The 144,179-nt window shown below is 43.7% G+C and overlaps 1 protein-coding gene across 4 annotated transcripts; it reads right to left on the bottom strand.

The window, feature by feature from the left end:
• Window positions 1–61,651: 61,651 nt before the first annotated feature.
• Window positions 61,652–115,172, bottom strand: LOC141257815 (presenilin-2-like). Of its 4 annotated transcripts, none has more exons than XM_073672823.1 (12): window positions 114,930–115,172; window positions 113,959–114,097; window positions 112,288–112,453; window positions 96,809–97,038; window positions 94,023–94,164; window positions 93,498–93,565; window positions 86,474–86,694; window positions 84,614–84,712; window positions 77,302–77,373; window positions 75,035–75,142; window positions 62,045–62,163; window positions 61,652–61,925 (listed from the first exon to the last, which is right to left on the bottom strand). In XM_073672823.1, exons 3-12 carry the CDS (start codon window positions 112,426–112,428, stop codon window positions 61,770–61,772), a joined length of 1,356 nt encoding a protein of 451 aa, XP_073528924.1. In that variant the 5' UTR covers window positions 112,429–112,453; window positions 113,959–114,097; window positions 114,930–115,172; the 3' UTR covers window positions 61,652–61,769. The 4 variants fall into 4 exon arrangements, with proteins under 4 accessions (XP_073528924.1, XP_073528925.1, XP_073528922.1 ...); XM_073672824.1 differs by having other exon boundaries at window positions 113,898–114,097; XM_073672821.1 differs by lacking the exon at window positions 113,959–114,097 and having other exon boundaries at window positions 114,832–115,172.
• Between the last annotated feature and the right edge of the window lie 29,007 nt (window positions 115,173–144,179).

A 144,179-nucleotide genomic window follows, 5' to 3' on the forward strand; every position in this document is an offset into this window, starting at 1 on the left:
TTGATCGCGGGTTATTCCACTTTTTGTTTGGCGGTATGGTGATAAAGCATTGTTTTTTGCTTCGTTTTTTTTTTTTTTTTTTACCGTGTTCACTGAAGGGGTTAACTAGTGGGACAGTTTTATAGGTCAGGTTGTTCCGGACGCGGCGATACCAAATATGTGTACTTTTATTGTTTTTTTTTGTTTTTTTTATAACAATATTTATTGATGGGTACATTATATTTTTATTTTTGGTGGATTATTTTTTTTATTTTTTTTATATATTTTTGCAATTTTTTTTTATTTTTTTTTCCACTTTCAGACAGTTTATACACTTTATTACTTTGTCCCACTCTGGGACTTTCACTTTTTTTTCTCTGATCGCCTGCATGGCATAGGAATGGAGCACCATCCCTATCCCATGCAGGCTGTCAGCGGTGCACAGTGTGAAGATTGTTTGGAGATGCACTGCGCATGTCCAAACAATCTTCCTGCTGTCTGGTGACCCGGATGTTGTCATGACGACATCGGGTCGTCATGGCAACACCCGGGAAGCCTTTGCAGACTGCGCTGGAAGCCGGAAGAGGAGGTGAGTATCGGCGATCACCTCCCCTTGCCCCCGCAATGCCGCGATCGACTTCGATCGCAGCATCGCAGGGGTTAATGTGCTGGGAGCGGTGTAGGACCGCTCCCTGCACATAGTACCGGGTGTCAGCTGTGACAATCAGCTGACACCCGGCGGCGATCGCGCCCGCACAGCCTGTGTGCGCGCGCGATCGCGGTGACGTACTAATACGGGTCTGGCTCTTAAGTCCCAGGGCACAGACGCGTATTAGTACGTCAGATGTTGTTAAGGGGTTAACCACTGGGGGGAAGATTAAAAAACTTTTATCATCAGTGGGCTTTGCTGCCCGCTTCCCAATGGGTTGTGGATACTCTTTCCAGAGACCTAAAAATAGGTTTTTCTTCCATTCCCCTGCTTCGGATGATAGAGACCCGGGTAGGCAAGACAAAGCAAACGGCATTAGAAGCTGAGATCATGCAATTACTAGACAAACGGGTGTTAGTCAGAGTGCCTGAGCTGGAAAAAGGAAGAGGGTTTTACAGAAATGTATTTCTAATAAAAAAAAACGATGGTTCCTACAGAACGATAATAAATCTAAAAGCCTTAAATGTATATATAAAGACAGAAAAATTCAAGATGGAAACTAAGTGAAAAAAAGTGAAAAAAATAAAGTTCCAGCTTTATATCAAAATCATTTTGTCGTACTATACCTCTTATTTCTTCCACTTTTCAGTGTAATTCTGACAGGAAATTCAGACATCACAGGTCTCCTGTTCAGAATTATTTTCACCACCTGTACAAAAAAAAGATTGTGGCAGAAGATTGAAGCCTAACAATTTCTGAAGATCTACTAGGAAGGGAGTAGGCAATTTCCTTTCTTGGGAAGGAGAGGAAGTTGATCCAGCTTCTCATCCATGATTAAAGATGGTGTGGTTAAAATCATAATCTTTATTTCAAGGATTTAAAAAACTTCCAAGCATGAAGAATAGGACTAAAAACATCAAAAACGCACCATATGAGGAGATGGTAGGGGGGAGATAGGTCAAGGAAATAGAAGAACCAGATGCGTTTCGAATGCAGGAGCATTCTTAAACTTGGTTTAAACATAATGCTGACAAAAGGAAGGAACCTTTATAGGGTGCGTAATTAATGATTAATTACTGGTGGTTAAATATGGAAAACCTGTTGGAAGAATGATGTGTCATGAATGAACAACACAAAAGAGAAAAAAAAATCACATGCAATTAAAAACAAGCATTATAAATAAACACAATAAATCCTATTTGAGTAGGTAATGCTGCATAATCTCCCTTCTAAGGTTCACACCCAGTGGTACCCTGGTGTTGAAGGAAAAATATATGCTTCTCTGTTGTGAAGAGTTTTTTCACGGTCACCACCTCTTATTTTAGAATAAATTCTATAGCCTAAACTACAAAGTTGGCAACTTGTCTGTTATGTCAGGTAATGAAGTGTTTCGATGCGTTAGAGGTATTGCGATTTGATGGATTGACAATATCATAGAGATGTTCTCTGATCCTGAATTTGAATTTTCTGACAGTGGAACCCACATATTTAAGATGACAATGTGTACACTCAATGATATAAGCAAGGTCAGTATTGCAGTTCATGAATTTTTTATGTTATATGTTTTGCTGTTATCATTGTTTGAGAGAGAATGTTTTTTAACAGCGTGAGTACAGGTTTTGCACAGAGTGTGACCGCATTTGTAGAAACCACTAATACATAAACAATTGTTTGGCTGGTTAATAGTAGTATTTTTGTTTGAATAGTCTGGGAGACAATTTATTGCCTATCGTAGGTGCTTTCCGAGGGACAATTCTTATGCCTGATTTGAGTATAGAGTCCATAGTGTCATCTTCTCTCAAAATATGAAGATTACGTTTGACTATATTAGAAATGGCCTGGAAAATATATACTGTACGTTAATACTAGGGTCGTTTTGTTATTAGTAATTGTAGAGTTATTACTTACAAGGTTTTTTTTTTAGTTTTATTAAATAAAGAGTCTCTTGTTTTTGAGTCTACGATTTTTCTGGCACGGGAAAGAGACCAGGATGGATAGTGTCTATTCATTAGTCTACGTTTGACAATCAAAGATTCATCTTTAAAAGAAGTAGTACTGTTACAATTTCTTTTTGCCGTTGTCAGTTCCCCCACTGGAATTGCCTTGTTGGTATCTTGTGGGTGAAAGCTGTGGGCATGCAAAATGGTATTACCAGAATTTGGTTTTCTGTATATTCTGCTTGCTACTGGAGACTCATAGTGACCTGTTAGTTCTAAATCAAGAAATGTAGTACGGTGTTTGTCAGAAAAGCTGGATTTTTTTAAATCCTTGAAATAAAGACTTTGTTATTTTAACCACACCTTCTTGAATCATGGATCAGAAGCTGGATCAACTTCCTCTCCTTCCCAGTGTCTACTCAAGCCAAGCAGTGGCGTGGATCACGGGCTTCTGTATAGACTGAACTACACTACTGGGTGGCTGGCTTTTTCTCCTTTTTGTACCAATTTCCTTTGCTACAGTGTTAGACAAGAAAATGCTATTTTTCCTTTGAAGACATGGAAGAGTTACTGCTGGGAGATGCACCAAGGAGAAGAAACAAGTGACAGTGACACACATTGTTCAAGACCAGGTGTTCAGTCTAAGATCCAAAAGGAATCTGGAATTTCCCATATACAAGAACCTTCAGAATCTGAATCTGATACCAGACGAATGGCAGTATCCAAACAAAAACAGATTATCCATCCTGTGTCAAAAGGACCAGTCTCCCTTTCAGGGTGTAATTAAATGGCTTTATATACACTAAAAATCAACATCCAAGTAGCTAAGCAAATTGTTTTTTACCAATTTTAAACACTCATCACAGCTTAGGAATCCTATGGACTGAAAAATGGACAGTGCAGTTGTCAGAAATTCCTGGGAACTCTCTGCTGCATTACTGAAGACAAATGCTTCTTCCACCTGTGTCACAAGAAGAATCTTTTGCTGACTGAACCTACTAGAAGAGCATCTTAGAATGAGCAGTACTAGAAAAGTTTTATTAGTATTTCTGCCACAGGATTCTTGGCAAATTCCTCAACAGAATCTGTTAAGTTAGCAGCTAGATCTTCAGTGCTATTCAATACATGACAATCCTTGTGTGTTAATGAATCTGGGCCTATCTCTTCAGTCCACATTTTAAGATCGGCTGTGAGCGGTCGCACGGATTACAGCGGGGGACACTTAGGACAGGTGAGTATAAGGATTTTTTTATTTTATTCTTATTTTTACAGTTGGACGCAGAAGGAGCGGAACTACTACTCTCATCATTGTCCTTGCTGGTACTGATTGCAGTGGTAGCAGGAAACAATGATGAGAGCAGCGTTCAGCTCCCGGCACTTGGGAACAGCGTTAACAGTACGCTGATTCCCAGGCACCAGTACGTGTGCTCCTGGTGTGGCACACAGGTGCACACGGACATGGATATCACCGATACTGTTTTTTTCCAGTACCGGAAATATCAGGACATGTGAAACTGGTCTAACAGAGTGTCCGCTATTAAAGTGAATCACTTTTTCTCCATTCCCATAGTCCCCGGGCGTGGGGAACAGTGAATATTCCAGCAGCTGACTCGGCGTGTGAGGGCGCATGGCAGTGATGTCATGCGCTGTTTACACTCTGAAATCAGCTCCTGGCATCAGAACAGGATGCAGCGCTGCGAGGGAGCTGATGAAAGGTGAGCATTATTTTTTAAAACTTACAAAATGAAGTCAGTGTATCAGTTCACCAGTCCTTGTATAAAGGTTTTTTCCGCCGTGCACGGATCGTGACGCTTGTGTCAGCAAACAAGGTAGAAATCCCAATAGAAAAAAGAGGATCCAGCACCTTCAGTCCGGAATTTTTTTATTTTTTTTTAAAAAGCAACATTTATTGAAAAATTCATGATAAAAAGCGGTTTGTCAGGAGCATGCAACTGACGCGTTTCGAACACTGGGTTCCTAGTCCTAGTAATGCATGATGTTAGCGCCATTAGCGTTGTTTAAATAATATCTAGGAAAGGAGGGAAAGGGAGGGAGGAAGGAAATGACATAGGGAAGTTTTCTAAGGTGAATATTATAATAGCCATTCATCAAATCTTAATAAATATACATCAAATCTGTCTTAATATTCATACCATCTGGTCTCCTACTATTTAATTTTAATATCCAGCAGCTTCCCTAAATTGCAATTTCCTAAGTCTGTCTCCTCCTTTCTATGAAGAAAAGACCCGTTCTATTCCATTTACTCTCAGTGAGCTCACATCTCCACCATGACAATCATGATAGACTTCGCGTGCTGCTGTTTTGTGAATCATATATATGTTCAGAGATTCGCTTTCTAAGTGTTCTTGTAGTACATCCAACATACTGCAATTCACATTTGTCACAAATGACAGAATATACAATATAAGTACTGCTGCAGTTTATAAAGCTTTTTATGCAATATTCTTTTTTATCTTTCATTGAGACAAAATTGCCAGTATTGTGCATATAAGCACATAGATCGCAATTCTTTTTTCCACACCGATATGAACCTTTGATTGAAAGCCAATTTTGTGTATTGGTATTACTTTCCAAATTTGTGTGGTCGCTTGGGGAAGCCGTTTCCAATGGTCAATCCTCTCTTAGGTATAAAGCGACAGCCCCCATCAAGGATTTTATTTAGAGTGTTATCAGTACACAAGATTGGTAGATTCTTTTTGATGATGTTAATTATCTGATAATAATTTTTACTATAGTTTGTGGAAAAAGCTATGGGTTGAGTCTCTGAAACCTTCCTATTCACCTGTAGGTAGATTGTGAACTATATGTCCCGGGTGACAACTTGTTGCATACAGCAAGGAATTTCCAGCAGTAGGTTTTCTGTACAAACTGCAAATTACCGATTCAATCCAAGTATTTCCACTCATATGTATATCCAAAAAATCAATTTAAGAAGGATCAAAGTGAAATGAACATTACAACTGTTGTTATTAATGTATTCTATAGACTCCGGTATGGACGCTTCATCGCCACACCAGATAATGAGTGTGTTGTCTATGAATCGTCCATACCAGAAAATATTAGACAGAAAGGGATTAGAAACATGATGAACATAGCGATCTTCCCACCAGCTCATAAATACACTGCTCAAAAAAATAAAGGGAACGCTCAAATAACACATCCTAGATCTGAATGAATGAAATATTCTCATTGAATACTTTGTTCTGTACAAAGTTGAATGTGCTGACAACAAAATCACACAAAAATCATCAATGGAAATCAAATTTATTAACCAATGGAAGCCTGGATTTGGAGTCGCCCTCAAAATTAAAGTGGAAAAACACACTACAGGCTGATCCAACTTTGATGTAATGTCCTTAAAGCAAGTCAAAATGAGGCTCATTATTGTGTGTGGCCTCCACGTATCTGTATGACCTCCCTAGGACTCCTGGGCATGCTCCTGATGAGGTTGTGGGTGGTGTCCTGTTGGATCTCCTCCCAGACCTGGACTAAAGCATCCGCCAACTCTTGGACAGTCTGTGGTGCAACGTGACGGTGGATGGAGCGAGACATGATGTCCTAGATGTGCTCAATCAGATTCAGGTCTGGGGAACGGGCGGGCCAGTCCATAGCTTCAATGCCTTCATCTTGCGGGAACTGCTGACACACTCCAGTCACATGAGGTCTGGCATTGTCCTGCATTAGGAGGAACCCAGGGCTAACCGCACCAGCATATGGTCTCACAAGGGGTCTGAGGATTTCATCGCGGTACCTAATAGCAGTCAGGCTACCTCTGGCGAGCACATGGAGGACTGTTCAGTGCTCATCCTGTTCCTCCTTGCACAAAGACGGAGGTAGTGGTCCTACTGCTGGGTTGTTGCCCTCCTATGGCCCCCTCCACGTCTCCTGGTGTACTGGCTTGTCTCCTGGTAGCGCATCCAGCCTCTGGGCACTACGCTGACAGATACAGCAAACCTTCTTGCCACATCTCACATTGATGTGCCATCCTGTATGAGCTGCACTACCTGAGAAACTTCCTTTATTGAGTGTGTCTTGATAATTGCCAATAATTTCCATCTATTGTCTATTCCATTTGCACAGCAGCATGTGAAATTGATTGTCAATCAGTGTGGCTTCCTAAGTCTACAGTTTGATTTCACAGAAGTTTGATTCACTTGGAGTTATATTCTGTTGTTTAAGTGTTCCCTTTATTTTTTTGAGCAGTGTATATTAGCCAGAGCAGGATCCCATGCTCCCATCGCACAACCCTGGCATTGCATGTAAAACTCTCCCAGAAATGCAAAATAGTTGTGAGTCAATAAAAAACTCATATCCTGTAGAGTGTAATCAATCAGAACTTCAGAATAATCAGAATATTTCAAGAGCTGTTCTAAAACCAATAAATATGCCGGCTAATGCGGTATTGACGTACACTACCGTTCAAAAGTTTGGGGTCATTTAGAAGTTTCATTATTTTTGAAAGGAAAGCACATTTTTTTTCAATGAAGCTAACATTAAATGAATCAGAAATACACTCTATACATTGTTAATGTGGTAAATGACTATTCTAGCTGCAAACGTCTTGTTTTTTTTGCAATATCTATATAGGTGTATAGAGTCCCATTTCCAACAACCACCACTCCAGGGTTTTAATGGTACATTGTGTTTGCTAACTGTGTAAGAAGGCTAATGGATGTCTAGAAAACCCTAGAAAACCCTTGCACAAGTATGTTAGCCCAGCTGAAAACGGTTTGGCTGATTTGAGAAGCTATAAAATTGACCTTCCTTTGAGCTAGTTGAGAATCTGGAGCATTACATCTGTTTGTTCTATGAAACTCTCATAATGGCCAAAAAGAGAACTTTCATGTGAAACTCGACAATCTATACTTGTTCTTAGAAATGAAGGCTATTCCATGCGAGAAGTTGCCAAGAAACTGAAGATTTCCTACAACGGTGTGTACTACTCCCTTCAGAGGAGAGCACAAACCGGCTCTAACCAGAGTAGAAAGAGAAGTGGGAGGCCCCGCTGCACAACTGAGCAACAAGACAAGTACATTAGAGTCTCTAGTTTGAGAAAACGAAGCCTCACAGCTCCTCAACAGGCAGCTTCATGAAATAGTATACGCAAAACGCCAGTGTCAACGTCTACAGTGAAGAGGCAACTCCAGGATGCTGGCCTTCAGGGCAAAGTGGCAAAGAAAAAGCCATATCTGAGACTGGCTAATAAAAGAAAAAGATTAATATGGGCAAAAAGAACACAGACATTGGACAGAGGAAGATTGGAAAAAAGTTTTATGGACAGACGAATCAAAGTTTGAGATGTTTGGATCACACAGAAGAACATTTGTGAGACACAGAACAACTGAAAAGATGCTGGAAGAGTGCCTGATGCCACCTGTCAAGCATGGTGGAGGTAATGTGATGGTCTGGGGTTGCTTTGGTGCTGGTAAAGTGGGAGATTTGTACAAGGTAAATGGGATTTTGAATAAGGAAGGCTATCACTCCATTTTGCAATGCCATGCCATACCCTGTGGACAGTGCTTGATTGGAGCCAATTTCATCCCACAACAGGACAATGACCCAAAGCACACCTTCAAATTATGCATGAACTATTTAAGGAAGAAGCAGGCAGCTGGTATTCTATCTGTAATGGAGTGGCCAGCGCAGTCACCAGATCTCAACCCCATTGAGCTGTTGTGGGAGCAGCTTGACCGTAAGGTACGCAAAAAGTGCCCATCAAGGCAATCCAACTTGTGGGAAGGGCTTCAGGAAGCATGGGGTGAAATTTCTCAAGATTACCTCAGCAAATTAACCGCTAGAATGCCAAAGGTCTGCAATGCTGGAATTGCTTCAAAGGGAGCATTTTTGATGAAAGCAAAGATTGAAGGAGAAAATTATTCTTTCAAATAAAAATCATTATTTCTAACCTTGTCAATGTCTGGACTTTTTTTTCGATTCATTTTGCAACTCATTTGATAAATAAAATTATGAGTTTTCATGGAAAACACAAAATTGTCTGGGTGACCCCAAACTTTTGAACGGTAGTGTATATAATGAGGTCACATCACAGGTTAACCATGTATAGTTCTTACACCATTTAATGTTATTCATAATATTCAATACATGCTTTCTGTCCTGTATATAACTAACAGATGTCATCACTAAAGGCTGGAGCCTCTCGTCTAACCATTTACCAAGATTTTCTAATACTGAACCTACACCAGATACTATAGGTCTGAATTGCGGAGGAAACACTTGTTTATGTGTTTTTGGTAAGGCATGTATTAAAGGAACCCCCGGATTTCCTGGATTAAAATATTCTGCTTGTCTTTTATTTATTATACCAAGTTCCAAACCCCTGTCAGTTAGTTTTTTCAATTTTTCTTGAATTTGTGGAGTAGGGTCAGAGGTAATTTTACCATAAACTCTTGTATCATTTAACATTTTTAAGACTTCCCTCTCATAAAGTCCCCTATCCAAAACAACAATTGATCCGTCCTTGTCGGAATTTTTTACTACAATGTTCTTATTAGCTTGTAAAGCCTTTATAGCCTTCTGTTCTTGTACACTTAAATTAGATCGTATAGGCACTGATTTATCATGTAACATCTTGAGTTCTTTTTCCACTTTATGTTGGAATTCAGTCATAGCGGTACAGCGCGTTTGTACAGGGTAAAAATCAGGATTAGGTACCTTAACATCCAAATTTTTATCATGTATAGAAAATCTCCTATGTCCATTTTCCGACAAGGATTGTAGATTGAGTAAGGAAATTTGTTCCATGAAAGTAAGACCACTATACTCATTGGTATGTTCATTTCTTAACTGAGTTTCCGCTGGAAGCATTTCTCTGTCATTTTGTGTGAAGTGTTTCTTCACCGTCAAACGCCTAATGAATTTATTTACGTCCATAATTTTGGATAATAAATCAAATTTTTGTGTAGGTCCAAATTTTAATCCCTTTTTGAGGATCTTAATTTGTGCTTGATTTAAAATAGTAGCAGACATATTAACAATGGTTAAATCATCCCTCGAAACTGCATAATTCATTTTTTTTGACGTGTGAAGTAATTGTGCATTTGTGTTTCGGTGCTTCCTGCCTGCTCTTTTCCTTTTTTTTGGTATTGTCTCTGTTTTTGTTGTATGACAAAGTCCGTCCCGTTTTTTGGAAAATACTTTTTTGGCTGAAAAAACTCAGTTGTTCCAGTTTCATAATCCGATGAATCATTATTGCCATCCGTAGTATCCACATCAGAAGAAGTAAAGCTAACACGCCTCTGTTGGATTCTATTTTTGCAATTCACTTTCCTATTATTATTTCTAAGTATCGATTTAGGTTTGTCCTGGTATTGATGCCAATCATAAATATGTGAATTCTCATAATCCATTAGATCCCTTTTGAATTTATTCTGTTTAGTTGTGGTGATCATGTCCTCTAATTTGCATAAATTTTCATTAATCTTAGTTTTAGTAGTAATGTACACATTAGTGGTAACGTGGTATTAATATTTTTTCAATTTCCTTAATTTCCAGATTAATCGATTCAATCTGAATTGGTAATTTGCAGTTTGTACAGAAAACCTACTGCTGGAAATTCCTCGCTGTATGCAACAAGTTGTCACCCAGGACATATAGTTCACAATCTACCTACAGGTGAATAGGAAGGTTTCAGAGACTCAACCCATAGCTTTTTCCACGAACTCTAGTAAAAATTATTATCAGATAATTAACATCATCAAAAAGAATCTACCAATCTTGTGTACTGATAACACTCTAAATAAAATCCTTGATGGGGGCTGTCGCTTTATACCTAAGAGAGGATTGACCATTGGAAATGGTTTCCCCAAGCAATTTCTCATGAGCGCGCTGATACCCCATATATGAGGGAAAACCACTGTTTGGGCGCACGGCAGGGCTCAGAAGGGAAGGAGCGCCATTAGACTTTTTGAATGTAAAATTTGTTTGAATAATTAGCGGACGCCATGTTGCATTTGGAGAGCTGCTGATGTGCCTAAACAGTGGAAACCCACTACAAGTGACACCATTTTGGAAACTAGACCCCTTAGGGAACTTATCTAGATGTGTGGTGAGCACCTTGAACCCCATATTTTGAGACCTATAATTTTTCCATATTTCGGCCGACAGAGTCATGCGAGGGCTTGTTTTTTGCGGGACGAGTTGACGTTCTTATTGGTATCATTTTTGGGTACGTGGCATTTTTTGATCGCTTTCTATTCCGTTTTTTGGGAGGTAAAATGAACAAAAAACAACAATTCTGGAATTGTTTTTTGAGGGTTTTTTTATGCCGTTCTGCGTGTGGTAAAAGTGATAAGGCAGCGTTATTCTTTGGATCAGTACATTTACAGCGATACTACACTTACCATATATTTTTTTTTTTATGTTTTGGCGCTTTTACACAAAACAATTTTATAGAAAAAATATTTTTTTTACATCGCTTTATTCTGAAAGCTATAACTTTTTTATTTTTCGGCTGATGGAGCTGTATGGCGGCTTTTTTTTGCGGAACAAGATGATGTTTTCAGTGGTACCATTTTTATTTCCATTTTGCTTTTTGATCGCATTCTATTTCACTTTTTGTTTGGCGATATGATGAAAAAGCATAGTTTTTTGCTCCGTTTTTTTTTTTTTTTTTACGATGTGCACAGAAGGAGTTAATTAGTGTGACAGTTTTATAGATCAGGTTGTTTCGGACGCGGCGATACCAAATATGTGTACTTTTTTTGTTTTTGCATAAATATACGGATTTATTGGTTTCATATTTTATTTATTTACTTTTATTTATTTTGTGATTTTTTTTAACAGTTTGAAAACATTTTTTAGACTTTTTTTTTACATTTTTACTTAGTCCCTTTATGGGACATTAATTTTTATTTTTCTAATCACTGTTCTCATGCAATGCAATAGACATGTATGGCATTGCATGAGAGCTTTGCTGACAGTTTCACACTGTCTGTGTCTCCTTCTAGACTCCGCTGCAGGCTGAAGTCTAGCAGGACACCGTACATGGCAGACCCGGAGGCGGTCATGTAACCTCCGGCTGCCATGACAACGGCAGGTCCTGTCAAACATCAGGGGGCAGCTGGAGAGGTAAGTGGATGACCCCCTCTCCTCTCACTATCTTCTAAATGCCGCGATCACTATAGATCGCGGCATATAGAAGATAGCAAAGGGTTAACAACATTGGGACCTGATCCAATCAGGTCCCGATGATGTCCCCTGTCAGAGCTGTCGCTCTGCACCGCACCCGCAGCGCTTGCAGGACCCTGGGGGTCCTGAGGGCTGCAGGACCACCGACCGTTTATAAACGTCGGCGCTGCACAGAGGCCAGCAAGCGCCGACGTTTATGTACAGTGGGCGGTCGGGAAGTGGTTAAATCAATTTTTGCAATAAATGTTGTTTTTTTTTAAGAAAAAAAAAATTTCCTGACTGAAGGTGCTGGATCCTCTTTTTTCTATTGCCATTATTTTTTTATGTATGCGGTGTGATGGGGGCCACATATACAAGGATGGGCATGGGATGGAGGCCATGTATACCAGGATGGGGATTGGATGGAGGCCATGTGTGGAGAAACGGGGGTCAGTGGGTGCTCTTGTCCGCTGGCCCGGCTGTCTTTAGAAAGACCGCATGGACCAGGGCTCATCCCACTGAATGCCTGCTCTTTTTTCCCCTGGGCAGAACACTAAGACAACACAGGGTGAGGGTAAAACTGTGGCAATAATTTATTGAGCAACCACCAACATACAATAACATATAGAACAGTCCCAGCAAATACCTAAGATGGCTTTTGGCGGGCACCCACAGAGATGAGGTAACGACATTATGAAGTTGACAATCCATTAAGGTACGTGACCAGGTGACCAGCGGGTCCCACCCTGGCTTCTCTGAACGTCTCCATGGGGCCAGGTGACCGGAGGATCCCAACCTGGCTTCTCCGAATGTCTCCATGGGGCCAGGTGATCGGAGGGTCCCAACCTGGCTTCTCCGAATGTCTCCATGGGGCCAGGTGACAAAGGGTGCCGACCTGGCTTCCCCAAATGTGTCCATGGGTTCAGTGATGGTCAGTGTCCCAGCAAATTCCCAAGATGGTGCAAATTACAGAGTCTCATCCTTCCGCTGACTCGCCGGTATTAGAGCAGCTGCAACTTCGGAGCTTCCAGGGCCTACTACCCCCACCAGTGGCACCCCACTTTTGGCGGGGAGCCACAGTGAGGAGGCAACGACAAGCTTAGGAAGCTAACCGATAGCAGTGAGGTATGTGGCCAGGAGACCTGATTGTCCCAACCCTCAAGACATCTCTGAGAGTTCAGTGATTTTCAATGGAGCAGATCTGTGTTCTTCCATCTGGGTCCCCTAAGCTGACATCCTTTTGGGCTCATACTCATATGTGAGGAAAACGAACGAGTGCAATCCGATAAAACATCAGATTGCACTCAGACCAATGTTAATTATTGAGTGACATCTAGTGTTGATTGAGCACTAAAATGCTCGGGTGCTTGAAGCTCGGGCCGAGCTCACCATGATACTCCGGTGCTCGACCTGAGCAACGAGCCCAATGTTAGTCTATGAGAGACCCAAACATTTTTGCGGCGGCACCCCCGGCAGTCTGTAGAAAGCCTAAAAAGTGTCCAAAACGATAGTGACAGTGCTCAAATGACATGGGGACAGCATGGGGTTCGCCCCAGGAAGCATTTCTGACCCCCAGGTCACTGCTGTCAACAATGTGGTCAGAGGTATTAAGCCACTTTTACGGGCTCACAATAAAACGTTCAAAAACGAAACTGAAACTGTTTTCCTGTGAAATATGTTAAGGAACAACCTTTCCAGGGTAAAGACTTGTGTATAAGGTAAAATAAATAAGCAAAAACAAAAATACTCCTCCACACCTTGGGCTATGTTCACAAGTAGCATTTTTTATGCGGTTTTGCACTTTTGTATTGCTTTCAACCGTGACAAATGCATTCACCGGGAAATGTCATTTTAACATTTTACAACCTTATCTGGCCATGTGCTGTGTGACACATGCAGATAGTGCTGAAAAGACATGGGAACAGCATGGGGAAGACCCCTGGAAGCATCTCTGACACCCAGGTCACTGCTTAAAAGTGTGCCCATCAGAAGTGATCCTTGCCGCATCAGAAGATGTAGACTTGCAACTATCCCCGTGCAAGTCCTTGTCTATCTGGGATGGATATTAGTCCTCAGAAGGACTGTTTGTTTGATTTTGCAGGCTTTAGAGACCCTACACTACCTATTTCGCAGTATAAATCTCTCCCTAGCTCAGCAGCACTCTCCCTACACCAGGGGTCTCAAACTCAGCTGGGTATATGGGCCGCACACGGAAAAACATTTAATTTGGGGGGCCGAATTATTTGCAGGAGAAAGTGACATTTTTAGTGATACCATTTTTTTTCCTACCCAATACAGCGCACAGGTCACCCACCCAATACAGCGCACAGGTCACCCACCCAATACTGCGCACAGGTCACCCACCCAAAACTGCGCATAGGTCACCCACCCAATATAGGGCACAGGTCACCCACCCAATACTGCGCGCATGTCACCCACCCAATACTGCGCGCAGGTCACCCACTCAATACTGCGCACAAGTTCCCTCCCCCCAATACTGCGCACAGGTCACCCACCCAATACTGCGCACAGGTCACCCACCCAATACAGAGCACAGGTCACCCACCCAATACTGCGCGCAGGTCACCCACCCAATACTGCGCGCAGGTCACCCACCCAATACTGCGCGCAGGTCACCCACCCAATACTGCGCGCAGGTCACCCACCCAATACTGCGCGCAGGTCACCCACCCAATACTGCGTGCAGGTCACTCACCCAATACTGCGTGCAGGTCACCCACCCAATACGACGCACAAGTTCCCTCCCCCCCATACTGCGCACAGTGCCCCCCCCATACTGCGCACAGGTCACCCACCCAATACTGCGCACAGGTCACCCACCCAATACTGCACACAGGTCACCCACCCAATACTGCGCACAAGTTCCCTCACCCCCATAATGCGCACAGTGCCTTCCCCCCCATACTGCGCACAGGTCCCCTGTCCTGTATTTCACATAGGCATGACAGAAAAAAAAATAAAGATTATTCTCACCTGTCCTCCATTCCCTCGGCGACCTTTCTGCACCTGTGGCCCGCGGGCACATACACCCCTTGATGATCGCGGCCCGGTCCAGGAGCCGCCGACATCAGCGCTGTAGTGCAGTGTATTGCAGCCCGGAGACCGGCTCTCTGCACAGCAATACCAATGCCAGCCGCCGACCTATCAGAGGCCAGCAACTGACATCTGCGTCCCAGCGCATGGCAGTGACGTCATACGCCGCTGCGCTGGGACGCAGATATCGGCTGCTGGCCTCTGATAGGCCGGCGGCTGCCATTGATATTGCTGTGCAGAGAGCCGGTCTCTGCTTGGCAATACACTGCACTACAGCGCTGATGTCGGCGGCTCCTGGACCGGGCCACGATCATCAAGGGGTCTATGTACCTGCGGGCCGCATGAAGCAGCCGGAGGGGCCGCATGCGGCCCGCAGGCCGCATGTTTGAGACCCCTGTCCTACACTGTCTGATCCGGAGCAACTGTGTCCAAGATGGCGGCGCCCAGTTTTAAATACTCGAGGTGACGCTGTGCGGCCAGCCAATCACTGTAATGCCCACAACCAGCATGCGGCATTACAGTGACTGGCTGGCAATCCCTGCATGTTCATTGGCCCTGTAAAGAGTGCCAAACATGCAGGGTGGAGACCCGAGCTCCCTGGATGCCGTCACAGCCAGACACTGAGGAGCTTCACTGAGGAGCTTCTCAGTGTCTGCGGCATGGCAAGCTGGATGGCAGCATTCTGCTGCGATCCAGCCTGTCATGTCAATGTAGCAGAGCTGAAGCCGTCCTGGGAACCATGGAAAGGTAAGGATGAGGTTGGTTTATTATTTTACTTTTATTGCAGAAGACATTGGCTTCAGCTGAAATGGGCGTGACGGTAAGTAGAGTTTAATTTAGAACATTAAAGAATTGTATCTTTATTTCAATTAAAGGACTTTATTCTGGGTGTTTGTGGGGTTTTTTTAACTTTGACTATGGGGTTAGTAATGGGGGTGTCTTATAGACGCCTCTCCATTACTAACCTGGGCTTGATGTCAGCTGGCATTATAAGCTGACATCAACCCCAACCCTATTACCCCACTTCCACCGCTACAGGGCAGTGGGAAGAACAAGGCTAAGTGCCACAATTGGCGCATCCTATGGAGGCGCCATTTCTGGGGTGGCTGACGGCTGGTGTTTCTAGCCTGGGAGGGGGCCAATATTCATGGCACCCTTCCTGGGCTATTAATATCAGCCCCCAGCTGTCTGCCCAGCCTTTGCTAGCTATTAAAATAGGGTGGGCCCAACGTCATTTTTTTGGGGGGTCCCCCATTTTAATAGTAAAGGCTAGGGGATGGGAAGAAAAACACCGGACACGAACATGCAACCAGAGAACATACTAATGAAAGATATGAAGTGCGACAAAGAAGGCCCAAGACAAGATACTTGGAAGGGAGGTAAGAAAATTTCTAATACAATCCACAGGGAGAAGATTGGAACAAAACAAAATCGTGTAAACTGCGTGCTAGCAAATGCCAGGAGCCTGACAAACAAGATGGATGAACTGGAAGCAGAAATATCTACAGGTAACTATGACATAGTGGGAATAACCGAGACATGGTTAGATGAAAGCTATGACTGGGCAGTTAACTTACACGATTACAGTCTGTTTAGAAGGGATCGAAGAAGTCGGAAAGGGGGTGGAGTCTGTCTATATGTAAAGACGTGTCTAAAGCCTACAATATGGGAGGATGTATGGGAGGGAAATGAGGAGGTCGAGTCCTTATGGGTGGAGATACATGGGGCAAAAAACAATAATAAAATTATCATAGGAGTCTGTTATAAACCACCAAATATAGCAGAAGCCACGGAAAGTCTATTAATGAGACAAATAGACGAAGTAGCAAAAAATAACGAGGTGATTATTATGGGGGACTTCAACTACCCCGATATAGACTGGGAAATCGAAAGCTGTAGATCTCAGAAAGGAAACAGGTTTCTGTCAACTATCAAAGACAATTATTTGTCACAACTTGTGCAGGAACCAACTAGAGGGACGGCCCTTTTAGACTTAATATTAACTAACAGGCCAGACAGAATAACTGAGGTGCAGGTCGGGGGGCACCTGGGAAATAGTGACCACAACATTATACAATTCCACATGTGCTTCAGTAGGGTGCCCAGCAAGGGAGTCACAAAAACACTGAACTTCAGGAGGGCAAAGTTTGATCAGCTAAGAGATGCCCTTCACCTTATAGACTGGGATAGTATCTTCAGTAATAGGAGCACGGATAGAAAATGGGAAATTTTCAAAACAGTCACTACATAGTCACTGTAGAAGGTACATACCTTATGGGAATAAAAGGGCTAGGAATAGGAGGAAGCCAATGTGGCTAAATAAGGAAGTCAAGAGGCCAATGAAAAACAAAAAAAGGGCTTTCGGTAAACTTAAACAAGAAGGCAGCGAGGAAGCGCTAATATCTTATAGGGAAAAAAACAAAATCTGTAAGAAACAAATAAGAATAGCAAAAGAGGAGACAGAGAGACTAATTGCTAAGGAAAGTAAAACGAATCCCAAACTGTTCTTTAACTATATAAACAGTAAAAGTATTAAAACTGATGGAGTTGGCCCATTGAAAAATAACCAGGGTAAAATCATCGAGGGCGATGAGGGTAAAGCAAACCTACTCAATAGCTTCTTCTCCACTGTTTTCACAAAAGAAAACAATTTATCGGAGGAAATGCAGAGTGATAAAGTAAACCCTCCGCTAAATATCACCCACCTAACCCAGGAGGAAGTTCAGAAACGCCTAAATAATATCAAAATAGACAAGTCACCAGGCCCAGATGACATACACCCCCGGGTACTAAAAGAATTAAGTAATGTGATAGACAGACCGCTGTATCTTATATTCAAGCACTCTTTATGGACAGGGACTGTCCCACTACACTGGCGCCAAGCAAATGTGGTACCAATATTCAAAAAGGGGTCTAAAAGTGACCCTGGGAACTATAGACCAGTAAGCTTAACGTCTGTTGTGGGTAAATTGTTTGAAGGATTTCTTAGAGATGCTATTGTAGAATATCTTAATGATAATAACTGTCTAACTCCATATCAACATGGATTCATGAGGGATCGCTCCTGCCAAACAAACCTGATCGCCTTCTACGAGGAGGTGAGCTCACAGCTGGACCGGGGAGAGTCAGTGGATGTTGTATACCTTGACTTCTCCAAAGCGTTTGATACCGTGCCACACAAAAGGTTGGTATATAAAATGAGAATGCTTGGTCTGGGGGATAATGTGTGCAAGTGGGTAAATAGCTGGCTGAGTGATAGAAAGCAGAGGGTGGTTATCAATGGAGTAAGCTCAGGGTGTGTCAGGGTTACTAGCGGGGTGCCTCAAGGGTCTGTCTTGGGCCCTATATTATTTAATATATTTATTAATGATCTAGTGGAAGGGTTGCATAGTAAAATAGCAATATTTGCAGATGATACTAAACTTTGTAAAGTAGTTAATACAGATGAGGATAGGGCACAGCTACAGGAGGATTTAGATAAATTGGGGAGTTGGGCCAAGAAATGGCAAATGGGGTTCAATGCCGATAAATGTAAGGTCATGCACATGGGAAAGAAAAACAGCAGTCACCCATACATATTAAATGGGAAACCGTTGGGGAAATCTGACATGGAGAAGGACCTGGGCGTCTTGGTTAACAGCAAATTAAATTGGAGTGCCCAGTGTCAGGCAGCAGCTGCGAAGGCAAATAGAGTCATGGCATGCATCAGAAGAGGAATAGGGGCATATGATGAGAACATTGTTCTTCCTCTGTATAAAGCGCTGGTAAGGCCGCACTTAGAATATTGTGCACAGTTCTGGGCTCCGGTGCTCAGGAAAGATATATTGGAGCTAGAGAGGGTACAAAGGAGGGCGACTAAGGTAATAAAGGGAATGGAGGGACTAGAATACCCAGAGAGGTTGTCAAAATTAGGCCTATTTACGTTGGAAAAGAGAAGGCTTAGGGGAGACCTCATAAACATGTATAAATACATCAGGGGGCAGTACAGAGATCTGTTTATACCAAGGATGGTGACAAAGACGAGGGGGCACACTATGCGTCTGGAGGAAAGGAGGTTCCTGCACCAGCATAGAAGGGGATTCTTTACGGTCAGAGCCGTGAGACTCTGGAACTCTCTGGGAGAGGAAGTGGTGATGTCCAACTCACTTAATGAGTTCAAGAGAGGCCTGGACGCCTTTCTTGAGAACAATAAAATTACATCTTATGCTTAGTGATAGTTAATTAATCCAGGGATTTAATCTGACTGCCAGATTGGAGTCGGGAAGTGAATTTTTCCTCAATGAAGTAAATTGGCCTATACCGCATGGGTTTTTTTTTGCCTTCCCCTGGATCAACACTGCGGAATAGCAGCAGTGCACAAGAAATAGGCTGAACTGGATCGCTTGTCTTTATTCGGCCTCATAAACTATGTAACTATGTAACTTTTTAATCAAAATAAATGTTTAGCAGAAAGCCAACACTGAACATCATCAAAAGGACACCATTTACACAGTGAAGCATGGTGGAGGCAACATTATGCTTTGGGGTTTTTCAGCAGCTGGAACAGGGGCTTTAGTAAAGCTGGAGGAAAATATGAACAGCTCAAAATATCGGTCAATTTTGCATCAAAATTTCGGTCAATTTTGCATCAAAATTTAACCTTTTAGCAGAACAATGATCTTAAGCATACCTCCAAATCAACAAAAGAATGGCTTCGCCAGATGAAAATCCAGATTTTGGAGTGGCCCAGCTGGAGCCCACACCTGAATCCAATTAAAAGTCTGTGGTTTAACCTGTAGAAAGCTGTACGCAGGAGATATTCTTGCAATCTGACAGAATTTGGAGCACTACTGCAAGGAAGAGTGGGTACAGATTGACAATTCTAGATGTGCTGATTGACTCCTACTCAAAAAGACTGAATGTTGTGATAAATTCAACGGATACTTCAACCAAGTATTAGTTTAAAGCTGTGTGTGTATTTATGCAACCACATTATTTTAGTTCTTTTCTTTTCTTTTTCCATCAAAAATATTTCAGTTTATTTTTCAATTGAATTATGGGTGACATTAAAGATGGAAGAAGTTCTGAAATGATTCTTCTTGGTATTTTTTCTAAAATATATAATGTATTTGAACTGAAGAAGAATCAGCTAACATATAGCCTCAAAAAGCAACAACATTTTATTAAAAATAATTAAAAGCGGACATAACAAATACCCAAGGTGCGAACATCCCCAGGACACTTATGGACCACCTAATACCTAAATAGGGTGATCAACAAGGTCCAGGCTTGGAATTATGCCTGTATCACTCCTGTTGACCAACTCCGTTTAGAGCCCTTTCTCCCTCTTACTTATATTGCACAAACTATCGGTTTAGGCAGAGTCCTATACATTCAAATATCTTTAGTGTCCTGAGCTAATAAAAGTGACAAATGTGCATAAAGTGATAAAAGTGCATACATAAAAACAAACCAGATAAGTATCCCACTAGTCTCTGTGATAAAGACTAGATATAGCATATATATAAACTGCTGAAAAAAATAAAGGGAACACTCAAATAACGCATCCTAGATCTGAATGAATGAAATATTCTGATTGAATACTTTGTTCTGTACAAAGTTGAATGTGCTGACAACAAAATCACACAAAAGTCATCAATGGAAATCAAATTTATTAACCAATGGAGGCCTGGATTTGGAGTCACCCCCAAAATTTAAGTGGAAAAACACACTACAGGCTGATCCAACTTTGATGTAATGTTCTTAAAACAAGTTAAAATGAGTCTCCGTATTGTGTGTGGCCTCCACATGCCTGTATGACCTCCCTACAATGCCTGGGCATGCTACTGATAAGGTTGCGGATGGTCTCCTGTGGGTTCTCCTCCCAGACCTGTACTAAAGCATCCGCCAACTCCTGGACAGTCTGTGGTGCAACGTGACGTTGGTGAATGGAGCGAGACATGATGTCCCAGATGTGCTCAATCGGATTCAGGTCTGGGGAATGAGCGGGCCAGTCCATAGCTTCAGTGCCTTTATCTTTCAGGAACTGCTGACACACTCCAGCCACATGAGGTCTGGCATTGTCCTGCATTAGGAGGAACCCAGGGCAAACCGCACCAGCATATGGTCTCACAAGGGGTCTGAGGATCTAATCTCTGTACCTAATGGCAGTCAGGCTACCTCTGGCGAGCACATGGAGGGCTGTGCAGCCCTCCAAAGAAATGCCACCCCACACCATTACTGACCCACTGCCAAACCGGTCATACTGAAGGATGTTGCAGGCAGCAGATCATTCTCCACGGCGTCTCCAGACTCTGTCACGTCTGTCACATGTGCTCAGTGTGAACCTGCTTTCATCTGTGAAGAGCACAGGGCGCCAGTGGCAATTTTGCCAATCCTGGTGTTCTGTGGCAAATGCAAAGCGTCCTGCACGGTGTTGGGCTGTGAGCACAATCCCTTTCTGTGGACGTCGGGCCCTCATACCACCCTCATGGAGTCAGTTTCTAACCATTTGTGCAGACAGATGCACATTTGTGGCCTGCTGGAGGTCATTTTGCCAGGCTCTGGCAGTGCTCCTCCTGTTCCTCCTTGCACAAAGGCGGAGGTAGCGGTCCTGCTGCTGGGTTGTTGCCCTCTTACAGCCATCTCCACGTCTCCTGGTGTACTGGCCTGTCTCCTGGTAGCGCATCCATCTTCTGGACACTACACTGACAGACACAGCAAACCTTCTTGCCACAGCTCGCATTGATGTGCCATCCTGGATGAGCTGCACTACCTGAGCAACTTCTGTGCGTTGTAGAGTCCGTCTCATGCTACCATGAGTGTGAAAGCACAACCAACATTCAAAAGTGACCAAAACATCAGCCGGAAAGCATTGGTACTGAGATGTGGTCTGTGGTCCCCACCTGCAGAAACACTCCTTTATTGAGTGTGTCTTGATAATTGCCAATAATTTCCATCTATTGTCTATTCCATTTGCACAACAGCATGTGAAATTGATTGTCAATCAGTTTTGCTTCCTAAGTGGACAGTTTGATTTCACAGAGGTTTGATTTACTTGGAGTTATATTCTGCTGTTTAAGTGTTCCCTTTATTTTATATATATATATATATATATATATATATATATATATATATATATATATATATATATATATATATACCGTATATTCCGGCGTATAAGACGACCTGGTGTATAAGACGACCCCCCTACTTTCCTGTTAAAATATAGAGTTTAGGATATATTCACCGTATAAGACTACCCCTTTTCCAACGCATACCAAACACCGGTAAAAATTTAAAAAAAACAGATTTGAATTTAACATGGTCCTTTTTTAATTTAAATTCTTATGACATGCAGGTATATAGCAGGAAAACTGTCACTCATAAACATATTAAAATAGGGGGGACCCCACGTCATTTTTTGGGGGGGTCCCCCATTCTAATAGCTAGTAAAGGCTAGGTATTCAGCTGGGGGCTGATATTAGTAGCCTGGGAAGCTCCGTGGGTATTACCCTCTTCCCAGACTTCAAACATCTGCCCCAGCCGTCTGCTTAACCTCCGCTAGAGACTATAATGATGGTGGATCCCACGCCAATTTTCTTTTTAAAAAATCCTTTATTTTAACACTAAATGACAATTGAGGGGTTAATAAAGATGCAGTCCCTAAATTATTAATTTTGTAATTAATTTTTCCCAAAAATGTTGACGTGGGGCTTCGCCATATTTTTGTGTCCAGCCAGGTACAGCAGGCAGGAACGGGCTGCCCCCAACCACCAGCTGCCTATTTGTACCTGGCCGGACACAACAATATAGGGAAGCCCTTTTTTTTTAAATTATTTCATGAAATAATTAAAAAAAAAAATACGTGGGGCTTCGCCCTGTTTTTGTGTCCAGCCAGGTACAACTAGGCAGCTGGGGGCTGGAATCTGCAGCGCAGGGAGGCCCAAGCTTTCTGGGCCCCACCCGCTGCAAATTGCAGTCCGCAGCCACCCCGGAAAATGGCGCGTTCATAGAAGCGCCATCTTCTGGCGCTGTACCCAACTCATCCAGGGCCCTGGTGCGGTGGCTCACTGGGTAATAAAGGGGTTAAGGCCAGCTTGGCATTATCAGCTGGCCCTAAGCCCGAAATTCATGGGGTCACGCCAATATTAGACATGACCACCATGAATTTCTAGTAAAGTAATTAAAAAAAACACAACACCCAGAATAAAGTCCTTTAATTGAAATAAAGACACAATTTTTTAATGTTCTAAATTAAACCATACTTACCATCACGCCCATTCCAGCTGAAGCCAACGATCTCCTGCAATAAAAGTAAAATAATAAAGCAACCTCATCCTTACCTCTCCATGGTTCCCAGGACCGGTCCAGCTCTGCTACATTCACATGACAGGCTGCACCGCAGCAGAACGCTGCCATCCAGCCTGTCATCCCGCAGACACTGAGAAGAGCAGGCATGCTTGTGCTCCTCAGTGTCTGACTGTGACGGCATCCAGATGAGCCGAGATCATGTCCAATGAACTCGGCTCACCTCATGCACGTCACTGACAGCGTGGGAAAATTCTCCTGCTCCCCGCATGCGCAGTAGAAGTTTCCCACGCTGTCAGTGACGGACATCCAGGAGGTGAGCTGAGTTCATTGTCGGCTCATCTGGATGCCGTCACAGTCAGACACTGAGGAGCGCAAGCATGCCTGCGCTTCTCAGTGTCTGCGGGATGACAGGCTGGATGGCGGCGTTCTGCTGCGGTCCAGCCTGTTATCTCGATGTAGCAGAGCTGGAGCCATCGTGGGAACCATGGAAAGGTAAGGATGAGGTTGCTTTATTATTTTACTTTTATTGCAGGAGATCGTTGGCTTCAGCTGGAATGGGCGTGATGGTAAGTATGGTTTAATTTAGAACAATAAAGGATTGTGTCTTTATTTCAATTAAAGGACTTTATTCTGGGTGTTTGTGTTTTTTTTAACTTTGACTATGGGGTTAGTAATGGGGGTGTCTTATAGACGCCTCTCCATTACTAACCTGGGCTTGATGTCAGCTGGCATTATAAGCTGACATCAACCCCAACCCTATTACCCCCTGCCACCGCACCAGAGCAGCGTGGAAGAGCGAGGCTAAGTGCCAGAATTGGCGCATCCTATGAATGCGCCATTTCTGGGGCGGCTGACGGCTGGTGTTTCTAGCCTGGGAGGGGGCCAATATTCATGGCACCCTTCCTGGGCTATTAATATCAGCCCCCAGCTGTCTGCCTAGCCTTTGCTAGCTATTAAATTAGGGGTGACCCCACGTTATTTTTTGGGGGGGTCCCCCATTTTAATAGCTAGTAAAGGCTAGGTATTCAGCTGGGGGCTGATATTAGTAGCCTGGGAAGCTCCGTGGGTATTACCCCCTTCCCAGGCTTCAAACATCTGCCCCAGCTGTCTGCTTAACCTCCGCTAGAGACTAAAATTACGGGGAACCCCACGCCAATTTTTTTTTTAATAAATCCGTTATTTTAACACTAGATGACAAGTACAGTAACCAACACTATCACTGTACTTCATATATATGTGACTGACATGTTTCTATCTATCTAATCTATGTGTGAAGCTCTATTCTTTCTGTTATAAATTGTCGGGTACAGATGCTAAATTGCCGGCCGGCTTTTTTAAAGAGACAGTGCATGAAAACACTATTATTTGTTTTAATAAATCCTTTACACTAAATGACAAGTACAGTAAGCAACACTGTCACTGTACTTCATATATATGTGACTGACATGTTTCTATCTATCTAATCTATGTGTGAAGCTCTATTCTTTCTATTCTAAATTGTCGGGTGCCGGCTTATGCCGCTGCTGAATTGCTGGCTTTTCATATATTGTCACAGAAGCGATGCGAACTTCCCTGCTCCGGACACAGCGCAGCGCTTCTGTGACAAGTGAAAGCTGTCGGCACAGAAGCCCTGCGCTGTGTCCGGAGCTGGGAATACGCAGCGATGTGTCCGTTTCAGCACAGAAGCGCTGACCGTCTGGACCTACCGCCACCGTATTTTAACTCCCTCCACCTTATATTAACTCCGACATGGCAGGGATACGGCCACGGCAGCTTATTAACACCCCCAGAGTATCCCCGCATGTCAATTTCTGAAAGTTCAAAAGCATTACCGGCGTATAAGACGACCCCAGACTAGACAGAAGATTTTTCAGTCTTCAAAAGTCGTCTTATACGCCGGAATATACGGTATATATATATATATATACAGTGCCTACAAGTAGTATTCAACCCCCTGCAGATTTAGCTGGTTGACACATGCGGAATTAACTTGGTATTGTGACGTTTGTACTGTAGATCAGCCTGGAAGTGGGAAATGGGGTTCAATGCCGATAAAGAACATGGGAAAGAAAAACAGCAGTCACCCATACATATTAAATGGGAAACCGTTGGGGAAATCTGACATGGAGAAGGACCTGGGCGTCTTGGTTAATAGCAAATTAAATTGGAGTGCCCAGTGTCAGGCAGCAGCTGCGAAGGCAAATAGAGTCATGGCATGCATCAGAAGAGGAATAGGGGCATATGATGAGAACATTGTTCTTCCTCTGTATAAAGCGCTGGTAAGGCCGCACTTAGAATATTGTGCACAGTTCTGGTCTCCGGTGCTCAGGAAAGACATATTGGAGCTAGAGAGGGTACAAAGGAGGGCGACTAAGGTAATAAAGGGAATGGAGGGACTAGAATACCCAGAGAGGTTGTCAAAATTAGGCCTATTTACATTGGAAAAGAGAAGGCTTAGGGGAGACCTCATAAACATGTATAAATACATCAGGGGGCAGTACAGAGATCTCTCCCATGACCTGTTTATACCAAGGATGGTGACAAAGACGAGGGGGCACACTATGCGTCTGGAGGAAAGGAGGTTCCTGCACCAGCATAGAAGGGGATTCTTTACGGTCAGAGCCGTGAGACTCTGGAACTCTCTGGGAGAGGAAGTGGTGATGTCCAACTCACTTAATGAGTTCAAGAGAGAACAATAAAATTACATCTTATGCTTAGTTAATTAATCCAGGGATTTAATCTGACTGCCAGATTGGTGTCGGGAAGTGAATTTTTCCTCAATGATGTAAATTGGCCTATACCGCATGTTTTTTTTTTGCCTTCCCCTGGATCAACGCTGCGGAATAGCTGCAGTGCACAAGAAATAGGCTGAACTGGATGGACGCTTGTCTTTTTTCGGCCTTATAAACTATGTAACTATGTAACTATGTAGGTATTCAGCTGGGGGCTGATATTAGTAGCCTGGGAAGCTCCGTGGGTATTATCCCCTTCCCAGGCTTCAAACATCTGCCCCAGCCGTCTGCTTAACCTCCGCTAGAGACTAAAATTATGGGGAACCCCACGCCAATTTTTTTTTGAATAAATCCTTTATTTTAACACTAAATGACAAGTACAGTAGCCAACACTGTCACTGTACATATTATATATGTGACTGACATGTTTCTATTAGAGTTGAGAGAGCATGCTCGACACTGCTCGGTACTCGCCCGAGCATCTCACTACTCGGGATGTTCGGCGAGCACCGAGCATTTTCGGGTTACTCGGGCGGGAGCTCGGGTCTCTGCCCTGCATGTTTGCCGCTCTTTACACAGCCAATGAACATGCAGGGATTGCCAGCCAGTCACTGTAATGCCGCAGCAATGTTGGTTGTGGGCATTACAGTGATTGGCTGGCCACACAGCGTCACCTCGAGTATTTGAAACCGGGCGCCACCATCTTGGACACAGTCGCTCCGGATCAGACAGTGTAGGGAGAGTGCTGCTGAGCTAGGGAGAAATTTATACTGCAAAATAGGTAGTGTAGGGTCTCTAAAGCCTGCAAAATCAAACAAACAGTCCTTCTGAGGACTAATATCCATCCCAGATAGACAAGGACTTGCACGGGGATAGTTGCAAGTCTGCATCTTCGGATGCGGCAAGGATCACTTCTGATGGGCACACTTTTAGGCAGTGACCTGGGTATCAGAGATGCTTCCAGGAGTCTTCCCCATGCTGTTCCCATGTCTTTTCAGCACTGTATGCATGTGTCACACAGCACATGGCCAGATAAGGTTGTAAAATGTTAAAATGACATTTCCCGGTGAATGCATTTGTCACGGTTGAAAGCAATACAAAAGTGCAAAAACGCATAAAAAATGCTACTTGTGAACATAGCCCAAGGTGTGGAGGAGTATTTTTGCTTTTGGTTATTTATTTTACCTTATACACAAGTCTTTACCCTGGAAAGGATGTTCCTTAACATATTTCACAGGAAAACAGTTTCAGTTTCGTTTTTGAACGTTTTATTGTGAGCCCGTAAAAGTGGCTTAATACCTCTGACCACGTTGTTGACAGCAGTGGCCTGGGGGTCAGAAATGCTTCCTGGGGCGATCCCTATGCTGTTCCCATGTTATTTGAGCACTGTCACTATCGGTTTGGGCACTTTTTAGGCTTTCTACAGACTGCCGGAGGTGCCGCCGCAAAAATGCTTGGGTCTCCCATAGACTAACATTGGGCTCGTTGCTCGGGTCGAGCACCCGAGTATCACGTCGAGCTCGGCCCGAGTTTCGAGCATCCGAGCATTTTAGTGCTCGCTCAAGACGACTGGCAACGTCCCTCGTGTTGATGTTACGGGGAACGGTTGCCCGCCTTCTGTCTGCGGCCACCACACTGCTTCTTCCTGCCTGTTGGGGTACTCTGCCTCCCTCCCCCTGTGTACTGCTGGCCTCGCTCTGCGTGTCTTCCTGCCACGTTGGGTCAGTTACTAGATCATCCACCACCTCCTCCTCTTCCACTTCCGCACCACAGTCCTCCTCACTTTGTGGCAATTGTGTCTCGTCATCGTCCACCTCTTGTGACAAATTGCCAGCGTCGCCTTCCTATGGCCGTGGCTGTTCAAATATTTGGCCATCGCTACATGGGATCTCCTCTTCCACCACTTCAAGCGGAGCAGGCGAGGGGCCCAAATATGGAAATGGACCAGTGAACAGCTCTTCAGAGTGTCCAACTGTGGGATCAGTTGCTGTCTGATGACATTCGGTATGGTGGAAGGAAGAAGCATCAGGGTGAGGAGGAGTATGCGGTCGAGGCTCACGGCTACTAAGACTTGACCGCGTGGAAGACAGACCGGAGGTGGTGGTGCCCAGGTGACTGGAAGTATTATCTGCTATCCAATTAATAACCTGTTCACACTGATCAGTTGGCAATAGTGGTGTTGTTGTGTGCTTCTCTAGTAATTCAGTCAAGAACTGGAAGCGAGAAGATGTGTCTGTTGGTTGTGGCACATTTTCACCTTGGCGACGGGCCTGTACTCTGCACGCACCATCACCAGAACGTCCAGTTCCACGTCCCTTGCCATGATCCTTGCCCATTGTAAATGAAGTAAAATAGCTTACACTCGCACTATCAATGGCAAAAGGGTAATAAAAAGGAGATTAGAACCGTGGAAGAGGAAAACAGATATATTTGTGTCTGAACAGTCAGTGAGACACTCAAACTGGTTTTTTTTATGTAAAAAAGGCAAAAAGGTGGATTACACCCAGATTTGAACCGTGGAAGAGGAAAACCACTGTTCTAGTCCTCTGGCCTATACCAGAATCTTTTAAACAGATATATTTGTGTCTGAACAGTCAGCGAGACACTCAAACTGTTTTTTTTTATGGAAAAAAGGCAAAAAGGTGGATAACACCCAGATTTGAACCGTGGAAGAGGAAAACCACAGTTCTAATTTCCTGGCGCATACCATACGTTTTTAAATAGATATATTTATGTCTGAACAGTCACCGAGACACTCAAACTGTTTTTTTTATGGAAAAAAGGCAAAAAGGTGAATAGCACCCAGATTTGAACCGTGGAAGAGGAAAACCACAGTTCTAATTTCCTGGCGTATACCAGACTTTTTAAAATAGATATATTTGTGTCTGAACAGTCAGCGAGACACTCAAACTGTTTTTTTTTATGGAAAAAAGGCAAAAAAGTGGATAATACAGAGATTTGAACCGTGGAACTGCAAAACCACAGTTCTAGTTATCTGGCCAAAACCAGACTCTTTTAAACAGATATATTTGTGTCTGAACACTCACAGACACACTCAATTTTTTTTTTGGGGGGTGGGAAATACCACAAGTTTAATAAGACGGGTATTTGTACAGTCTGACTGAGGGAAAAAAAAACGAAGAGGATTTAGATGAAAAAAAAGGATTTTTCCTGGCCCCTGAGACCTGGGGCTAAGTCTAGCAATTTGAGAAGCAGCAGCAGCACACAGGACTGTAATGCAGCGTTTGTTGGTATAACCACTGCGTCTCCTATACAGCCTGCCTGCCTGCCTGATATCTAGGATGGATATTAGTCCCCAGAAGGACTGTTTGTTTGATTTTGCAGGCTTTAGAGACCCTACACTACCTATTTTTCAGTATAAATCTCTCCCTAGCTCAGCAGCATTCTCCCTACACTGTCTGATCTGGAGCAACTGTGTCCAAGATGGCTGCGCCTGGTTTTAAATACTCGAGGTGACGCTGTGCGGCCAGCCAATCACTATAATGCCCACAACCAACATGGCTGCGGCATTTCAGTGACTGGCTGGCAATCCCTGCATGTTCATTGGCTCTGTAAAGAGCGCCAAACATGCAGGGCGGAGACCCGAGCTCCCGCCAGAGTAACCCAAAAATGCTCGGTGCTCGCCGAGCATCCCGAGTAATGAGATGCTCGGGTGAGTACCGAGCAGTGTCGAGCATGCTCGCTCAACACTATTGAAATCCAAACCTTTGTCATCACCTATTTCTGTGATTGCAATTGATAACACTCCCTTGAAATGTATTACTCACAAGGTTGCTGCATTTCCCCTCACTATCAATGGAGTTCACCAAGAAATTTTGGACTTGGTTGTATTAGATAATTTACCCTCTCCGGTCGTTTTAGGTTTCCTTTGGTTAAAACTGCACAATCCTTTGCTGGACTGGTCTACTAATGTGATTAAGTCTTGGAGTCCGAAGTGCTACGATAAATGTTGTAATGGTTGCATTGCGGCTGTGGAAAAAAGGGAATTACCTGTACCTATTCAAGATTTTTGGAGGGTTTTTTCAGAGGAGGAGTCGTAAGTTTTACCTCCTCATAGGGATTATGATTGCGCCATTGAGTTTGTTCCTGGAGCTACTCTTCCAAAGAGTCGCTCGTTTAATCTGACTATTCCTGAAAGAAAGGCCTTGGAGGAGTACATACAGAGTAGCCTGGCTGCTGGTCACATTAGACCTTCTAAGTCGCCTGTGGCAGTTGGATTTTTCTTTGTTAAAAAAAAAGGACGGGGGTTTACGTCCATGTCTGGATTTTCGTGAAATTAATAAGATTACCGTACACAATTCCTACCCATTTCCGTTAATTCCTGACTTGTTTAACCAGTTGGTGGGGGCCAAGTGGTTCTCTAAAATTGATCTCCGGGGGCCATACAATTTGTTACGAGTGAAGGAGGGTGATGAATGCAAAACTGCTTTTAACACTCCGGTAGGTAATTTTGAGAATCTGGTGATGCCTTTTGGTCTTACCAATGCACCTTCATTTTATCAGAACCTTATTAATGACATCCTGAGACCTTTGATTGGTAAGAATGTGGTTGTGTATTTGGATGACATTTTGATTTATTCACCAGATTTAGAGTCCCATTGGCAGAGTGTACGTGAAGTTTTGCAGTTATTGAGTGATAATTAACTCTTTGCTCAGCTGGAGAAATGTGAGTTTGCTGTGCAGAAAATTAGTTTTTTGTGCTACAATGTCTCCAGCGAGGGCTTTGAGATGGACCCGGTGAAGGTTCAGGCTGTGCAGGAATGGCCTAGGCATATTGGTTTGAAATCTATTCAGAGATTTTTGGGTTTTGTGCCTTCTTTTCGAAAAAAATTTCGAAAACCGAACTGAATTATGATGTTGGAAATCGGGAGTTGCTGGCTATTAAACTCGCGTTTGAACATTGGCGTCATTTTTTGGAAGGCGCTAGATTTCCTTTTCAGGTTTTCACAGATCATAAGAATTTGATCTATCTGGATGCTGCCAAGCGCTTGAATGCCCGTCAAGCTAGGTGTAACTTTTTTTTTCTCGGTTTCATTTTTCTGTTACCTATATCCCTGGTACTAAGAATGTTAAAGCTGATGCTTTATCTCGCAGCTTCTCTCCTACGGTCGGTGCCGAGGAGGAGGAGAGCATTTTACAGAGAATTAGAGAACATGTTCTAGGGATATCAGCGGCATCAGAGCAAAATGAAATATCTACGTTAAAAACAATACCAAAGCATTTCAAAAGATACCATAATTGCAATCCAAAGCTGTTAAAAGTTAAAGGGATTGATTCAGTGGAGGTGGGTATACGTGGAGGTCCTGTTTCGCAGAGACTGGCACGTATGGAAACAAGGTGGATTTGGACCCTTAATACAATAAATCCGAATGGTCTAAACGAGCATAATAGCTTTGCCCCATATTTGTGAATCCGGTTCTGTTATTTCATCTCACATATGTGTTAGTTATTTTACAGAGAATTTTGTTGTGTTCTTTCGTTTTTTAATTGTGCACATTATTATGATTTGTTATCAGGTGCTATGAAATCGTGGGCTTTGACTGGATATGTGTCCCCCTCCCATATTGGACCATCCTACGTGACCTGTTGCCCTATCCTTCTTCCATACTGGATTATTCGGACTTACTTTTGTGTACCGGACAACCTCTTGCTTGGATGTGACACTATGTGTTATGCCATCGTTTCTGGGAAGTTATGCTATATTGAGATTTAATTGTACAATCTATTTATACAATAATGTCCTATATCCCTACTTGTTAGTTGTCATCTGTTGTATAATCCTATACTATACTTCTTGTTAGCTACCATCTTTTGTATAATCTGATACTATGCAGTGTATAACATTTCTTTCTGTATTTGATCTATATGTATTATGTATATGCCATGTGTCATAGTCATGATATATCTATTAACATATGAGTTATATCTCTATGAATATATGTACAATTATTTACATATTGTGACATGATGTGTCGTATGTGCACAATTTATACATATAGACATGGTAGTGGCATTAAGGGCAATCTATATATACAGTGATCAGCAAGCTAGGTGTTAAGAATATGCTTCTTTGCGCTAGTATGATTGTGCTATAAATGAGGTGTATTGAGACTTTGTGTATATTGTCATCACTGTGTGCGATGCTCTCTCTCCTTTCCTTCGCTTTCCCTCCTCCCCTTTCCCCCCCTCCCCCCTTCTTCTTCTGTCCCCCCCTCCCCACCCCTTCCTTCCCTTCCCCCACATCGTCACTTATGTTGTGATCCCTATATTGTCACTTCTTAGTGCGTTACATACACATACTTACTATGATGACTCTGTACGCGGATGCCTCCCTGTCCATGGCGTCTGACTCCATACGTGTCCTGGGCAGCTTGCTGCTGCGACGCTGATGTAGTCCGTCGTCTGGTATACAGTGAGGCACTCTGCGTCACCTTAGGGTCAGTTCGCAGGGTGGGCAGCTTTCCGTGCTGCCATAGTAACATACATATGTTCCTATAGTCCTATGATAGCGCCCTGGTTGTTTCCGGGCTGTAGTACATAGTGGGTAGCGCTGTGCGCTACTATGGTAACGGTCACATAGTCATGTGGCTTCCGGGCTGCAGTACATAGTGGGTGGCGCTATGTGCTGCTATGGTAACGGTCACATGGTCATGTAGTTTCCGGGTTGCAGTGCATGGTGGGTAGCGTTATGTGCTGCTATAGTAACGGTCACATGGTCACCTAGTTCCGGCATTAGCGGCAGGTCCCACCTCATTGTGGGTGTATTTAAAGGGGACACATCTCCAGTTACAGCCATCCCCTTGACAAAGGCAGGAGCGCCGAAACGCGCGTCGGGGAGCCACACAGCGTGCAGTCTCGATCCCAGTACAAAGGTGAATCATATCTCTGATGTGTCATCCCTTCTTTTGTTATTTTCTTATAATTGATATATATAATGAAGGTGTATGTCTTTAGGTGTTTGTGCTAGTGACAGTCATGGTAGCCATTCATCTGTTTCCAGATATGATTACCCTATTTGATATGGCTATAGTCCATAATGATATGTGAGGCATGCGATATTTGTACTCTGTGGTGACACCTGGTGGTTGTTTTTAAGTATGTTTTATTTATCTCTGTGTAATGTCTTTTGACATATGTCGTGCCACCATAGCCTTAAATGATGTTGTGATTATTTATCTATATATATATTTTTTCAATAAAGATATTTTTTATTATATTTTTGGCCGTATATTCGTATTTCTTCTTGCTTAGGCACTTCGGGATATATGTTACTTATACGAATGGCCCTAGATACATGTCCTCTGAATTGCTTCTAATATGGAGATACTTGCTATCTCCATTATATATGTGTATGGTAACCTATTTTTCGGTTCTAATCTTTCTCCTAATAGAAAGGAGTTGTGGTGGCGGCATTGGACTCCGTTTTGGAGAATGGGATTCTGAAAGCTCAAGATGATGCTCCATCTAACACTCCCCGTGGGAGGTTGTTCGTGCCTAGAGCCTTTAGGAGAGATTTGTTTGTGGAGTGTCATGAGTCTCGGTTGGCAGGTCATCCAGGAATTTCGGAGACTAAGAGACTTATCAGTCGCAGTTTTTGGTGGCCTGGATGGCAGAAGGAAGTCATCAAGTGGGTGCGTCAATGTACTGTGTGTGCTAGGTCAAAGGCTTCACATACTCCTGCTGCGGGGTTGCTTTGCCCTCTGGTGGTTCCTAGTGCACCTTGGACGCATCTCACAATGGATTTTATTACTGATCTTCCTGTGTCCGAGGGTTTTACTGTCATCTGGGTGGTCGTGGACCGTTTTAGTAAGATGTGTCAATTGGTTCCATTCATTAAGTTGCCCTGCGCCAAGACACTCGCTAAGGCGTTTGTTAAGGAGATTGTCAAGCTCCATGGCGTTCCCACGGATATTGTTTCTGATAGAGGACCTCAGTTTGTGGCTCGCTTTTGGCATGCTTTTTGTGACAGGTTGGGAGTCCATTTGTCATTTTCATCTGGTTATCATCCTGAGTCTAATGGACAGACTGAAAGAAAGAACCAGGATGTTGAATAGTTTTTGCGTTGTTTTGTGGCGGACAATCAAGAGGTGTGGTCTGAGTTTCTGCCTCTCGCAGAATTTGCTCTTAACAATCATACATCCTCCTCTGCTGGGTGTTCTCCTTTTTCTTGTTGTACTGGGAGACATCCGTGTTTTGGTTCGTTCTCCAAATTGAGGTCGGCGGTGCCGGAGGAGGAGAATTTTTCCGGTGATTTGGAGAGAGTTTGGACTAATGTACGTTGCAACCTTCAAGAGGCTAACAAGAAGTCCAAGAAGTATTTTGACAGGAAACGTAAGGAGGTTTTGTTTACTGTGAATGACATGGTTTGGTTGTCCTCAAAGAACCTGCGGTTGAGGATTTCCTCTAAAAAACTGGGTCCTAAGTTTGTGGGTCCATTTAAAGTGCTTCAGGTTGTTAACCCGTCTGCTGTTAGGTTGGATGTCCCTACTTCCTGGAAGATTAATCCTGTGTTTCATGTTTCCTTGTTGAAAAAGGCTGATGTATCAGATAGGGACGTCACTGTCACAGTTCCTCCTGTGGTGGAAGACGGCGAATATGAAATTTCTCGTATCTTGAATTCTAGATGGCATAGAGGGAGTATCTTGTCTCCTGGAAGGGTTTCGGTCCCGAAGACAACTCCTGGGTAAGGACGGATGATGTCTCTGCTCCTAGGCTTGTTAAAGCTTTCCACGAGAGGTTTCCGGACAGGCCTGGGCCTGGAGGATCCGGAGGATCCTCATAAAAGAGGGGGTACTGTTAGAACCCTCCTGTTTGTTTTTTCCATCTTGTTTTTTGCGGTCACATGACCTTCTGCCTTTATATTCCAGCTCCGCCCTTTTGGCTGTGCTGGACTTCAGTGTTTGACTGTTTCTCTAGCCAGGTGCTTCGGTGCCTTTCTCTGTCAGTTCGCTTGGTCCTTCTGGGACCTCTAGTACCTTTTGTCAGTTTGTCTTTTTGTGTTCTGCAACAACTTCTCTGTTTAGGAGGTGTCCCTTTTTTGTCCCAGTCCTTAATTCTTTTAGGGACCACTCCCCTTATGCTATAGGTCTTCGTTCAGACTAGCCGAGGACTAAGGCGGGTCTGTTCGCTAGGAACAGTCAGCCCGCTTCATCGTAGGGATTCAGCTTAGTCTTACTGTAGGGACAGCTTTCCTCTATCTTTCCTTAGTACTTGTTGCAGATCTTAACACATCTGGGGGTAAAAAAAACGCAGGAACGAATCCTCCAGAGGTTCAATTCGCCCGGTTGTCATCGGGAAATTGTGAATTATTTTAGGTCCTGTCCCACCTGCCAGCTGACCTCCCTGGTGACACACCTTCGGAGCCCCTTAGTGTCATTACCTATCATTGAGGTGCCGTTTGATCGCATAGCCATGGATCTCGTGGGGCCCCTGGTCAAGTCCACCAGAGGGCATCAGTATATCCTGGTGGTACTCGACTACGTGACAGGGTATCCGGAGGCTGTGCTGCTACGTAACTCCTCCTCCAAGTGTATAGCCCTGGAGTTGGTCCATATTTTTTCTAGGACGGGGTTACCTAAAGAGATCCTAACGGATCAAGGGACCCCCATTTATGTCAAAGGTGATGAGAGAGTTGTGCAAAACTCTGCAAATCACACAACTACGGACATCAGTATACTATCCACAGACGGACGGCTTGGTGGAAGGGTTCAACAAAACCTTGAAGGCCATGTTAAAGAAGGTCGTAGAGAAGGACGGTCGAGACTGGGACTGCCTACTGCCGTACCTTCTCTTCCCCATCAGAGAGGTACCACAGTCCTCTACTGGATTCTCCCCTTTTGAACTGTTGTATGACCGACACCCCCGAGGACTCCTGATGTGGCAAAGGAGACCTGGGAGGCGGAGTTTACACCCTACCGAAGTGTATCGAACACGTGGTCCAAATGCAAGAGAGAATTGACATGGTGATGCCCATCGTGAAAGAGCACCTCCTCAAAGCACAAGAGGCACAATCTAGCGTGCACAATAGATCGGCAAGAGTGAGACACTTCAACCTTGGGGATCGGGTACTGGTGCTGGTACCTACAGTGGAGAGCAAATTCCTGGCGAAGTGGCAGGGCCTCTACGAAATAGTTGAAAAATTTGGAGAGGTCAACTATAAAGTCCACCAGCCAGGGAGAAGGAAGCTCTACCAGGTATACCACATCAACTTGATTAAGCCATGGCGAGATAGGGAGCCCGTGGAAGCTGCGTGTTTAGTGGCTGAGGCTGACGCCGATGTGAAAGAGGTCAAGGAGGCAGAGTCGCTGTGCCCAAAAGCAGCAGTGCAAAGAGTTGCTACAGCGAAATAAAGACCTGTTTTCAGAGTTGCCAGGACTCACTCAGGTCATAGAGCATGAGGTACTCACAGAGCCTCATGTTCGCGTCAACCTGAAACCGTACCAGATCCCAGAGGTCCGCAGAGAGGTGATCTCGAAAAAAGTGATGCGGATGCTTAAAATGGGAGTCATTGAAGAGTACAAGAGTGGCTGGTCCAGTCCCATAGTCTTAATGCCAAAACCAGATGGAGAATGGCGGTTTTGCAAAGACTATAGGAAGCTGAACGAGGTCTCGAAGTTTGACGCCTACCCAATGCCTAGGGTAGATGAGCTTATTGAAAGGCTAGGACCCGCTCGGTACATCACCACCCTGGACCTCAACAAAGGATACTGGCAAATTCCCCTGTCCAAAGAGGCCAAGGAGAAGACGGCCTTCTCGACGCTAGATAGATGTTATCAATACGTCAGTATGCCGTTTGGGTTGCAGGGAGTTCCGGACACCTTCCAGAGAGCTATGGACCGGATCTTAGCACCCCACAAGAAGTATGCAGCGGCCTACCTAAATGACATCGTCATATTCAGCCAGGACTGGGAAAATCACCTTGGCAAAGTTCAAGCCATACTTGACGCCCTAAGGAAGGCGGGCTTTACCATCAACCCGAAGAAGTGTGCTATGGGGATGGAGGAAGCCAAGTATCTGGGCTACGTGGTTGGTAGAGGGGAAATAAAACCACATATAAATAAGGTCGAGGCAAACCTGAACTTGCCTCACGAAGAATCAGGTCAGGGCATTTCTAGGCATCGTGGGTTACTATCGAAGATTTGTCCCTAACTTTGCCCTGATAGCAGCCCCGCTGACGGATCTTCTGAAAAGGACGAAGTCGGCTACGGCTAAGTGGTCCCCGAAAGCTGAAAGCCTGAAGCCTTCCAGGAACTCAAACTGGCCCTCTGTAAACAGCCAGTCTTGGTGGCGCCCAACTTCTCCAAAGAGTTCGTGGTCCAGACAGACGCATCGGATGTCGTGCTTCTTGTCCCAGGAAATTAATGGAGAGGAACACCCTGTAATGTACCTCAGTCGAAAGCTTTCCACGTGTGAGAAGAACTACTCCATAGTGGAAAAATAATGTTTAGCCATCAAGTGGGCGTTGCAATCTCTGAGGTATTACCTGCTGGGTACTAGGTTCAGGTTAGTGTTGGACCATGCCCCACTGAGGTGTATGCGAGTAAAGAAGGGGAACAATGCCTGGGTAACTAGGTGGTTCCTAGCCGTACAAAATTTTAGTTTCCAGGTGGAGCATAGGCCTGGGAAACAACATGGGAATACTGATGCCTTGCTAAGGGTCTATTGTATGTTAGCAGAAGGTGCCAAGCCCCCCGGCTTTGGGCAGAGGGGTGGGGGGTATGTACGGTTGCAGCCGGACAGGTCGTGGATGGGAGGTATGTGTCCCCAAGGTGCCAAGCCTTGGTGATGTAGGACTCGGAAAAGCAGGCTCCAGGACACATAGTGCTGAGAGGCGTTTAATGGACCCGGATTATAGGGCCGGGTTTTACGAGCCGCTGAAAGAGCTGGGGGGGATCAGCTGCTCACTTACCTCCAGTCCAGGTCTTGAAAGGCCTGATTTAAGACCTGTCTCAGTCTGTCTGTGTGTTTTGCAAGGTGAGAAGGCCTTGCCTGTGCTGCTCAGACCTGCTGAAGTGCAGGAAAAGCACTTCATTTAAATGGCTGAGGCCGTGTGGTATATGGACTTGTTATTTTGAGTTTCATTCTGTTATAACTTTTTTGTGCCAGAAAAGGCTGTTTTGTGTTTGCTTAATGAGTGGTTTATGCTATCAAAATAAACCAGCTTGGATTCTCTGACGAAAACGCTTTGTGTGCCTATCTCAACCGCAGCCGAGTGAGTACAACACCCTACAATATACACACAGGTGCATCTCACAAAATTAGAATATCATCAAAAAGTTAATTTATTTCACTTCTTCAGTCCAAAAAGTGAAACTCATATTATATAGAGTCATTACAAACAGAGTGATCTCTTTCAAGTGTTTATTTCTGGTAATGTTGATGATTATGGCTTACAGCCAATGAAAACACAAAAGTCATTATCTCAGTAAATTAAAATAATTAACAAAAAACACCTGCAAAGGCTTCCTAACCTTTTAAAAAAGTCCCTTAGTCTGTTTCAGTAGGCTCCAAAATCATGGGGAAGACAGCTGATTTGACAGATGTCCAGAAGACAGTCATTGAAACACTCCACAACGTCCCAGAGTTGCAATTTTCATTTGGAAATCAAGGTCCCAGAGTCTGGAGGAAGAGTGGAGAGGCCACAATCCAAGCTGCTTGAGGTCTAGTGTCAAGTTTCCACAATCAGTGATGGTTTGGGGAGCCATGTCATCTGCTGGTGTAGGTCCACTGTGTTTAATCAAGACTTAAGTCGGCGCAGCCGTCTACCAGGAAATTTTAGAGCACTTCATGCTTCCCTCTGCTGACAAGCTTTTTGGAAATGGAAATTTCATTCTCCAGCAGGACTTGGCACCTGTCCACACTGCCAAAAGTACCAATACCTGGTTTAAAAACAACAGTATCACTCTGCTTGATTGGCCAGAAAACTTGCCTGACCTTAACCCCATAGAGAATCTATGGGGTATTGTCAAGAGGAAGATGAGAGACACCAGACCCAACAATGCAGATGAGCTGAAGGCTCAGCAGTGCCACAGGCTGATAGGCTCCATGCCACGCCACATTGATGCAGTAATTGATGCAAAAGGAGCCCCGACCAAGTACTGAGTGCATTTACTGAACATACATTTCAGTAGGCCAACATTTCGGATTTTAAAATAATTTCTCAAGCTGTTGTTATAAAGTATTCTAATTTACTGAGATAATGACTTTTGTGTTTTCATTGGCTGTAAGTCATAATCATCAACATTAACAGAAATAAACACTTGAAATGGATCACTCTGTTTGTAATGACTATATAATAAATGAGTTTCACATTTAGTATTGAAGAACTGAAATAAATTAACTTTTTGATGATATTCTAATTTAGTGAGATACACCTGTATATATATATATAGAGTTGTTCTGCAGGTGGTATCCACAGACCATTTCTCTGTTCTCGTCCTTTTTGGCTGTTGTTTTGGTCACTTTTGCATTTTGTCATTGCTCTGACCCCTAGAGGTACAGTGGCATGATACGGTGTCTACAGTACAAATCACAGAAGTTGCTCAGGTAGTGCAGCTCATCCAGGATGGCACATCAATGCAAACTGTGGCAAGAAGGGTAGCTGTGTCTGTCAGCACAGTGTCTAGGGCATGGAGCAGATACTGTACCAGGAAACAGGCCAGTACACCAGGACACGTGGAGTAGGCTGTAGGATGGCAACAAACAACCTAGCAGCAGGACTGCTACCGCTTTCTTTGTGCAAGGAGGAACAAGAGGCGCAATGCCAGAGCCCTGCAAAATGACCTGCAGCTGACCACTAACATCCATGTGTCTGCTCAAACTGTCAGAAACAGACTCCATGAGGGTGGTATGATGGCCCTATGTCCACAAGTGGGTGTTGTGCTTACAGCCCAACACCATGCAGGGCGATTGGCACTTGCCGGAGAACACCAAGATTTTCAGATTTAACATTGGTGCCCTGTGCTCTTCACGGATGAGAGCAGGTTCAAACTGAGCACATGTGACAGCGTCTGGAGACACCGTGGAGAAAGTTCTGCTGCCTGCAACATCCTCCAGCATGACTGGTTTGGCAGTGGGTCAGTAAGGGTGTACGGAGGCATTTCTTTGGAGGGCTGCACAGCCCTCCATGTGCTAGCCAGAGGTATCTTGAATGCCACTAGGTACCGGGTTGAAATCCTCAGACCCATTGCGAGACCATATGCAGGTCCAGTGGGTCCTGGGTTCCTTCTGGTGCATGACAATGCCAGACTTCATGTGGCTGGAGTGTGTCAGCAGTTCCTGCATGACGAAGGCATTGAAGCTTTGGACTGGCCTTCCCATTCCCCTGACCTGAATTCAATCAAGAACATCTGGGACATCATGTTTCATTCCATCTACCAACGCCACGTTGCACCACAGACTGTCCAGGAATTGACTGATGCTTTAATCCAGGTCTGGGTGGAGATCCCTCAGGAGAACATCACCTGCCTCATCAGGAGCATACCCAGGCATTGTGGTGAGGTCATACAGGCACGTGGAGGCCACTCACACTTCTGGGCATCATTTCCTTGACTTGAGGCATTTACTCTGAAGTTTGATCAGCCTGTAATTTGATTTTCCACTTTGATTTTGAGTATCATTCTAAATCCAGACCTCCATGGGATATTAATTTTGATTTTTATGTTTTATTGTTCTCAATGCATTCCACTATGTAATGAATATATATTTTCAACTGAAATATTTCATTCAGTGATATCTAGGATGTGGTATTTAAGTGTTCCCTTTATTTTTTTGAGCAGTGTATTATATATATACAGTTATATGAAAAAGTTTGTGCATCCCTATTAATCTTAAGCTTAATGTTTTATAAAAATTGGTGTTTTTGCAACAGCTATTTCAGTTTGATATATGTAATAACTGTTGGACACAGTAATGTTTCTGCCTTGAAATGAGGTTTATTGTACTAACAGAAAATGTGCAATCTGCATTCAAACAAAATTTGACAGGTGCATAAGTATGGGCACCCTTATCATTTTTTTGTTTTAAATACTCCTACCTACTTTTTACTGACTTACTAAAGCACTTTTTTGGGTTTTGTAACCTCATTGAGCTTTGAGCTTCATAGCCAGGTGTATGCAATCATGAGAAAAGCTACTTAAAGTGGCCACTTGCAAGTTGTTCTCCTGTTTGAATCTCCTCTGAAGAGTGGCATCATGGGCTCCTCAAAACAACAGTCAAATGATCTGAAAACAAAGATTATTCAACATAGTTGTTCAGGGGAAGGATACAAAAAGCTGTCTCAGAGATTTAACCTGTCAGTTTCCACTGTGAGGAACATAGTAAGGAAATGGAAGAACACAGGGACAGTTCTTGTTAAGGCCAGAAGTGGCAGGCCAAGAAAAACATCAGAAAGGCAGAAAAGAAGAATGGTGAGATCAGTCAAGGACAATCCTCAGACCACCTCCAGAGAGCTGCAGCATCAACTTGCTGCAGATGGTGTCACTGTGCATCGGTCAACTATACAACGCACTTTGCACAAGGAGAAGCTGTATGGGAGAGTGATGCGAAAGAAGCCGTTTCTGCAAGCACGCCACAAACAGAGTCGGCTGAGGTATGCAAAAGCACATTTGGAGAAGCCAATTTCTTTTTGGAAGAAGGTCCTGTGGACTGATGAAACCAAGATTGAGTTGCTTGGTCATACAAAAAGGCGTTATGCATGGCGGCAAAAAAACACAGCATTCCAAGAAAAACACTTGCTACCCACAGTAAAATTTGGTGGAGGTTCCGTCATGCTTTGGGGCTGTGTGGCCAATGCCAGCACCGGGAATCTTGTTAAAGTTAAGGGACGCATGGATTCCACTCGGTATCAACAGATTCTTGACAATAATGTTCAAGAATCAGTGACAAAGTTGAAGTTACGCAGGGGATGGATCTTTCAGCAAGACAATGATCCAAAACACCGCTCCAAATCTACTCAGGCATTCATGCAGAGGAACAATTACAATGTTCTGGAATGGCCATCCCAGTCCCCAGACCTGAATATCATTGAACATCTGTGGGATCATTTGAAGAGGGCTGTCCATGCTCGGCGACCATCAAACTTAACTGAACTGGAATTGTTTTGTAAAGAGGAATGGTCAAAAATACCTTCATCCAGGATCCAGGAACTCATTAAAAGCTACAGGAAGCGACTAGAGGCTGTTATTTTTGCAAAAGGAGGATCTACTAAATATTAATGTCACTTTTCTGGTGAGGTGCCCATACTTATGCACCTGTCAAATTTTGTTTGAATGCAGATTGCACATTTTCTGTTAGTACAATAAACCTCATTTCAAGGCAGAAACATTACTGTGTCCAACAGTTATTACATATATCAAATTGAAATAGCTGTTGCAAAAACACCAATTTTTATAAAACATTAAGCTTAAGATTAATAGGGGTGCCCAAACTTTTTTATATAACTGTATATATATATATACATATATATATATATATACTGTATTTTTCAGACCAGAAGACGCATTTTTTCCCCAAATTTGAGAGGAAAATGGAATGTGAATGTGCTGAAGACAAAATCACACGAAAATAATCAATGGAAATCAAATTTATTAACCAATGGATGTCTGGATTTGGAGTCACCCCCAAAATTAAATTGGAAAACACACTACAGGCTGATCCAACTTTGATGTAATGTCCTTAAAACAAGTCAAAATGAGGCTCAGTATTGTGTGTGGCCTCCACGTGCCTGTATGACCTCCCTACAATGCCTGGGCATGCTCCTGATGAGGTTGCGTATGGTCTCCTGTGGGATCTCTTCCCAGACCTGGACTAAAGCATCCGCCAACTCCTGGACAGTCTGTGGTGCAACGTGACGTTGGTGGATGGAGCGAGACATGATGTCCCAGATGTGCTCAATCAGATTCAGGTCTGGGGAATGGGCGGGCCAGTCCATAGCTTCAATGCCTTCATCTTGTAGGAACTGCTGACACACTCTAGCCACATGAGGTCTGGCATTGTCCTGCATTAGGAGGAACCCAGGGCCAACCGCACCAGCATATGGTCTCACAAGGGGTCTGAGGATCTCATCTCGGTACCTAATGGCTGTCAGGCTACCTCTGGCGAGCACATGGAAGGCTGTGTGGCCCTCCAAAGAAATGCCACCCCACACCATCACTGAGCCACTGCCAAACCGGTCATGCTGAAGGATGTTGCAGGCAGAAGATCGCTCTCCATGGCTCTGTCATGTCTGTCACATGTGCTCAGTGTGAACCTGCTTTCATCTGTGAAGAGCACAGGGCGCTAGTGGCGACTTTGCCAATCCTGGTGTTCTGTGGCAAATGCCAAGCGTCATGCACGGTGTTGGGCTGTGAGCACAACCCCCATCTATGGACGTCGGGCCCTCATACCACCCTCATGGAGTTGGGTTCTAACCGTTTGTGCAGACACATGCACATTTGTGGCCTGCTGGAGGCCATTTTGCAGGGCTCTGGCAGTGCTCCTCCTGTTCCTCCTTGCACAAAGGCGGAGGTAGTGGTCCTGCTGCTGGGTTGTTGCCTTCCTACGGCCCCCTCCACATCTCCTGGTGTACTGGCCTGTCTCCTGGTAGCGCCTCCAGCCTCTGGACACTACGCTGACAGACATAACAAACCTTCTTGCCACAGCTCGCATTGATGTGCCATCCTGGATGAGCTGCACTAACTGAGCAACTTCTGTGGGTTGTAGAGTCCGTCTCATGCTACCACGAGTGTGAAAGCACAACCAACATTCAAAAGTGACCAAAGCATCAGCCAGAAAGCATTGGTACTGAGATGTGATCTGTGGTCCCCACCAGCAGAACCACTCCTTTATTGAGTGTGCCTTGATAATTGCCAATAATTTCCATCTATTGTCTACTCCATTTGCACAACAGCATGTGAAATTGATTGTCAATCAGTGTTGCTTCCTAAGTGGACAGTTTGATTTCACAGAAGTTTGATTTACTTGGAGTTATATTCTGATCTTTAAGTGTTCCCTTTATTTCTTTGAGCAGTATATTATATATATATATATATATATATATACACACACACACACACACACATACATATATACAGTGCCTACAAGTAGTATTCAACCCCCTGCAGATTTAGCTGGTTTGATAAGATGCAAATAAGTTAGAGCCTTCAAACTGCAAACGAGAGTAGGTTTTATGAACAGAAGCATAAATCTTACAAACCAAAAAGTTATGTTGCTCAGTTTAATTTTCTTAAATTTTAAACATAAAAGTGTGGGTCAATTATTATACAACCCCTATGTTTAATATTTTGTGGAATAACCCTTGTTTGCAATTACAGCTAATAATCGTCTTTTATAAGACCTGATCAGGCCCGCACAGGTCTGTGGAGTTATCTTGGCCCACTCCTCCATGCAGATCTTCTCCAAGTTATCTAGGTTCTTTGGGTGTCTCATGTGGACTTTATTCTTGAGCTCCTTCCACAAGTTTTCAATTGGGTTAAGGTCAGGAGACTGACTAGGCCACTCCAACACCTTGACTTTTTCCCTCTTGAACCAGGCCTTGGTTTTCTTGGCTGTGTGCTTTGGGTCGTTGTCTTGTTGGAAGATGAAATTACGACCCATCTTAAGATCCTTGATGGAGGAGCGGAGGTTCTTGGCCAAAATCTCCAGGTAGGCCGTGCTATCCATCTTCCCATGGATGCGGACCAGATGGCCAGGCCCCTTGGCTGAGACACAGCCCCACAGCATGATGCTGCCACCACCATGCTTGACTGTAGGGATGGTATTCTTGGGGTCGAATGCAGTGCCATCCAGTCTCCAAACGTCACGTGTGTGGTTGGCACCAAAGATCTCGATCTTGGTCTCATCAGACCATAGAACCTTGAACCAGTCTGTCTCAGAGTCCTCCAAGTGATCATGAGCAAACTGTAGACGAGCCTTGACATGACGCTTTGAAAGTAAAGGTACCTTACGGGCTCGTCTGGAACGTAGACCATTGCGGTGGAGTACGTTACTTATGGTATTGACTGAAACCAATGTCCCCACTGCCATGAGATCTTCCCGGAGCTCCTTCCTTGTTGTCCTTGGGTTAGCCTTGACTCTTCGGACAATCCTGGCCTCGGCACGGGAGGACACTTTCAAAGGCTGTCCAGGCCGTGGAAGGCTAACAGTAGTTCCATAAGCCTTCCACTTACGGATGATGCTCCCAACAGTGGAGACAGGTAGGCCCAACTCCTTGGAAAGGGTTTTGTACCCCTTGCCAGCCTTGTGACCCTCCACGATCTTGTCTCTGATGGCCTTGGAATGCTCCTTTGTCTTTCCCATGTTGACCATGTCTGAGTGCTGTTCACAAGTTTGGGGAGGGTCTTAAATAGTCAGAAAAGGCTGGCAAAAGAGATCTTTAATCCACACATGTGAAGCTCATTATTCTTGGTGCCTGAACTACTTCTTAATACTTTAGGGGGACCAAACAGAATTCTTGTGGTTTGAGGGGTTGAATAATAAATGACACTCTGAATTAACTTTTAACGTTTTAAAAAAACAAACAAACAAAAAAAAAATTTGCTGCAGTGCATTTCCCACTTCCAGGCTGATCTACAGTACAAATGTCACAATGCCAAGTTAATTCCGCATGTGTCAACCAGCTAAATCTGCAGGGGGTTGAATACTACTTGTAGGCACTGTATATACATACACACGAGGGTCAGTCAATAAATAATGCCTCCTATTTTTTTTCTCCTTAAATAAGGTAGTTATGTTAAATATTCGAATTTGGCACAATTCCTCAAACCTTCTTCTCCAATCCACAGCCATTGCAACTTCCTGCACCAACAGGTGGCAGGACTGTATCCGTTTGCAAAATGGCTGACATCAATGTTCGTATTAGACAACGTTCTGTGATTGAATTCTTGCATGCAGAAGGTGAAACGCCCATTCGAATTCATGAGAGACTGAAAAATGTGTCCGGTGATGGAACAGTGGATGTCAGTACTGTTAGATGATGGGTTCGTCGCTGTAACACAGCTAAAGGGCCATCACCGTTGGCTGACAAAATGCGGAGTGGCAGGCCAGTAACCGCAGTGACTCCAAGTAACATTCAGCGAATCGATGACATCATTCGTGGTGACCGCCGGGTGACTGCAGATGAATTGTGTGGCATTATCTGCCTCAGTAAAGGCAGTGTGATGAAAATTATTGGACAACTGGGATACAGAAAAGTTTGTGCACGGTGGGTCCCAAGAATGCTTTTTACCATGCTGGAATACATTAAACAGTGGACCAAGACTGTGGAAATGGATGGAGATTATATTGAAAAGTGACAAATTAATCGTTAATGTTGTGGTTTTCAACCTATGTAATTGCATTTGAATTTCTTGCCAATTAAAAGGAGAAAAAAAATAGGAGGCATTACTTATTGACATATATATATATATATATATATATATATATATATATATATATATATATATATATATATATATATATATATATATATATATATATATATATATATATATATATATATATATATATATATATATATATATATATATATATCGCTGAGGTTGGCAACTTCAGTGATGTAGTAGTGCTGAGAGGGTTAATTACGTGTATCAGGGCTGTTTTTTTTTCGAGCAGTCATAAGAGATGGGGGGATTGGCTGCTCACATATACCCACACCCAGGGCGTGTGTATAAAATGGAGACCAAGTGTCTCATTCACTGTCTGTGGCTGGAGGTGTGGAGACCTCCGGCGTGTTTGTGCCAAAAAGACACTGACCATGAGAGGGTGAGCCCGCCATATTGTGTGGACTGTTTATTTTCTGTTTTTGTTATACTGAACCGGACAAGGCTTTTCTTTTGTTTACTTCTGAAAGTGCGATTTATGCTGCATAATAAACCTGCCTTGGACATTTTAAAGAGACAGTGTCCCGTGCCTACCTCTAATGCGGCTAAGTTAGTACCGAACCCTAATAAAATAATATATATATATATATATATATATATATATATATATATACACACACACACGTATGTACAGTACAGACCAAAAGTTTGGACACACAGAAAAATCTTTAACCCCTTAATAACATCTGACGTACTAATACGCGTCTGTGCCCTGGGACTTAAGAGCCAGACCCGTATTAGTACGTCATCGCGATCGCGCCCGCACACAGGCTGTGCGGGCGCGATCGCCGCCGGGTGTCAGCTGATTGTCACAGCTGACACCCGGTACTATGTGCAGGGAGCGGTCACGCACCGCTCCCAGCACATTAACCCCCGCGATGCTGCGATCGAAGTCGATCGAAGTCGATCGCGGCATTGCGGGGGCAAGGGGAGGTGATCGGCGATACTCACCTCCTCTTCCGGCTTCCAGCGCAGTCTGCAAAGGCTTCCCGGGTGTTGCCATGACGACCCGATGTCGTCATGACAACATCCGGGTCACCAGAGAGCAGGAAGATTGCTTGGACATGCGCAGTGCATCTCCAAGCAATCTTCACACTGTGCACTTCTGACAGCCTTCATGGCATAGGGATGGTGCTCCATTCCTGTGCCATGCAGGCGATCAGAAAAAAAAAAGTGAAAGTCCCAGAGTGGGACAAAGTAATAAAGTGTATAAACTGTGTGAAAGTGGAAAAAAAAAAAAAAAAAAAAAGTGCAAAAATATTATAAAAAAATAAAAAAAATAATACACCAAAAATAAAAATATAATGTACCCATCAATAAATATTATTATAAAAAAAATTAAAAAAAAACAATAAAAGTACACATATTTGGTATCGCCGCGTCCGGAACAACCTGACCTATAAAACTGTCCCACTAGTTAACCCCTTCAGTGAACACGGTAAAAAAAAAAAAAAAAAAAACAAGCAAAAAACAATGCTTTATCACCATACCGCCAAACAAAAAGTGGAATAACACGCGATCAAAAAGACGCATATAAATAAAAATGATACCGCTGAAAACGTCATCTCGTCCCGCAAAAAACAAGCCGCCATATAGCTCCATCAGCCGAAAAATAAAAAAGTTATAGCTCTCAGAATAAAGCGATACTAAAAAATATTTTTTTCTATAAAATAGCTTTTATTGTGTATAAGCGCCAAAACATAGAAAAATGATACAAATGTGGTACCGCTGTAAACGTACTGACCCGAAGAGTAAAGCTGCCTCATCAATTTTACCACACGCGGAACAGAATAAAAAAAAAAAAAAAAAACAATTCCTGAATTGTTGGTTTTTGTTTATTCTGCCTCCCAAAAATCGGAATAGAAAGCGATCAAAAAATGTCACGTGCCTGAAAATGGCACCAATAACAACGTCAAGTCATCCCGCAAAAAACGAGCCGTCACATGACTGTCTGCCAAAATCTGGAAAAATTATAGCTCTCAAAATATGGCGATGCAAAAACTAGATTTTACAAAAAATGCGTCTTTTAGTGTGTGACAGCTGTCAGTCATAAAAACCCCATATGATTCTGGCATTGCTGTAATCACACCGACCCGAAGAATAAAGTCGTCTAATCACTTATACCGCACAAGGAACGGCGTCAAAAATAAACTCTTGAGTTAGGATTGGGCTAGGGTTAGGGCTGGGTTTGGGGCTAGGGTTGTGCTGGGGCTAGGGTTGTGCTGGGGCTAGGGTTGTGCTGGGGCTAGGGTTGTGCTGGGGCTAGGGTTGTGCTGGGGCTAGGGTTGTGCTAGGGTTAGGGCTGGGGTTGGGATTTTTTTCAAAAGTAAGAAAAAAAGATGACGATATGGCGACTAGTGTTGAGAGCAAGTGCTCGCTACTTGAGTTTGCATCGGGTGCTCTGGTATGCATTTAGTATCGTGGGTATTTGAGTGACATGCTCGAGTCTCTGCCCCATATGCTTCGCGGCCAAAAAACTTTACGGGGATTGCCTGCCATGCACGAGCGATCCCCGCATGTTTTTTTTTGGGTGTCTAATAACCGTGAAACATGCGGAGCAGGGACTCGAGCATGTCACTCGAGCACACGCTGTACATGGTGCATACCTGAGTACCCGATGCAAACTCAAGTAGCGAGCACTTGCGCTCAAGAATAATGAAAACTTATTCAATATGATTACCTAATGTAAACAAATAATGTGCCGTACCTCTGGGTTCAAAATGTTCACTATACACCTTAATAAAATCTTTGAGGGGTATAGTTTCCAAAATGGGGACACTTGTGGGGGAGCTCCACTGTTTAGGCACATCACGGGCTCTCCAAACGCGACATGGTGTCCGCTAACAAATTGAATGGAAAATCGGCTCAAATTGTTAGCGGACGCCATGTTGCGTTTGGAGAGCCCCTGTGTGTCCAAACATTGGAGCTCCCCCACAAGTGACCCCATTTTGGAAACTAGACCCCCCAAGGCACCTATCTAGATGCATAGTGAGCACTTAGAACCCCCAGGTGCTTCACAAATTGATTCGTAAAAATGAAAAAGTGAAAATAAAACACTTTTTCATTTTTATGAATCAATTTGTGAAGCACCTGGGGTTCCAAGTGCTCACTATGAATCTAGATAGGTGCCTTGGGGGGTCTAGTTTCCAAAATGGGGTCACTTGTGGGGGAGCTCCAATGTTTGGGCACACAGGGACTCTCTAAATGCAACATGGTATCCGCTAACAAATTGAATGGAAAATCGGCTCAAATTGTTAGCGGACACCACATTGCGTTTGGAGAGCCCCTCTGTGCCCAAACTTTGGAGCTCCCCCACAAGTGACCCCATTTTGGAAACTAGACCCCCCAAGGCACCTTTCTAGATGCATAGTGAGCACTTGGAACCCCCAGGTGCTTCACAAATTGATTCGTAAAAATGAAAAAGTGAAAAAAAAAACACTTTTTCATTTTTATGAATCAATTTGTGAAGCACCTGGGGGTTCCAAGTGCTCACTATGCATCTAGAAAGGTGCCTTGGGGGGTCTAGTTTCCAAAATGGGGTCACTTGTGGGGGAGCTCCAAAGTTTGGGCACAGAGAAGCTCTCCAAACGCAATGTGGTGTCCGCTAACAATTTGAGCCGATTTTCCATTCAATTTGTTAGCGGATACCATGTTGCATTTAGAGAGTCCCTGTGTGCCCAAACATTGGAGCTCCCCCACAAATGACCCCATTTTGGAAACTAGACCCCCCAAGGCACCTATCTAGATGCATAGTGAGCACTTGGAACCCCTAGGTGCTTCACAAATTGATTCGTAAAAATGAAAAAGTGTTTTTTTTTTCACTTTTTCATTATTACGAATCAATTTGTGAAGCACCTGGGGGTTCCAAGTGCTCACTATGCATCTAGAAAGGTGCCTTGGGGGGTCTAGTTTCCAAAATGGGGTCACTTGTGGGGGAGCTCCAAAGTTTGGACACAGAGAAGCTCTCCAAACGCAATGTGGTGTCCGCTAACAATTTGAGCCGATTTTCCATTCAATTTGTTAGCGGATACCATGTTGCATTTAGAGAGTCCCTGTGTGCCCAAACATTGGAGCTCTCCCACAAGTGACCCCATTTTGGAAACTAGACCCCCCAAGGCACCTATCTAGATGCATAGTGAGCAGTTGGAACCCCCAGGTGCTTCACAAATTGATTCATAAAAATGAAAAAGTGTTTTTTTTTTCACTTTTTCATTGTTACGAATCAATTTGTGAAGCACCTGGGGGTTCCAAGTGCTCACTATGCATCTAGATAGGTGCCTTGGGGGGTCTAGTTTCCAAAATGGGGTCACTTGTGGGGGAGCTCCAATGTTTGGGCACACAGCAGCTCTCCAAACGCAACATGGTGTCGCTAACAATTTGAGCCAATTTTGCGTTAAATTTGTTAGCGGACACCATGTTGCATTTAGAGAGCCGCTGTGTGCCCAAATATTGGAGCTCCCCCACAAGTGACCCCATTTTGGAAACTAGACCACCCAAGGCACCTATCTAGATGCATAGTGAGCACTTGGAACCCTCAGGTGCTTCACAAATTGATTCATACAAATGAAAAAGTGTTTTTTTTTTCACTTTTTCATTGTTACGAATCAATTTGTGAAGCACCTGGGGGTTCCAAGTGTTCACTATGCATCTAGATAGGTGCCTTGGGGGGTCTAGTTTCCAAAATGGCGTCACTTGTGGGGGAGCTCCAATGTTTGGGCACACAGGGACTCTCTAAATGCAACATGGTGTCCTCTAACAAATTTAACGGAAAATCGGCTCAAATTGTTAGCGACACCATGTTGCGTTTGGAGAGCCGCTGTGTGCCCAAACATTGGAGCTCCCCCACAAGTGACCCCATTTTGGAAACTAGACCCCCCAAGGCACCTATCTAGATGCATTGTGAGCACTTGGAACACTCAGGTGCTTCACAAATTGATTCATAAAAATGAAAAAGTGTTTTTTTTTTTCACTTTTTCATTGTTACGAATCAATTTGTGAAGCACCTGGGGGTTCCAAGTGCTCACTATGCATCTAGAAAGGTGCCTTGGGGGGTCTAGTTTCCAAAATGGGGTCACTTGTGGGGGAGCTCCAAAGTTTGGGCACACATGGGCTCTCCAAACACAACATGGCGTCCGCTAATTATTCAAGCAAATTTTACAATCAAAAAGTCAAATAGCGCTCCTTCCCTTCCGAGCCCTGCCGTGCGCCCAAACAGTATTTTTTCCCCAAATATTGGGTATCTGCGTGCCCAGGGGAAATTGCACAACAAATTTTGGGGTCCATTTTTTCTTGTTACCCCTGTGAAAATAAAAAAAATTGGGTCTAAATTAACATTTTTGTGAAAAAAGTTAAATGTTCATTTTTTTCTTCCACATTCAAAAAATTCCTGTGAAGCACCTGAAGGGTTAATAAAGTTCTTGAATGTGGTTTTGAGCACCTTGAGGGGTGCAGTTTTTAGAATGGTGTCACTTTTGGGTATTTTGTGTCATAAAGACCCCTCAAAGTGACTTCAAATGTGATGTGGTCCCTAAAAAAATGGTTTTGTAAATTTTGTTGGAAAAATGAGAAATCGCTGGTCAACTTTTAACCCTTATAGCTCCCTAACAAAAAAAAATTTTGGTTCCAAAATTGTGCTGATGTAAAGTAGACATGTGGGAAATGTTATTTATTAACTCTTTTGTGTGACATATCGCTCTGATTTCAGGGCTTAAAAATTCAAATTTTGAAAATTGCAAAATTTTCAAAATTTTCGCCAAATTTCCGTTTTTTTCACAAATAAACGCAAGTGATATCGAAGAAATTTTTCCACAATCATGAAGTACAATATGTCACGAAAAAACAATCTCAGAATCAGGGGGATCCGTTGAAGCGTTCGAGAGTAATTACCTCATAAAGTGACAGTGGTCAGAATTGTAAAAATTGGCCCGGTCATTAACGTGCAAACCACCCGCGGGGCTTAAGGGGTTAAATGAGAAGGTATTTTCATGACTGAAAATTGTACATTCACACTGAAGGCATCAAAACTATGAATTAACACATGTGGAATTATATACTTAACAAAAAAGTGTGAAAAAACTGAAAATATGTTGTTTCACATTCAAGAGAATGCCAAGAGTATGCAAAGCAGTCATCAAAGCAAAAGGTGGCTACTTTGAAGAACCTAGAATATAAGACATATTTTCAGTTGTTCACACTTTTTTGTTAACTATATAATTCCACGTGTTAATTCATAGTTTTGATGCCTTCAGTGTGAATGTACAATTTTCAAAGTTATGAAAATACAGAAAAATCTTTAAATGAGAAGGTGTGTCCAAACTTTTGGTCTGTATATACACACCCACAAAGCTTTGTCGCCATAAATAGAGGAGAGCCCAAACACATTTCTTGCACAGGGGCCCTAAGCGGACAGTGAAAACCCCCTGCATTATTATATGCAGTGGACTAATTAAACCTGGACCTGGCTACAGGACCCCCCATATGTTATAATGCATGGTTCTATATATGTGTAATGTCCTGTAGACGCAGGATCAGCCAGTACAGGATGCTGTATACTCTAGTCTGAAGTCACTGAATCTGAGAGTTATTGCTGCAGCTTGAACTTTTCTGCCAATCGGGTGACGCTGGAGCCCATGACTTCCACTGACAGTGTGACCCAATCTGTGTTATGGTTCAAACCTGCAATAACTCACGTCATGCCTCAGTGACCACTGATACAACGCAGTAGCGGGCCCTGTACATACAGAGAGGTGAGCTTCATCCTCTCACCTGCTCACCGTAAAAACACCAGACTTCCTATACTGGCCTCATCTATCCTGCTCACAAGTAGTGTTGAGCCACCCCCGTAGTGTTCGGGTTCGGTTCGTCGAACACCGGGATGTTCGTTGAACACCTTAGAACACCGTCGAACACCGTTAAAACCAATGGCAGGCAAACAAAAACACATAGAAACACATAGAAAACACCTTCAAAGGTGTCCAAAAGCTGACAAACTGCTCAGAAGACGCTCTCTTTAAAAAAGCCGGCCGGCAATTCAGCAGCGGCATACACCGATACCTGACAATTTAGACAAGAAGGAATAGAGCATCACACATAGATTAGATAGAAACATGTCAGTCACATATATATCTATCTAATCTATGTGTTAAGCTCTATTCTATCTGTTCTAAATTGTCGGGTACCGCTGCTGAATTGCCGGCCAGCTTTTTTAAAGAGACGATGCATGAAAACACTAATATTTTTTTTTAATAAATCCTTTACACTAAATGACAAGTACAGTAAGCAACACTGTCACTGTACTTCTTATATATGTGACTGACATGTTTCTAAGAAGTACAGTGACAGTGTTGCTTACTGTACTTGTCATTTAGTGTAAAGGATTTATTAAAAAAAAATATTAGTGTTTTCATGCATCGTCTCTTTAAAAAAGCCGGCCGGCAATTCAGCAGCGGTACCCGACAATTTAGAACAGATAGAATAGAGCTTCACACATAGATTAGATATGTTTCTATCTGTCAGTCACATATATAAGAAGTACAGTGACAGTGTTGGTTACTGTACTTGTCATTTAGTGTTAAAATAAAGGATTTCTTTAAAAAAAAATTGGCGTGGGGTTCCCCGTAATTTTAGTCTCTAGCGGAGGTTAAGCAGACTGCTGGGGCAGATGTTTGAAGCCTGGGAAGGGGGTAATACCCACGGAGCTTCCCAGGCTACTAATATCAGCCCCCAGCTGAATACTTAGCCTTTACTAGCTATTAAAATGGGGGACCCCCCAAAAAAAATGACGTGGGGTCCCCCTATTTTAATAGCTAGCAAAGGCTAGGCAGACAGGGTACCGCTGCTGAAATGCCGGCAGGCTTTTTTAAAGAGACGGTGCATGAAAACACTTTTTTTTAATAAATCCTTTACACTAAATGACAAGTACAGTAACCAACACTGTCACTGTACTTCATATATATGTGACTGACATGTTTCTATCTATCTAATCTATATGTGATTCTCTATTCTTTTTGTTATAAATAGTCGGGTATCGGTGTATGCCGCTGCTGAATTGCCGGCTTTTCATGTTTCACTGTGAGCACTGTTCCCATCGATTTGGGCAATCACTGTAATGCCACAACCACCATGGCTGTGGCATTACAGTGAGTGGCAGACAATCCCTGCCTGATTGGTGCTCTAAATAGCGCCAGACATGCAGGACACGCTTTTGGTGCACGAACAGTTATCGAACATAACCTCGAACAGCCGAATTTTTTGCAAATCGTTCGGGTTCGTCGAACGGCTCGAACACCGCCCAAAACAGCTCGAATTTGAGATTGGCGAACAGTTCTAGTCGAACACCGCTCATCTCTACTCACAAGCTCTCCTCTGGTGGGTGGAAGCAGGCCGGCATGGTGACATGTGTTGAGTTCAGCAGACGCAGCCCATACAGTGTGCAGGAAGGGTGCGTCTGCTGTACTAGGATGCGAACGGATAGCACTTGTACTTATTGTACTTATTTTAATGTACACTGCCGCATCTGTGTTATAAATACATCAATATCCTCAATCCTAAATAATTAGGCCAAAAAAGCATATCGAAGACCAACACTTAGGCTGTGTGCCCACGATGCGTTTTTTAAGCGTTTCTGCTGCAGAAACGCTTAAAAAACGCATGGTAGAAGGCCTGCCATGTCCCCCAATGATAATCCGCATGTGCTGTGCACATGCTGCGGAAATTTCCGCTGCGCATTATCACTGCGGAAAAAATCGCAGCACTACCAATTATTTTGCGTTAGTGCTGCGTTTTCACCGCCATTGACGTGCATTAGAATGCACCAATTCCGCAAGACTGCATCTGTACTTGCGTAATTGGCGCGTTCTAATGTGTGGATGGTACCCGGGTGTAGAGGAGAGGAGACTCTCCTCCACACCCAGGTACCATTAAAAAAAGCTGTAAAAAAAAATAAAAAAATAAAATAAAATAAAAAATAAATATATACTTACCTTCCGGTGGCCCGCGGTGCGCTCCTCCTTGCTTCCCGGCACTTCGCGATGGAATGAAGGACCTGCGCTGACGTCAGAGTCATGTGACTGGTCACGCGACGCCGACATCGGCAGATCCTTCACTCTACTGGCATCCGGGACCGAGCGAAGCAAGCCAGCGCGGGCCATCGGAGGGTAAGTATACATTTATTTTTTGACATTCTCTCGGTCACACTATATAAATCCATGCCGGTTGCATGGATTTATATAGTGTGACCAAGTTGACAAGCACTTTCCAAGTGATGCTAAAATAGCTTGGAAAGCGCTTGACAACCCGCATGCGGAAATGCATGTGAAGAACACTTCACATCCGCATGTCCCTGGCAGGAAAACGCATATACAAGCCGCATGTACAATCCGCATGTACAATCCGCATGCATTTTTTTCTGCCAGGGAGATGCAGAAACGCTCAGGAAAAAATCCAGAGCATTTCTGCATTGTGGGCACATAGCCTTAACGATGTTTTTAGCCCTCTATAAAAAGCCTCATCTCTATTACAATACATTTAAAAATATATTGGAAAAAATCATATAGATATGTAAAAACAGGGCAAATACAAGTACAGGAAAAAGGTGGATATACCTAGGTAAAAGTATAGTACAGTACACTGATAGGTCTATTTGGAGTCTGTTAGATACTAATTTAGAAATTGTACTATACTATTAAACAGGTATACCCTCCCCTTTTTCCTGTACTTATATTGCCCTGTTTTTACATATCTATATGATTTTTTCCTATATATATTATTATAATAAAGATATTTTATCCCTCTATAAAAAGCCTCATCTCTTTAAGTGTTGATCTGTGTTATAAAGCAGCACACTGCTGGGTAGTCCAAAACCGCTGCTGGGGGTCCGACTGTGGGGAGCAAATGCCCACCAGCCAAGCTTGCCCCTGGTTATCTTTTAGATAAAAGTGGTGAACGGAGGTGTGCAGATTCTGCACTACAAACTACATTACAATATATCTGGATGGTTTTCAAAACCTCATCCATATGTAGTTGAACTTTTTTTGTGTGGGAAACCAAGAATACTCAGGATTTCCATATCAGCAGCAATATCAGCTTGTTCTGAAATATTTTGGATTCATTTCTACAGTTTAAAGTGGTAAATTGAATCTGTAGCACAATCCACTGCAAACGTCTCATGCAGAACATGGATTCCGCAGTGAAATAGTTTTATTTTAATGGCGAAAAAATGTAAGTGGTATCTACAAAAAAAAAATACTATTTGCGGTGGCATTTTTGGATAATGTTATTAAAATTTACTATTCACATGAATAAAACACAATGAAAAGTTTTAATATCTCTTTAATATACAGTAGCAATCCAATATGGCTCCAAAATAGTTGAAAAAGAAAGTTGCAGAAAATGTATAGAAAAAAAATGTAAATGTCAAGTCATTCCTTCAATAGTGAGATGCTAATAAGAAAAAGAAAAAGTTGAATAGAGTTACTCTCTCCTCGCCCCATCAGGGTAGGTTCACATGACCGTATAAACAAAAAAAATTATAAATATCGGATGCTATACTGTGTGATTTTTTTTCTTGTATCCATAGACTTGAATAGGTGAGTGTCATCTGATTTCTGAATGAAAATCGTGCATGCTGTGAATTTCTTTCACATGCCGAATAGGTCAGTGAAAAAAAAAAATCATTCATATGCATTGCATCATTAAATAACGTTGGTTCGAGTGTGATCCATTTTCTTTAACAGATAGCACTCAGAACAAAAAGACAGTCGTGTGCACGAGCCCAAAGTCAAATAAATCAGGATTGAAGAAAAAAAAAAAAGTTAATCATGTAACTAATGAAAATCATCCACATTTACCATTTGTGTACAAAAAAAAAAGCTTTTGTGGATTGTTAATATACTATTAATGCTACATATAAACTATTTATCGGAATTGCTCATGACAAAATATAAAATATACAATAATATACTTAATCTCCATGTCCATAAGAAGACACTAGGTATTTTTAGTGTCTATGGTTAAGCAATTTAAAAATATTTTTCAGCAATTTTTATTTCAAGATAAAGGGTTGTGTGTAGCTCTATCTTCTACTAGCATTCCCATAAATAGTTTTAATTAGACTCTAGGTTAGTCAGATTATTGATACAGGGAAACCTCGGAGACAACTACCTATGATTCCACACAAAGTGGTCTTTCAATCAGGGTGGTTCGCAAAAAATAAAAAACCCAGAATGCTGGCTTAGGTGTAATGCAGTTAAAAAGGACCTTTTCTATGCTGGCCGATGTGTTGTTTTGCTTATATGAAGCGCATGCGCAATTTGCGCATGGATATCTTGCACTTTATGATGAGATGAGTGCAAGTGCGCCACTCGAACTTCCTCTTCATATGCAGCCTGGGCGTATCACCTCTCTGCGCATCATTGAGCTGGGCACGTCATCACTCCATGTATCATCGCTGGGCACGCATAGCTAACTACTAGTGTTGAGAGAGTATGTTCTGTCCGAGTATGCTCGGGCCAAGCTCCGAGTATTTATAGCTGCTCGGTGATATGGTTGAATTGCTCCCGTGTGCATGATTTGCAACTGTTTGGCAGCTTTATTACATGTGAGGAATGTGTAAGAAATAGACATTCCTCACATGTAGTAAAGCTGTCAAACCATCGCAAATCATGCACACGGGAGCGATTCAACCATATCACCGAGCAGCTGTAACTACTCGGAGCTCGGCCCGAGCATACTCGGCGAAAGGGTTAATAGAACATACTCGCTCAACACTACTAACTACTTTTTGGAGATGGTTTCTCACAGTAGACTATCTTGGCACTTGCATATGTCCTTGCTTGTATCTGATTACAGGTGATTTTTTACTTTGTGGTGACTGTTCCCTTATGGTTGACTTAATCTTTGCGGCTGCATTCTTACTTTAGGGAGTACCAGATTAAGTCAGGATTAGACTACGTTGATCGGGGCGCCATTTTTGCACTGCTTATCGTGAGGGCACCAACCTTCGCGGATAGGCAGGGTATTTACCTAGGGGTATACAGGGACAGAGGAGGAAGAGCTTTTATATTTGCATCCTTCCTGCTCATAGACCCACAAGCTTGTGCTTGCCAACCGGTCTTCTCCCTGCACATTATACATATATTAATTTATACCAAATGTTTTAATCTAGGATAGAGATATATCTATCGACAGACAGATCTTGTGCACTCTTTACTGCTCATTGCATTTGTTTTTTGATTTTTGTTTTCGCTGTGCAAATTTTAATAAAATAATGCATTTTTTTATTTTAAGGGAGTTTTTTTCAGTTTGTTGTTTTTTTTTAAAAGACAACTTTTCACCAAATGTTTCCTGTGAAACTGGACCCATGATGTAATAGGGACTACAGAGCAGAATAACACTTTTTTTCTTTTATTTCGCCTCTCTGTTGCGGAGATATTAGCAATAAAAGTATTTTTTACTTAAAGCAGCAACACAAAGGAAAGAAGAAGTGCATTTATAATTGGTTTTTGTTAAGATAATATGCATGGCTTCATTGAGTGGCACTTTATACAGGATATGTGCCATATGTATCCAAAATAGACTCATGGGTAAAATGAGAGAAAAAAAAGTCTTTGCTAAAAGACATGCCCAATCTAAGGTGGTGGGCGGATATGATTCATTTGATCATATGAATGATCAAATATCATACATGCAATTTAAAATGTTGAGGAGTGTAACACCAAGAAAGAAATATCATGGAATTATGGAAATCAGAATCTATACGAGATGGAAATGCTAAAAAAAAATGTTGTGTGCCATAATGTAAGTTCGCCAGACCCCTCTATTCTTCATTCTAATCTAGTTGTTGAACCAGTAGTACGGCCATTACTCCAAAGCGTCCCAAGAGAAGTTTTTCAGCACAACAATGCCAAGCCACAAGTTGCTCGTGCTGATGTGAGCAGCCTGAATGGCCTAAACTACCAGCCAGGGCCTGCAGAGTCTCCATACTTGTCTCCCATCGAGCACAACTGGGACATTATTGGTCAGCATTAACAAAGACATCTGCCAGCAGCAGATCTTCAGGATTTGTGTGCCCAAATGCATTGAGCGTTTTTTGACTCACTGATAGCATGCCAAAGCGTGTATACTGCTACCCACGGTGCTCATACTCTATATTGAATAAATCAAGATGTTTTGAACATTTTGCTTGCTTTGTTTTATCATTAGAATATCAATATCATGGTCTATCAAGCCTGTAATTTCCATAATTCCACAACTTTTCCTTTTTGGTCTTGTAGTTTCATTGTTGAGGAGTGCGTGTCTATTATACAGTACTGGTCAAAAGTCTGGACACCTCTATTCACGAAATGCTTTCCTTACTCTAATCTGCACAGTCAGACTGAAGGGAAAACATATGGAAACAAGGAGTACAGAAACACGTGAAACAAACCAAAACACGTGTTAAACCTTAAATTCCTCAAAGTACCTTCCTTTTACTCTGATGACAGAATTACACACCCTTGGCATTTTCTCAAGCAGCTTCATGAAGTGGTCAGCTTTAATGGCTTCCAAAGACCAGGTCAAGAGCTCATTCCTGGCATCACCAGCGTTCAGAAAGTGTTTGCGACCATAAGAGGTGTTTTGCAGAGGCAGTGTTGCTACACATTTAATATAACGCTGAGCCAGACTCTATGACAGAATCACTCAACTAAGTAAAGAGGAAGGAGAGTCCATCATTACTTTAAGACATCAGTCAAACTAAAAAATTGCTAAAACCTATAAGGTATCCTCAAGTGCTTTTATGAAAAAATTCAATTATTATGATGAAAATAGCTTTCATGAGCACTTCCCCAGGAAAGGAGGATAAAGAATAACTTCTGCTGTAGAGAATAAGTTCCTCAGATTTTAGCTCAGAAATCAGAAATTGAAAGCCCTCATAAACAATGCACAAACATCAAATAGTAGAAACATCTCAACATCTACTGTTCAGAGGAGACTGCGTGAAGCAGGTCTTTATGGTCGAATTGCTCCAAAGAAGCAACTACTGAGAACAGCAAACAAGAGGAGACTTGTTTGGGCCAAACACCACAAGGACTTGACATTATAACAGTGGAAATCTGTATTGTGGGCTGAGGAGTCAAAATTTTAGATTTTTGGTACCAACCGTCAATTCTGCGTGAGACAGAAAAGGAGAGTGGATGGTTTCTACATATGTGGTGCCTAGAGTGAAGCATGTTGAGGGAGGTTTGATGCTGTGGGTTCCTTTGCTGGTTGGCAATTTATTCCAAATTCAAAGCATAGCATGGCTGCAATGACATGCCATCCCATCTGGTTTGCACTTCGTATTATCCTTGTTTATTTTGCATCAGGACAAAGCCTGGAGGTGTGTTGCAGGTCAATGTGATGAAGAAGGCGAGGGACGGAATGCTGTGTTAGATGACATGGACTCCATAATCACCCAACCTCAACTCAGTTGAGTTGATTTTGGATGAGTTGGACCACAAAGTATAGGTAAAGCAGCTAACAATTGCTAAGTACCATTGGGAACTCATTCAAGACTGTTGGAAAGCCATGACAGATAACTACCTGCTGAAGCTGCTTGAAAAAATACCATGGGTGTGTAAATAAGTCATCAGAGTAAAAGGGTGGGAATGTGAGGAATCGAAGGTTTATGGCATATTCTGGTTCACTTCACACATGATTCTCTTCTCCTGGGTTCAGATATACGTCTTTGTGGTTTTGCTATAGTCTTTCTGAATATACAATGTGCACAATCTAAATCATAACAAAAAAAAAATGCAAAAAGAAGTTGTCAGGTACTATATGATTATATATGTTGTTCTATTTGTGGAGCTTGGAGTGATCCTTTGAAGTTTAATATATACAGTGCATTTAATCTCAAAATGCCACATATTTTAATGTTCTCAAATATGCTCTCACATGTATTGGTGGAAACTGTTGCGTACTTTTTTTTTCCAGAATAAAAAAATAAATAATATTCGTACCACTGAATATTTATCCAGGAATATTTCCACTTGCTAAGAGTGGGTCAGAAAGAATGCAACCTCTCCTCCCCCCAAAGAGCGGCTTTATAATGAAGGGTCGGTTTCTTTTTGTCGTATCGGGACTAGTTGGCGGGTTTAGTGTTTGACATAAAAAAAAAACCTGAATCCACTGCAAAATTCACAATAAGTCTGTGGGAAAATGCCCATTGTTACTGCAGATTTGACAGTTTTTAAACTCTCCATTTTTAAGAATAAAATATGCGGCATAAGTTAATTGGCTTGCTGTAGCCCATCAGAAGAAATCCAGGATCACCACCAGTGTGATGTGTCCAGAAACAACAAAAAAAAATACATGATTTGTTACTTTGGATTATATTCGTAAACCAGAACTAAAAAAAACTGCACATATTTCATCATATTTCCTAATTTACTATGTCCACATATATATTTCCAAAGTTTGCAGCTTATCACATAAAATACTTCATTTTCTTCTAAAACTTCATTTTAATGGTTACCAAATGGCAAATACATCCTGCCTTAAAATCTACAGCAGTTGGAGGTTAAAGGTTTGCGGAGTCCTCACAAATCCATGGTAGTGCCTATCAAATGTACATCTGGTGTGAGGCTAGAGTGTCCATGAAAGGTCGTACAATATTATCTGTAGAAAAGTAGAACACTAGGCCAAATGTGATGGAGATAGGGAGAGCCGGTAGGGCTTTTTTGAAAACCGCCAGTAGCAATAGAGTAAGGCATAATCCCTGTGAAAATAATAATAAAAAAGAAGATATATGAATGTCAATTATAATAAATAGTTAACAGTAGTAATTTTCTGCATATTGGTTACTTTGTGACTACAATTTCATGGGGGATTACTTACAATTAAAATGGCAACAAAACAGGCTAATGTGGTATTCCAGTCCCCACTCGCTGTTGCTGCTGCTTTTCCTACAAGTACGCTGTAAAATATGAAATCTCCAAGACCCAGTTTTACTCCTCCTGTGAACAGAGAGAGAATGGAAATAATGTATCTGATGTGTAATCAGTGATCATCTTCAAACTAAAGCTTCTTAGCGCTAGTCTAATTGTTTTACTTTCCATATACTTCTGGCACCGCTTATCTCTTGTTGGAAGGTGGTTATCCTTCCCTGTTCTACTAAGTTAAAGGGAACTGGTCACTGGATTTAGTAGTGCTGGAAAGAGCCGGCCAGAAGCAAGTGCTGGATTAATTTTATCTCTGGCAATGGTCCGTGGCTGGATCTTTAACCCCTTTATCCCAGAAGGTGGTTTGCACGATAATGACCAGGCCAATTTTTACAATTCTGACCACTGTCACTTTTTGAGGTGATAACTCTGCAGATCCCACTGATTCGGAGATTGTTTTTTCGTGACATATTATACTTCATGATGGTGGATAGATTTATTCAAAATGACTTGTGAAAAAAAATGGAAATTTGGCGAAAATTTCACTAATTTTTAAACTTTGAATTTTCATGCCCTTAAATCAGAGAGATATGTCACACAAAATCGTTAATAAATATCATTTCCCACATGTCTATTTTACATCAGCACAATTTTGGAACCAAAATTTTTTTTTGTTAGGAAGTTATAAGGGTTAAAAGTTGACCAGAGATTTCTCATTTTTACAACAAAATTTACAAAACCATTTTTTATATGGACCACATCACATTTGAAGTCACTTTGAGGGGTCTATATGACAGAAAATACCCAAAAGTGACACCAATCTAAAAACTGCACCCCTCAAGGTGCTCAAAAGCACATTGAAGTTTATTAACCCTTCACGCGCTTAACTTTTTGTCACAAAAGTTTTACTTCAGACCCCAATTTTTTTTATTTTCACGAGATTAACAGGAGAAATTAGACCCCAAAAGTTGTTGTGCAATTTCTCTTGAGTACACCAATACCCCATATGTGGGGGAAAGCCATTGTTTGGGCGCATGGCAGAGCTTGGAAGGGAAGGAGCACCGTTTGCCTTTTTCAACGCAAAACTCACTGGAATGGAGAGCGGACGCCATATCGCGTTTTGAGAGCCCCTGATGTGCCTAAATAGTGGAAACTCCCCACGGGTGACCCCATTTTGGTAACTAGACCACTTAAGGAACTTATTTAGGTGTGTGTTGAGCACTTTGAACCCCCAAGTGTTTTGAAAAAGTTTATAATGTAGAGCTGTGGAAAAAAAAAAAACTTTTTTTCCCCCCAAAAACGATCTTTTAGGTGCAATTTTTTTTATTTTCACGAGGGTAACAGGAGAAATTGGACCCCAAAAGTTATACAATTTCTCCTGAGTACGCCGATACCCCATGTCTGGGAGAAAACTACTGTTTGGGCGCAAGTCAGGGCTCAGAAGGGAAGGAGTGATGTTTTGGAATGCAGACTTTGATGGAATGGTCTGTAGGCGTCATGTCACGTTTGCAGAGCCACTAATGTGCCTAAACAGTGAAAATGCCCAATAAGTGCTCCCTTTTTGGAACTGATCTACTGATTCTTGATATGTGAATTCTATAATGTAGTGTCATACGTCAGTTGTGTAGTGTTCGTCAGGTTGTCATAAGTCAATTGTCTAAGTCAGAAATTAATTCAGTAGTCCATGGATGTGTGGTACCTTCTAAAGCATTTTTTCATGCACAGGCCAGGTTTGTCGAGGCAGGTGTCACATTGATAAATGGTGTCCTTGTGTATTCCCTTTTTGTAACACACTCGGCACTTTTTTTTAGACTTCCCTTTTTTTCCGCTTTGAGGGACCTCCCCCGGGAAATGTTGGCTTGGTACGATTCAAGGTCCTTCAGTTCCGGAAGTACTGGGGCCCACTCTGTCACCACTTCCAAATATTAGGGCCTTGATCACTACCTCCTGGAACTGAAGGCATGACGTAGAAGTCTGGCCGAAAGCGTTGTACATTGCCATCTGTACGATGTGCATGGTCAGCTTCTTGTACCACACCTTGGCCTTCCTCAAAGCACTGTACGGCTAGAGAACCTTATATAGTGCTGGGGTTGCTGCCATCACCATGTATGGTGGTCAAGAGAAGGATATCCCTCTTGCCCTTGTACTTGACCACCAATAGGTGGTCGCTACATTGGGCTCTGCTCTGACCACTTCTGAGCATCTGCCCAATTAGCGTCTTCGAGAGGCCACTCTGACTTTTGCGGACAGTACCAAAGGCTGCGGTACCTCATGCAGAGAGGGATACTGGTATAAAAGTTATCCACGTAGAGGTGATAACCTTGATCCAGCAGTAGGTGCACCAAATCCCACACAATTTTCCCACTCACTCCCAGAACAGGGGGTTCAATCCGGGAGTCCTTCCCCTTCATAAACTCTAAACTTGTGAGTGTACTCTGAGGTACTCTCACAAAATTTGTACAGCTTAATTCTGTATCTGGCCCTCTTACTGGGCAGGTACTGCCGGAATCCAAGCCTCCCCTTAAAATGAACTAGGGACTCATCTACGCAGATGTCCCTTGGGGGCACGTACACTTCAGCAAACTTGTTGTTGAAGTGCTCGATGACCGGCTGAACTTTGAAAAGACGATCAAAGTTGGGGTCATCTCATGCATGACACCGTGCATTATCGTTGTAATGCAAGAACTTGTGGATGGCCTCAAAATGTGTCCGAGTCATGACCCTTCGGAATACTGGAGTGTTATACAAAACGTCAACACTCCAGTATTGCCGAGCTTCTGGCTTCTTTAGGATCCTCATGTGAAGGACCAGGCCCCAAAACTTCATCATTTCTACTGCGTCTACAGGAGTCCAGTTAGAAAATGATGAAGAGCAGTTTTCTGCCAAAAACTGTTGAGCGTACAAATTAGTTTGGCCCACCATGAGGTTTACAAAATCCTCAGAGAAAAAGACTTTGACAAAGTCTGTGTCTGTGAGGCTGGTGGTGTCAAACTTGATTCCTGATTCCGCTACAAAATCAGAAATCAGTGGCTCATAATTTTTGGTGGGCAAGGTCCATATCGGGTCAATAATTAGAGCACCGATCCTAGGCTGGACATCAGTGCTTCAGGCAATCTGATTGCCTGAAAAATTCTTAAAGGGTTGTCTGGCTTTATGATGTTCATTACCTATCCTTAGGAAAGATCATTAATATCAGATCAGTGTGGTCAGACAACTGGCATCCCCACCAATCAGCTTTTTTTAGCTCATCCTGGAACAGCACAGATCCTATTTTTGCTGCAGATTTTCACACTAGATTTGTATTGTGAAGGATGAAAGCACTGTTACATTCTGAAAATATTGTGTTCAAAAGAATAGCAGTCCATTATGACTAACCAGATTAATCACTGTTTCTGGTATAAATTATATTACCACATGTCAAACAATTTACCAGTTGGTGCAGTAGATTCTAAGAAAACCAACAGACTCAGCATTTGCGATCTGCATATTTTTGAGTCTGTGCATTTGCATTAAGTGTAGTATGTAAGCCCACAAGGGCAGGGTCCACTTCCCTCTGTACCAGTTTATCATTGTTAGTGTGATTACTGTAAGTGATATGTATTTTGTATGTAACCCATCCTCATGTACAGCACCATGGAATCAATGGCGCTATATAAATAAATAATAAGGGGATGTATTCAAAATAATAGCAGTGTAGAGTTCAATTAGTGAGGTCAATCATTCTGTGAAGAAACAGGGGTGAATCAGGTAGCCCTTATTTAACCCCTTAATGACCGGAGCATTTTCAGTTTTTGTTTTTTGCTCCCCTTCTTCCCAGAGCCATAACTTTTTTAGATTTTGGTCAATATGGTCATGTGAGGGCTTATTTTTTGTGGGATGAGTTGTACTTTTGAACGACATTACTGGTTTTAACATATGGTGTACTGGAGAACGGGAAAAAAATTCCAAGTGCGGTGAAACTGCAAAAAAGTGCATTTCCCCAGTTTTTTTTTTTACCACGTTCACTGAATGCGAAAACTGACCTGCCATTATTATTCTCCAGGTCATTACGAGTTTGTACACACCAAACACGTATAGGTTATTTTTTATTTAAGTCATGAAAAAAAATATCCAAAGTTTGCCCCCCCCCCCCCAAAAAAAAAAAAAAAAATGGTGCCATTTTCAGAGACCCGTAGCGTCTCCATTTTTTCGTGATCTGGGGCCGGGTGATGGCTTATTTTTTGCGCGCTGAGCTGAAGTTTTTGTGGATACCATTTTGGGGTAGATCTGATGTTTTGAATGTCCGTTATTGCAATGTTGCGGCAACCAAAAAAATCTTAATTCTGGCATTTAGAATTTTTTTTCTCATTACGTCGTTTAAAGATTGTCAAGAACGCCACAGGGACGACACTGGGTCACGTAATATCACACCGTACCGTAACTCTGGCACGGATTTCATCCGGAATCGCGAGCACACGAACCAGACTACTCACTCCTTAGGTATCGGCAAACGACCAGTGAGCTTATGGCGTCACACCTCTGAATTCCAATGCATGTAATATCTGTTTATGCCCCGTACTGTCACTGTCAGCTTTACGATAGCCAAATTATTAATATTATTCTCTGCCACCACCGTCCAGATTTGAAATATAATACAGGCCTGGGCGGACGCCTGCATTTTGATAGCGTATAAGGCTTCGGTGGAGGGAACGATTGCAGGACAAAAGAAACAGAACTATTACATTTTATATTTAATCCAAAAGGGAGGCAGTGTTTAGGAAAAATATATACAAGGATGTTACAAAGGAGACATTAAAATACATAAGCGGTTACATAAAATAAATGGGATTAAAGAGGAAACTTACGCTATACAGTTTGCAGGGACTAATAGTCCTTATACCCCCCTGGAAATGAGTGCTCCTCTATTCTCCATGGGTTCTCTTATACCTAAGGGGAGATCTGCCCACACGACCCTTGTGGAGACATCATGTGGGCTGGTCTCCCGCCTGTACATTTTTATTAAAAAGGCTAACTTCTGCAATAACTTATCGCTCGTTGATCGCAGAAGCTTGCAAATGACGCCAATTTTTCCATTATGATTTTACCTTCATTTGGAGACCACACATGACGTATTTGCGGCCCGTCATTCTGGTGCTTTTGCGCTACAGCTTGACGGAGGGCTTTTCAGCGACAGAAAAATATCCCTATCATTCCCTAGCTGGTCCTTCGTTATTATTGGAGTAATGGAACTTACAATATTCCATATTCTGTATCGGAGTCGGCGTGTCTATAAACTTCTTTTTGAAGCTCAGGAAGCAAGCTTCAACAGTTACACCAAAATTATTGCAATTTAGCCACTAATTACCCCATGTGTCCGCCAGGGACAAGATGCTCGCATTTTAACTAAAGTTTTAACACTTCTCGGCTGGCATTGGTTGTGTAAGCTATTTTGGCTGTGGGTGATAATTTGCAGGGAGACACTGTAGATTGTCATCTCTGGACTGTCAGCTCTCAAAAGACGGATAAGGGAAGGGGTGAAGAGAGGCTTGGGAGAAATGGTTAATATCTATGACAAGGGGAGAAAGAACATTTTTCAATATTTCCCTGACACAGATCGGATTAATTTTTTTTTTTATATTGATAGATTGGGCGATTCTGAACACAGCGATACCAAAAATGTGCATGTGGGTTTTTTTTCTAATTGTTTTATTTTGAATGGGGCGAATGCGGGTTATTTAAACTTTATTTTTTTTTATTTTTTAATATTTTTAAAAACATTTTTTTTTTTTTTTTTTTTTTTTTACTTTTTGCATGCTTCAATAGTTTTCATGGGAGACTAGAAGCAGCAATTACCTGATTGGCTCTGCTACATACAGGTGATGAGCAGATCGCCTGTATGTAGCAGATTTGCTCACTTGCTATGAGCGCCGACCACTGGGTGGCGCTCAAAGCAATCTGGCCATGACAACCACAGGGGTCTCCTTCAGTCCCCGGGTTGTCATGCCAACCCATTGGTGACCCGCGATCATGTGACGGGGTCACCGATGGGTAAGGTAAGTGACGCGCGAGTTAAATGCCATTGTCAGAGATGGACAGCGGCATTTAACTAGTTAACAGCCGAGGGTGGATCATGATTCCATCTGCAGCTGTTGCGGGCACATGTCAGCTGTATAGATCAGCTGACATGTGCCGGGCTTTGCGCCGGACCCCACGCTGAATAGGGGGTTATGACGTGGTGCGTACTATTACCACATCATAAAGGGGTTAATGGTGAAGCCAGCACATGTTGTACATGCATTTCTTCTCCTTAGACACACCTAGTGGAAAGAATTGTCATGTTTTCCAAGACCTAGACAACCACTTAAATGAGTTCAGCTTTTCCTGCCCTATAGCATGCTGCTCAAAGACAGGTCTGCATGTTCAACTTGACAGGTTACCTTTGAAGACCCGGCGTCTTCTGTGGGCGAAACGCTACTCAGACAACACTAGGGGTGAGGGTAAAACAGCGTGGCAATAATTTATTGAACCACAAAGCAAACAATAAACACACAGAACAGTCCCAGCAAATACCCAAGATTGAACAACATTACACAGTCTCACCCTTCCTTCTCCTCCCGTCTGGGATAGAACATCCGCGACTTTGGAGACTTCCAGGGCCGTCTAACTCAACCAGTGGCCCCCCGCTTCTGTCGGGCCCCCACAGAGAGGAGGTAGCGGCAAGCTTAGGAAGCTAGCAGTCCATCGAGATACAAGACCAAGCGGCCCGAGTGTCCCAACCTGGCCTCTACGAGTTTCCCTGGGGCTAGGCGAGCGGTGGGTCCCTCCTGGCAACTCCAAATGTCTCCATGGGGTCTAGGCGACTGGTGGGTCCCTCCTAGCAACCCCAAAACATATCCATGGGGCCAGATGACTTCATCCTCTCCTGGACTCCCCAAAATGTATCCATGTCTCTCTGATGGTTAATAGAACAGATCCAAATCTTTCCAGTCAGGGCCGGTACCCTTAGGATAGAATCCTATAGGATTCAAATCTGTGTCTCTTTAGATGCCATGCCATCCATCTGCTGTCCTGAAGGTTGTCTCTCATTCTCCTTCTAAAGTCTTTCTGATGTTCCTTGATTCTCTGTCCCCAGTCTCATTCTGTCTCCAGGACTAAAGACATCCCTATTTATATCTGTGTGAGGTCATCAGGCACAGGTAAGAGGTAAAAGGTGCAGGGCTCAGATAATATTGTTTGAGATAATCTACTTACATAGTTGGTATCACAGGGGCGGTTGTAAATAGCTGGCTTTTAGTACAATTTGTCATTAGCATAGTGAACATGATTGTTTCCAAAGGAATAGAATTCAACATTCAGGGTTATACCAATACTGGTCTGTTCTTATTGACCAGACACAAATACACAAAGATAATAGGGTATTTCTCTTAGATTAACAAATCTAAACGTCTGGATTATTAAGATTTTACTCTGTATCGTAACATTAGCTTTAAAGTGTACCTGTCAGTAGGATTGTGCTCCGTAAACTACATAGTCAGGTGGGCGACATTACACTGAGTAAAATGATACCTTGGTTGATGAAATTAGTCCTGTGGTTCTTGTGCAATCGTTACTTTCGTATGATAGCTCACTGTGCCTTCATTGACCTGCCTCCTATTTTACATCTAGTAGTGCGGGGCTAGTGTAATGTTGCCCACCTGACAGTGTATGTGGTTTACTGAGCACAATCCTGCTGACAGGTGCACTTTAAATATGACTAAGTATGTTCTGTTATGAGAACAGCAATAAGACAGTTTTTGGATGATTTTTTTTCCTTTGAACTTTAAAAACACTTGTAAAAAAAAAAAAACTCATTGGAATTTACTTGAGTTTTTTTCTGTTATGCATATTCATAACATTCAGTTTTTCTGGTGTTTTAAAAGCCTGCATTTTGGGGAAGAAAAAAAAACACCAAAATGCTAAAAATGGCAAACAAAGATGTAAGGTTTTTTAGCATGTTTTGTGCTCCACTGTTGACTTTTAAGGGTAAGAAAAAATGTCACAAAACGAGTCATTAGTTAGCAGCACATATGATAGCGATCTTCCCCCACTACTGGATAAGAAGACTTGTGCAAAACAAATAGACACCATCTACTTCCTCCTTCAGTGGATTACAGAGTAGTTGCTGGAAAAGCTGAACTATTAACGTACTCAAAAATTGCAACTTTTGTAAATATTTAGACATATCAAAAGAAGACAGGAAAGAGAGAAACTCCACACAAACAACAAGCATAAGGGAGGGAATTGGAAAGATGCTGCCATTAGTTCTAGAAAAACAACATTACCTGTAAGAACATTTCCCATCACCCTTGACAGCACCAATGCGAGATTAACAGAGGAACGCACCCATAAGGAGGGACCACTGGTTGTGAGAATTTTTTCAAAACAAAGAACTGAAGAAACTGAAGACCATTCCACGATGTTTATAAGAAAAAAAAACAGGGTGAAGACTGAGAAAGGAGGAAGAATCGTTCACTCAAGAAAACAAAAGTTCTTTCTTGAAATAAAGTACCAAAGTCCCAATGGAAGGTAAGATACAATACTATGTGGAAAAACCTTCTCTATGAAATATAAGCTAGTGTAAAAGGCATCTATAGATCCCTCTAACAATAAGAATTCAACTGCTCAACTTGATGAGAAAATCATATCTATACACCCATATACACGTAACAAGACATCAGATATTTTGAGAAAACAACTTTTCTTTCTGGCATCGAAAAAGCAGAAACAAAATCAGCTTCCATCTCACAGGCAGCTAGTGTGGGGGAAGGGCAATACAGCGGAGCTTAAAGCTCTGTGTGACAACAATTGCAAATGTGCTTGTTGTGTTTGTAATGAGACAAAGTTCAACTCTGCTGTACTGTGTTGGTTGTAATCAAGCAGAGCTCATTTACAGCAAAAAATAAAAAAAGTTGATTTCTCTGAAGTAAAATATTGAAATTCAGATGTTAAGGCATCATTCTATTAAACTTTCTAGGACCTGCATATAGATGGCTTAGGAGAATTGACGCTACTGAGATTCCCATTAATTCCGATTTGACCATCTTACAATTCCACCTAAGGGTATTAACTAGGATTTTCATACAGGCCATTTTATTAGTTTTAAAATCATGCAAATCCAACTAGGAATATTAATTAGGAGCAATAACAGAGATTACTGGTCTGACCAACATAACCCCAATTAGTAGTTTAGATTGAGACTGTACTGCTTTTTACCATTATGCAATTACAACTAGAAGTGTTAAAAGGGAACCTGCCATGTCTCCAAATGCTATTAACCTGCAGATATAGGGTTAATTTGCAGGTTATTATTTTTCTCAGCTGCCTGAATGCCACAATAAAAGCATGTTTACCGAGGGGAAATTAACTTTATTCCTCTTGGGAGCCTCCGGCTTTCAGTTAGAGGCTTGCCAGCGCGGTTTAGGTCACCGCTCACTACATAGCGAGTGGTGGCTGTAAGCATGTCCTGGCACACTGACTGACAGCCATCTCAGAACTGACGCACAGCAGAGACGGCTGTCAGTCAATGTGACAGAGCGTGCTTACAGTCACTGCTCACCACGTACTGAGTGGTGTAAAATTAATTTAAGCTTTGTAGCCATGCTTTCAGTGTGGTGGCCGGGCAGCTTTAGAACACTAATAATCTGCAAATTAACCCTATGTATGAAGGTTAATAGCGTTAGGGGAATATGACTGGGTCCCTTTACCCGAGATTTCACTGGTTTGACCAGACTTTATACACAGTTTACCATTTTAGAACTCTAATCTGCAGAATTAACGGATACATTACAAGGTTGGCTTTAATACAACACCACCAGGAGTACGGACTGCGATTTGTAGTTAAGTAAAAGGGAGAAAACATGGAGGGTAGCCCACTAAAACTACAAACAGACCGATGCATAAAAGCCCTGATTAAAGACCCAAGGAGGAACCATAGAAGGCAGAACCAATAAACCCAAGAAGATCAACATACTAACCAACAGAATCTGGTCATTTTAGAGAAAAGACGACCTTTCCTTAACTACAAGAACAAAATCTGATTAAAATAATAATAATTTTTATTTCTATAGTGCCAACATAAGCTGCAGCACTTTAGATTTTAGAGGTGACCTGTACAAACAATAAAGACATTACAGATTAACACACAAGAAACAACATGCAAAAAGGACAATCCAAAGCCCTGATATTTGTTTTTCAATTAAAATGTATTTTAATTGAAAAATATCCAACAGGTGAAAAAAAGTGTATAGGTGCAAACAGCTATGCAAACATGGGACGCGCAGCGATGGAGTTACAATTCAATGAATACCATACCAATACAATGTTACCTAGTGATATATTATATATGTGATGATGTATGGTAATGGCCAGGTGGAGCTCCTTTCTCTCCCCCCCCCCATTCCTGTTGTTCACTTACTGGTAATGCATTGCATCGCCTTTTAAACTACATGATGTGTTTAACATTGAAGTTTACCATCCCATACTATCATGCCTATAAGGCTAAGTAGAACTTGGGGGACAGTAATATCTGAAATAAAGGGGGAATTTATGCTCTATGGCCATTACCATATATCATCAGATATATATATATATATATATCACTAGGTATCATTGTATTGATATGGATATGGCATTCAATGAATCCTTTTTGCGTGTTGTTTCTCATGTCTGGTTATGACGATTGGCCCTATATAGTCCTTCTATGTGGTAGCTATTATCTCTATTTAGACATTAATATTCTAACATATTGTTATATGTATTATGTCGCTACCGTTTCCCATGAGTCACTCTCATAGAATAACACATAACTCAGATACCAAAAGGAATGAGGACCCTGCTGCTCGCAAGCTTACAATCTATGAGGAAATAAGGGAGACACGAAAGGTAAATGGTAAAATGTAATTATGTTGTACGGTCCAGCCATAATATACTAAATAGGGTATTTACATAATGTTGTATAAACCAGTCAAGAAAAATTAAGTCAAAATTTATACTGGGATAACTTTTCACAATTAAAGCAATGTACCAAAAAAAAAAAAGGAATCTGTAAAAAAGAGTTTTCCTACAAATTTAATGCCACCAGAGAAAAACTGGAAACCATAGAATTCCAGTATACTGCTACTGCCAAGGTTAGACCCCTCGATGCTCAGACACAGGGGTATACACACACAAAAGCTGGGTATATACAAAACCTCCCACAGGCACCTGGAAATGGTAGAGATATCATCTCTTAATTACCTCGGTATAAATGGATATGTCAAAGATTAATAGCCCTCGTAACAATGCTTTAACACGATAGCATCACAAAGATTGACAGACAACCCCTATTTCATGGAAAAAGGTGGCAATAATCCATTATGGAATTCTATGCATATAGGCTGCCTTATTATACACCTTCTACATGAGTGTAACACAAGCTGAGAGCCCTCTTATCGCTTATAAACCGATAGCTCAAATTTTTCAAACCCAGAGTATCATACTGTAGAAAGAAAAAAAACCATGTAATTGACTTCCTATGATGTTCTTCAGTAGCAATCAGAAGAGTCTTACCTGTGTCTTTGCAAACAGTGTTCATCTCACCATGGATAACCTTCAAGTTCCCGGCGAGAAGGTCTTATCGATAGAGGGGTCGCTCCAGGTGCCAGTGGTGAGGTCATCAAGGCATGCACCTCTTTTGGCATCCTCATATGCTTGCGCACATCAGTGGATTCCCAGCCAGGTGTTTCCGCTGAAGCACTTGTGCCAGGAAAATTCACCACGTCCCGTCAGAGGGGACTTATAACCCAGAAAGGCTGTGGCATCCAGCACATTCACCTGCCCGAGACAGTGAGCAGCACACTGTTCGACCAATAATGATTTCTCGGAAAGTCAGAGCTTAGGTAAATCGGAATGAGTATACCTACTGCTCCAATGAGAAAAAAATAAAGAAAAAAAACTCAATCTTCTTCTGGGTTCTTCTTCAAATGTCCGATTGCACCACATCAAACTACTGCTATCCAAGGAAAAAAACAACAGTCCCAAACTTCAGCATGAGGCCATAGCCCGGCAGCAGGCCACGCCACTGAGGCAGCAGGCCACGCCACTGAGGCAGCAGGCCACGCCACTGAGGCAGCAGGCCACGCCACTGAGGCACTGTACACTTATGCTGAAAGCCGCTCAGTCTTTCAGGAGGTTAAATTTTCATGACATTCAAGCAGAATGCACCAACCTCTTGTGTCCACAGGATAGGAAACCCTCAAAGGAGGAAGTGGGCTTGGCCTTTTAATTTGCTCTAGGCTTCCAGTCCAGCTTTGGGGGAGAATTCCTCAGTCACTTGTGGGGTCATGTGTTAAAGGAAGAATAATTTTCCACAAACGTTTAATGTGAACACCTCCATCCCACCCGATCCCCAAGCAGCAAGCATCAGGCACAGGCTGTATGATCTCAGGCAGGTATATTTGACTCAAACGTTGCGGCGTTTCAGAGAAAAACAGTTTTAACGCCACTGGGGACTGGGCCATGGTGGAGACTAGTCGAACAGGCAGGTCCCTGGCACCTTCTCCTTGCCCACTGCCCTGGATTGACAGGTCTCCGTCTATATGAGTACGTAGGCAGAGACATTTCAATCCAGGGCAACGAGCAGGGATAAGCCATCGGGGATCTGCCTGTACGACTAGTCACCAGCTAGCCATGCTGTCTATAGACCAGGCAGCATGTGTCAGCTGTCAGGTTCACTTTATCCATTTTTCCTTATGCCACCTCTTAGTTGGTTTACTTTCACCTCTCACCCATTATTTCACAGGGATAAAAATATATATCACCTTGCTCATGAATTATGGATTTATTCTTTTTTATAGCTGAGCTGCATAACAGCAAGAATGTGTGTGTGTTATATATTGTCTTTTTCAAATTATTTATGGAATTCTGTAGACTAAACACATTTTCCACTTACTTTCCTCGTCTCCATCATCTGACATTGCAGTCCTATTAGGTGTCTGAATTTGAGACTCTGGAGCTTCTGCGTCCACTTGTGATATGTGGTTAACATTTTCTGATGCTTCTACATTTAAATAAATAAAAAAAAAACAAATTAAAAAAAAACATAAGCAGATTAAAAAAATGTAAATATATGCTCAATGTGATTTCTAGATCCATACGATTGATTAGTAAAAGAGTGCAGATGATTTAGAAATACAGCCTAACAGTGTCATTTTAGAAACAACTCCTACAGTCCATAACATTTATATGCATGCAAAATTAAAAGTCAATTATCTTTTTATTAGTAAGTCGTCAACAGAAAATAATCTATTGTTTAAATCTGTTTTTTTTAGTGTTACATGTATTTTTTAAAAAATAATGTTCCCAAACTTTTTTTTTTTTCTTCATATCATGATCTTTAATTTAAAAATAAATGAATAAATATATAAATTTTTGCAAATGTTGGTGTTTTCACATCAGTTTCAGCCAGCTCCACCAAATTGAGCAGAGCAAGGACAAGACAAAGCTTGCCCTCAAATTCATAAAAAGTTGTGGTGTACCTTATGCCAGAAATGCTACTCCAGTCCTTAAGTGTGGAATAACATCCGGCAGAGGCGCTCTTCATGAATACGGTACATGTAACTCCAGCACGCCCATCAGCACAAATTGCAAAATAACAACATTGTATGGTCACTGTAATGCGGCTTTCCTTGTGCATGTAGTGTCACTTTAACCATAACTCTAATAAAGGTATTTATTTAATTACTTTGTTTGATTGGACCTATCATGTCTAAAAATGCCAGATTTGCATATTGATTGCATTTAGCTGAAAAACTCCATCACATAATACCACAAAAAAAGAGAAAAAGGAGTCATAATTTAATAAAAAATTTAACTTTTATTTCATTAAATTAAAACTCGATTATTGAGGTTCTCAGACTTCTCACTGGTAAAACAGTGTAGAAATTAGAGGATCCAAGGCAGAACTAGTGTAGAGGAAGAGACATGCTGACAGGATGGTCCTCCTGCTTCATTAGCATATGCAGAGCAGTAGATTAAATGTACTTTTTTTAAATAATTTGTTTGCAAAATAAAAAAGACTTTATTATAAACACAGTAGTTAGCATGTATAACACTATAGTGACAGTTAGTGGACCTGATAGATCTCCTTTATAGTAGCAGTCCCAAAAATCTTATCTTTGTATTAGGTACATTATACACTGTGCATGTGGGGGATTTTCAGTCTTAGAAAAGTGCAAACTGCTGAATCGTGACAGTGTGCCATGTGCACACAGTCACAAATCCCCTGCATTCCCCGTGCAGGTGGTATACAGTGGGGTGCACAAGAGCAGCAGCAGGTTTAATGGATGCATATAGATTTTTTTGATACTTTATTACCTTGCCTGTCTTTAGGCAAATTTTTTTAAAGGGGTTATCTACTCATGTGAATGCTGCAGCCAATCACTGACCTTAAAGTGAGACCTTTAAGTGAACCTGACAGCAGATACATACTGCCCATGGATCACACAACATGTATCAGACAGTGTCTGTATGTTCTCAGCCAGGTACGTTTGGCTCTGAAATGCTGCGGCATTTTGGTGAAAAACACTTAAAAAAGCCACCAGGGACTGAGCTGTGGGTCCCCAGTGGCTTCTCCCCTATTTCTGCACTGGATTGACAAATCTCTTCCTGTGTGCGTGCATAGGGAAAAACTAGTGACTCCAAGGGAGCAGGTGAAAGAAGCTGCTGGGAACCCGACTAGTCTCCTGTGCTGCTCAGTCCACAGTGATTTTCAAAGTATGTTTTTCTCTGAAACACTGCACCATTTCAGTCAAACATACCTGGCTGAGACCATACAGCCATAGTCTGATATATGCAGCCTCTGGTGTTGAGCCGGCTGTCAGTCAGTGCCAGGGTGTGGTTACAGCCACCGCTCACTATGTACTGAGCTGTGACTGAAAGCTGAAGACTGGCGGGAATAATAAAGTTAAGTTCCTTCCAGTAGCAGGCATGCAGCGCGGCGGCAGCACAGTTTTACCTCCACTGGCAACAAAAACTTCAACAAACAATAACACCGTGTGTGTAGAGGTAGTTGTGTGTTCTTCTGAACAGCAAACATCTGACTGCAGAAATTGAGGCTTGGCGAACACCTTTAAAAAATTCTGCAAAATACACACCCAAGCTATGTGCATGACTCCAACCTAATTGCTAGCTTCAGTTTGCTACATACATGACACTTACCTTCTGAATTTTGATTTACTCTTCGATTTGTATTTTCAGAATCTGCCATACCCACAATCCACACCATGGCAGCTTTAACAAATTAAAACAAGAAGTCAAAATAGAATTTATATTTCAAGACTGTGCAAAATATAATGCATCTTTACCCTGCATTAATATTAAAAGATTACATGCCTTCCACCCCTACCCCACCTCAAAAAAGTGATCTTCTGTCAATATGAAAAGTACAGTATCAGCGGTCTCCGACAAACTCATTAGAAGAATGAAGCGGAGGTGGAACGTGCACACCTCCACCTCCTTGAGATCCTGGTAGTCCTAGCAGTCGGATCAGTTGCAGTCAGCAGGTTATACCCTAGCAAAAAGATTGGGGGGGGAACTTGTTTTTCTTGGAAATAACTCTTGAATGTGTTAAATTTGGATCAGAAACATCTTACTAATTTATATACCAAGTAACATGATTTAGTACAGTTATATTATACATCATGGGAGAGAAGGTGGCTGGCTTAGCTTTGGAAATGATCCAGTCATGTAGCCCCCTACCTACATCACTACTGGCGATGTGCCGACAAAGGGAATTCTGTGATGTGTACAACCCAAGGCAAAAGTGGAACAATGCCGATATCTTGAAAATGGGTCATCTTTGTTAATTTAAGTATATTGGTAAATTGTATATATTTTTATTTCAAAAAGATCTAAAACGACATTTTGTCGAGCCGGACAGTCCCTTTAAAGCACAGTTTTACAGGTAAAAGGGAGTAAAACATGCTTGCCGGCACAGATTTCACCAAATAAAATCACTAACATTACCCGTATAAAACCAAGGACACGGATACAAAAAAAACATAGGGGGCAGGCTCGGAAGACCTCCTTAGTCCGACTGCTTTAATCCCCTGATTAATCCCGCATAGGGAAGAATCGCGTTGGTAGGTGGTCACGAAAATCAGGACACCTTTACCTGGTTCTTTAACAGGATGACAATTAGGCATTTCTACTTGCCCCCATTCTTGTGGACCTGATGAGGACTGGTGTCTTATAACTATTAGACTTGGGTGAGCCCGTTCTTTTGTTGAGTATATACTGGCTTATGGTACATGTCATGCTTCATTATACTGACTTGTAAATTGGATCGGTAATTCTTACCCATTTGGCTCTTCGGTATTGCTGCTAATGTGTTTAGGGATATTCAGCACCTCTCTGGTAACATTCACACCTACCCACCTGTGGTTTCTAGTCAAGTGTGCTTGCTTTTTTGTATGTGTGTCCTTGGTTTTACAGTGGGGAAAAATGTACTTAGTCAGCCACCAATTGTGCAAGTTCTCCCACTTAAAAAGATGAGAGAGCCTGTAATTGACATCATAGGTAGACCTCAACTATGAGAGACAAAATGAGAAAACAAATCCTGAAAATCACATTGTCTGATTTGGAAAGAGATTTTTTTGAAATTTTGGTGGAAAATAAGTATTTGGTCAATTACAAACAAGCAAGATTTCTGGCTCTCACAGACCTGTAACTCCTTCTTTAAGAGGCTCCTCTGTCCTCCACTCATTACCTGTAGTACTGGCACCTGTTTGAACTTGTTATCAGTATAAAAGACACCTGTCCGCAACCTCAAACAGTCACACTCCAAACTCCACTATGGTGAAGACTAAAGAGCTGTCGAAGGACACCAGAAACAAAATTGTAGCCCTGCACCAGGCTGGGAAGACTGAATCTGCAATAGGCAAGCAGTTTGGTGTGAAGAAATCAACTGTGGGAGCAATAATTAGAAAATGGAAGACATACAAGACCACTGATAATCTCCCTCGATCTGGGGCTCCACACAAGGTCTCACCCCGTGGGGTCAAAATGATCTCAAGAATGGTGAGCAAAAAATCCCAGAACCACACGGGGGGACCTAGTGAATGACCTCAAGAGACCTTGGATCAACGTTACACAGGCTACCATCAGTAAAACACTACAAAGCCAGGGACTCAGATCATGCAGTGCCAGACGTGTCCCCCTGCTTAAGCCATTACATGTCCGGGCCCGTCTGAAGTTTGCTAGAGAGCATTTGGATGATCCAGGGGAGTATTGGGAGAATGTCATATGGTTAGATGAAACCAAAGAAGAACTGTTTGGTCGAAACACAACTCGTCTTGTTTGGAGGAGAAAGAATGCAGAGTTGCATCCAAAGAACACCATACCTACTGTGAAGCATGGGGGTGGCAACATCATGCTTTGAGGCTGTTTCTCTGCAAAGGGTCCAGGACGACTGATCCGTGTACATGAAAGAATGAATGGGGCCATGTATTGTGAGATTTTGAGTGCAAACCTCCTTCCATCAGCAAGGGCATTGAAGATGAAACGTGACTGGGTCTTTCAGCATGACAATGATCCCAAGCACACCGCCAGGGAAACAAAGGAGTGGCTTCATAAGAAGCATTTCAAGGTCCTGGAGTGGCCTAGCCAGTCTCCAGATCTAAACCCTATAGAAAACTATAGAGTTGAAAGTCCATGTTGCCCAGCGACAGCCCCAAAACATCACTGCTCTAGAGGAGATCTGCATGGAGGAATGGGCCAACATACCAGCAACAGTGTGTGCCAACCTTGTGAAGAAATAAAGAAAATGTTTGACCTCAGTCAAAGGATATATAACAAAGTATTGAGATGAACTTTTGTTATTGACCAAATACTTCTTTTCCACCAAAATTTGAAAAAAATTCTTTCCAAATCAGACAAATGTGATTTTCAGGATTTGTTTTCTCATTGTGTCTCTCATAGTTGAGGTCTACCTACGATGTCAATTACACGCCTCTCTCATCTTTTTAAGTGGGAGAACTTGCACAATTGGTGGCTGACTAAATACTTTCTTTCCTCCACTGTATATTGGCATTTTAATTGACTAAATTAAATGTTATGTTTTAATTCCCATCACTTGCCATCTCTATACTCTAACATTACCTATGAAAGAGGATAAGAGCGGTATTTACCAATATTTGTGAGAGCAAAGATTACCAAACAACTTCCACCTATCATAAAAACTGGAATCTTTATTTAACAAAGCCAAGCATGAATCCTGTTTCTCCAAAGCACTGGGTAAAGGTAATCTCACACTGGTTGTGCCCCAAAGTATCAAGTTATTCAGTTTCCCATGACCTACATGCCCATAAAGACGGCTTAGGAGGGTTGTTATTTTAAAGGGAATCTGTCCGGCTCAAAGAGAGAAAGCTGCCCGGTTAAACGTCTAACATTGTATCTACAATGCTGCACATTAGTACATAATGCTATGGTAGTGATCTTCAGAATCCACCACCTACACCATAGTTTGAAAGCCAGCGTTGTCAATGGAATTAAATAGTGAGTGAAATTGCCCTCCCTTAAAGGGGTTGTTCGTTCTAAAACAACAAATCTGCAGTCACTGTAGGAACAGCTGAAGAAAGCAACTGGTAAGTATAAGACTAGGGCTGGGGAACGTAGATTAGTAGCATCACTCCAGCGAATAATGCAGAAAACCTTCCTGACATTTGGGCTTTATAAATAGCAAAGAAGAATTACTATTAGCTTGGCATGACAGAGGCAGATATAAACTCATATTTCTGGGCATCAGTCAGCCTAAATGGGCCTCTATTGGTGGTGATCTTGAGGAAATAAAACTTCTTAAAGAAGATGCACAGTAATCTACAGATTTCCTCACTTATTCAGCATTCATATAAAATTATTTTTGACTGAAAATTTCCTATATGATCTTTTCTTTCAAAAAGTAATTGCTTACTGCCTTGTAAGATTATTTCACTTTTGTCTAAGTAAAATCATATATTTCATATATCCTCTTTCTTCAGCCAATGAGGGTCCTTATAGTATAAATGTCTGATTCACTATGATTAACCCATTCCTTACCAAAAGCGCATCTCAAACATCCTAGCTGCGTGGCAACTCTAAAGCCAAAGACGTACAGTACAACAGGGCTGTCAAACTTGAACAAAGTTGTGGGCCAACCTGTACACAGAATAATGCCCCCCCATAGTCCTCCATACAGAATAATGCCCCCCCCCCCATAGTCTTCCATACAGAATAATGCCCCCCCCCCCATAGTCCTCCATACAGAATAATGGCCCCCCCCATAGTCCTCCATACAGAATAATGGCCCCCCCATAGTCCTCCATACAGAATAATGGCCCCCCCATAGTCCTCCATACAGAATAATGCCCCCCCCCCATAGTCCTCCATACAGAATAATGGCCCCCCCATAGTCCTCCATACAGAATAATGGCCCCCCCATAGTCCTCCATACAGAATAATGCCCCCCCATAGTCCTCCATACAGAATAATGCCCCCCCCCATAGTCCTCCATACAGAATAATGCCCCCCCCCATAGTCCTCCATACAGAATAATGCCCCCCCCCATAGTCCTCCATACAGAATAATGGCCCCCCCATAGTCCTCCATACAGAATAATGCCCCCCCATAGTCCTCCATACAGAATAATGGCCCCCCCCATAGTCCTCCATACAGAATAATGGCCCCCCCCATAGTCCTCCATACAGAATAATGGCCCCCCCCATAGTCCTCCATACAGAATAATGGCCCCCCCCCATAGTCCTCCATACAGAATAATGGCCCCCCCCATAGTCCTCCATACAGAATAATGCCCCCCCCCCATAGTCCTCCATACAGAATAATGGCCCCCCCCCCATAGTCCTCCATACAGAATAATGGGCCCCCCCCATAGTCCTCCATACAGAATAATGGGCCCCCCCCATAGTCTTCCATACAGAATAATGGGCCCCCCATAGTCCTCCATACAGAATAATGGGCCCCCCATAGTCCTCCATACAGAATAATGGGCCCCCCCATACAGAATAATGGGCCCCCCATAGTCCTCCATACAGAATAATGGGCCCCCCATACAGAATAATGGGCCCCCCATACAGAATAATGGGCCCCCCATAGTCCTCCATACAGAATAATGGGCCCCCCATAGGGGTGGCGGTTCCCTGCGGGACAGATTTGGCCCACATGCTGGAGTTTGACACATATGATGTACAAGATACGTCCTAGCTAGTAATGGCCATATCTCAGCCTGCATTGCAGCTATAACAGTGATTCAGGGTTAATAAAGCTGAAATGAAGCCCGAAATATAAATTAAAATGAGAGAATCATATTTGTGGCAGCTTGCACTACCAACTCTCACTATCAGTATTTGGTCAGTATTCGGTCAGTATTTTTTCTCAGGAGTGGGAGCCAAAACCAGGAGTGGGTGATAGAAACAAGTCACCAATTCTGCATTTATTATTCCTTTTCTCTGATTGTTCCTCATCTGGTTTTGGCTCCGACTCCTGAGAAAAAATACTGACCCAATACTGATAGTGGGGCCATGGCCAAACCCATTATATCGCAGGTTAGGTCATGACTACAGGGGCGATTCCGGGCTCATTTTAAGTTTGAGAATATCAGTTACAAGATACAGATGCTACTCACTGTATACTGAGCAATGACTGCAGCCGCTCCGGGCACGCCTCTACCACTGAAAACTGGTGTCTCCTGGGTGAAATAAAGTTAATTTCCTTCAGGTAACCGAGCTTTCAGTAAGGCCTCCTTCACACGTCCGTTTCTCCAGTACGCGTGGTATCCATTTTTTTTTTTTTTCACGGATACAATAAGTACCCATTGTAACCTATGGTGTTGTTCACATGTCCATTTTTTTCCGGGATCATGGTTGACAAAGCCAAAACAAGTCCAAGTTTAACATTGCAAAGTATAGGAGAAGCTTTGTCATTTATTTCCTTCTTTATCCATACTGGAAAAACACTGACGGGAAACACAGACACACTGACGGGAAACACAGACACACTGACGGGAAACACAGACACACTGACGGGAAACACAGACACTCTGACGGGAAACACAGACACTCTGACGGGAAACACAGACACTCTGACGGGAAACACAGACACTCTGACGGGAAACACAGACACTCTGACGGGAAACACAGACACTCTGACGGGAAACACAGACACACTGACGGGAAACACAGACACACTGACGGGAAACACAGACACACTGACGGGAAACACAGACACTCTGACGGGAAACACAGACACTCTGACGGGAAACACAGACACTCTGACGGGAAACACAGACACTCTGACGGGAAACACAGACACTCTGACGGGAAACACAGACACACTGACGGGAAACACAGACACACTGACGGGAAACACAGACACACTGACGGGAAACACAGACACACTGACGGGAAACACAGACACACTGACGGGAAACACAGACACACTGACGGGAAACACAGACACACTGACGGGAAACACAGACACACTGACGGGAAACACAGACACACTGACGGGAAACACAGACACACTGACGGGAAACACAGACACACTGACGGGAAACACAGACACACTGACGGGAAACACAGACACACTGACGGGAAACACAGACACACTGACGGGAAACACAGACACACTGACGGGAAACACAGACACACTGACGGGAAACACAGACACACTGACGGGAAACACAGACACACTGACGGGAAACACAGACACTGACGGGAAACACAGACACTGACGGGAAACACAGACACTGACGGGAAACACAGGTACAGTTTTTTCAAGTACGTGTTTATACGGAGGCCTAAGGTGGTTGGTCAGCATTGGAAACCTATTAACCTGTATTTTAACCCGATATATGCAGGTTTATGGCATTTTGGGAAATTACAGATTCTCTTTAAAAGGGAATCAGTCAGCAGGCTTCTGCTATTTAATCAGACAGCATCATTAGGTAGGGACAAAGAGGTTCATTCCTGCAATATATCACTTCGTTTACTGGGTGCCGCAGTTATGATAGAATCACAGTTTTCTCTGTGGCAGATTTAGCAGTGCTCCGAATACTGTAACCCTGCCCACACCACTGATTAGCATCTTTCTGTGTACATTGTATAGTGACAGAGAGCTGATAATCAGTGCTGGGGTGTGGTTGGACCAGGAGGCATGAGGACAGTTGTCCAATCACCTGCTGATAAAACACTGATTTGTATTGAAATAGCAAAACAGTCTAGTAAGTGTAATCAGGGTCTTTTGGAATTTAGAATTTAATATTTGGAATTTAGATTTAATTTGCATATATCAAAATTGCAAATATTGTCCTGGCTATCAGCAGCTCAAAGTTAAAAAGATTAAAAAAAAAAAAAAAAAAAAAAAACTAATCAGCAAAAAGGTTAAAAAGGCAACTTTATAGTCATGGTTCATTTATTGTCTAGAATGGTGTTAAAGCATTTGATGTGTACACTGATGCCGCAATATGGAATATACTTACAGGAATATATTAGTGCTGGAAATATTGGCTCATTTCTTTCCTGCGCAGTTTCCACCAGCATCCTCAAAGGGCCCTTTGGGCATAATACAGCTAGCAAGTCTGTCAGCAAAGGCACAATACAGTCATGAAAGAAATCAAGTATAAAATTCAAGTTTATCAAGCTGAACTAATTTTGATTTGGACATTATTGAAGATCTGTTACCTGTAAGAAGTTGGTAATCCAGATCTACAACAAGGGATTGCCTTGTAATTAAAAGTTATTTAGTAATTGTCAAAATAATAAAAGTAACGAATGTACCAGCACTTTAATTCTGAACACTGCAGTACTGGGCTGATTTCACACCCGCACCCTCATTCGTTTCACCATAAAGAGCTTCTTCCTGCTCTAGGTCACTGATGTGCATGAAGGGCCAGGACTGTTTGGCTGAGTAAGGGAAAATACCGCTGATGTTTCCCTGAAGCGAATTCTGCTTAAAAAACTAAGCGGGTGCGCCTGCATCAAAGAGACTGCTCCAAGAACTCCGCAAAAGAGAAGCATTTTCTGAAACAGATTCTGCTTGTAATGGACTGTTCAGGGCAAACACGTGTCAATCAAAGTCAGGATATCCAGTCACATGTGGACCATCATTCAGTTGAGAAGTACCCATCCAACATTACTCTCATAATCAATAACCGGTTATGGGGTGACCATACAATTACCTGATAAGTCTGCAGTCACTCTGTGTGACTGCAGACTTATGAATCCCCCAGCTCACGCTCTATGCGCTGCAGGGATTCACCAGTTTCTGAGTCGGGATCGATGGGTATGTATGCGTTCGGCATGCTCCCAGGCAAAAGCCGTCTAGTGGGCCTGGCCTCACTCCATATACTTGAATTGAGCGAGGCCATGCCCACTAGTCAGCAGCGTCACTGGGTGGGGAGAGGCAAGTGTATGGAGCGAGGCTGCACCCATTAGTCGGGCTATGGCTGGGAGTATGTAGAAAGCATACGTACCTGCTGTTCCCAACGCAGAAACCGGTGAATTCCTGCAGCGCACAGTGCATGTGCTGGGGGGGATTCATAAGTCTGCAGGCACACAGAGTGACTGCACACATATGATTTTGGACAGGACAACCCCTTTAAATGAGTTCTGCAAAAAATGTGATAAAATTCCCTCCCCCAACCCCCCCCCCCCTCCCGGGCACTATTCAACCTGCAGCCTATCCTAGTCGTATCTCAAGACAAATTTCAGTCTAAAACACAGTTGGAGATGTGTAGCAATTGATAGAGGAGTATTGTAAACACACAGATCTGTCATCTGCAAGAGCACGGCTGCGACACGAGAAGAAATAAATCTTCACGCTGACTGAGCATAAACAATTTTCTTCTCCAGCCTCAGTCCACTGTCTGCAGTCAGCAAGAAGATTCATTTCTTCTCATGTTTCAGCTCTGCTCTGAGGGCTCACTGAGGAATGTGTATTTACAATACTTCTCTTCTGTCAGCTGAGACCCACTTATCGAGCTGGGTTTTTTTTTCAGACAGTAACCCTTGTTGACACATGTGTAGGACAGGCTGCAGTTGAATTAAGTGACAGGGGCCATTTTTTGCATTCTTGGAAAATCTCTAAGTCAGGGTCATTGCATCATTTTGATCCTGTGCAACACTTAAGGAAAATTATTGAGAAACCGGTATTACTGGCAGTACTTGGCTGAATACTGGCATCACAATAGCTAGTAATAATTATACAGACATTATGGCAACACTTCAAGAAGCTTTACTGGCAGGACCAAATAAACATTAATACTGCCAAAGCAAGAGTACAACAGGGAATAGGGATCGGGACTGTGGGGGATGAACAACAAGAGAAATTAGTTACTTACCATAGATAGATATGGCTCCAAGAATAACCCAAGCTGACCACTCTGGCAAATACTTGATGAAAACCAGAGCCATCAGAGCACTGATCATGATCAGATAAGCCTGCTGTAGTTGAAGGGGGCCTTTCCAATGAATACAGATCATTCCCACTGCCCCAAAATTCCAAATGACCATGAACAAGGTTGGATAGTCCATCGCCACATTGTACGTCTTGAAAACTTCACTATAAAAAGGTAGAAAAGCAGGTATTTCATTGACACTATGAAAGGGTTATTGCCTCAGCAAAGTTATTAGTAACATCTCTATTTGTGGCCAACATGTTTTTTTGTTTGAAATTCTATGAATGTACCCCTGGAGCATGTAAAGCAACACAAAAGGAGGTATAGTACAAGTTACACAAAAATTAGGGAGTGGTGGCTGCTTGGTTGGCCTGAGTAGATAGGTTTGTGCAGAGCTCCTAATATCATGCTTATAAGCCTTCACTACCTCCAGCCATTTAACCTCTTTTCATGACCTAGACTGGTCACGAGCAGGAATACTCACCCAGCTCTCCAATATTTACTTGTTTGGTCTGTTGGCAACTGCAGAGGCTAGTGAATTTTGGAGAGATCCCAGTTCACTGTGCGTTGCTGGACCTGTATGCTATTGCGCCATCCAGATTCTCTCATTGGGTGGTTCTTCCTTGTGATTCCTGGATTGGCTGTGCCCTACCAAATCTCCTATCGTCGCTGTCGGATGTGGTGAACTCAGGCAGAATCCCGATCCTCAGTGTGTTGTTTTAGCAGTGTCCGCCATTGCCTCTTCTCTAGACTCTCTTACGTCTGTCACATGTGGAGAGCGATCTGCTGCCTGCAACATCCTTCAGCATGACCGGTTTGGCAGTCGGTCAGTAATGGTGTGGGGTGGCATTTCTTTGGAGGGCCGCACAGCCCTCTATGTGCTCACCAGAGGTAGCCTGACTGCCATTAGGTACCGAGATAAGCTCCTCAGACCCCTTGTGAGACCATATGCTGGTGCGGTTGGCCCTGGGTTCCTCCTAATGCAGGACAATGCCAGACCTCATGTGGCTGGAGTGTGTCAGCAGTTCCTGCAAGATGAAGGCATTGAAGCTATGGACTGGCCCGCCCGTTCCCCAGACGTGAATCCGATTGAGCACATCTGGGACATCATGTCTCGCTCCATCCACCAACGTCACGCCAAATCCAGGCCTCCACTGGTTAATAAATTTGATTTCCATTGATGATTTTTGTGTGATTTTGTTGTCAGCACATTCAACTTTGTGCAGAACAAAGTATTCAATGAGAATATTTCATTCATTCAGATCTAGGATGTGTTATTTGAGTGTTCCCTATTTTTTTGAGCAGTGTAAATATATATATATTTTCCTCTGGTTAGCCAATAAAGAGATCACTCCGAGAGTACGTTTGGGGATAAAAGTATTTACATTGATTTTTCTGGCTAACATGGTACCACAATATAACTTTGATACAAAAAAGGAGGACAGAAGAGTAATATGGCAAAAACAGACATAATTTTATTTAATACAAAACTCCAAAGTGGTAAAAGTATACAAAATTACAAAAACAGGGGATAAGGTGCCAAGTGCCCGAGAGCGGAGAATCCCTGGGACTCGTGGGCTCTTCTCCACTCTTGAACTCTTGGGTGAGTTATTTGGCTTACTTGTAGGGCAGTTACTCTGGGACACTGTGTGGGCATCTCCCTTGAGTCTATATGGAGCATTATGATTGTTCCCAATTTAACACTGCTTTCAGCTCTTACCATTACATCTGACTTGTGTCTGATATATGATAGTTACTTAATGATTGATGGTTGAGCTGCATGCTACATCAAGGGAACACAACCCCCCCCCCACCAGTTGCCTCATATTTAGATTTCTTTTATCTATTTATACATCCATATCTGCCCCTTGATATTTACATACCCAAGAATTTATATTTTCCTATGCCCTGTCTCCCCCCCCCACCCCCCTCCAGGGATTCTCCGCTCTCTGGCACTTGGCACCTTATCCCCTAATTTTGTAATTTTATATACAATAAAATGATGTCTGTTTTTGCCATATTACTCTTCTGTCCTCCTTTTTTGTATCAAATTGTGTGAGTAGGCAATACGGACCTAGTGCCTGACACTCTTGTCTTGGCACTATGGTCCGTCTGTTATTGTTCAGCTGGCCACTATTTTGTTTATCCACAATATAACTTTGTATTGTACACTGAGATAATCTTATAAATGTGTCCCTGCTGTGTACTGTGTAGTGGCTGTGTCTGACCGTACAGGAGCATATTATTCCTAGATCTACTGATTAAAATGCACTTTGTTTGTGAGTGACACCAGCACTGCCCTACTGAATCTTGCACCACCCTGAAATAAATCACCATCAGGGGGCGACGCTGATGTCACTCAATGCTTCTATCTATGCCCACTGATGACGTCATCTTTTAGTTAGAAGCAAAATGCAGGCACTGCACTCCTCTCCCACAGCATCCAGCACCCAGGACGTCTTCAGAGGGGACGGCAATACAAGAAACTAGTGAGTAACTGCAGCACTTCCCCCTGTGACGTCTTGTTCCAGCCTCTGGTGATATCACGTTTAAGACTCTTCTCAAATGAAACGTAGAAGGAAGTACAGTAGGAAAAAATAAAAAAAAAATTAGGGATTAGCTAGATAAGGAAAAGTGTAGAGTATTGGGTTATAAAGCAAATTACAAGAGTGGTTAGAGTGTAAGGATACATGTTTAAAAAAATAAGTTTTAGGAGTAGTTGGGCGTCCGCTTTAAGTAGATTGCCAGAAGTGAACCATCTGAAAGTCTAAATGTACTTTGGGGAGGAGGAGGGGGGAGGATCTTGAAACCTACTGAACATTGTAGGGGCCCTTTGTTTGATAATAAGGGAGGGGAGCAAGATGAATTAACCCTTTGTCAGGTCTCTGATCAGCTACTGCAATCCATCTCATCAAGTTAAAATAGAAGAAGATATCTTGTTTGGAGGAAACCGTGGACTACCATGGCCATTAGGGCTCATACTCATCTGCGTGAAAAACGGACGAGTGCAGAGACAGAGAGATAGACAGATGTCAGTGACATATATAATTAGTGCAGTGTGTGTGTAGTTTAATGTTCATGTATTTAGCTAATAATTCAATAAATTAAAAGAAAAAAATGGAGTGTGGTTCCCTGAAATTTTAATAACCAGCTCAAGGAAAGCCAACAGCTGGGGGATGCTGTTTATAGTCTGGGAAGGGGGTAATAAACGTGGAGCTTCCAAGGCTATTAATATCAGCTCATAGCTGTATACTTAGCCTTTACTGGTTATTAAAAATGGGACCCCCACACCCCACCCCAAAAAAAAAGAAAAAAAAAAATGAAGTAGGGTCCCCCCTCCCAATAGTTAATAACCAGCAAATGGTAGGCAGACAGCTGCGGGCTGATATTAATAGGCTAGGAAGGGGTCATGTATATTAGCGGGCCCCATTCCAGACTAAGAAAATCAGCTTAATATAATATTAGATTCACAGAAAACCACATTTTGGGATACTAAAATAAATTATCAAAATGATCTCCCACTATTTGTCCCAAAAAGTGAACTCCATCATGAATATAATGCCTACAACAACTACCGGAGTCATACACTTATAAAATCATGAACTTTATTAGATGATCATAAAATACAAATACCACAATTAAATGATTTTAAATACCTAGAGGTGCAATCATAAGGACTCAACATATAGTCCCTGTAGGGTGAGCAACAACAAAAAATATACAATAAGTCACTTCTATATAGATATATTCATATATTCCAGCATACGCACATATAATTAATTATTGCCCAAGTGCAACATTACTCGAAATAATATCAGCAAGTGCATTATGCTGTTTGTGCAGCCACAAGTCAAGTTAATCCCAGCGCTAGCCATAGGAAACGTGTCATGCAGCATTTCTATAAACAGACTCAATTATAGTGACTTACCCATCACAAATAGTGCTACTCACACCCGGGAGACACCCTTGAACGCGCGTTTCACGTTAGCTTTGTCAACAAGGAGGTACTAACCCCATTACGCTGTGCCGCTTTTTATAGTGGAGCTGTCAGAAATACTAGTCTGTATTGAGCATTATGGAGAAGAAAAAAAATGTTTTATTTTTTTTTTTATTTAGGTGTCAAAAAAAAACAACATTTTTTTTTCAGACTATAAGACGCACTTTTTTCCTCCAAAATTTTGGAGGAAAGTGGGGGGTGCATTTTATAGTCCGAATGTATATGGACTATATATGGTGGCTGTGGGTTATGGGTGGTGTGGGGAAGCGGCAGTGGCGGAGGAGCGGGCACAGGAGCCAGGAGCAGCCTGCTGCAGCCTACACTGTGCCCGCTACTAAAGAAAAATTAAATATTCACTGCTCCCCACGCCCATGAGCGTGGAGAGCAGTGAATATTCATTTTCCTTAATAGAGCTCACACTGTACCACACCGTGGCTCCTGCAGTGGCCGGTGGTCAGTATGCCTGCTATTAAAGACCATGAATATTCACTACAACCCACTCCCATGGGTTGTAGTGAATATTCATGCACTTTAATAACAGGCACACAGACCGCCGGCCGCTGCAGGAGCCGCGCTGTGGGTACAGTGTGAGCTCTATTAAGGAAAATTAATATTCACTGCTCCCCATTCACACAGTCCCAGCGTGGGGAGCAGTGACTCTTCCGGCACAGCACCTCACAGTGTAAGCGCGCATGGCGTCACCGCCATGTGCATCTCACACTGAGATCAGTGCTGGCTGCAGAGGAGGACGCAGCGCTGGAACACAGGGAAGAAAGTGAGTAGAACTAGTGTTTATTTTTTTGTGTGCAGCATGGTATGAGGGGCGCCGCGCATACCTGGATGAGGGGTGAGGGGTGCCATGCATACCAGGATGGGGGCAACTTGTAACACAAAGGAGGGGCCATATATACCAGGATGGAGGATATTAACAGAATTGGGGGACATTACCCCTATACCAGTGTCAGCAGCAGACCCCCTCCCCCATAACAGTGCATCATGACCACATTTTTTGCTTCAATTTTTTTTCCATTTTCCTCCTCTAAAACCCAGGTGCGTCTTATAGTCCGAAAAATACAGTAAATAAATAATATATGTTGCTTGTGTCACCATTTTTCCAGACCAGTAATGTTTTCAATTTTTGCCTCTTGTGGCTTTGTGAGGGCTTAATTTTTTGCACCCCAAACTGACCTTTTATTGATACCATTTTAAGGTAAATAGGATGTTTTGGTCGCCTCTTCTTGTATTTTTTGCAGGGTCCTCCGAAAAAAGTAACTCTGGACCTAGGATAGGTGATTAATGTCTAGTCGGTGCAGGTGCGACACCCAGCATCACCGCCGATTAGCTGTTCTTGGTGCAGGCGTCAGCTGGGAGTGCTGGCTTACAGATCTGGTTTGTCTACAGATAGTGGCCGTGGCTGGGTAGTGCATATCTGCCCCATACTCTAATCAATAGGGGGCAGATGTGCAGTACCCGGCTGCGGCCATTATCCGTAGATAGACCAGCTCTGTAACTAAGCACTTCCAGCCGCCGCCGTTGATGAGAACAGTTGATCAGGGGGTGCTGGGTATCGCACCTTCACTGATCATTGATGACCTATCCCAAGGATAGATCATCAATGTTAAAGTAGTGGAGAACCTCTAATTCTGAAACAGAACATGTTTTGGGGGAAATCCTTATTGACCCTAAGCGCAGATACTGAAGATTTTTGGGTTATTCCAATAACCTTTTCATTGCACACCGACTGGATTGGTCTAGTTCATACAATAATTCATTAGGAAAGAACAGTATATTATAACAGTGTGAGCCCACAGAAATTCTCCATGGTGTGGGGATTATGGAATTCAGAACATCGGAAATGTTCTGATGTGTCCTCAGTCATCATTTAGCCCTGTTGGACGTCATATGCATGGAAGTTACATACATATATGATATATTTCTTCATCCGTATTAATATGGTAGGAGTTACGCGGCTCTGCTGACATGTTTCATGTTCTATCAACGACTCTTGTGCATTTTACATTGTATGTATGTTTACTAGACACGGCAAACCTCTTATGATCACTCAGTAATGTAATATTTCATATGTGACTGAATTTACCATTAGTTATCAATGGATTTATTATTCATTCATGCTGTGTTCTACACTAGTTCTTCATAACACAAGGTTTTAAAAAAAGTTCCGCAGTTTTATGCCACCGATTTTTTTTTTTAAATAAGAACTGTAAAATAACTCAAGTTTACATTAGTGAACCCACACTACACATTGGGAAATTGCATAAAAAACAATCCCCTAAAATTAGTGTTTTTTTTCTGTCTTCCAGATCACATACACATCAGACAGTATATATTGAGGTACTCCCCCTTAGAAGCACTGATTCTAGAATATTTCATCACGTATGGTTCTTAAAGGGAACCTGTCACAGTGAAAATGCAGGCAGTCCAATGCAGACAGTTCTACATAGAAGGTTGTCAGTCACTCATTACGACCACCCACTTGACTGAAAAGCCCAGAATAAAACAGAAATAATTGAAACCCAGGTTACACTGAAACTAAATTTAAGCCTGCTCAGCTCCTCCTGCTTATATCACGCTGCCTGCAGATCTGATGCATTTTCAATGTGCCTAGTTCCCTTTAAGAGAGCCTTTACAGCAACACATAGACCCTTGTTCCAAGCTGCACAACCTCTACGTCTGTGTGTGGCCAGGAATTGCAATGTCCAATAGCCCTGTAGAATTCTTGGCACTAGCTCATACTGGAAGACGTTGATCTACTAAGTAATTAAGGAGGATTTGGTCTCATCAAGAACAAAAGAAAAAAATGCAGAGTAAGACTGACAAAGTGCAGTAAAGCAATCTGGGATGGAACTGGTCACTGCAACCTTTACTGTTAAAGGGAACATTGTCATTGATGATCAGCCCCACTTACCAAGAAAAAAATACTTGTTACCTGAAATGTCAACACATACTTACCAGAGATACATGTATGTGAACATGAAGAGCAGCATCAAAGATGAGAGAATCAGCCATCCATGAATAAACTAAATAAAAAAAAAGATTTTGGAATTTAGTATCACTCTACAGTACAATCTTTTGATTATACAGTGGATATATAAAGTCTACACAGGTGAAGCAGGTGCTGGCTGTATGACACAGTTGGCACCTGCCCACTTGCCTAGATCAAACTCCGCTCCTGAGCCTGCACCATGATGTAATCGTATGTCATGGTGCGGGAAGTGGTTATAAAGCTATTTTATAAGAAAAAAAAGTATGGTCACGGAAAATGACAAAGAAAATGGAATTAGTTTATGTGCACATGATAGCGGCAGTTTTTATAGAATCTATGATTCATTTTTTACCCTCATTTGGCTTGTGATGAGTCCATCAGGTTTTACCAATTTACCAAGCCATTTTAACCAACAACAAAAAAATGAAGTGGAAAACTGTATATAGGCTTTGCAGCTATAACTTACATGGGGTAATAGAATAACTGCTCACCTTATAGCAGCGATACTTGTACAGCAACACCAGAAAGATAGTCATCACTAGGATAACACTAATCATAATAATTGTATTCAATACAGAGTTTAGAAGTCTTTGACCAACAGATGAGGTGTCTTCAGAAAATGGGGTGTAAATTCTAAAAAGCAAAAGTAACAGGGTCACAATAAAACAGTAGAAATTCAGCTGTAACAAAAAGCCTAGGTCAGATGTCTTTACTTAGTACTACAAATGCATTAGGGCGATAGTGGGCCTGAATCACATCCTTAAAGGGAATCGGTCAGTGTGTCCCACCCAACAACCTGCTTACAGTGTCATGTAGGTCTCTGAAAGGCAACATTCAGACATCCATACCAATCAGTCCGAGATCGCAATGTATGGACTGGCTGGGGTCATAGATCAAGTACTCACGCTCCGGTACGGACGTCTGAATGTGTCCAAACACAAAGCAATCTGTTGCATTTGTCTGCGACCTTTATGTTAATGGCCTATCCTTAGGATATGTCATCAATATCTGATCAGTTGGAGGAGGAAACTGGGCACATTAGCTGTTCTCTGTGCCTGCAGCGGCCAATCAATGGGGTCGGCCAAGTGTCGCGCACCCCCTCAATCAGACATTGATGACCTATCCTAAGGAGATTTAATCCCCACAGGCTTCAAACCGCAATGGAATCAAAGCAATTCCTTCATGCATGTAGTTTAGTAAAGGGACACTTCAAGCAAAGTCTTTTTTTAATGTATTAAAGGGAATGTGTGACAACACTATCTAATGAAAAAATAAATAATGGTTGTTTTGTTTCTTTTATATATTGTTTTACAGTTACACCATGGAGACCAGTTCCCGTATTACTTCTCTGACTTCCTGTCCTGATGCTCTGAGAATCACAACAAAGAGACATGGCTTACAGGGAACCTACCAGCTGTTTATGCTGGCCAAGCTGCAGGCAACACCAATCAGAGCCTGGATGCACGAGGCTACTATGGTAGGGCTAGTGGCGACCCGGCTGGGCACCCTAGCCGTAGACAAGGCTAGTATAGTGTTGCAAGTGGCGACCCGGCTGGGCACCCTAGCCGTAGACAAGGCTAGTATAGTGTTGCAAGTGGCGACCCGGCTGGGCACCCTAGCCGTAGACAAGGCTAGTATAGTGTTGCAAGTGGCGACCCGACTGGGCACCCTAGCCGTAGACAAGGCTAGTATGGTGTTGCAAGTGGTGATTGACATCTGTCAATCACCTGGAGCAGAGCTGGGAAAAGCTGGCTGGGGGTGCCGCCGGACTCTGTTCGTTTCCAGCCATGGTCCCTGGCCAGATCTTTTCACTATATGCTCCAGTGTTTCAGAGAAAATCTTTTCTTGTAGCCTTTGATGTGGAAAGTGGGTGGGGAGCACATGAAACTATTAATGAGGTCTGCTGCCATCATGGGGCTAACAGTAGGAATACAAATTTAAAAAAAAAAAAAAAAAAAAAGGTGTCTTCTCATCAACGGGCTACACCTGTCTATTCTGTTAGTGAAAAAGTATTAAAAGAATCAAACCAAAGATGAGTCAAGCAAGGGAGGGTGCTGTGTCCCACAATGAAGGTTACGAGGAAGATTTTATAGAGAGTACCAAAAAATCTTTTGGTGGGACATAAGTAACCCTTTGGGGATAGACTAGTACAGTAACAAAACTCTGCCAGCAAGCTGACAAAATTGCATCAAAACTTACTTTAAAAAGGTTATTCCTGTCTTATGCTATCATTTTAGATCACTAGGATTAGCCATTACTTTATGATCAGTGGGGGTCTGACCTCTGTAACTCCTCACTGATCATGAGAATAAATGGGTAACATACTAAAAATATTTAAAGAGTAAACACCTGAAACAACAATTACATTTCTCCATAGAACTTTGAGCAGTAATTGTCCAATCTCAGTAATGGGAAAATCTGTATTCATTGAAGACAGACTTTACCTGGGAATTGAGAATGAATGATCAGTCCATGATGAGAATGAAATGGATTTCTCTGATAAAATATTATAAAAGTTTTTTTATTTTCACATTTTATTTTACTTTTGATGAAAAAAAAACAAAATAACGAATTACTCTTTAAAACAAAAATGACTTATTGGTAAAATTATTTTTTCTCCCCATTTTTTAAAAATCCATTCCTTTATTTTTAAAGCATTGGATCTGAAGGCAGCAGAAAACACTGGTAACAGCAAGTGTAAGGTAGCTGTTAGCTTCTTGTTATCAGTGATCTACAGACAAGACACCGAACATGTCTGTGGCATGCCTTAAGGTGAGAGGAAAAACAGGGTCGTCAGCAAGGACCTCACAGGTTTCACCGCCGGCAAGGACCTCACAGGTTTCACCGCCGGCAAGGACCTCACAGGTTTCACCGCCGGCAAGGACCTCACAGGTTTCACCGTCGGCAAGGACCCTCACAGGTTTCACCGTCGGCAAGGACCCTCACAGGTTTCACCGTCGGCAAGGACCCTCACAGGTTTCACCGTCGGCAAGGACCCTCACAGATTTCCAAAGCAACATCTAAAAATCCAGGAGCAACTCAAGAACACTTGGCTCAGTATCAGAGCGGTTATTAGAGGTCATTGCCAATAAGGAACAGATGCTTTTACTTCTGTCACATTGCATTCTGTCTATTATTGTGAAAACCCAACGGTCGGCACCGTACATATGAGAGCAAAATAGCATTGCCACAAGTTTCCATGACAAGAGGGCCAATGTCTGTAGCTGAATGACAGCAAACTATAAAACATGAAATAATAACAAAAAAGCCTACTTACAACTGTCCATTTTTCTCAGTATAGAAGCTGACGGATTTTATTGTCGCAACCACCACAACCATGCAGAGAGTGACTGGCACAAAGAGCATTATCACGTGTTTTGCCCCATATTTAAGCGTCAGCTCTTCTTCGTCATTGTCCACTGGAACTTCTCGGACAGAGGCTGCTGCTCCGGACGTCTCCCCATTGGAGGCGTCTCCCAGCACCTGTGTGCTGCCGCTGTACTGTCTCTGTTGGAAATGTGGAGGTCAGTCAAATAGAAAGCTTGACAAGTAGGCAAATATAAACTGATAGCTTCATGCTATCCTTAAAGTAGAACTGACAAAAGGATCCATATAAAGTTCCTTTTCTGCATTTTAACCCCAAAGACTGAGCAATTTTTCGTTTTTATTTTTCCATTCTTCCAAGAGCCATATCTTTTTTTATTTTCCAGTTGAAAAAGCCATATGTGGCCTTGTTTTTCCATAGAACTAGTTGTACTTTTGAATGACACCATCTTTTTTTATAATACAGTTTACTGGAAAAACTCAAACTTCATGGTGATCACACTGGCACAGAAATAGGGGTAATGTACAACCAGGTTGTTGCTATAAGGCAGAGTTCAAAAAACACACCGCAAATATACACACTAGAAAAAGTTTGCAGCATGCACTAGTTTCTTCTGTGAGACTCGCCCACTGAAGTCTCTAAGTGAGCAAAAAAAATATTGGATTCATTGCAATTCTTTAGCATAGGAAACTGCTACTGTATAAAAATGGATATAAGAATGTTTCAGGAAAATAACTTTCAAAACTCCTTCAGGAAAAAAAAAAAAAGGAAAAAAAAAAAAAAGAAAACCAAAAACAGGAGCATTTTATTCCTGCTTGAGGAACTTGTTGAAACATTCATGCAACCTTTTGATTTAGCAAAAATTAAGCAATTTTCATTTTTCATGCCCTTAAATCAGAGAGATATGTAGCACAAAATAGTTAATAAATAACATTTCCCACATGTCTACTTTACATCAGCACAATCTTTGAAACATTTTTTTTCTCTTCGGAAGTTATAAGGGTTGAAAGTTGACCAGAGATTTCTCATTTTTCCAACAAAATGTATTAAAAAAAAAAAAAAAAGTTTTGTAAAGGACCACATCACATTTGAAGTGACTTTGAGGGGTCTATATGACAGAAAATACCCAAAAGTGACACCATTCTAAAATCAAATCTATACCCCTCAAGGTGCTCAAAACCACATTCAAGAAGTTATTAACCCTTCAGGTGCTTCACAGGAACTGAAGCAACGTGGAAGGAAAAAATGAACGTTTAATCTTTTTTTTCACAAACATTTTACTTTAGACCCAATTTTTTTTATTTTCACATGGGTATCTGGAGAAAATGGACCCCCAAATTTGTTGTGAAATTTCTCCTGAGTACACAGATACCCCATATGTGGGAGAATACCCCTGTTTAGGTGCACGGCAGAGTTCAGAAGGGAAGGAGCACTGTGTGACTTTCTGAACGTAAAAATTGGCTGAAATCAAGAGCGGACGCCATGTCGCGTTTGGAGAGCCCCTGATGTGCCTAAACAGTGGAAACCCCCCACGAGTGACGCCATTTTGGAAACTGGACCCAAGGAACGTATTTAGATGTGTGGTGAACACCTTGAACCACCAGGGGCTTCACAGAAGTTTATAACTTAGAGCTGTGAAAAAAAAAAAATAAATATAAATCACAAAAATGATCTTTTCAAAAGGGTAACAGGAGATAATGGACCTTAAAATTTGTTTTGAAATTTATCCTGAGTTCGCCAATACCCATATGTGGTCGAAAACTACCTTTGAGGCACAGTGCAAAGCTCATATGGGAAGAAGCGCCATATTGGAGTTCAAATTTTGCTGGAATGGTTTGAGGGGGCCATGTCACATTGGCAGAGCCCCTGAGGTGCCAGATCAGCTGAACCCCCCATAATTGTCCCCATTTTACAAACTACACCTCTCAATGAATTCATCTAGGGGTGCAGTGATCATATTGACACCACAAGTGTCTCACAGAATTTTATACCATTGGGCAGTGAAGAAAAAATAATGACATGTTTATCACGAAAATGTTGTTTTCGCACCAGATTTTACATTTTGACACGGGGAAATTGGTAAAAAAAATGGCACCAAAATGTGTCCCACAATTTCTGCTGAACATGGCAATACCCCACATGTGGATGTACAGTACTGCTTAGCCACAACGGTGCTGTATTTGCCTGCTTGAGAGAAGCTTTCCCTAGAATAGTTTGTGGACTCAATATACAGAGCCCCTAAGTGCTAGAAGAGCAGAATTCTCCCCCCCACCACTCCTCAAGTGACCCCATTTTGGAAATTATACACCTGCCAAACATGTGAATGCTAAATGTGGTATTGACACACTGTGGTGCTCAGAAGGGAGGGGGAAATTTGGATTTGGGAGCACAAAAGAAGTAGTTACTTACTGGTAACGGGATTTCTCAGAGCCCATGACGGCACCACGGAGAGAGGGGATCCGCCCTTCAAGGACAGGAAACCTACAGATAAAAAGGGCGGCACCTCTCTCCTGCATCAGTTGTTTACAGAGCACAGAGAGGACCCCCAGGTTAGCAACACAAATTTTAACATTTTTAAAGTAGCTTACCAGACACACCCTGTGACTAAACATAGGTGAAAAATAAATGTGCACACCCATGCGAGAAGGGAGGGAATGTACAGGTGCAGTCATGGGCTCGGAGAAATCTCGTTACCGGTAAGTAACTACGTCTTTCTCCTTCCCCCATGACGTCACCACGGAGAGAATTGCAGAGAAGTGTCGTTTAGGGAGGGACCACCGCTTCCAGAACCCTTCTACCAAAGGTAAGGTCCGAAGAAGAGGTTAGAGCCAGCCGGTAGTGCTTAAAGAATGTAAAAGGGGAAGACCAGGTTACATATCTGTTCAATTGAAGCACCGGCTTTCTCCGCCCAGGAGGCTGCCACTGCACTAGTCGAATGAGCCCTTAAATCCTCCAGGGCGGTCTCCCCGCTTGATGAGTATGCCAGGGAGATGGCGTCCCTTATCCACCTTGCCAGTGTGCCCTTGGAAGCTTTCTGTCCCTTCCGAGGTCCCTGGAAGCACACAAAGAGAGACCTGTCCTTCCTATACTCCCGTGTGGCCTCTAAGTACTGGATAATGCACCTTCTGACATCGAAGGTGTGTAGGTCTTCTTCCCCCGTTTTTAGGATTTGAGCAAAAGGAAGGAGGGTGACCTCCTGCGATCTGTGGAAGTGTGATCCCACCTTAGGAAGGTATGCTGGGTCAGTCCTAAGTGTCACCCTGTCCTCTAGAGTTTGCATAAAGTGGGGCCCTGCTGATAAGGCTTGTATGTTGCTAACTCTACGTGCCGATGTGAGGGCTACTAAGAGAGACGTCTTAAGAGATAGGACTTTTAGAGATGCATTCGCTAAAGGTTCAAAGGGATGTTTGGTTAGGGCTGAAAGAACTAAATTTAAGTCCCAAGGAGGAGTATTCCGGGAGGGGATGGGCCTAGACCTGTGTGATGCCTTGATGAACCTAGAAATCCACCTATTTCTGGCCAGGTCGCAGTTGTATAGGGCTCCTAGTGCCGCAACCTGAACCTTTAGAGTGCTTGTGGCCAAACCCCGCTCCAACCCCTTTTGCAGGAACTCTAAGATGGAAGTAATGGGGGCCTCCCCTAGTACCTTCGAACCAGCAAATGAGAGGAATTTTTTCCAGGTTTAAGGTCATGTGCCCAGGTAGCGTTTTTTTGTAGCGTTTTTGCGGCCGCGAAAACGTTTGTAAAACAGTCTGCCATGCAAAGCAATGTGAATTCGGATATGCTGTGCACATGATGCGCTAATTTGCGCGCCGAATTTGCATTGCGTTGCAAAACGCAGCATGACCATTTCTACCGCGATTACGCTGAAAATTTGCGGCCATTGAAATGCAGCAAACCCGCAGGTATATGTGGATTTTCTGCGTTTCAATTAAGTTCAATGGCCGCGAATTTGCAGCGTAATCGCGGTGCGAGTGGTACCCGGAATGAAGATGAGACTACAACTCCTCTTCATCCCGGCTACCACACGGTGAAAAAAAAAATAAAAAAGTTAAAAATAAACAAAACCTGTATATTCACCTTTCCGGTCTCCTCCAGTCTGCTCCCGGCCACGTCCTCTCTCCTTGGCGTCCCGCGGTGTACTGTCAGGACCTGCGGTGACGTCAGTCACCTGATGGTCACCCGACCATCAGCTGACTAAATGACGTCACCGCAGGTCCTGACAGTACACTGCGGGACGCCGAAAAGAGGGAACGCGGCCGGGAGCAGACTGGAGGAGACCGGAGAGGTGAGTATATAGTGTTTTTTTTTATTTTTAACATTTTAATTCTCTTTTTTTTTTTTTTTTTTTACTATAGATGCTGCATTTAAAGCGTCAGTTGTTCACACATTATAAATCCATACCGGTTGCATGGATTTATATTGCATGACCAACTTGTCAAGCACTTTTCCAAGTGATGCTCAAAATCGCGTTTTTTTCAAGCAGTTTTCCAAGCATGCGAAAACGCATGTAAAAAAGCTGAAAAAAAAGCTTCTCTCTGGCAGAAAAAAACACATGTAAATCTGCATGCGTTTTTTTCTGCCAGAGAGAGGCAAAAAACGTCTGGATCAAATCTGCTACGGGGGCACATAGCCTTACTGTAAAGTCTGGTGGTTACGGGTTTCCTACTCTGTAGTAGAGTGGAGATTAAATTTGGGGAAACCCCTCTATCCCATAAGAGCGCCCTCTCAAAATCCAGGCTGTCAAGTGTAGATTTGCTACCTGAGGGTGGAGGACCGGTCCCTGGAAAAGGAGATCCGGAATCTCCGGAAGAACCCAGGGGGTCGGAGGTGGACATTATACTCAGCCAGGAAAACCAGGGTCTCTTTGGCCACAAGGGGGCTATCAGAATTATGTTTGCCTTGTCTTCCCTGACTTTCCTCAGAACCGCCGGAATCAGAGCGATCGGAGGAAAGGCATAGACTAGCTGGTGGTTCCATGGAATTGAGAAGGCATCTAATGCCACTGGGTTCCCCCCTTGGGGTTAATTGAGCAGAATATGTCCACTTTTTTGTTCTGACAGTTGACGAATAGGTCTATGGAAGGGTTCCCCAAAAACTCCGTGATTTGGTTGAACACCAACTGATTCAGCTCCCATTCCCCCTGTCTCAGCTGGGACCTGCTCAGAAAGTCTGCTGTGATATTTTCTGTTCCTTTTATGTGGAGTGCAGACAGGGACTCTAGATTGTTCTCTGCTACCTGGAGGATGGATTTTGACACCTGTAGTAGAGAATGGGATTGGGTCCCCCCCCCCCTGGCGATTTAAGTATGCCACTACTACCCTATTGTCTGAAAAAACTCATACATGGGGTCCCCGTAGGGTGTTTAGCAATTTTGAGAGAGCGAATTTTACTGCCCGAAGTTCCTTCATGTTGGAAGATACCCCTTCCAAATCCTCTGACCAGACCCCCTGAGCTATTTGGTCGTTTAGGTGAGCCCCCCACCCCATGGGGCTTGCATCTGTAGTTAGGACCTGCGACACTACTCGTCCATGGAACGCCTCTGGTTAAATTGTCCACCTCCGTCCACCATGTTAGGGAAAGCAAGGTTTTTGATGACAAAATTAGCCGACCTTCTAAGCGCCCTTTTAGTGACGTTTCTGCCTCCAAGATTTCCCATTGCAAGTCCCTGGTGTGCAACTGAGCCCAGCGGACCCCCGGGATGCAGGCAGTCATGGAACCTAGAAGGGACATGGCTCCCTGCAGAGTCATAGAGGGATGGTCTTTCACATGAGATATCCGGGCTATCATATTCTGGATTTTCCCTGCCAGGAGACAGCATTCCTGATTCCTCGAATCGAATAGGATACCTAGATACTCTTGTACTTGATCCGGCTCAAACCTGGACTTTAGGTTCAGAAGCCAGCCTAAATTTGTCAAGGAACCCATGACCCTTGCTAGATGGTCCTTGCAATGGTTGAACGAGTTGCCTATTATTAGCAGATCGTCCAGGTACGGGGTGATCAGGATGTTTTGCTCCCTCAGATGGGCCATTATCTCTGCCCAATTTTTGTGAAAACTATTGGGGCCATCGCTAGACCGAAGGGAAGGGCCGTATATTGGTAGTGTTTGACTATACCTTTTAGCGATATCGCTACTCTCAGGAATTTCTGGTAGTCTCTGTGTATAGGGACGTGATAATAGGCGTCCTTGAGATCCAGGACAGCCATAAAACAGTCTGGGAACAACAATTTCACTGACGATTTTATTAACTCCATCTTGAAGGATTGCACCTTTAGAAATTTGTTCCATTTTTTCAGGTTTACAATTATCCTGAACGTCCCATCTGTTTTTTTCCTGAGGAACAGAGGGGAGTAGAATCCTTCACCTTCCTCCTGTGCAGGGACTTCCTGAAGCACAGCTTTCCCTATTAGGCCTAGAATCTCTTGTTCTAGTGCTAGTTGTTCTAGCCCTGATGACCTTATGGGGGTTATGACGAAGTTCGGACGGGGAATGGAGTGAAACTGGAATTTTAGTCCTGTTTTTATCATGTCTAAAATTCAAGAACTGTTTGATATTTTTTTCCAGGCTGGGAGGAAATGAAGAAGGCCCCCCCACCCCCCCGCCCCACCTGGGGCTGACTCTCATTGGGCGGGTTTCCTGTTGTAGCTGGGGGGCCTGTTAAACATAAACCCTTTGGCCTTTTTCCTCCTATCCTCCCACCTATCCTGGTCCCCTTCTGCAGGGACTTTAAGGTATCCTCAACCTGGTATTTAATCAGGAATCTGAGCTCTGAGGCGAACTTAGGGGTCTGCTCGCAGATTGTTTGTCAATGTACGAGTTGCATAGTCTTTTTTGCCATGTGGTGGGCAGATCCTCTGCGCAAAGCGCGCAGGTCCTGTGTTTGGACTTGCCCGTACTCTTCCTTCCCTGATGAGAGAAGAAAAGAGAGGGAGGGGGGGAGCTTTCACGAAGACCACTTACCGTCCTGTTGTAAGAGGGAATACCGGATTTGAAGAGGAACCCGTTCCAGTAGCTGGGTCTTTCCTCGAGGTTGACGTCACGTTGGAGTCCGTGTCGCGTTGTGAAGACCTGCCAGACCGCCCGCTTCCACCGTCACCTTGGCTGTGTTGGCGGTCACTGGGGGGTCCTTTCGTACGCTTCCCATGTTGCGGAGGTGGTGGTGAGTGGGGGTGCAGGGACTGCACCTCCTGTAGCTCCTGCTCGCTCATAGCTAAAAAAGGTGCCAGAGTGTGCCAGGAAACACTTCCCTTGTGCATTCTCGGCAATTTAACCCCTATAGGGCTCCGCCCCCCTCACCTGGCTTGTCCACCTGTGCACCTTCCAGCATGGGGGATGCCCCCCCTCCCCCCACAGGGGAGTCCATCCCTCCCCCCAACGCTTTCTTTTGCTGGGCATCCCGGTTCCCGCACGTGTGTGTGTTCAAACACGCCGCTCCCAGAGGGCACCGCCGACACCCAGTGGTGCACTGCGGCTCGCATCAGAGGCAATGGCCCCCGGAAGCCCAGGTATGCACACCGATCAGGGCCCCGGAAGCCCAGGCATACTCACCACCTGGGCCACGACAGCACTGGAGAACGCGACGGCTACGGTCTTCTCCTGCGCTGCGTCTCCCTGCCACCCTAGAGGCCCACTGACCCCAGCAGTGGCTCTACAGGACACCGCACCAGCCGAGGAAGGGAACCCCCGCTGCCTGAACCGGTCTGGCCGGGCCTGGTAAGTCCATCTTCTATCTTTCCTTTCTTTCCTTCTTCTTTCTGTAGGTCCCCATCAAGGACAGGAAATTAACTGCGGGAGAGAGGTGCCACCCTTTTTATCTGTAGGTTTCCTGTCCTTGAAGGGCGGATCCCCTCTCTCTGTGGTGCTGTCATGAGGGAAGGAGAAATTAGCTGAATTTCTTTTGGGGATGAGGAGCCATTTCACTTTTCCAGAGCCTTTGTACTACCAGTAAAAGTGGAAGCCCCCTACATTTCCATTAACAGATGACGGACCAGAGTGGGGGCTTTTCATGTGAAGCTTCTATTGGGAACATTTTACATAACATTTGGGATCACATTTATCCTGTGCTCTACGCTAACCACTTATTTTGGGGTTTCCATCTAAATCTCCAAATTATGTGATTGAGATGAAACCCCTGAGGGATCCATTCACGATATTGAGGCAGCAGAGTTACTCTGCACTACGTATGGCCTCTGTTCAGCGTTGTTCTTCTTTTCAGAGGTGAACAAATCTGTAGCTGACCACGCTTTTATCCACACCTAAAAAGATGGACACTGTCAGATCACAGGCCAGGCGGCGTCCACAGTGCCTCTATCTGCCTCATTATAGGGAAGCTTCACCCGTGGGTTCCGTTTGAATCACGTATTTCAGAGATTTACATGGTGTAAGTGCTCAGCGCAGAGCGCAGGATAAACGTGAGCCAAGCTGTACTGCAATCTTTGGGAGGCAGAATGAACAAATCAAGAGAATGTGAAGAATTGGTTTCATTTATGTTTTACACCGTTCCTCGTGCGGTATAAGTGATTCGACGACTTTATTCTTGGGGTCGGTGCGATTACAGAAATACCAGATTTATATTGGGTTTGTATGATTAACAGCTGCCACACACAAAAAGACGCTTTTTATTGCAAAAAATTGTTTTTGCATCGCCATAATTTGATAGCTATAATTTTTTCCATATTTTGGCCGATAGAGTTATGTGAGAGCTTGTTTTTTGCGGGACGAGTTGACGTTTTTATTGGTACCATTTTCGGGTACGTTACATTTTTTAATCGCTTTCTATTCTGATTTTTGGAAGACAGAATGAACAAAAACCATCAATTCAAGAATTGTTGTTCTTTTTTTTTTTTCAGTCGTTCTGCGTGTGGTAAAATTGATAAGGCAGCATTATTCTTTGGGTCAGTAAAATTACAGCGATACCAGATTTATCGTTTTTTTAGGTCTTGGAGCTTTTACAAAATAAAAATTATTTTATAGAAAAAAATTATTCTTTTTGCATCGTTTTATTCTGAGAGCTATAACTTTTTTATCTTTCCACTGATGTATGGTGGCTTGTATTTGCAGGACAAGATGATGTTTTCAGCGGCACCATTTTTATTTACATTCGTCTTTTTGATTGCATTTTATTGCACTTTTTTGTTCGGTGGTATGATAAAGCATCATTTATTGCCTTGTTTTTCATTTATTTTTGTTATGGCGTTCACTGAAGGGGTTAACTAGTGGGATAGTTTTATAGGTCAGGTCTTTCCGGACACGGCAATACCAAATGTGTGTACTTTTATCTGTGTTAAAATAAAAAATTTATTTATTGGATTAATATTATATATATATATATATATATATATATATATATATATATATATATATATATATATATATATATATATATATATATATATATATATATATATATATATATATATATATATATATATATTTTTTTTTTTTTAAATTTATTTTGTGATTTTTATTAAAAAAATTTTTTAACATTGTCCCAGGATGGGACACCATCTTCACACTGTCAGATCGCTGATGTGATGCTCTGCAATGCATCAGCACTGCAGAGCATCAGAGCAGCAACTGACAGGCAGGAAGGAGGCATCTCAGCTCCAGCTCTCTGAGCAGGCACTGAAAGGCCACCTTCCTGAAGGCCCCTGAAAGACCCCATGGCCATCTTGGGACCGGGGGTCACCATGGAGACCATCAGCACAATGCGATCACATCGTATTTGTGCTGATGGAATCACAGAGGGAGCTCACTCCCTCTGCGATGCCCTGCGATGTTGCCGTCACTATTGACAGCGGCATCACAGGGGTTAACGCCAGCGATCGGTGCTAGCAACGATCGTAGACATTGCTGCGTAAGCATTGCTCAGTGTGAGTCCGCGTGATCACTGCACCGTACATATACTGCTCTTTGTGGGAACGTAACTCCTGCAGAGCAGTATATGTACGGCGCATGTCAGAAAGGGGTTAAAAAAAATGCCTAAAAAAAGCTTGCAAGACTTTTCATATATTTCTGTTGTAAAACCACTTTGCTTTTCATATGTTCAGTATTTTGAGCATTTTTTACTCTGAGTTTTGAAAACTCTTAGTGGGAAAAAGAAGCTGCATCGCTCTACTTTGAAGAGGGCAGTGATGCAATCCGCTTTAGGGCTCTTTCACACGTTAGTATCTCCGGTACCAGTGGTGAAAGTTTTCACACGTGCTGGAGACCCTAACACACGCAGACCCATTCAAATGAATGGGTCTGTGCACACCTCAGTGTTTCCACAGACCGTGTATCCATGTGCAGTACACGCTGACATGTCCGTTTTTTTGCGGATACACAGTCCTCAAAACGCACCACATGGATGACATCTGTGTGTCATCCGTGTAACACATACCGGCACCTGGGAATCAGCGGTATACTTAGCGCTGTTCCCAAGCGCCGGTGCTGAATGCTGCCCTTATGGTTCTCTGTCGGCACTGCGACGGCACGTCCAATACAAAAACTAGGTGTGAACAGGTGCTTACTAGGAGAAGCTACCCCCATATACAATAGCATTACTGCTGTAGAAAATAGAAATAAATGAGAAACACTAAATTACTTACCGGTAATGTGATTTTCCTGAGCCCATGACAGCACCACAATGAGAAAGGGGATCCGCCCTTCCAGGACAGGAAACCTACAGAATAAAAGGGCGGCGCCTCTCCACCACCTCAGTTGTTTACAGAGCATGAGAGGACACTACTTGATAGTTATATATCCCATGATTTTTCCTTCTACACACCACGTTAATCAAACACCACAAAGGAAATTAAGTGATCAACTTCTACCAGTGATGGGAGGGAATATAAAAGGTGCTGTCATGGGCTCAGGAAAATCACATTAATAAGTAATTTAAGTAATTTAGTGTTTTCCTATCACCCATGACAGCACCACAATGAGAGATTTACAGAGAAAAAAAACTTTAAAGTTAGAGTGGGACCATAGCCTGTCGAACAGTTTTCCTAAAGGAAAGGACAGCAGAAGATCCCAGATCAAGCCTATAGTATCTATAGAAGGTGTAAGGTGAAGACTGAATTGCAACCTTACAAAATGCTTGATGGGGACATCCGCTTTCTTATTGTTCTGCCATGGATTCCCCGGATTAGCACAGAAAGTAGGGTGCACAATTTCCAGACTTCTATGGAAATTGGAAGCCATCTTCGGAAGATAGGGTAGCTCTGGAACCGGCCCATCTTCTAGGATCTGTATAAACAAAGGATTAACCGACAAAGCTTGAATGTCACTAACTTACCATGCTGAAGTCAGGGCCACCGGGATAATAGTCTTTAATGTGAAGACCCTGAATCCATGGGTTCAAGCGAAGGCTTGTTAGAGCCATAAGCACTGGATTCAGATCCCAGGGTGCCATCTTTGGACTGAAAATGGGCCTAGATCCAAAACTCACTTTCACATTCCTTTCTTATTCAATGCAGGTTGGACACTGTTCCAGTAGTCTACGGCTAAAAAGGTCCACTTGCAATTCTCTTCCTCTTTATAGGAGGTGCTGTTAAAAATAAAAGGTGAGACTTTGCCATCTGAACTGATTAGACAGTGTCATTAGGGATCTTGGCAGAGTTCCTCCATAATGGTTTAGGTAAGATAAAGCTACTCTGTTGTATGACAAGACCTTTACATTGTGACCATGTAAAGATGAAAGGAGCTTTCTTATATACTGCCTAAAGCTTCTTTAGGTTAGAGGAACCGGGTCTTTAGAGGCAGCCCCCGGGTGTGTACCCGTGACCATGCTACTACTGGAATGTAGGAGATTAGAGTTATTAACAGCAATATTGCCTTGTTCAGAGTTGTGGCCAGACTGCTTATTGATTTTGACATATAGCAGGACTCCTTATTCTACCTTGGGAGACCACCACTCTTACTCACTGCCCGGTGAGTTCTGCAGCGCTCGATGGATCTGCCCATAATCCCGAAATAGTTGAGGTAAACTATTGTCAATGCCTCTTCCTTCGATAGGAGAGTTGTCCTAACTACTATAATTTTCCATAAAGCTTTAAGGCTGAATGGAAGGACACAAACAAAGCCTAAATCCTCATTTTATGCCAAGAACTATTCTCAGTAAATTTGATGTTTCATGTGAATTGGAACCTGATTGTATATCTCCTTAAACGCCTATACTACTATATAGCAATCTGGAACTGCAGATTTAATAGCAGATCTTATAGAGTCCATTTCCAATGATCTAACTCTCAGGAATCTGTACAGCCCATTCGGGCTGTAGCAAGCCCAGGTAGGCCTGGGTTAAATAATAGCTTTACAGGTCTTGATTAGGGCACCTGGAGAGCTAAGCACCAGAGCAGGCTAGGCATTCACCTTAGTCAGACTGCTGGAAAGCAGTGCAGACGGTATGTGTCTTGGAGCTAATGAGAGACACAGGCCAGACTCCACAAGTATCAGTGGTTGCCCTGGATAAATATTATTTTGTTTGATCAAGCTGGGTTAGCCGAGCTGTATATGAGTAGTCAGGGTCTGTCCTATTTAGTCAGAGCTTGGACAAGACCAGAAATATTAATGTTTATGACTTCAATAAATGCAAATCTAAGGAAGCGCTCTTATTGTCACCTGCCTCCAATCGGCATTCCACCGAGGCAGCTGAGCACCAGCCAGGAATACTGCCACCCTCTGTCTCAAAATAGAGGCTAGGATATTTTTCCCCCTTAATTCGGTAAGCTTGCCACGCACAGTTTACAGTCGCTGAACTTGGTTTTGTCAAACAAACTTAGTTGTGCAACCAGTACCTTTACAAAGAGGGACTATAAAGGCACAGGGGCACCCTGAAGCACCGAGAGACACTATGAGGCCCTGTGCCATGAGGCGCTATGCTATGATGTGCCATGAGGCGCTATGCTATGATGTGCCATGAGGCACTATGCAGCGCTATGAGGCACTATGATGTGATATAAAGCGCTATGCTATGAAGCGCTATGATGTGCTCTTTGTGAAGAGCAAAGAGGCTTTATGAGGCACTGCGCTCAGATTTTTATTTAAAAGAGTAATCCATCTGAATGAAGGATAAACCTTTCCTTTAGGTGGTAAATCTCAATTGTCAGACTAGCCCCACCCGAAGGAGCCAACTGATGAGACGCAGCTGGACAGCAGACCTTCACAGAGACCATGTGCTGTATTAACACCATGTGCCATCCTATGGATGGAGAAACATACTGGAAGACAACAGTAAAAACCTCTGAGTGTTAATTTAACATTTACTGAGCAGACTGAGGCTCATTTTTGTGGTAAATTCTGAAGCCCAATCATGAGGCTCTGTGCGGCCCAGACATGTGGCTAACTTTAGCCTAGAGGTCTAAGGTCCAGCTTCCGTCCTGAAGCCAAATTTGAAGCACGAGGCCCTTGGACCAGATGGGGTCTTACAGAGCAAACACACACCCATTTTGAGTTTTGCGCTAACTTCCTTCAGCCTTTCCTAGTAACCATAATAAGGAAAGGGCCCCATAAACAAGGTAAACATTCATGAAGATCACTCACCACCAGCTGTACGGATTCGGAGGCTGGACCAAGTCACAGGCCTGTTCCTCTCCATCCGGCCGTGCCTGAGTAATACTCGGGTGGTCAACCCCAGGCAGGGGCGCCTCCAATAGTGCGCCGATCAAAGCTGGAGCTGCTGACCCCAGACAGGGGCGCAGTTCCACAGCTGCTTTCTCACTGACGTGCAGAGCTGGAGCTGCCAACCCCAGACAGGGGCGCAGTTCCACAGCAGCTTCTCCACTGATGCAAGGAGCTGGAGCTGCCAACCCCAGGCAGGGGCACCGCTCAGTTGTATCCGGATCTTCAACAGGTAAGCCTGTCTAAGGTTCTCCCATCAAGGACCCCCCGGTATGCTCGTCATCAGGGCCGCAGGCTGGTACAAAACAGTAGCCAGAAACATGTTAGAAGACATGGGTCTCCGCTACTTCTTTTTTCACCGGCATGCGTCTTAGGGCGTGATTTCCTGGATAGCGTCCTGCGCCTGTGCAACCGGGATGTGTGGCTGCTGCTCGCGCCCGTCCGACAGAACAGGCCCCCCTTGAACCCACCATGGCGCTTCCAGGTCCCTGGCGCTGGCCGCAGCAGAGACTGTTCCTTGTTGGAAACCGACCGGCCCAGGCCTGGGAATAATCTGCTCTTCTTTCTTCTGCCGCCGTTTTAACAAGGTTCCCCCCTCAAGGACAGGAAACCAATTGAGGTGGTGGAGAGGAGCCGCCCTTTTATTCTGTAGGCTTCCTGTCCTGGAAGGGCGGATCCCCTCTCTCGTTGTGGTGCTGTCATGGGTGATAGGAAAATCTTAGCGCATAAATTGGCCAATTCATGTGTACCTGGCAGCCGCAGTAAGGCGTTTCTCAGTGCCAGGACCCTACCAATGTGAATACCTCTCTAAGGGACATCCGTTTGCTTATATGTGGGAAAGCAAGATCCTACTGCAATTAAAACCACCACCACTTGTTTGTTAATTGTATATGGAGGTAACTTCTCCTAGTAAGCACCTGTTCACACCTATTTCTTGTATTGGAAGTGCAGTCAGTTTTTTCTGTTTCTATGTTCAAGCTTTGACTGAGCACTTCTCCTCTTTGCCGCTGGTGGTTTTAATTGCAGTAGGATCTTACTTTCCCACACATAAGCAGATGGATGTCCCTTAGAGAGGTATTCATACTGCTAGATCTGCAGCGGAGAAAACTATGACTATCACAACTGCTGCACCCAGTACACCAAGTGATATATTGCTGGAAACAGGGTCTGTGTCCCTACTTAGTTCTGCTGTCAGATTACATAGCAAAAACCTGTTGAAATATTCCCTTTAAGCACTTCAGAGTTTCAGAAGCAGTTAAAAGACATGACATAAGATGGAACACGTGCACAGTAAGGTCGTTTTTGACCCTCCTGTGCATTATGTTCATTTTATGGGTCGCCTGAAAAAGTTGCCGTGTACACATACCCCAAAAACTCTTATAAACCTATTCATTTCTATAGGAAATCCACTGTGTTGTTCATATGTAGCATTTTTCCCCAATAGAACTTATGAGAAACACTTGTAAAAAAATGAAGGTGCAGATCACTTCTCTGAAGAGGATCCCAACAGAATGTGCTATAAAAACGTTTTGGGAGAATGGGGGGCTGAGGTAACAAAACAAAAACACACGATTCCAAAACTTCTTTGTGAAAACAAAAATTGGCCAAAAAAATTGCTTTTCCTGAAGCGGTTTCCTCCTGAACAACCGTTTATTTTTGAAAGCATCAAAAAACTTCATATTCCAACATTTTCCTTCTGCTGCACATAAGATGTAAGAATAAAATATTTCAGATTCCGGTGTGTGTCCTGTCTGTTCTGTACCTCACAACTAATAAACACTAGTCCCATTTACTTACTACTACTGCATGTGGACATAATCTCTCACCTTTTTAATAGAAGGTTCTTCTGTAGTTTGTGGTCCATCGTGATAAGAAGGCAGTGGTGGGCTTTCAGCGGCGATAAGCGACGTTCTTTCATTGCACTCCTCCTCTTCCTCACTGTCTGAGCTGTTCATGAATGTAATCATGTTCACACGTCTCAATTCTTACTTGCTATGGAGGGAAAATTTAAAAAAATATTTTTTTCCATTTTCAGGTGATAACTCATAAGAAGGCAATGTAAAAATCAAGAATTTATGGTCCTTATTGTAAGTAGTTGTTATGAGAGCACTGATCTGAAAATGTGAAATTCTCTCCACCCGCGCTATATTTGGCTGTCACTGTCAGTCACACAGACTGAATAGGGGACAGGGGACACAATGTCTCATCCGCACCACAGCCGTGTACTAGGGCATAAAAGACGTATGCAGTAAAACCCATTTAAAAGATGGTCTCATGACAGACAATCCCTTTAACCTTTTTGCAACAATATAATGTAAAATTTGCATCATATGCGTGCAGGAGATATATGCTATACGCTAAAGAATTGAGCCCGCTCCATACCTGGCAGATGGCCAGATCACAGAGGCATTTAAATGGCTGAGGTTCCAGTACACGCATGCACCAGAAACCATTGTTCCCCCTCCCACCCTCCACAATGCAATTGCAAGGAACAGAGGCTACTGTGCTACTCTGATGCTGCAGAGGCAAAGTATAGCAACATTGCGCAGAATTCAGGCCAGCAGCGCAACAATGTCGCTGGTCCAAACTGTCAATCAAGCAAGAGCATCCAACCCAGCAAACCAGATGGCTGAGGAGCCGTGCACTCCCGAAAATCGATTTTGAGACAAACCTCTCAACTGGCACCAACTGAGATGATTGAAACAAAGATCATCAGAGCAGGAGCTTCTGCTTGTCATTAGCCTACTCTGGCTCACAGTGAGTGGGATTATGGCATACAGATGCACGAATGTTGTATTTGGACAGATGTCCCAAATTGACAATCCCTTTAAAGGGAAACTGTCATTAGAATCAAGCTGCATTAATCGAAGGCTGGCAGTGCAGCAGCTAAGCATGTTTTACTCTGAAACTCTGCAGGGTTGAAGAGCAAGCATACTTAGAAAAGCCAGTCAAGGAATGTGTCTTGCTTGGCTAGTCCAAACTGGTCTCTGGCCGGCTTCTCCACTCCCCGGATTCAGATGATTGATATGGATAGATCTGTCATTCAAAGGGATCAGAACGGAGACCAGCCATGGTTTGGGCAGCATGAACGACATGTTCCCTTTATATATCAACCTTTGAAACCAACGGGATGTCCATCACTGTCCTTCCGCTCCTCTTCTCTGTGATGCTACCACTCTTTGGACTATCCAGCTCACTCTATGTGAGAAGTCTCTTTTCCAATGTAAGCCTATGTAGCCTCGTTCTACTGCTCCACAGGCTAACATCGTAAAAGCCGCTCCAGGTTCACACAAAGTAGTGTGGCATCACTGAGGAGAAGAATAGTGCTGGATAGCGGAGAAGACACCGATAGGAGCGAATATCAACACACTGACACCACTGTACATACACATAAGCAGATTTAGAAAAAAAAAAGTTAAAAGCAGATCCTCCTCACTCTTTGCAGCCGTTCTTTGGCAAAAAAAAAAAAAAACAATAATGAAGGTCCTGAAACTTTCCTTTTAACTTGAATTTCCGCTGTCAGGGAATCAAAGAAATGTCCTCAGTAACTGGCAGCAGTACAGTCATACAGCTTATAAACTGCACAGCGATCAAAACCAGGCACTGCGGCAGCCTTTATTTGTTGCTCCAAGGCATCTAAAGCAAAGCCATGAAAAAAATAAATAAAAAGGAAAGTACAATGCAATTCCTCGGTATGTGTCATCCATTGTCTACAGCTCCTACGCAGACCTGTGTTTCTATGGTTACAGACTACATACAATCCATGTGTAGTGTGATGGTGCAGTCAGACTCTCACATCTGATTGTAGTCTATAACCATGAACACATAAGTATGTGTGCCACCTGTAGACACAAAACAAAAAGATATGCCAAACACAGACTATTGGCAATGGTGCGTTCTTTTTTATTACTTTGATGCATAGACTGATGTGGATGTCTAGATCTAAGTGTACGGTCAAACCCTGCATCTCAAGTGCGAACACACACCCAGAGGCAGTTATACAGGGGCGTTCTCAAGTTTGGAAGTTATTGCTTATTCCTGAGCTAGCGGATACCTTCCCGATCACTGGGACCCCTGCACTGATCCCCGTGTGAATGGTGCGGACAAGGATTATGGGACTGCCATAGTCCAGCTGACATCTCTGATACTCCCCTTAAGAATGAATGAGTGACAGCGCGCACGATGGAGCGCTGCTACATTCACACAGGGATCTTCAAATCCACGGTTGTCAGTGGGGTCCCAGCAGCAGCGAAGTTACCCCCTATCTAATGGACAGAGGATAGCTTCCAAACTTGAGAATACCCCTTTAATTCTAAAAAACTGGAACCAAATAAAACAACAGCAGTAAACGTTACACTAAGCTCATTCACCTTCCTCAGCCAGATGCCATACACTAACCACGCACAAGGCAGCAAAGGCCGAACGTCACCACAACTCAGACTGGGAGGTAAGATAGAAAGGTTTTTACCTACAAGGAGTCGCCCGCTTCCGCATTGACTCCTCTCGACCACCGTACTAATTTCATGCGGCTCAAGCCTCGATCTGATCAGCGTTCCACCACATGACCCTTAGTAACTTCACTACCGCGTGATGTGTAAGCAGCCCCTCGCTGTGGGCGGAGTCTGGCACTGCGCATGCACGAGGACCTGATGTGACCTCCCAGCAGCTGTTGTGGTTATGGTGCTGAATTATGGATGACGTGAGATGGCTACACAACCTGCCGGAGTCACATGCTCCATCCCCACGTGATCACCGGGCTGCTGCCTTGGTCATGGGAAGTGCAACAATGGCCGTATCACCATGACAACAGCCTGCGTCCTCATTAACCCCTTCGTCACCAGTAACGTTCCTTGTTTAGCTTTTCCTTTGTTTTCTTCCTCTTGCCAGAGCTGCATCACTTTATCATTTTTCTGTCCACATAATAGTTTGAGGGATTGTTTTTTTTACGACATTTTGATCTCTACTTATTACATATTTCAAAGTTACGAGCGAAAAACTATAATTCTTGCTTTTCTTGGGTGAGGAAAGCTTGAGCTATTGCCAGTGGCACTTAAATAGTTAAAGATTATGCTCCGCTACAGGAAGATGTCAGCTGTGTAACACAGACAGCATATCTCTGGCATGGTGCAGGCTCAGCTCCTGACATGCAGGCCTGGCCGGTGCCATAGGCATTATTCTGGCGCTGCACTTCACTGTTAGGGACAAGGAAATTATATCATCGCACACTCATAAGATTAGTTGCAGTGTTCATTTATTTTAGTATAGGCATAACATCAAACCAGTATCATGTAGTGGCGACAATAAATGGCGACAGTAGTAGTAGACGTTTCGGCCTAATCCAATTTCATGTACAGGAAAACGGGAAAAAAATTCCAAGTGCGGTGAAATTGCAAAAAAAGTGCAATACCACAGATGTTTTTTTTTTTTTTTTTTTTTTTTACCACTTTCACTGAATGCTAAAACTGACCTGACATTATTATTCTACAGGTCATTACGAGTTCGTAGACACCAAACATGTATAGGTTCTTTTTTCTTTAAGTGGTGAAAAAAAAATCCAAAGTTTGCGGAAAAAAAAAAAAAGGCGCCATTTTCCAAGACCCAAAGCGTCTCAATTTTTCAGGATCTGGGGACGGTTGAGGGCTTATTTTTTGTGCGCCAAGCTGAAGTTTTTATTGATACCGTTTGGGGTAGATCCGATGTTTTGATCGCCCGTTACTGCATTTTATTGCAATGTTGCGGCGACCAAAAAACTTAATTCTGCCGTTTAGAATTTTTTTCTCGTTTCACCGTTTACCGATCGGATTAAAAAATTTTTTATATTGATAGATCGGGCGATTCTGAACGCGGCGATACCAAATATGTATATGTGGTTTTTTTATTATTATTTTATTTTGAATGGGGCGAAAGGGGGGTGATTTAAACTTTTATATTTTTTAAATTTTTTTAATATTCTTTAAAAAACATTTTTTTTTACACTTTTTGCTTGCTTCTATAGTCTCCATAGGAGACTAGAAGCAGCACTTGTCTGATCACCTCTGCTACATACAGGGGACCAGCAGATTATCTCTATGTAGCAGAAATGGTCCTGTGCTATGAGCACCGACCACAAGATGGCGCTCATAGCAAGCAGTACATGACAACCACTGGAGTCTGCTGCAGACCCAGGGATGTCATGCCCACGCATCAGTGACCCGCAATCACGTGACGGGGTCACCGATGGGCGGGGCTAAGGCGATGTTAAATGCCGCTGTCAGAGATTGACAGCGGCATTTAACATGTTAACAGCCGCAGGTGGATCGCGATTCCACCCGCGGCTGTTGCAGGCACATGTCAGCTGTAAGAATCAGCTGACATGTGCCCGGTTCAGATCGGGCTCAGCGCCAGAGCCCTCACTGAACCGGGGGTTACAGCCGGTGCGTACTAATACTTCGCAGGCTGTAAAGGGGTTAAAAAAAAGTGTGTGGGCTCTGTACACACTGCGTCTGTGGCCCAGTCAGTATGACTGTGGAGGCATGGGATCCTCTCCTTGCAGTGCCATCTGTATAGGAAAGTGCATCCTACATGGGTAACCATACGGCATGCGGGCACATACCAGCAGAACACACTTTTACCTTCATCTGGTGACAAAAAATTGCAATTTTAGCATTTTCATTTTATTTCTTTACGATATTTACCATACAGGTAAACAATTTTATATTTAAGATCAGACTTTTATGAATGTGGCGATACCAAATAAGTATATATTGTTTTATTTTTTATATATTTTTTTAAACTTTTCTTTTTACATTTGACTTTGTATTTCATTGCATAGACTTAAATCAATCCTTTTATCACTTGTACTACAGTATTGCAGTATATAGTAAAAATTAGAGATGGGCAGATCAATTCATGGGAATCCGGTCCATTGTCCAGGTCAGTAGTCTTTGCCCACTGGATCGAAGGCTCACAAATTTCTTACTTTCTGGGATCCCCAGCATGATTTTTGATTAGCCAGGCTGGCGCTCCGTCATCATTGCAGCATGACTCACAAATGATGTCACGCCAGCCTGGCTCATCATAAGCCAAGCCGGGGATCCCAAAAAGTAAGAGATTTGCGAGTCTCCAGTTTAGCGGCCAGAAACGACTGACCTGGCCAATGGACCAGAGTCCTGCGAATCGATCCTTAATAAAAATCACTGTCTCCTATGATGCATAGCCTATGGTTGAATTTCACAGGGTAACCAACATGGCAGTCAGAGGCTACTTCCGGCCTGCGCCCTGTTAGGGTACGGTGCCGTGCAGGGGATCTCAGGCGGCGTGATGACACTGCATCTCGCCATCTAGCCCTCACTGCTATGCAAGACAGGAGAGGAGACAGCGACCGCGGTGGACAAGGATTAGGTGAGTATAAGCTTTCTTTTATTTAACATATTATTTGGCCACTAAATGGGGACTGTGGGGGACATCAGATCTCATAATAGGCTGTGGGGGACATCACATGAGAGGTTGTGTGGGACTTCTCATAAGGGGCAGTGGTGTCATACGAGGGTCAGTCAATAAGTAATGCCTCCTATTTTTTTTCTCCTTTTAATTGGCAAGAAATTCAAATGCAATTACATAGGTTGAAAACCACAACATTAACGATTAATTTGTCACTTTTCAATATAATCTCCATCCATTTCCACAGTCTTGGTCCACCGTTTAACAAGGGCATGTATTCCAGCATGGTAAAAAGCATTCTTGGGACCCACCGTGCACAAACTTTTCTGTATCCCAGTTGTCCAATAATTTTCATCACACTGCCTTTACTGAGGCAGATAATGCCACACAATTCATCTGCAGTCACCCGGCGGTCACAACGAATGATGTCATTGACTCGCTGAATGTTGCTTGGAGTCACTGCGGTTACTGGCCTGCCACTCCGCATTTTGTCAGCCAACGGTGATGGCCCTTCAGCTGTGTTACAGCGACGAACCCATCATCTAACAGTACTGACATCCACTGTTGCATCACCGGACACATTTTTCAGTCTCTCATGAATTCGAATGGGCGTTTCCCCTTCTACATGCAAGAATTCAATCACAGAACGTTGTCTAATACGAACATCGATGTCAGCCATTTTGCAAACGGATACAGTCCTGCCACCTGTTGGTGCAGGAAGTTGCAATTGCCGTGGATTGGAGAAGAAGGTTTGAGGAATTGTGCCAAATTCGAATATTTAACATAACTACCTTATTTAAGGAGAAAAAAAATAGGAGGCATTATTTATTGACTGACCCTCGTATTATATTAGGGGCTGTGGGGGACATATATGAGAATCAATGAAGTAACATCATACAGTTAGGTCCATATATATTTGGACAGAGACAACATTTTTCTAATTTTGGTTCTAGACATTACCACAATGAATTTTAAACAAAACAATTCCGATGCAGTTGAAGTTCAGACTTTCAGCTTTTATTTGAGGGAATCCACATTAAAATTGGATGAAGGGTTTAGGAGATTCAGCTCCTTAACATGTGCTACCCTGTTTTTAAAGGGACCAAAAGTAATTGGATAATTGACTCCAAGGCTATTTCATGGACAGGTGTGGGCAATCTCTTCGTTATGTCATTCTCAATTAAGCAGATAAAAGGCCTGGAGTTGATTTGAGGTGTGGTGCTTGCATTTGGAAGGTTTTGCTGTGAAGTAAACATGCGGTCAAAGAAGCTCTCCATGCAGGTGAAACAAGCCATCCTTAAGCTGCAAATACAGAAAAAACCCATCCGAGAAATTGCTACAATATTAGGAATGGCAAAATCTACAGTTTGGTACATCCTGAGAAAGAAAGAAAGCACTGGTGAACTCATCAATGCAAAAAGACCTGGGTGCCCACGGAAGACAACAGTGGTGGATGATCGCAGAACAATCTCCATGGTGAAGAGAAACCCCTTCACAACAGCCAACCAAGTGAACAACACTCTCCAGGAGGTAGGCGTATCAATATCCAAATCTACCATAAAGAGAAGACTGCATGAAAGTAAATACAGAGGGTTCCCTGCACGGTGCAAGCCACTCATAAGCATCAAGAATAAAAAGGCTAGACTGGACTTTGCTAAAAAACATCTAAAAAAGCCAGCACAGTTCTGGAAGAACATTCTTTGGACAGATGAAACCAAGATCAACCTCTACCAGAATGATGGAAAGAGAAAAGTATGGTGAAGGCGTGGTACAGCTCATGATCCAAAGCATACCACATCATCTGTAAAACATGGCGGAGGCAGTGTGATGGCTTGGGCATGCATGGCTGCCAGTGGCACTGGGTCACTAGTGTTTATTGATGATGTGAGACAGAACAGAAGCAGCCAAATGAATTCTGATGTATTCAGAGCCATACTGTGTGCTCAGATCCAGCCAAATGCAGCTGATTGGTCGTCATTTCATACTACAGATGGACAATGACCTAAAACATAAAGCCAATGCAACCCAGGAGTTTATTAAAGCAAAGGAGTGGAATATTCTTGAATGGCGAAGTCAGTCATCTGATCTCAACCCAATTGAGCATGCATTTCACTTGTTAAAGACTAAACTTCAGACAGAAAGGCCCACAAACAAACAGCAACTGAAAACCACCGCAGTGAAGGCCTGGCAGAGCATCAAAAAGGAGGAAACACAGCGTCTGGTGATGTCCATGAGTTCAAGACTTCAGGCAGTCATTGCCAACAAAGGATTTTCAACCAAGTACTAGAAATGAATATTTTATTTACAATTATTTAATTTGTCCAATTACTTTTGGTCCCTTTAAAAACAGGGTGGCACATGTTAAGGAGCTGAAACTCCTAAACCCTTCATCCAATTTTAATGTGGATACCCTCAAATGAAAGCTGAAAGTCTAAACTTCAACTGCATCTGAATTGTTTTGTTTAAAATTCATTGTGGTAATGTCTAGAACCAAAATTAGAAAAATGTTGTCTCTGTCCAAATATATATGGACCTAACTGTATATGAGGGTTTGTGGGGAACATCATAGTATATGAGGGGATGTCTGGGACATTATATATGAGGGGCTGTGGGGGACATCATATCTCATGAGGGGCTGTCTGCATATCATATGAGGGGCTGTGGGACATTATATATTAGGATCAATGGGGGAGCATCATAGTATATGAGGGGCTGTGGTGGACATCATACTATATGAGGGGCTATGTGGGACATAATATTATATGAGGGTCAATGGGGGAACATCATATATGAAGGTCTGTGGGGGACATCATAGTATATGAGGGGCAGCGTAGGACATCATATATGAGGGGCTGTGGAAACCTCATATATGAGTGGTTTTGGGGACATCATATTAAATTAGGTCTGTGGGGGACATCATATTTTATGAGGTGCTGTGGAGTTAAAAAGGGAGCTGTGGGGACATATTATATGAGGGGCTGTGGTGTTATTATATGGGTGACTGTGGGGGGCATTATACCTGGGCTGTGGGTACATCATACTGTTTAGGGGGCTGTGGGGACATCATACTTTTTAATGTGTTGTGGGGGACATTGTACCATATAGTGGGCTGTGTGGGACATTAAACTGGGGTCTGTAGTGACCATACTGTATTGGGAGCTGTTGGAGACTTTATATTGGGGTCTGTGGGAGACATTATGCGTGGTGGCTTTGTAGCCCATACTGTATAGGGCGCTGTTATTATACTAGGGGCTGTGGTGGACATCATACTGTGTGGGGTGCTGTGGAGGACATTATACTTAATATATGGAGCTGTGGGGGCCATCATACTGTATGTGAGACTATGGGGGTCATAATACTGTATGGGGTGCTGTGGGGGGCCATAATACTATATATGGGGGAGGTGGTGAACATCATACTATATGATGGGGGGCTGTGGTGGATATCATACTGTATGGTTGGCTGTGGTGGCCATCATACTATGTAGAGGGACAGTGTGAAGTGGGGGTATAGTTTGGAGAGCGCAGCATGGTGGGCAGTATGAGGGCATAGTGTGAAAAGGGAGCACAGAATGGATATGAATAGGGGGCACCGTTAAATGGGGGCACAGTATGAAGGGAAGTTAGCATGGCAGGAGACATTTTAGAGATATAGAGAGTATAAGAGAAAACAGTGGAGTGGGGACAGTCATGGTTTATAAGGGTGGACGATGTGGCGGTTATACCTCATTACGTCGGACTGTGTGGTGGGCGTTGCTCATAAGGGCATACAAGGAGGAGGCCATATACCATAGAAGGCTTATTTAGGGTATAGTATGGACAGATATTTTTATGCAGAGGCATTATAATGACATTATTTTTTTAAGGGCACCATGTTGAAATGTGCTGCAGAAGACCCGAGAAGATGGAAGCCTGTAGAGACAAACTGTGGAGATAAAAAATCATCATGGCGTCTGGACAAGATGAAGACGAAAAGAAAGACGACTCCTATAACAGAATATGTTTCTATGAGGTACCTGAATGTAAATGTTTATTTGTGACAGTGACTAAGTCTCATCAGTGCTGTGTATCCTGTATCCGCAGGCTGATGATGACTGATAACAACAATTTCAGCATATCCTTACCATTGTTAAAGATATGCTGGGAGTTTTAGGTTCATGCAATAGAATTATATATAGGACTGACTTGACATTACAGTTGATTGCTGTACTAAGCTTGGTGCGATACTCATGTGCTGATGGTAGTTCTGGTGATGTATTCATGTACTGATTGTAGTTCTGGTGACGTATTCATGGTGGTTCTGTTGCAAGCTGTATTTGTCGCATGATGGAAGCAAAACCCATCAGACGTATCTCTTTATCTGTAATGGGGGTGTATTTAGATTCCATTAGTCTATCCGCCAAATGTTGGACACCCTAAATTAAATCAAACGGCACTGTCACAGGAATACCGCGATGGAGCACTATTTCAGGGGTCAGAAGATCGCAGCATTTGACTACACGCACGCCTGAAGTGGTTGAATCTGCTTTGCTTTCGAGTTAGCTGTGCAGAATTCCCTTGTTTGTTTGTTGCAAGGGTTAAACTTTCCTGATTGTCTACTAAAGCTTTCTGTGCTAAGTTATATCAGCTGTTCTGATTTTCTCCACTCCCCTCTAGTATAAGTACTCACCTCTTAGCTTGGGTAGTTGCAAGTAAGGGCTTGCTATATCTTGGAATTGGTTTGGAGCTGTGAGCCATGGAAAGAGAAGTCGTTTAGGAGTCATCTCCAGAGATGACTGTTTGGAAGTTTTGTGTCTTCCTTTTCTCTCTTTTGTTTTGTCTTCACCCTTCCTTTCCCTTTATATACCATTCCATAGTCTGGGTGTGCTTAGAGTGATTGGGGATTTCTTTTACCCTCGTATGTTTCTCTTTGTGTCTGTAATATAGAGCAGGACTAGTGTTCCTGCTGCCCAGGGCCGTGCTTAGGGCAAGACAGGGATAGGGACGTGATTGCCGCACAGGGTGAAAGAACCCATCTCTGGATGTCAGAGAGCTCAGGCTTTCTCAGGGCAAGTTTCAGGGGTTACCCCTTTAATCTTTCCCTAGTGGCAGGATTCCCCTACCCATCCGTTTCGCTGTGTGCCATCTTGCTCATTGGTGGAGCGTGACAGGTCTCCATTATAGTTAAGCTATATTACTTTCCATGACTATCTTTGGATCTGACATTTAAAATATAGGATGTCCGGGATGAATATCGCTATTTGCAGGGCTGTGGAGTCAGTAAGCCAAACCTCCGACTCCTCAACATGGCTCTTGTTTAAGTGATAAATTTACTGCAGCACAGATTCATCTCAGCTAAAAGTCTAGACACTAAGATCAGGAATAGGACAGATCTTTATAGGACATTTCAGAACTTTCCCAAATTACTATGAAAAAATATTCCCCACAAACTGCATTGAATTACTGTACCCAATTTATGATATATTTTAGGAGTTGGAGTTCGTCCATTTGATACCGACTCCACCAAAATGGGCTTTGACTCCGACTCCACAGCCCTGGCTATTTGTCCCTAGTATCGTGTAAATGGTCCTCAAACGATGAGTGATTCTATATCTAATCTTGAAATTACACTCCCTGTTAAGTCACACTCTTAAAGTACATAACTTTTTTGGTTAAGTAACGATACTAGTGGAAGTGGCCGTCAGAGTTGTTACCTGACCCATCAGAGAAGGGGGTGATTTACAGATCTTATTACCTTAGTCTCTGACCCATTCCTTTGCTTGGAGGTGTGGGGTGCCATTGGCTTCATCTACCTAGGACACCAAAATCCTTTTTTTTCTGGCCCTGGCGATAAGAGTCAGATGGCCCACTGATCCAATAGCCACTGTGCAAATATACATAACCATACATTCTACTGAAGATGAATCCACAAAATGTGTTTAGATGTATCTATCACAATTGAAAGTGACTTTCTGATGGCAAAAAAAAAACTTCAGAAAGCTGCTACAAAATTCCTTGTTGCATCAAATTTACCAGATTTCATTGCACTAATAGTGATATAGGGTTCCTCACTTAGGAAACTGATTACTACATCGAGGCTATCCTAAAAAAGAATTAGATGATTTATTCAATAGAGTAGGGATTTTATTTTAGGGATTAATATATAAGAAGAAAAAATTAAAAAGAAAACCAGAACATTTCTATTTTTTACACATAGACTTATGGACCAGTTTATAAAATCTATGATCAGCCCCAATTGGCATTCAGCAGAGAACAATTCCGACCTTAATGTTATGGCTCAAAATAAACTGGCCATCACATGCAAACACATGATACACTGCAGATTTAATGGCAGCCAAAAAGCTTAAATAGCAATTACCAAAAGTATAATGGCAAGTCAAACCTGCTAAATATAGGCGGAATAACACATCGTTTAAAAGAATTTATATCTTGCAAGACAATCTGTTTGGCTTATGTAGTACTATGCTCGTGTGGGTCATTTTATATAGGAAAAACTATACGCCCATTTTATGTTAGGTTAAAAAAGTATTTTAATTAGATTCCCACAAATTAATTGAACATACTTATTATAGAAGTTATGCGAGGGTCCTGCATTTTGCAGGGCTAGGGACTGTACATGCCCCACCACAAGGAAGCAACAGACTCCATGAGGCTAAATGGATTATCTGCACAAATGCAATGGGAGCTTTAGGATTAAATGAAAAGTGTTTTTCTCTGAAAATAAATATTCTGTAATCATGTTAAAAAGATCTTTCACCTTTGAACATATAACATTATTTTTACGTCACTCAACTGAATAATGTAGTGTACATAAATATGACTACGCTAATGAGGTGACGTCATTCAGACCAGACACAGTGTGAAACCACCGTCGTCTCCATGCTCCGGGGTTCTCCCGTAACATGTGAGCTGCTATTTTTAATTCAAATAAAGGTACAAAAACGCTTATGGTGATTCCTGCTTTTTCTTCTTTCATATTTCTATTGTTGCTGAGCACCATCTATGTGAATTTTTGACAGAAGCTATATTGTGTATTATACACTGCTCAAAAAAATAAAGGGAACACTTGAACAACAGAATATAACTCCAAGTAAATCAAACTTCTGTGAAATCAAACTGTCCACTTAGGAAGCAACACTGATTGACAATCAATTTCACATACTGTTGTGCAAATGGAATAGACAATAGATGGAAATTATTGCCAATTATCAAGACACCCTCAATAAAGTAGTGGTTCTGCAGGTGCGGACCACAGACCACATCTCAGTACCAATGCTTTCTGGCTGATGTTTTGGTCACTTTTGAATGTTGGTTGTGCTTTCACACTCATGGTAGTGTGAAACAGACTACAACCCACAGAAGTTGCTCAGGTAGTACAGCTCGTCCAGGATGGCACATCAATGCGAGCTGGGGCAAGAAGGTTTGGTGTGTCTGTCAGTGTAGTGTCCAGAGGCTGGAGGCGCTACCAGGAGACAGGCCAGTACACCAGGAGACGTGGAGGGGGCTGTAGGAGGGCAACAACCCAGCAGCAGGTCCGCTATCTCCGCCTTTGTGCAAGGGGGAACAGGAGGAGCACTGCCAGAGCCCTGCAAAATGACATCCAGCAGGCCACAAATGTGCATGTGTCTGCACAAACAGAAACCGACGCCATGAGGGTGGTATGAGGGCCCGACGTCCACAGATGGGGGTTGTGCTCACAGCCCAACACCATGCAGGACGCTTGGCATTTGCCACAGAACACCAGGATTGGCAAAGTCGCCACTGGCGCCCTGTGCTCTTCACAGATGAAAGCAGGTTCACACTGAGCACATGTGACAGAGTCTGGAGACGCCGTGGAGAGCGATCTGCTGCCTGCAACATCCTTCAGCATGACCGGTTTGGCAGTGGGTCAGTAATGGTGTGGGGTGGCATTTCTTTGGAGGGCCGCACAGCCCTCCATGTGCTCGCCAGAGGTAGCCTGACTGCCATTAGGTACTGAGATGAGATCCTCAGACCCCTTGTAAGACCATATGCTGGTGTGGTTGGCCCTGGGTTCTTCCTAATGCAGGACAATGCCAGACCTCATGTGGCTGGAGTGTGTCAACAGTTCCTGCAAGATGAAAGCATTGAAGCTATGGACTGGCCGCCCGCTCCCCAGACCTGAATCCGATTGAGCACATCTGGGACATCATGTCTCGCTCCATCCACCACGTTGCACCACAGACTGTCCAGGAGTTGGCGGATACTTTAGTCCAGGTCTGGGAGGAGATCCCACAGGACACCATCCACAACCTCATCAGGAGCATGCCCAGGCGTTGTAGGGAGGTCATACAGGCACGTGGAGGCCACACACAATACTGAGCCTCATTTTGACTTGTTTTAAGGACATTACATCAAAGTAATTTTGGGGGTGACTCCAAATCCCGGCCTCCATTGGTTAATAAATTTGATTTCCATTGATGATTTTTGAGTGATTTTGTTGTCAGCACATTCAACTTTTGTACAGAACAAAGTATTCAATGAGAATATTTCATTCATTCAGATCTAGGATGTGTTATTTGAGTGTTCCCTTTATTTTTTTTAGCAGTGTATATACTTAAGCCGTCACAGTAGTCGCCTACCCATTGTCTTTCTATAAATACACGACAAAAAATTAATTATAATGCAAATATATAACCAGATTTCACAATGCAAACCTAATAAAATATTAAATAGATCTCTTAGACCTGATGAGGCTGGTATACTTACTATTGAAAACATCTCAAAATTGCTTAAAAATCCAGATAACAAGGGAACCTGTAAACTCAGAAAATGTTATGTACCTGCAAATATAAGGTTAATCTGCAGGTAAATAGCGTTACAATGCTGCCTGTGGAATCACCGGCTTTGACATAGTACTGTGTATGGAGCGGCAACAGTCATCGCTAACTGTACCACATATTTTACAGTGAACAGCGGTTGTAAACAGGGCTGTGGAGTCGGTGCCCACTTTGGTGGAGTCGGAGTTGGAGTTGGTATGAAATGGACCGACTCCTAAAATATATAATAAATTGGGTACAGTAGATCAATGCAGTTTGTGGGGAATATTTTTTCATAAGAATTTGGGAAAGTTATGAAATGTCCTATAAATGTCTGTCCTATTCCTGATCTAAGGGTCTAGACTTTTAGCTGAGATGAATCTGTGCTACAGTAAATGTATCACTTACACATGAGCCAGGTATGAGGGAGTCAGAGTCGGTGTCATGGGAATTGAGGAGTCGGAGTTGAAGTCGAAGGTTTGGCTTACCCACTCCACAGCCCTGCTTGTAAGCACACCCCCTGCAAGTGCTTATAGATGCTATGGGGCGTCCCCATGATAAAGCCGGTGACTACCAGGAGGAAATAAATTCAATTTCTCCTAGTAGCCGCACTTTCAATAAGGCAGCATTGTAACGCTATTCATTTGCAGGTTAATCCTATATTTGCTGGTAAATAGCATTTTCCAAGGTGGCAGGTTCCCAATAAGATGAACAGCTAGAGCATAAAATGATTTCACTAACAGGTCAAGAAACTTTCATAAAGGATTATACAGCCATTCTCACATAGATACTCAAAGTACGTACACTGGCCTCATCAGGTCCAATAGGTCTGTTTAAATGAACCTGTCATGTGAAAAACACTATTAACCTGCAGATATAGAGTTAATAACCAGCAGATAAATAGCGGTCTGAACCTGCCCGGTGACCGCACTTAGACCCCCGCTGTCGGGAGGAATTGAACCTTATTCCTAAATGCAGCGTTTGGGTTTCAGTAACAGTGTGGATTGAGTCACCGCTTTGTGTATAGAGAGTGGCGGCTGTTACTGCGCCCCCGGCACTGACTGACAGCCGGCCCTAATGCTGTCAATAGCATTTTTTCATGTGACAGGTTCCTTTTAATACTGTATACAATTTGTATTGTGGAATCTGGTTACAGATTTTCCTTCCATAAGAGAGGCGATAACTTGCTGATCACTTGGGCTCCTGCGAACAGGAGAGCCCCATCTTGAATGAAGCGAAGGTGCACATGTTTGACCGCCTCTCTATTTATTGGCTAGTGGAATTTGCAGCAAGGCACATTTGTCTAGAAATTGATGTGAATTTTGTGCAATTCTCAACACTTTTAACAAAAAAATAGTGAACAGCGGCAGGGAGGGTATAATGGTCATAATTTTAAACAACCCCTTGGTGAACCATGATGTAACTGTATTACCAATCTAATAGCTATTTACTTGAATGCCATGACCTATACTGATTGCAGCATCTGAGTATAAAAGAAGTAGGAAGGTCTGTTTTTGCTTTCATCCATGACGGCACCCAGAGAGAAAGGATCTGCTCTTCAAGGACAGGAAACCTATAGAAAAGGAGGAGTCTGTCCAATTGCATCAGTGGTTTCCTGTCTTTGGAGAGGGAACCTACACCCTGCGGCAGGGGTGGATTAAGAGTAGCAAGGGCCCCGGGCAGTTTAGAAGGCGCGCCCCCCCCCACACCTGATGTATCACATGTCACATGATCCCCTGTGACAGATCATGTGATAGTTCACGTGAAATTAATTTGGCACAATATTAATATATTAATTATAATATTTTTTTTTAGGCTGTGTGCCCACTATGCGTTTTTAAGCATTTCCGCAACGGCAATTCCGCTGCAGAAACGCTTAAAAAACGCTTGGTAGAAGGTCTGCCATGTTCCCCAATGATAATCCGCATGTGCTGTGCACATGCTGCGGAAATTTCCGCTGCGGATTATCATTGTGGAAAAATACGCAGCACTACCAATTATTTTGCGGAAGCGCCGCGTTTCCGTCACCATTGACTTGCATTGGAACTCATGGAATCCGCATCACTGCATCTGTACATGCGGATTCCATGGGTTTCAATGTGCGGATGGTACCCGGGTTTGGAGAAGAGGAGACTCTCCTCCGGACCCGGGTACCATAGAACCTGTAAAAAAATAAATAAATAAAAAAGAAATATTATACTTACCTTCTATTGGCCTCCGGTGTCTTTATCCGATGCGTCCTGGCTTGCCGGCAGCTCGCGGTAGACTAAGGACCTGTGGTGACGTCATTTAGTCATGTGATGGGTCACGCGACCGCTGACGTCGGTAGGCCATCAGAAGGTAGGTATATATTTATTTTTTATCATTCTTTTACGGTCACACTTTATAAATACATGCCGATTGCATGGATTTATATAGTGTGACCAAGTTGTCAAGTACTTTTCCAAGTGATGCTAAAATCGCTTGGAAAGCGCTTGACAACCCGCATGCAGAAATGCATGTCAAGAACGCTTCACTTCCGCATGTCCTTGGCAGGAAAACGCATGTACAATCCGCATGTACTATCCGCATGTGTTTTTTTCTGCCAGGGAGATGCAGAAACACTCAGGAAAAATCCGGAGCATTTCTGCATCGTGGGCACATAGCCTTATATCAATTGTATGACTTAATATTGAGCACACGTAGCCATCTATACACAGCAGGAGGCCGCACGTAGCCATCTATACACAGCAGGGGGCCGCACAGCGCCATGTATACACAGCGGGAGGCCGCACGTAGCCATCTATACACAGCGGGAGGCCGCACGGCGCCATCTATACACAGCGGGAGGCCGCACATAGCCATCTATACACAGCGGGAGGCCGCACGTAGCCATCTATACACAGCAGGAGGCCGCACGTAGCCAACTATACACAGCGGGAGGCCACACGTAGCCATCTATATACAGCAGGAGGCCGCACGTAGCCATCTGGTCACTGAGAGGGAGAGGCTACAGCCAGAGCAATGGGCAGAGGTGTTGGCGCCATACCTGATGGGGGAACCCCAGAAGGTGTATTATGACTTGGCCTTACAGGACGCCAAGGAGTATGCCAAATTAAAGACTGAAATTTTGGCACGCTTGAGGGTAACAATGACTGTCAGGGTACAGCGTATCCACCGCTGGGCATATCACCACGAGAAACCACCATGCTCCCAAATGTTTGACCTGCTGCACCTGGTGCAAAAATGGCTGCGGCCAGAATCTTCTACCCCGGCGCAGATCATAGAGCGAGTAGTAATGTATCGTTTTGTGCACTCCTTACCGAGGTCGGTGCAGACTTTAGTTGCCCAGGGTGATCCCCGGAACGCTGATGAACTGGTCGGACTGATTGAGAGGTACCAGGAGGTCGAGGGTTCCATGGGCAAACAGCCCACTCCATATTGGGGTTCCCAGTCGGGGGCGGAGGCCCAAAAGGGGGTGGTGCGTCCAAGGTCCAAAGGGGCGGGGGCTGTAGTGCCCAAGGTCCCATCGGGTGAGATTATTTGTTGGCGGTGTCAAGGCCCAGGCCATGTAGCTGCCCTCTAAACAGATGGACTGTAGGCTTGGACGTTGCTGCTCCTACTATGTCTACCCCACCTGCAGTGTGGACTATCAGCCCGGTGAGGGGCCACAGTCGTGTCCGGTGACTGTTAATGGGGTACTGCTGGCAGGACTCCTGGACTCAGGGAGCTTCGTGACTCTCATGATGGACACGCTCCCACACCAGTTGATCCCCGGGAAAAATGTGGGTGTGCGGTGCATACATGGGGACTACCCTATTGCCAGAGTAACAATACACACTGACTGTGGAGCGGAGTCCCATGAGGTGGGGGTGGTTAGGGATCTGCGCCACCCGGTGATAATAGGGCGGGACTTCAGTCTGTTCTGGGACTTGTGGCGGAAAGCGGGGGTGCCAAGTTTCTCAACCGGGAGCGGGCACACCATGATGCATCACCGCCACAGTCAGAGGCAGATGACTTCCCCCTGTGTGTCCTTGCGGGGGACGAAGATGACTGGGTGACTCCGGAAGATGAGGTCCCAGACTTGGGGGTGTCTGGGGGGAACTTTGGTACTGTGCAGATGCAGGATCTCACTTTGAAGTATGCGTATGACAATGTGTCTGTGATCAATGGGGTTGCTCAGGAGTCGGGAGCTGACACCAGGTTCCCATATTTTGCAGTTAATGGGGAGCTTCTTTATAGGGTCAGTAATCCAAAAGGGGAGTTAATAGAGCAGTTGATAGTACCGGGACCCTATAGGCGTAGAGTGTTAGGCTTGGCCCATTCTCACATCTTGGGTGGGCATCTAGGGGTAGATAAGACTCAGGAGTGGGTCTTACAGATGTTCTACTGGCCTGGATGTCACTGGGAGATTGTGAACTACTGTTGATCATGTCCCACCTGTCAGCTAAAGGCCCCCGCGTCCCATTTCTGGAGCCCTCTAGTGCTGTTACCTATCATAGAGGTCCCATTTGACCGGATCGCCATGGACCTTGTCAGGCCCATGGTGAAATCCGCCCGGGACCACCAATACATTCTGGTTGTATTGGACTATGCTACGAGTTATCCGGAAGCAGTGCCATTAAGAAATTCCTCTGCCAGAAGTATCGCCAGAGAGGTGGTACATATTTTCTCCCGGACAGGTCTGCCAAAGGAGATCCTGACAGACCAGGGAACTCCGTTTATGTTGAAGATGATGAGAGAATTTTGTAAGGCCCTCCAAATTACACAGCTCCGAACGTCTGTGTACCACCCGCAGACGGGCGGACTGGTAGAACGTTTCAACAAGACCCTAAAGTCGATGTTAAAGAAAGTTGTAGAGAAGGATGGCCGAGACAGGGAATGCCTGCTGCCGTACTGGTGTTCTCCATTAGGGAAGTTCCCCAGAGCTCTACAGGGTTCTCGCCATTTGAAGTGCTATACGGACGACACCCTTGGGGGCTTCTGGACATCGCAAAGGAGACCTGGAAAGCAGAGGCTATACCCCACCGGAGTGTCATCAAGCATGTGGCCCAAATGCAATACCGGATCGAAAGGGTAACGCCAATCGTGAAGGAGAGCCTTCCACAGGCACAAGAAGCCCAGGCGAGGGTTTACAATCGGGCCGCAAGGCTGAGACAATTCAGCCCTGGAGATCGGGTGTTGGTGCCTACGGTCGAGAGTAAGTTCCTGGCTAAGTGGCAAGGACCATATGAAGTAGTTGAGAAGCTGAGTGAAGTCAATTACAAGGTCCACCAGCCGGGTACGAAGCCGTACCAGATCTACCACATCAACTTACTGAAGGCGTGGCGAGACAGAGAACCGGTGGAAGCTCCATCCCTAGGGGCAAATCCTGAAGCCCGGGTCGAGGACGTAACAGTGGCAGAGACACTGTCACTGGCCCAGAAACAACTGTGCCAAGAACTCTTCCAGAGAAACAGAGACCTGATCTCAGAGTTGCTCGGATGTACGCAAGTTGTGGAGCATGAGATCCTGACGGAACCGCACGTACGGATGAACCAAAGACCGTGTCAAATTCCCGAAGCCCGCCGTGAGGTGATCTCCAAGGAGGTGAGGAGAATGTTGAGCCTGGGCGCTATTGAGGAATCTAAGAGCGGCTGGTCCAGCCCGATTGTTCTTGTGCCTAAGCCGGATGGAGAATGACGGTTCTGTAATGATTAAAGGAAGCTAAACGACGTGTCCAAATTCGACGGCCTCATGCCCCGGATCGATGAGTTTATTGAGAGGCTGGGGCCTGTCAGGTACATCACTACCCTGGACTTAACAAAAGGATACTGGCAGATCCACGTGGCCCCAGGGGCCAAGGAGAAAATAGAATTAGTCCTTACCAGTAATTAGTTTTCTAGGAGCCTTCCACGACAGCATTGGAGGATGTCGTCTACGCCCTATTGGGGGACAGGAACACAGAGAGGTTAAAAGCCCCTCCCCACCGTTAATCACCAATGTTTACCAAGATCACCTGGAAAATGGTTACCTGACAGTTATATGGAACTCCAAGAACCACGTAGGGAGGGAAATTCGTGCTGTCGTGGAAGGCTCCTAGAAAGTGAATTACCGGTAAGGACTAATTCTATTTTCTCAAAACGCCTTCTACAACAGCACTGGAGGAATACCAATGATATTTCATTAGGGAGGGACAATAGCTTGGAGGACTTTCCTACCAAAGGCTAAATCCCTACTAGATGATAGATCTAATCTATAATGTTTGGAGAACGTGTAAAGGGAAGACCATGTAGCTGCCCTGCAGATCTGCTCTGAAGATGCCCCCGCTCTTTCGGCCCAGGAAGCTGATGTAGATCTGGTAGAATGTGCCTTCAGAACAATCGGTGAAGCAAGCTCCTGGTTGATGTAGGCTTCGCTGATCGCTTTCTTAATCCAGTTTGCTATAGTGGATTTAGCAGCTTTCCTTCCTCTGTTACGCCCTGAGTGTTGGATAAATAGATTCTGGTCCAATCTCCAAGACTCGGTTTGTTGAAGATAGTGTAGAACAACTCTGCGGACATCTAGGAGGTGGAACTCTGCTTCTTTTGAATTAGCAGGGTTCTGACAGAAGGAGGGAAGGATGACTTCTTGAGAGCGATGGAAATCTGAAACCACCTTCGGGAGAAATTATTATTATTATTTATTATTATAGCGCCATTTATTCCATGGCACTTTACATGTGAAGAAGGAGTATACGTACAAGAACAATTACAATAATCTTGAACACAATGTGACGGCGACTGGTACAGGAGGAGCGAGAACCCTGCCCGCGAGGGCTCACAGTCTACAAGGGATGGGTGAGGATACAGTAGGTGAGGGTAGAGCTGGTCGTGCAGCATTATTTGTGGAGTGGTGGTTACTGCAGGTTGTAGGCTTGTCAGAAGAGGTGGGTCTTCAGGCTCTTTTTGAAGGTTTCCACGGTCGACGAGAGTCTGATGTGTTGGGGTAGAGAGTTCCAGAGTAGAGGGGAAGCACGGGAGAAATCTTGTATGCGATTGTGGGAGGAGGAGATTAGAGGGGAGTAGAGAAGGAGATCTTGTGAGGATCGGAGGTTGCGTGCGGGTATGTAGCGGGAGACTAGGTAAGAGATATATGGAGGAGACAGGTTGTGAATGGCTTTGTATGTCATGGTTAGGGTTTTGAACTGGAGTCTCTGGGCAATGGGGAGCCAGTGAAGAGATTGACAGAGAGGAGAGGCAGGGGGGGACAGGTGGATTAGTTGGGCAGCAGAGTTTAGGATGGATTGGAGGGGTGCGAGAGTGTTGGAAGGGAGGCCACAGAGCAGGAGGTTGCAGTAGTCAAGATGTTGAGATAGTCGAGATGATGAGGGCGTGCACTAGTGTTTTTGCAGATTCATGGTTGAGAAATGAGGAATCCAGGCGAAGTGTAATTCTATCCTCGGTCACTTTCATGTAGGGTTCTCGGATAGAGAGGGCCTGAAGTTCTCCCACTCTTTGGGCTGAAGTGATGGCTGCTAAAAAGGCAGTCTTATGAGAGCGAGATTGTATCATGCCAGAGGATAGAGGTTCAAAGGGAGAGAGAGTTAGACCTTTGAGCACCACGTTAAGATCCCAGAGTGGAAAATGAGTCTGAATTCTCCGATGAAGTCTGAGTGCAGAAGTCATAAATCTCTTGATCCATCTGTCAGAGGCCAGATCTTGATCGAACACAGCGCTTAGGGCCGAAACCTGCATTTTAAGAGTACTAGGTTTAAGTCCCTATTCAAATCCCCTCTGTAAAAAATCAAGGATCCGAGCTATTTTAGAGTGTAGGGGATCAGGAGTATCCGTAGTACACCATATTTTGCCATATATGGCATTGGCTACTGTTTTCCTACTTTGCTGAAGAGTTCTTATGACTTTCTCCGAGAGACATTTGTATTTTAGGATCTCGGCTTCAGTAACCAGGCTGTAAGGTTTAGCCACTTAGGGTCTGGGTGGAATAGAGGGCACTGTGAGAGAAGGTTGTTGACCTGTGGAAGTATCATTGGGCCGTCCAGGCAGGGCTCTGAGATTGCTCCGAACCAGGGCCTCTTGGGCCACAGAGGCGCCACCAGTATTGTGGCAACTTTTTCTAATTGAATTTTCTGGATAGATTTTGACAGAAGGGGAATTGGAGGAAATGCATACGCCAGTTTGAAGTGCCTTGGATGAGCCAACGTGTCTAATTCCAGGGCATTGTCTCTTCGGTCTAGCAAGAAGAAGAGAGGAACTTTTGCGTTTAGGCGACTGGCAAAGAGATCCACTTCGGGGAGACCCCATTTTGATACTAGAGACTGGAACACATGATGATTCAGGCTCCATTCTCCTGGATGGATGTCTTTCCTGCTCAGAAAGTCTGCTTGTGTGTTGTCTGAGCCCTGCAAGTGAATTGCCGAAAGCGACAGAAGATGTTGTTCTGCCCAGGAGAATATTCGGCCAGAGACTAATTTCAGGTTGTCTACCCTCGTGCTTCCTTGATGTTGAAGGAAGGCGACTGTAGTCATATTGTCCGAGAGTACTCTGATGTGAGCCCCCTGAATCAGGTTGATTGCAGCTCTGAGTATTTCTTCTACTGCCTTTAGCTTCCTGAAGTTGGAGGATCTGATATTCATCTCCTGACTCCATCTGCCTTGAAATGAAGTCCGGGCCACCATGGCCCCCAGCCTTGTATGCTGGCATTGGTAGTAATCGTAATTAGAGGGTCTTGGATCCAAGTAATCCCCCTCTGAAGATTTTTGGAGTTTAGCCACCAGGAGAGTGAAGCCTTTACTCAACCGGGGGTCTTGATCTGTTTGTTTAGTGAGTCCCGCCGTCTGTTCCAGGAGTTCAGGATATGTTCCTGAAGGAGTCTTGAGCTCATGCTACCGACTGGATAAAAGCAGTCATGGATCCCAGTAATAACATGGCCACTCATAAGGTTGGGTTTTTCTGATCTCTGAAAATAGAAACCTTGGATCTGAGTGCTGCTTGATGTTCCGGCGGAAAAAATGAAGTTTGTCTGTTGGAATCTAGTAGGACGCCCAGGAATCTTCTCCTTGATGAAGAAAGGAGTTCCGATTTCTTGAGGTTTAGAATCCAACCTAAAGAGCAGAGGGGTTCTAAGGCTATGGATGGACACATGAAGATTGAGGGTCACAACTGAAGGGGCGACAATCAAAATGTCTTCTAGATATGGGATTATATAGACACCCTGCTTCTGAATGAGCACAATGACTTCTGCCATAATCTTTGTAAACACCCGAAGTGCTGACAAGATGCCGAATGGCAGTACGCTGTACTGGTAGTGTTTCGTCACATTCTTCCGGGAGATTGCAAAGCGTAGGAACTTCCTGTGGGACGGATGGATTGGTAAATGGTAATATGCATCCTTTAAATCTATTGTTGCCATCACATAGTCTTTCCCTATTAGTGGGATAATTGATCTTATGGATTCAATCTTGAATCGTCTGTACTTTATGTGATGGTTCAGGGACTTCAGGTTGATTATGATGCGAGGGGTCCGTATTAGAAATAGTTTTGAGTAATGACCCGTCCCTTCCCTGCTAAGGGGGACTGGAGATATTACTCCGGAATCCAGAAGGTCTTGTAGACCGGCTGATAACAGGTCTTGAGCTCCTCGAAAAGGAAGGGAAGTGACCTTTAAGTCCTGAGGAGGACGAGACTCGAATTCCAAAAGAAGACCCTCTTTGATGGTATTGAGGATCCACTGGCAGGAAGATATTGCCTGCCACTGGAAAAAGAAGCCCGAGAGACGCCCCCCACACACGGAGGAAGTCATTGCTTCTCCTGCTGCTGATGGTGAGGTACAAGGATGTTTTGGCCCTTGCCTCATTTAAGGTAGCCCTAGCGTCCAGATTTTCCCTTCCCTTTATATTGGGAGGGTTGATTCTGAGGAGGTCGAAAGGAATGCTTCCTGGCTTGTCTCGGTTCAGGAAAGGTTTGGCCCGAATACATATTTCCCCTGAAAGGGGATGAAGCAGAGTTTTACCTTGGCGGTGACATCTCCGCTCCACGTTTTGAGCGACAGTGCGCGGCAGGCAGTATTAGATAAAACATCTGTACAGAGTCAACCGAGGCATCCGCCAAGAAGCCTGTGACTTTTTGAAGAAGGGGAATGGAATCTAGCAGATCCTCCCTAGATGTGCCCTGGGACAGATGTTCTTCTAGTTGGGCTAACCACTAGAAGAGGGATCTGGCCACACAAGTTGAAGATATGTTGACCTTGAGAGAGGTAGAAGAGGTTTCCCATGATTTTTAAGGACTCTTTTCATTTTACGGTCTAAGGTGTCCTACAACTGGGATGAGTCTTCAAAGGGGAGCAAGATCTTTTTCACTACCCTTGCCACCTGGATATCTACCTTAGGAATGTCCCAATCGAATTCTTCACCCTTCAGGGCAAATCTATATTTTAACTCCGAAGGGATGGTGAGACAGTTCTCTGGGGCTTCCCATTACTGGCAAATGAGATCTCTAATGATTTCATGTACTGGAAATCCAGTTCGCTTTTTTGATTTAAGGCCTCTGAACATTTCATCCTGAACAGAACAGGGGATCTCAACCTCTTCTAGCCCCATAGTTCCCCTGACGGAATCAAGCAACTCCTCCATGTTGTCTGAGAAGAAATAATATCTTCCAGTCTCCATTTTTTTGATGGAGCCTAAGGATTCTCTTTCTTCAAATTCGTCTGAGGCAGAGCTACTGGCCTCGTTGGAAAAAAACATCCGAATCTACCTCTTGACTCTTCCTCTTCTTAGGGGGAGAGGGCCTAGAGGAAGTGTAGTGGGGCAGGGTAGCAATAGACGCCTGGACCTCCTGTCTGACAATTTGGACCTCCTGTCTAACCAGCGATCTAAGCTCCTCTATCAGCGAGTGGTTTTCTTCTTTAACTATATTGTCTGTGCAGGGTTGGCACAGTTTCTTCCTATGGGATGAGGGCAGTTTTTTAGCGCAGACACCACGTCTACAGGATTGGTTCTTATCCTTCTTAGTAGTGGGGACTTGTCTTCCTTAGAGAGGGGAGGAGAAGGGATACCCAGTGTAATTAGAAAGAGGGGAGTAACAAGTGTCATCTCAATAGAGAGGCTGAGTTAACCCCTTAGTGACCAACCCCTGTACTACTCACTATAGCCGGGGGCGTTCTGGGCTCTGCAGATGCTGGGATACCGGATTTGTCACCCTTCATGATGGAGATAGCCTTACCTGGTGTTACGTTCACGCCCGGACTGACTGGCGTGAGTGTGGTCAGTGGTCCCACTGGGGCACGAACTGAGGAGTGCCTGGAGGGGCATGACTAGGGGCCTCGCCAGATCCGACCATGAACACACGGCGGCTTAATCGACTCCGTGGTCTGAGGAGGGAATGCAGGAGCGGGCAGGCACGGTTGGTATGCAGACAGGTGGGTACTGGCAGGCACGGCTGGTATGCAGACAGGTGGGTACTGGCTGGCACGGCTGGTATGCAGACAGGTGGGTACTGGTAGGCACGGCTGGTATGCAGACAGGTGGGTACTGGCAGGCACGGCTGGTATGCAGACAGGTGGGTACTGGCAGGCACGGCTGGTATGTAGACAGGTGGGTACTGGCAGGCACGGCTGGTATGCAGACAGGTGGGTACTGGCTGGCACGGCAGGTATGCAGACAGGTGGGTACAGGCAGGCACGGCTGGTATGCATACAGGCGGGTACTGGCAGGTATGCAGACAGACAGGTACTGGCAGGTAGGAAAGCAGGCTGGATAGGGACCAGTACAGACTGGGATACAAGAACAAACCGCAGGTGCAGAGGACTAGCAGAGCAGAGCGAAACTACAGGTGCGGAGGGCAAGCAGAGCAGAGCGAAAACCGCAGGTGCGGAGGACAAGCAGAGCAGAGCAAAAACCGCAGGTGTGGAGACAAGCAGAGCAGAGCGAAACCGCAGGTGCGGAGGACAAGCAGAGCAGAGCGAAACCGCAGGTGCGGAGAACAAGCAGAGCAGAGCGAAACCGCAGGTGCGGAGGACAAGCAGGGCAGAACACAGCAGAACGAAACTGCAGTTGTGGAGGACAAGCGAGGCAGAGTGAAACCGCAGGTGCGGAGGACAAGCAAGGCACAACAGAGCAGAGCGAAACCGCAAGTGCGGAGGAACAAGCGGAACAGAACAGAGCAAAGCGAAACCGCAGAGCAGAAGGTGCAGGCAGACAGGACAGGGCACTGTTCACATGGAACAGACTGGGAAACACAGGAAGATAGTTAGAACACAGGAAGTAGATACGGAGGCAGGGAAACGGGACAAGCAGAACCAGATACACACAAGGTACTTACAATGAAGTAGCGAGTGGACACAAAACTCACAAACAGAAGTACAGAGACAACGAGTTGGAGTTAGGTGCAGGTTCAGACACTGCAGGGAAAGGGAAGATACGGACATAGAGACAAACAGGTAACGGGCTAGGACACAGTTCAGACAGGAACTGAACCAGGAACAAGATAGAGGAACGAGCCTGGGAACTCAGCCCCCAGGGAGGCGGAAACAGACTAGAAGTCAGAGATACAGGTAACGGGCCTGGGTATACAGCCCCCAGGGTGGCGGAAACAAGCTAGAAGTCACATATACAGGTAACGAGCCTGGGTATACAGCCCCCAGGGTGGCGGAAACAGACAAGATGCAGGACAGGACCTGGCAACTCAGTTGCACAGAACACACTGAAAGAAAGTGTTGCTTAGGCACCTCCTACTGGGTGGAGGAGGTTTAAGTATCCAGTGACTTACAGCAATAGGCTGGGGAGGCATTAGGACTGCGCACACTGTAACTTTAAAAATCAGGCAGTAACCTCGCCGCCGCCCTAAGCAATCAGACAAAAGACATGCACACAGCAGGTAATGGAGCAAAGTGTGCAGCCTGGACTGATAGGTAAGTTGGCGGTCTTGCATGGTGGGAGATGGTAAGCCATGCCAGCACTCCGCCAGGGATGTTACACCTGGTGACGTCTTCTGGCAGGTTTTTATAGTGAAAAACTGTGCCCCCAACAAGGAACATCCTGTTTCCTCCCCCTTCCGGTCACCTGCGGGCCAAACAGGCACGCAATACTCTGCATGCCGGCTCCAGGAAGCGCGCAAATCTCATGCGTTCCAGCGTGAAATGTATACTCCACAACCCAGAAGTGACTAGAACCTTAAATTACGTCACTTCTGGGTGCGCGTGCCCAGACCGCTGGAGGAAGAAGGAGATGCCGGAGAGCTGACACAGGCCTCCGGCATTTAAGTTACCCGGCCTGCTTTACCCTCTATGGGGCACAGAAAGACCAGGACGGTCTCAATCTGGAGCAGCAAGGAAGGAGGAGGGGAGCGCCCACGAGCGACCATTGCATAGCAAGTACAGAAATTACTAATCAATGCTGCCGTGCCGGCCAGACAGCACTGAAGGACCTCTCCATGCCCCAAGGTGGACAGGAAAACAATGGTGATTGATGGTGGGGAGGGGCTTTGAACCTCTCTGTGTTCCTGTCCCCCAATAGGGCGTGGACGACATCCTCCAATGCTGTCGTGTAAGGCGTTTTGAGAAAATGGCCTTCTCCACACCCGACGGGTGTTTTCAGTATACTAGAATGCCGTTCGGGCTACAGGGAGCCCCAGCTACCTTCCAGAGGGCCATGGACCGGATTCTGGGCTCACAGAAGAAAATACGCTGCAGCTTACTTGGACGACATCGTGATTTGCAGTCCAGATTGGGAAACCCACCTGCAGAATGTCCATGCAGTACTGGATGCATTGATGAACGTCGGGTTTACCATAAACCCAAGAAAATGCACCATAGAAAAGAAAGAGGCGAAATATTTGGGCTACGTGGTTGGAAAAGGCGAAATAAAATCGCAAGTGAACAAGGTGGAGGCCATCCAGAATTGCCCACAACCAGCCTCCAAGAAACAAGTACGGGCTTTTCTGGGTATCGTGGGGTATTATCGGCGGTTTATCCTGAATTTCGCCACAATAGCGGTACCCCTAACCAACGTACTTAGAGGTACGAACAGGGCCGGCGTCAGCACCCTGCGCACCCGGGCAAGTGCCGGGGCCCTGAGCAGGCGGAGGGGCCCACTCACTGTCGGGGACCCCTGCGCGCTATGGGACCCATGAGCAGTGTGGTGCCAGCGCCCGCTCCCCCCCTGCTTGCTCAGGGCCCCGGCACAATACTACAATACTTACCTCTCCCCGTGCCTCCACAGCAGGTCCGGTCTCTTCCAAGGCTGCTGCAGAGTGACGTCTCAGGTCAGAGGGCGCGGTGACGTCTTTCCACCGCGCTCTCTCCTGAGTCGTCACAGGCAGCGCAGAGAGGGAAGATGTTAGAACCTTGCTGTTAGGTTTTTTTTCCTTTGCTGGTCACATGACCTTGTTGGCCTATTTAATCCTGCTCCGCCCTTCTGGCTTTGCTGGACTTCATTGTATATCTACTTTCTAGCTAGCCTGTGCTCTGTATCTAACTCTGTTGGTTTGCTTGGTCTACGGACCTCTATGTTCTATCTATTTTGTTTGTTCGTCTGTCTGCTGCTGTTTCTGTTGGGAGGTGTCCCATATTCCTCCCAGTCCTTGGTGCTTGTGGGGATTCCCTCCCCACGTCTATAGGTCTTCGTGCAGACTAGATTGGGACTTTGGCGGGTCTGATCGCGGGATCAGGTTCCCTGTTGCATCGTAGGGATTCAGCTGAGTCTTATAGTAGGGACAGATCTCCTCTCTTTCCTTAGCTTTGGTAGCAGAACATAACAGTAAGTCCAGCCTGCAAATTCTCTAAGGAAAGATTTTTTTTTTTTTTTTTTTTTGTTCCATCATGGTTTCGGTTCAGGATTTGGCTAAACACCTGCAGGGACTCTCTCTGGAAGTGGCCGAGCTCCGTCAGCACGTGAGTAACTGTCCTGGAGCATATTTCTTGGAGCCTAAGGTATGTTTGCCGGATTTATTTTTTGGTGAACATCGAGAATTTTTTTCATTTAAAAATGCTTGCTTATTGTATTTTCGTTTGAGACCCAAGTCCTCTGGGGATGAATCCCAGCGCGTAGGGTTCATAATGTCACTTTTGCGCAAAGAGCCTCAGGAGTGGGCCTTTTCTTTGCAACCTAGTGATACATGCTTCAGATCAGTGGATAGTTTTTTTTCTGCTTTAGGACTATTATATGATGATCCTGACCGTGTGGCATCAGCTGAGACTGAGTTGAGACGTTTAAAACAAGGATCAGGTAATGTCGAAAAATATTGTACTCATTTTCGTCGTTGGTCCACTCAAACAGGGTGGAACGATTCTGCTCTGAAAAGTCTATTTCTTGCTGGGCTCAGTGAAAGGGTTAAAGACCTGCTAATTGCTTATCCTACACCTGAGGATTTGCAACAGGCTATGCAATTAGCTATACGGGTGGATAGAAGACTGCGTGCTAGGGTTAATGAGAGCAAATCCTCTGCTATGTCAGTTTCTGGTTATGATAATGTGTGTACTAACAGTGGTGAACCGATGGAGATTGGATCGGTGGCACCTCGCTCTCAAGAAAAAGACCGTCGTTTTTCGGAAGGCTTGTGTTTCTATTGCGGAAAATCTGGTCATTTGATTAAAGGCTGTGAGCTTCGTATGAAGAAAGAAAAAAAAATGGTCAGTCACGCCCGTATTGCCTGTTTAAATTCCAAGGGTATATTTTTAGCTGCTTCCACGATTGCTCAGGAAAAATTAATGGAATTTCGGGTGTTTGTTGATTGCGGGTCTACACTGAATGTAATTGATGGGGGATTCGTGGAAAAACTCAATTTAAAACCTGAACCTTTATCATCCCCCATTGCTGTGGTTTCTGTGGATGGCTCCCCTTTGAAGAATATTACTCTCAAGGTCAGTGAATTTCCTCTCACTATTAATGGTGTTCACCATGAGAAATTGGATTTGGTAGTGTTGAATAACTTGCCTTCTCCAGTAATATTGGGTTTGCCCTGGTTAAAATTTCACAATCCTGTACTGGATTGGTCTACCAGTGAAATTAAATCCTGGAGCCATAAATGTTATGACAAGTGTTGTAACGGGCGTATTGCAGCTTTGGATAGGGGAGAATTGCCTGTTCCTATTCAGGATTTTTGGAGAGTTTTTTCTGAGAAGGAATCGCAGGTTTTGCCTCCCCATAGAGACTATGATTGTTCTATTGAATTTGTCCCTGGAGCGACTCTTCCTAAAAGTCGTTTATTTAACCTTACTATTCCTGAGAGGAAGGCTTTGGAGGAATACATACAGACAAGTTTGGCCGCCGGTCACATTAGGCCCTCTAAGTCTCCTGTGGCGGTTGGATTTTTTTTTGTAAAAAAAAAGGACGGCGGTTTACGTCCTTGTCTGGATTTTCGTGAGATTAACAAAATTACGGTACGCAATCCTTACCCACTGCCATTGATTCCTGATCTGTTTAACCAGTTATTGGGGGCCAAGTGGTTCTCTAAAATTGACCTTAAGGGGGCATACAATCTGTTGCGCATGAAGGAGGGTGATGAATGGAAGACTGCTTTTAACACTCCTGTGGGTCATTTTGAGAATCTGGTTATGCCTTTTGGTCTTACTAATGCTCCTGCATTTTTTCAGAATCTGATTAATGACATCCTTAGACCTTTGATCGGTAAAAATGTGGTTGTGTATTTGGATGACATTTTGATTTATTCGCCAGATCTGGAGTCTCATTGGCGGAGCGTGCGTGAGGTATTACAGTTATTAATGGACAATTCACTTTTTGCTAAGCTGGAGAAATGTGAGTTCGCTGTACAGAGAATTAGTTTTTTGGGCTACATTATCTCCAGCAAAGGTTTTGAGATGGATCCGGTTAAGGTTCAGGCTGTGCAGGAATGGCCTAGGCCTATTGGTTTGAAATCGATACAGAGGTTTTTGGGTTTCGCCAATTACTACAGAAAATTCATAAAAAATTTTTCTAGTATTGTCAAACCTCTGACTGATCTCACCAGGAAAGGTGCTGATGCGGTTCAGTGGTCTTCTGAGGCCATTGAAGCTTTTGTGTATCTCAAGGAGAGGTTCACCTCTGCTCCCATCCTTATGCAGCCTGATGTTACTAGGCCGTTTTTGGTTGAGGTTGATGCTTCCTCTGTGGGGGTTGGCGCAGTATTGTCTCAGGATAACGGGGATGGATTACATCCCTGTGCCTTTTTTTCAAAAAATTTTTCGGAGACTGAACTGAATTACGATATTGGTAATCGGGAATTATTGGCTATTAAACTCGCATTTGAACACTGGCGCCACTTCTTGGAAGGTGCGGAATTTCCCGTTCAGGTTCTTACGGATCATAAAAATCTGATATATCTTGATGCTGCCAAGCGCCTGAATGCCCGTCAGGCTAGGTGGGCACTGTTTTTCTCGCGGTTTAATTTCTCCGTTACTTACATCCCTGGTACTAAGAATGTTAAGGCGGATGCCTTGTCTCGCAGTTTTTCTCCCATAGTCGGTGCTGAGAAAGAGGAAAACATTTTACAAGAAGGTGTTGTGATAGCTGCTTTAGACTCCGTTTTGGAAGATGAGATTCTTAAAGCTCAGGAGAATGCCCCATCTAAC

This window comes from Phyllobates terribilis, unplaced genomic scaffold (assembly GCF_046119375.1).
Source record: "Phyllobates terribilis strain yellow unplaced genomic scaffold, ASM4611937v1 Scaffold_3__8_contigs__length_932513732, whole genome shotgun sequence".
NCBI classification, from domain to species: domain Eukaryota; kingdom Metazoa; phylum Chordata; class Amphibia; order Anura; family Dendrobatidae; genus Phyllobates; species Phyllobates terribilis.

Bases quoted from the DNA above. Each gene is read 5' to 3' on its own strand.
- LOC141257815 (XM_073672823.1), bottom strand. From the start codon at position 112,428: ATGATTACATTCATGAACAGCTCAGACAGTGAGGAAGAGGAGGAGTGC. The intron at 97,039-112,287 runs GTGAGAGATTAT...CATTTCCAACAG, and splicing joins AAGAACCTTCTATTAAAAAG to AGACAGTACAGCGGCAGCAC. The intron at 77,374-84,613 runs GTAAGTATATTC...AATTTGTTAAAG, and splicing joins TCCAGCACTAATATATTCCT to CTGCCATGGTGTGGATTGTG.